This window comes from Cherax quadricarinatus, chromosome 1 (assembly GCF_038502225.1).
Source record: "Cherax quadricarinatus isolate ZL_2023a chromosome 1, ASM3850222v1, whole genome shotgun sequence".
NCBI lineage: Eukaryota > Metazoa > Arthropoda > Malacostraca > Decapoda > Parastacidae > Cherax > Cherax quadricarinatus.
The window spans coordinates 70,431,438-70,562,379 of NC_091292.1; the positions used below are offsets into that span (position 1 = coordinate 70,431,438).

Below are 130,942 nucleotides of genomic sequence, written 5' to 3' on the forward strand. Positions count from 1 at the left end.
GAAGCTAGGCCTCTGGTCTGCCATCTGCCCCGCCCCAAAGGGGCTCGTAGGAATGGCAGTCTCGTGAGCTGCAGATGGTAGCAAGCTCAGGCTACAAACTTTTCTTAACCAGGTTTTAATGATAATGTGATCACATAATAGTCATAAGATGAACCTCTCCTTATTTAATGCGCCCATAAATCCCTCTCGTCTCCACTTTCCTCTTAACTGAAGTGAAAACTTCATCAATTTGGGATCATTTTTGTCTGACCTGATTACTCTGTGAGGAATATACTGTGTGTTTATTATCACAAATTGTACAATGTTAAGAATTTTTTTTTTCTATTTTAATAAAGGGAAAACTAAACAATGGGTATTAACACTGGAAGGTTTAATAACTAAATTTTTTTGAGATGATAATATCATTAATCGGTACTTGGCCTGTTGTCTTCTCAAAGGTACTTGTCGATAGTGTACTCACCTAATTGTGGTTGCAGGGGTCGAGACTCAGCTCCTGGCCCCGCTTCTTCACTGATCGCTACTAGGTTCTCTCTCTCTCTCTGCTCTGTATGGTTCCTGCCTCCACTCCATCACTTGCTAGGCTATTCCACTTCCTGACGACTCTGTGACTGAGGAAATACTTCCTAACATCCCTGTGACTCGTCTGAGTCTTCAGCTTCCAACTGTGACCCGTTGTTTCTGTGTCCCCTCTCTGGAACATCCTGTCTCTGTCTACCTTATCTATTAAATGCAGCATTTTGCATGTCGTTATTATGTCTCCCCTGACCCTCATGTCCTCCAGTGTCGTCAGGCCGATTTCCCTCAACCTTTCTTCGTAGGACATTCCCCAGGGCTCCAAAACTAGCCTTGTTGCAAACCTTTAAACTTTCACTAATTTCTTGACGTGCTTGACCGGGTGTGGGTTCCAAACTGGTGCTGCATACTCCAGTACGGGCCTGACGTACACAATGTACAGTGATATGAACAATTCCTCAATAAGGAATTGAAACGCTGTTCTCAGGTTTGCCAGGCGCCCATATAATGTAGCATTTATCTGATTGATGTGTGCTTCTGGAGATGTGCTCGGTGTTATACTCATCCCAATATCGTTCTCGTTGAATGAGGTTTGCAGTCTTTGTCCACCTAGCCTATACTCTGTCTGTGGTCTTCTTTGCCCTTCCTCAAACTTCATGACGTATGTGTGTGTGTGTGTGTGTGTACTCACCTAGTTGTACTCACCTAGTTGAGGTTGCGGGGGTCGAGTCCGAGCTCCTGGCCCCGCCTCTTCACTGATCGCTACTAGGTCACTCTCCCTGAGCCGTGAGCTTTATCATACCTCTGCTTAAAGCTATGTATGGATCCTGCCTCCACTACATCGCTTCCCAAACTATTCCACTTACTGACTACTCTGTGGCTGAAGAAATACTTCCTAACATCCCTGTGATTCATCTGTGTCTTCAACTTCCAACTGTGTCCCCTTGTTACTGTGTCCAATCTCTGGAACATCCTGTCTTTGTCCACTTTGTCAATTCCTCTCAGTATTTTGTATGTCGTTATCATGTCCCCCTATCTCTCCTGTCCTCCAGTGTCGTCAGGTTGATTTCCCTTAACCTCTCCTCGTAGGACATACCTCTTAGCTCTGGGACTAGTCTTGTTGCAAACCTTTGCACTTTCTCTAGTTTCTTTACGTGCTTGGCTAGGTGTGGGTTCCAAGCTGGTGCCGCATACTCCAATATGGGCCTAACGTACACGGTGTACAGGGTCCTGAACGATTCCTTATTAAGATGTCGGAATGCTGTTCTGAGGTTTGCTAGGCGCCCATATGCTGCAGCAGTTATTTGGGTGATGTGCACTTCAGGAGATGTGCCTGGTGTTATACTCACCCCAAGATCTTTTTCCTTGTGTGAGGTTTGTAGTCTCTGGCCCCCTAGACTGTACTCCGTCTGCGGTCTTCTTTTCCCTTCCTCAATCTTCATGACTTTGCACTTGGTGGGGTTGAACTCCAGGAGCCAATTGTTGGACCAGGTCTGCAGCCTGTCCAGATCCCTTTGTAGTTCTGCCTGGTCTTCGATCGAATGAATTCTTCTCATCAACTTCACGTCATCTGCAAACAGGGACACCTCGGAGTTTATTCCTTCCGTCATGTCGTTCACAAATACCAGAAATAGCACTGGTCCTAGGACTGACCCCTGTGGGACCCCGCTGGTCACAGGTGCCCACTCTGACACCTCGCCACGTACCATTACTCGCTGCTGTCTTCCTGACAAGTATTCCCTGATCCATTGTAGTGCCTTCCCTGTTATCCCTTCTTGGTCCTCCAGTTTTTGCACTAATCTCTTGTGTGGTACTGTGTCGAACGCCTTCTTGCAGTCCAAGAAAATGCAATCCACCCACCCCTCTCTCTCTTGTCTTACTGCTGTCACCATGTCGTAGAACTCCAGTAGGTTTGTGACAGGATTTCCCGTCCCTGAAACCATGTTGGCTGCTGTTGATGAGATCATTCCTTTCTAGGTGTTCCACCACTCTTCTCCTGACAATCTTCTCCATGACTTTGCATACTATACATGTCAGTGGCACTGGTCTGTAGTTTAGTGTTTCATGTCTGTCTCCTTTTTTAAAGATTGGGACTACATTTGCTGTCTTCCATGCCTCAGGCAATCTCCCTGTTTCGATAGATGTATTGAATATTGTTGTTAGCGGTACACATAGTGCCTCTGCTCCCTCTCTCAGGACCCATGGAGAGATGGTATCTGGCCCCATTGCCTTTGAGGTATCTAGCTCACTCAGAAGCCTCTTCACTTTTTCCTCGGTTGTGTGTACTGTGTCCAGCACCTGGTGGTGTGCCCCACCTCTCCGTCTTTCTGGAGCCCCTTCTGTCTCCTCTGTGAACACTTCTTTGAATCTCTTGTTGAGTTCCTCACATACTTCACGGTCATTTCTTGTTGTCTCTCCTCCTTCTTTCCTTAGCCTGATTACCTGGTCCTTGACTGTTGTTTTCCTCCTGATGTGGCTGTATAACAGCTTCGGGTCAGATTTGGCTTTCGCTGCTATGTCGTTTTCATATTGTCGTTGGGCCTCCCTTCCTATCTGTGCATATTCGTTTCTGGCTCTACGACTGCTCTCCTTATTCTCCTGGGTCCTTTGCCTTCTATATTTCTTCCATTCCTTAGCACACTTGGTTTTTGCCTCCTTGCACCTTTGGGTGAACCATGGGCTCATCCTGGCTTTTTCATTATTCCTGTTTCCCTTGGGTACAAACCTCTCTTCAGCCTCCTTGCACATTGTTGCTACATATTCCATCATCTCATTAACTGGCTTCCCTGCCAGTTCTCTGTCCCACTGAACCTCGTTCAGGAAGTTCCTCATTCCCATGTAGTCCCCTTTCCTGTAGTTTGGTTTCATTCGTCCTGGCCTTCCTGCTTCCCCCTCCACTTGTAGCTCTACTGTGTATTCGAAGCTCAAAACCACATGATCGCTGGCCCCCAAGGGGTCTTTCATATGTGATGTCCTCAATATCTGCACTACTCAAGGTGAATACTAAGTCCAGTCTTGCTGGTTCATCCTCTCCTCTCCTCTCTCTCTTGTAGTGTCCCTTACGTGTTGGTACATGAAGTTTTCCAGTACCACCTCCATCATCTTAGCCCTCCATGTATCTTGTCCCGCATGTGGCTCCAAGTTCTCCCAGTCGATCTCCTTGTGGTTAAAGTCGCCCATGATCAGGAGCTTTGCCCTGCATGCATGAGCTCTTCTGGCCACTGCGGCCAGTGTGTTAACCATCGCTCTATTGCTCTCGTCATACTCTTGCCCTGGCCTCCTGCTGTTCTGTGGTGGGTTATACATCAGTGCAATTACCACCTTGGGACCTCCAGAGTGAAGTGTTCCCGCTATGTAATCACTTTCTTCTCCGCTGTCTCCTCTCTCCAGCTCATCAAAATTCCATTGGTGTTTGATCAGCAGTGCGTCAGGACACATCTTATTTTTTATGAAATGAATCAGTAAGGCGGCTGAAGCCACTGGTCGCATGACCAACAATGTTGTTCTCAGTCAGCACATGATTGTATCACTAAAACATGCGTGCCAGAATTTTTTCTTAGTCGAATATTTGCTTCATTTCAACATGCTTGAGAAAGTAACGTCTGCATCTGCAACTCTTAAGTTACGAATACGTCACTGACCTGTTCTCAGATAAACAGCAATAAAAAAATACGAACAACAATAATAACGACATAGCATTTGAAAGTTATAGGAAGTATAAGCTGAAGAAATCAATTTTTTTCAGGTCAGTGTTAATGTATGGTTTATAACATGAATATAGACTAAATATAAAAGACTGCGTGGACATTACTTAAATTTAATATCTTTATCATGCACCTCATACATATCCTGTGGGTAACATGGATACCACACGTGGACACCACACATACTTTTACATATGTAAGTGCAAATACAGTAGGTAATTAAACGTATACGAAAGTCACGTTACCTAGTGAAGACAGTCAGGTTAGTGGCTTTATTGAGAGAAAGAGAGAGAAGAGCTCTTGTCAGGTTTCATCTGAGAATGCACTTTCAATTTGGTCACAAACCAAGAGAAACTTTTCAAATACTTTCGTATTGGCGAGTTTAACGTATTTAACCATACTGGCATCACACTTGCGTGTTGCAATAGACGAGTGAGAGGACGGTGGTTAGCCGGACAGGTAATCCAGTGAAATCCGAGAGCCAGGTGAACTGAGAAGGCAGTCATGTGGTGGTGGGGAGACCTGCCTCCTTCACACACCTCCCTCACATAGTTCACTACTAGCAAGGGGTCCAGTCTCGCCTCGTGATCTCTTCACCGTCGTCATATCTCTCCTCAGACACAGTGACTTTCTCTTCGTGTGTCTGTCTACATCTGGTAATTGATCTCTGACAAATGTATCTGCAGCTCCCTACAGAGGGAGTGAGTGGTGGTAATGTAGTAGAAGAAGCCCCACACACGCTCCTTCCTGCCTCCCCTCCAGTCAGAGGTGTTTCAGCATGGCTGTAATGTGCTCCTAAGCTACTGATAAATATGCTATACGGGTTTATGGAAGTGCTTCCTACTATACAAATGCAGTGTTTGATGCAAAATATAAACGCATAGCTAGTATAAAACTCAAATGGTTCTATGATAAATAGAAAATGGGCATAAAATATAAACAGTATAACTTTAAAGTAATCATTATAAACTATTATTTCTAACTAAATATAGTTTTATTCAGTCTCATTTAAAAGAAGAAAAATACATAAATTATGATCATCGAGAAATAGCCATCTTCCAGCAGTTAAATACCAGTAAATCGCTTTTTGAAAGGTAAGTCAGTAGTTGAATTTTAATTATGTACAACGATTGATTTAGGAAAGTTTTAATCTGTTTTTAATACCTAAGTATGCAGCTCGACCCAAGTGAAACAGTCACACATTTCAGTGAAATATCAAGGAACTCAGAATGGAAGTAGCAATAAGTGGCTTATATATACACTAGGACTGTAACTCACCCAGGAACCTGGCTTGACCATGTGATAATGTCAAGTGTAACTTGATCATGTAATAATGTCGGGTGTAACTTGATCATGTGATAAGTGTAACTTGATCATGTGATAATGTCAGGTGTAACTTGATCATGTGATAATGTCAGGTGTAACTTGTTCATGTGATAATGTCAGGTGTAGCCTGATTATGTGATAATGTCAGGTGTAACTTGATCATGTGATAATGTCAGGTGTAGCCTGATTATGTGATAATGTCAGGTGTAACTTGATCATGTGATAATGTCAGGTGTAACTTGATCATGTGATAATGTCAAATGGGGGTTCGATACATGGATTGGGTAATAAACATTCACATCAGATTTTCTAGTACGTATATTGGACGGAATATATGGGGACGCCAGGCCTGACCTGTCTCCTCTCTTACGTATCAACTTAACTGTTCTCTCCAGTGCCTGGAGGGTGAGCGGCCTACAAATCACACTAGGCCAGCAGTAATGGCCAGTGATATAACATTGATTCATGGGGAGGCAGTGAATCAGTAATGGTTGGTATGAGTCATTACTAATAAAACTACTGGTAACTGATGCTACTGGTAACTGATACTACTGCTAACTGATACTACTGAGATCTTGGTGATGCTAATGTATGGCATCCTGATATACAGCTAATACAAACTAGAGGTAACAGGCATATGGCTCTGGGCTGATTGTATACAATGTCAAAGTAGATGAATGGTTCAGAGAACCGACATGTTGATAAATTAGACACATGTGCAACTCTTGGCTATCTTTATTGAGGAAACGTTTCGCCATACAGTGGCTTCATCAGTCCATACTAAGGAGAATCTTGAAGAACAGGAGGAGAATAAGGTAATCAGTCCCTCAACCTTGAGTCGATGTGGTCAGTCCATCAATCTTGAATAGAATGATTCTATTCATTCTATTCAAGATTCTCCTTTGTATGGACTGATGAAGCCACTGTGTGGCGAAACGTTTCCTCAATAAAGATATCCAAGAGTTGCACATGTGTCTAATTTATCACAATGTCAAAGTACACAACAGTTGAACATTATAACTTACATAAGGATATCATTGGAATGGAACTTATTGTAATGCATTACAAGGTATGATATAGCACAATTCACAGAAGTAATAGATTCAATGGTGGGATTATACAATAAAAGTGATAAAAAAAATTGATGGATCAATTGGTATTCATGTGACCTACGGATTCTGAGGAAGGATATACACGAAGAAAGAAGTGTCTAACAGAAAAGGCAGACCTGGTGCACTCAAATCTAGACTGCTAATTCTCAGAATTCTGAGAGAATGTGAACACACAAAAAAATCTTGAATATTAATAAGATAATATTGTAACAGACAGTTGAAATACATTTGAAGCTGCATTATTCATCTATACTCTGCTTGGGTGAGATTTACATACACAGAGTGAGTATCATCTCTAGGAGGATCAAACTCTGTTGCATTGGCTAACTCATGCCATGGTTGAGGCAGATCTGAATTGGTATTTACAAATGATACTTGAGGATTTCTCAATACTTGTTGTGCACGTAGGGAATAACTACATTCAGGTTGATCGTCTCACTGAGTATTAGAGGTAGAGGGTACAGAGTCACGAGTATTATACAGACTTAACATTGGTACTGACCTTCATGTGTTAGTTACAGGCTTAACATTGGTACTAACCTTCATGTGTTAGTTACAGGCTTAACATTTTATTATTTATTTATTTATTTATTTATTTATTTGAACATGATACAGAGAAGTAAAAAAGGAATACAGTAAAGTGCAACATGTCAAAGCCCCTTGTATGCATAGCATTATGGGCAGGCTTAAAATTAACTTAAGATTAACTATAGATTAACTTAAGATTACTAACCTTCATGTGTTAGTTACAGGCTTAAATAAACAAAAGGCACAATACCGTGACTGGAACGATACACAAATGACCTGCACATAGAAGAGAGGAGCTTACGACGACGTTTCGGTCCGACTTGGACCATTTACAAAGTCACACTAACGAGAAGTAGAGCAGGAAGAGTATATATAGGCAGGAAGTGGTAGTGGTAGTAGTAGTAGTAGTAGTAGTAGTAGTAGTAGTAGTAGTAGTAGTAGTAGTAGTAGTAGTAGTAGTAGTAGCAGTAGTAGTAGTAGTAGTAGTAGTAGTAGCAGTAGTAGTACTAGTAGTAGTAGTGGTAGTAGTAGTGGAGGTGGAAGGAAGTAGTAGTGGGAAAATAAGAAGGAGGAGCCAGACAAATACTAAGAAAGGGGAGCACTGCAAGGGAGCTAGGTGCCCACAGAGGGTAAGAGCAAGAACATAGAGGGGGGAATAAATAATGAAGGAACAACAACACAAGACAGAAGAAAGACAACCAGAGGAGAAAAAGGAAAGAGGAAATGGGAAGAGGGAGAAGAAGAAAAAGGAGGAATCAGGTTAGGTCACGGGTGTTCTGAATTTTGTTGCATTTTACAATGTAGTGGGAGAGGAAGGCATCTACAGAGACGAAGCCACGACTAAGATTCATACAAGGAAAGTTGTGTATTAGAGAGGATTCAACAAGATGGCGACTGTTAAAGTTGGAAGTAGGGAAGACAGTTTTAGCAGAAGACCAGTCAATAGGATGGCTATGATCTCTGACGTGACAGAACAGAGCATTGTTAGTGTCGGCAAGCCTAACACTATTTTTGTGCTCCCTAAGTCTGTCAGAAAGAGATCGGCCAGTTTCTCCAAAGTATTGAAGAGGACAGGAGGAGCAAGAAATAGAGTAGACACCAGGAACATCTGTAGAGGGAGGAGAGGTATGAACGAAATTAGTGCGAAGAGTGTTAGTCTGGCGGAAAGTAAGTTTGATGTGTAAGGAACGGAGAGAGTTGTTGAGATTAGAAAGAGCGGAAATATAGGGAAGGCAGAGGACAGAAGAGTTCCCAGGAGTAGAGAGTTTGGGAGAGAAGAAACTACGTTTAGCACGTGAGAGGGCAGAGTCTATGAAATGGGAAGGGTAGCCAAGACGGGAAAATGAATTATGAAGAGTGGAAATTTCTGCTTGAAGGAACTGAGGATCGCAAATGCGGAGAGCACGGAGAAAGAGGGAGATAAGAACACTTTTCTTGACAGAGGAAACATGATAAGAAAAGTAGTGAATGTACATGTCACTGTGCATAGGTTTGCGGTAACTTGAAAAGGCAAAACCTGTATCTGAGCGGTGGACATGAACATCAAGGAAAGGAAGCAAGGAATTAGATTCTCATTCAGCTTTCAACTTAACGGAAGGGGCAAGATTATTAAGAGACTAGAGACTAGAGACTAGAGTCATGAGGCCAGAGAGCAAAGATGTGCGGGTCATTTATGTACAGGCTTAATATTGGTACTAACTTTCATGTGTTCGTTACAAGCTTAGCATTGAAACTAACCTTCATGTGTTAATTACAGTCTTGACATTGGTACTAACCTTCATGTGTTTAACATTGACACCAACCTTCATGTGTTAGTTACAGGCTTAACATTGGTACTAACCTTCATGTGTTAGTTACAGGCTTAACATTGGTACTAACTTCCATGTGTTAGTTACAGGCTTAACATTGGAGCTAACCTTCATGTGTTAGTTACAGGCTTAACATTGGTACCAACCTTCATGTGTTAGTTACAGGCTTAACATTGGTACTAACCTTCATGTGTTAGTTACAGGCTTAACATTGGTACTAATCTTCATGTGTTAGTTACAGGCTTAACATTGGTACTAACTCTCATTTGATGTTTGGATTGATAAAACAGGAAATTATTAGGCAAGATTAAGAGACCATGTCACTCAGGTGTGTAATGTGATCAAGCAACTCAGGTGTGTAATGTGATCAAGTCACTCAGTTGTGTCATGTGATCAAGCCGCTCAGGTGTATCATGTGATCAAGCCACTCATTTGTGTAATGTGATCAAGCCACTCAGGTGTGTCATGTGATCAAGCCACTCAGGTGTGTCATGTGATCAAGCCACTCAGGTGTGCCATGTGATCAAGCCACTCAGGTGTGTCATGTGAGCAACTCATGTGTGTCATGTGACTAAGCCAATTAGGTGTGTCATGTGACCAAGCCATTCAGGTGTGTCATGCGGTCAAGCCACTCAGGTGCATCATGTGATCAAGCAACAATGGTGTGTCATGTGATCAAGCATCTCGGGTGTGTCATGTGACCAAGGCATGCAGGTGTGTCATGTGACCAAGGCACGCAGGTGTGTCATGTGACCAAAGCACTCAGGTGCGTCATGTGATCAAGACACACAGGTACGTCATGTGACCAAGGCACTCAGGAGCGTCATGTGACCAAGGCACTCAGGTGCGTCATGTGTCCAACCACTCAGGTGTGTTATGTGACCAAGCCACTCAGGTGTGTCATGTGACCAAGCCACTCAGGTGTGTCATGTGACCAAGACACTCAGGTGCATCATGTGATCAAGCCACTCAGGTGTGTTGTGATCAAATCACTCAGGTGTGTCATGTGACCAAGACACTCAGGTGCATCATGTGATCAAGGCACTCAGGTGCGTCATGTGACCAAGGCACTCAGGTGCGTCATGTAACCAAGGCATTCAGGTGCGTCATGTGAACAAGGCACTCAAGTGCATCATATGACCAAGGCACTCAGGTGCGTCATGTAACCAAGGCACTCAGGTGCGTAATGTGACCAAGGCACTCAGGTGCGTCATGTGACCAAGGGACTCAGGTGCGTCATGTGACCAAGGTACTCGGGTGTGTCATGTGATCAAGGCACTCAGGTGCGTCATGTGACCAAGGTACTCAGGTGTGTCATGTGATCAAGGCACTCAGGTGCGTCATGTGATCAAGGTACTAAGGTGTGTCATGTGACCAAGGCACTCAGGTGCATCATGTGTCCAACCACTCAGGTGTGTTATGTGATCAAGCCACTCAGGTGTGTTGTGATCAAATCACTCAGGTGTGTCATGTGACCAAGGCACTCAGGTGTGTCATGTGACCAAGACACTCAGGTGCATCATGTGGTCAAGCCACTCAGGTGTGTTGTGATCAAATCACTCAGGTGTGTTATGTGACCAAGCCACTCAGGTGTGTCATGTGACCAAGACACTCAGGTGCATCATGTGATCAAGGCACTGAGGTGCGTCATGTGACCAAGGCACTCAGGTGCGTCATGTAACCAAGGCACTCAGGTGTGTCATGTGACCAAGACACTCAGGTGCGTTATGTGACCAAGGCACTCAGGTGCGTCATGTAACCAAGGCACTCAGGTGCGTCATGTGAGCAAGGCACTCAGGTGCGTCATATGACCAAGGCACTCAGGTGCGTCATGTAACCAAGGCACTCAGGTGCGTAATGTGACCAAGGCACTCAGGTGCGTCATGTGACCAAGGGACTCAGGTCCGTCATGTGACCAAGGTACTCAGGTGTGTCATGTGATCAAGGCACTCAGGTGCGTCATGTGACCAAGGTACTCAGGTGTGTCATGTGATCAAGACACTCAGGTGCGTCATTTGACCAAGGTACTAAGGTGTGTCATGTGATCAAGGCACTCAGGTGCGTCATGTGACCAAGGTACTAAGGTGTGTCATGTGATCAAGGCACTCAGGTGCGTCATGTGACCAAGGTACTAAGGTGTGTCATGTGATCAAGGCACTCAGGTGTGTCATATGACCAAGGCACTCAGGTGCGTCATGTGACCAAAGGACTCAGGTGCGTCATGTGACCAAGCCACTCAGGTGCGTCATATAATCAAGGCACTCAGGTGCATCATGTGACTAAGGCACTCAGGTGCGTCATGTGATCAAGGCACTCAGGTGTATTATGTGAGCAAGGCACTCTGGTGCGTCATTTGTCCATGACACTCAGTTGCGTCATGTGACCATGGCAATCAGGTGCGTCATGTGATCAAGACACTCAGGTGCGTTATATGACGAAGACACTCAGGTGCGTCATGTTATCAAGTCTCTCAGGTGCGTCATGTGGCCAAGGCACTCAGGTGCGTCATTTGTCCACGGTACTCAGGTGCGTCATGTGATCAAGTCTCTCAGGAGCGTCATGTGACCAAGGCACTCAGGTGTGTCATGTGACCAAGCCATTCAGGTGCATGATGTGATCAAGGCACTCAGTTGCGTCATGTGACCAAGGCACTCAGGTGTGTCATGTGACCAAGCCATTCAGGTGCATGATGTGATCAAGGCACTCAGTTGCGTCATGTGACCAAGCCACTCAGGTGCGCCATGTGGCCAAACCACTCAGATGCGTCATATAGTTAAGGCACTCAGGTGCATCATGTGACCAAGGCACTCAGGTGCATCTTGTGATCAAGGCACTCAGGTGCATCATGTGATCAATGCACTTAGGTGCGTCATGTGGCCAAGGCACTCAGGTGCATCATGTGACCAAGGCACTCAGGTGCATCTTGTGACCAAGGCACTCAGGTGCATCATGTGACCAAGGCGCTCAGGTGCATCTTGTGATCAAGGCACTCAGGTGCGTCATGTGACCAATCCACTTAGGAGCATCATGTGATCAATACACTTAGGTGCGTCAAGTGGCCAAACCACTCAGGTGCGTCATATAGTCAAGGCACTCAGGTGTATCATGTGACCAAGGCACTCAGGTGCATCTTGTGATCAAGGCACTCAGGTGCGTCATGTGATCAAGACACGCAGGTGCGTCATGTTATCAAGGCACTCAAGTGCTTCATGTGACCACGGAACTTAGCTGCGTCGTGTGACCAAGGCACTCAGGTGAGTCATATTATCAAGGCACTCAGGTGCTTCATGTGATTAAGGCACTCAGGTGCGTCATCTGACCAAGGCACTAAGGTCAGTCATGTGACCAAGGCATTCAGGTGCATTATGTGAACAAGGCACTCAGGTGCGTCATGTGATCAAGGCAGCCTCATAGTTAAGTTACTCTTGTTTATAAGTGAACTTTACCCTGACCTTCCATGTGTCCATTAGGTATCCCTGAAGGAGGACCTGAAGTGGTTGTTTGATTTTTTTCTTTGTTCTTCTACCCATTGTTTGATATTCTTTTGCTCGTAACTCGAAAATCCCTCATCCTAATGGATTCACATTTTAAGATAAATAATTTATATTTCCCTATGTTTCAATGTTTGTACAAAGGTGAATGAAATTTAGGTGTGCATGCAGAAAACTCCTTAATATGCAGGGCAGTTCTGGTAAGTTTAAGATTAACTTAAGATTAATAAGGTAATGACTAATTGAATGTTTTTATGTATAGTCTTTTAAGTGATTGTTAAAATAAATTTATGAGTTACAACGAATGCAAGAGAATTAAATATCCTGTTAGTACATGCTATATGGATTTTATCAAGTTTAATTGTTTCAGGAATACAGGTTTAATTATGATTATAGGTAATGAGGATTCTAGTATATTAATATAATATGGACAGATTAATGTTTTAATGGCTGCGAGGATTACGGATACTGAGAATATGTTTATTTTGTTTTCCATATGTTTGTGAGAATGAGAATATGCATATATAGTTTTCACATAATTAGCTGATGCTGGGATGTGTCAGGGAGAGAAGGTATTTTCAAACGGTTGTTTTGAAGATGCTGGCTAAGACAGTGGCTCTGGAGATTTCCGGCAGCGAGTTCCAGATTTTGGTCCCTTTCATGTACATTGACTTTATACAAAGATTAAGCCGGGCACAGGGTATGTCATAGAGATTTTTGTGTCTAGTATTATGTGTATGGGTCCTGTTGCAACTGTCAAGAAAATGCTTCTGGCTGGGATTAATATTAGAGTTTATTTTTCTGTAAATATAGGTTGCACAGTAGTAAGAGTGAATGTTTTTGTATAGCAAGTAGATTTAAGTCGTTGAAGAGTTGTGGTGGTGGGGGGGAGGTTGTCTAGCGGTAGACTGTGTCATCATTCTTACTGTGGCTTTCTGTCGAGTTATTATTGGCTTAAAGTGATTTGCTGTTGCGGATCCCCAGGCACAAATAGCAAGGGTGAGGTAAAGGTTGATCAGTAAATAGTATAATGTAAGTAGTGCTGTTTGTGGTACATAATAACGTATCGTTGAGAAGATGCCAACTATTTTGGACACCTTTTCTATGTGTCGGATATGAGTGTTGTGGAATATTAAAATTACCTAGATGAACCTCATAAGGTACATACCAGTAATTGGTAACAAAGATAATTATTCCTTATCAAATGTTATAGACATGTAGGAATTTTGAAACATTCTAGGTCGCCAGAAAATGTCACCCTTCGAATACCTACTATTCTAATACTTCCACAAGTCACTCTGGACCTATATTAATTTCAAATGAAATAAACATCACCAGTAATTCTGGTAGAGCTATTAATATAAATTATACGGACTGTATGTTAAATTGAGTTAATGAATACATATACACATTTATGTATCAGAAGGGGAATTTATATTAATAACACTCACCAATTTGTCTGGAGATTACTTGGTGTGTCATCCACAACTCCCTACCTAAAATATGAAGAAACTACTGGCCAGAAATTTCAACATACGATGACATTACTTATCTGGGGGATGGTGTAATTCTTATCCCTTTTCCCATGTAATTTCGAAGTCCCGTCCAGTCGTTGGTTTCTCATATTCTGCAGGACTGTAACTCCAACAATTTCTGCTCCTATTTGAGTGGTTTCAACCACATTTTAACCTCCAGAGTGACGAAATATTCTTCCCGTTCACTAGCGCTCCTTCTAGCCCGATTCAAAACATGGCGTCCCTCCCCCAAGAGACGCTAACCCTGTTGCTGGTTCCTTTTTTATTTACAAATTAATTTTTATTAATTACAATGTATTTCACTAATTTACATGCAAAATACACTATATTTTCGGAAAATATACAATATTTTCCACAAGTATTGAATTTGAAGTTGCTGTCAAGGTGCAGGCCCAGGAAGTTTCCCTCGTTATGTTAAGCAATAAGAGTATTTTAAGAGCTCTTTATTAACAATGATGCTGAGTGATGCTGCATTTGGGCGGGAGATGACAAAATTAATGTCGTCATCAAAGAGAAAAGGTCTAAGTTGTTGCAATACATTTGGAAGGTCATCGATGTATAAGAGGAACAGTAGGGGGCCAAGGACGCTTTACTGTGGTACACCACTCTCCAGAGGTCTTGTTGAGGAAGTTGCGTCCTTAGTATAGAAGTATTGCTGTCTGTTAAAGGTGATCAAGTTTGTGATGTTGGATGCTGTGGTCTACTGTATTAAGCTTTCCTTAGGTCCATAAAGAGTCCTAGTGCATATTGCTTTTTTCCGTGTTGTGTAAAGCAGGTCTAGTATTTTTATAACTACGCTTGTGTATGGTAACAAGGTCCATATTTTAGGAACAATTATTATGTGCATGTGCTCAATGATCAAAGTTATTGAACTCGTTCCCAGTATCCTGAAGTGGCTGGGATAATTTCCAAAACCCTCAGCAGCGTAGCTTCGAACGTTGACAAAAAAAAAAAAAAGTGTCTCCTAACTCGATGATGACAGTAAAATCCTTATGGGTAGGTGAAAATTTAACTTTTTTTATGCGCAAAATTGTGTAAAGTTTTGATTCCTGTTTAATTATCACAGTTAAAATATATGACCAGCTTCGGTATTTAATGGCTAATACAGCTTATGGCCAGGATAGTATCCATTCACTTTAGTTTGTATGGAGTTAAATTTGTCAGTGAAATGAATATATTTATTTTTAAACTTAGATATTTTGAAATTTTCATCACATTGGACTTATTTAAAAAAAACACAATAACCAGAGAATGTATCTTCTAGTCGGCTTTATTAATGCGTTTTCTTCAAAGGAAATAAGTGGAGAATATCTTGTCTAATGAAAAATAACTCGCAGTGTTTGACTTTACCAGGTTATCGTAATTTAAATATACATAATGTACTTTTATGTGCACATAACACTGTGTCCTCAGGACCTTTGTAATAACATTGTGTTCTGGACGATATATTTAAATGAAGATTATTTAATTGCATGTATAGTACCTAAACCTTAAAAATTAGTAAATAATGCTAAGAGAAAAGTTTGTATTGATTATGATGTCTTCTGGTCCCAGTGTGCCATTTTAGTGGCAGAAATTGTGAAGATTGAAATACTATACACAAATAACCCGCACATAAAAGAGAGAAGCTTACGACGACGTTTCGGATATTATTCTCAAACCTTCGGTGTTGCTATGGGCTCTCCTCTCTCTCCTGTTCTTGCTAATCTTTACATGGAATACTTCGAGACTGTTCTTCTTCCTACTCTCGATGTGCAACCTTCACTCTGGCTCCGCTATGTGGATGACATCTTTGGTCTGTGGCCTCATGACTCCAGTCTCTTCCAACCTTTTCTTGAAGCTCTTAATAATCTTGCCCCTTCCATTAAGTTTAAAGCTGAATGGGAATCTAATTCCTTGCTTCCTTTCCTTGATGTCCATGTCCACCGCTCAGATACAGGTTTTTTCCTTTTCTGTTTACCGAAAACCTATGCACAGTGGCATGTACATTCATTACTTTTCCTATCATGCTTTCCCTGTCAAGAAAAGTGTTCTTATCTCCCTCTTTCTCCGTTCCCTCCGCATCTGTGATCCTCAGTTCCTTCCAGCAGAAATTTCCACTCTTCATAATTCGTTTTCCCGTCTTGGCTACCCTTCCCATTTCATAGACTCTGCCCTCTCACGTGCTAAACGTAATTTCTTCTCTCCCAAACTCTCTACTCCTGGGAACCCTTCTATCCTCTGCCTTCCCTACATTTCCGGTCTTTCTAATCTCAACAATTCTCTCCGTCCCTTAGACATCAAGCTTACCTTCCGCCAGACTAACACTCTTCGCACTAATCTCGTTCATACCTCTCCTCCCTCTACAGATGTTCCTGGTGTCTACTCTATTTCTTGCCCCTCCTGTCCTCTTCAGTACTTCGGAGAAACGGGTCGATCTCTTTCTGACAGACTAAGGGAGCACAAAAATAGTGTTAGGCTTGACGACATTAACAATGCTCTTTTCTGTCACGTCAGAGATCATAGCCATCCTATTGACTGGTCTTCTGCTAAAACTGTCTTCCCTACTTCCAACTCGAACAGTCGCCGTCTAGTTGAATCCTCTCTAATACACAACTTTCCTTGTATGAATCTTAGCCCTGGCTTCGTCTCTGTAGATGCCTTCCTCTCCCACTACATTGCAAAATGCTCCAAACTTCAGAACAACCGTGACTTAACCTGACTCCTCATTTTTTTCTTTTTCTTCTCCCTCTTCCCCTTTCCTCTTTCCTTTTTCTCCTCTGGGTTGTCTTTCTCTCTTCTGTCTCGTGTTTCTGTTCCTTCTTCATTTATTTCACCACTTCCCCTTCCACGCACCTCTGTGCACTTGCTCTCCCTCTGTGGGCACCTAGCTCTCTTGCAGTGCTCCCCTTCCTTTGTATTTGACTGGCTCTTCCTCCTTATTTCCCACTTCTACCACTACCACTACTACTACCTCTTCTACTACTACTACTACTACTACTACTACTGATGAAATTATGGCACATGTGCGGCGTCTGGGTGTCTTTGTTGTGGGCGTTTCGCCATCCAGTGGCTGGCTGGATGGCGAAACGTCTACGATGGGGATGCCCGGGTGTTGCGCATGTGTCTTAATTTCATCTTATCGGTATTATATACCATTCTTGTACTACTACTACTACTACCACCACCTCTTCCTGCCTATATATAGCCGTCCTGCTCTACTTCTGGTTAGTGTGACTTTGTAAATGGTCCAAGTCGGACCGAAACGTCGTCGTAAGCTTCTCTCTTTTATGTGCGGGTTATTTGTGTATCGTTCCAGTCACGGTATTGTGCCTTTTTTTTTGTTATTGAAATACTATAATTTCTGAGAGCCTCATGCAAATTCTGAGCGCCTTCAAACTTATGTATCAATTATTTGTTTTATTACACGCATACTTGGTTAAAATATAAGGTAATGTTTTTGTAATTTTTTGTGACGTAATTTGTGTCTGCATAAATAACTCATTATAACTGTTACTAGATATAAACATGTAAATAGTTCATTACCACTGTATCTTGTTTAGCTCTGAGAATTTTGCGGCCCAGTTAATGGAACCATTATATGCCTCAGTGATCTTTCGGCTATCACCCACACCATGGGTATGGTGGGAATAGCACCCACACCATGGGTATGGTGGGAATACCACCCACACCATGGGTATGAAGAGAATAATAAAAATATCAAATCAGTTTCAAACTTAATGCTCTGGCGTATTTTATAAGTCTTTCTGAGATAATAAGAGAATGCCTCATCAGTTTGGCTACACAGTTGGTACTTCTTAATGAAGGGTTTGAATTAGTTTTGGGATGTGTATGTCCAAATTTGCTATTTATATTGAAGGGATTGGGATGTTAGTGTCCATGTCATAACCTGAGAATACTTCTTCAGATTTACTTCAAATCTTTAATGGTGATATTTAAGTGGATTAGAAACTTATTCGGCATTATTCCTTCCGTGTACATTGAGGTACAAGGGTTATGCAGTACTGGGATACCTCTCACGCACCCACTGAAATACATGCAGTTATTATTATTTTTTACTACACTGGTAGTCTCCACCAAGGAAAGGTGATCTTGCCAGAAGAATGCAGACATCACAATTTAAATGACTCCGATTATTATTATTATTATTATTATTATTATTATTATTATTATTATTATTATTATTATTATTATTATTATTATTATTATTATTATAATAATAATAATGATTATTATTATTATTCTTATTATTATTATTATTATTATTATTATTGTTGTTGCTGCCAAGAGTTTAGTAATGAATCAGTAACATTGTGAAGGAGCAGTCAACGAGAGTAATCATAAATGACTTACTTTACCTCTCTTAAATACATTAAAAACTCGCACATAACAATGAAACTTATGACGACGAACTAAATACATATGGTCAAAAAATAGTTAAAAAACAAATAGACCACTTTAGTTCAGGATTGTTTTCTGAAGCAGTTTGTGACAGAACCTACAAGGGGTAATAACCTGCTTGACTTAGTTCTGGCAAACAATGAATCCCTTGTTAATAATTTAGAAGTTTCAGAAGAACTGGGTGCTAGCGACCACAAATCAATTACATTTAGAATTGAATGGAAGTATGATAGTAGGGATAACTCAGTAACAGTCCCAGATTTTCGCTTAGCAGATTACGATGGGCTTAGAGAACACTTATCATCTGTTGACTGGGGTAACGAAGAGAGCTATCAATATGACAGTTTTCTGAACACAATACATGCTGCTCAAAGAACATTTATCCCTTATAAAGAAATTAGATCAAATAGAAATGACCCAAAATGGATGAATAATAGGCTGAAATATCTACTAGGGCATAAGAAAGGAATTTATAGGCGTATCAAAAGAGGCGAGGGTCATCTTATGAATCAGTATATTGACACTAAGAGGGACATTAAAAAGGGGATAAGAAAAGCTAAAAGGGACTATGAAATTAAAGTTGCTAGGGATTCTAAAACTAACCCAAAAAGTTTTTTCCAGGTATATAGAACAAAAGTCAGAGATAAGATAGGTCCCCTTAAAAATAACTATGGGCATCTTACTGACAAAGAGAATGAAATGTGCTCGATTTTAAATAATTATTTTCTCTCGGTTTTTACACAGGAAGACACTAATAATATTCCGGTAATTAATTTTTATAGTGGATCAGAAGAAGATAAATTATGTAACATCACAGTCACTAGTGAAATGGTTGTGAAGCAGATAGACAGACTGAAGCAAAATAAGTCACCGGGTCCTGATGAGGTTTTTTCAAGGGTTCTAAAGGAATGCAAAATGGAAGTCTGTGAACCATTAACTAATATTTTTAATTTATCTCTTCAAACAGGTGCAGTGTCTGATATGTGGAAGATGGCTAATGTAATTTCTATTTTTAAAACAGGGGACAAGTCGTTACCGTCAAATTACCGCCCAATAAGCCTGACCTCAATTGTAGGCAAATTACTAGAGTCAATTATAGCTGAGATTATAAGAAGCCATCTCGATAAGCATAGCTTGATTAATGATACTCAGCATGGATTCACAAGAGGCCGGTCTTGTCTAACTAATTTATTAACTTTCTTCAGTAAAGCTTTTGAGGCTGTTGACCACGATAAAGAATTTGATATTATTTACTTAGATTTTAGTAAGGCATTTGATAGAGTTCCGCACCAAAGACTGTTGAAGTAAGTAGCAGCTCATGGCATTGGGGGAAGGGTGCTCTCGTGGATCGAATCATGGCTCACAGACAGGAAGCAAAGAGTGTCCATAAATGGGGTTAAATCCGAGTGGGGATCAGTAACAAGTGGCGTTCCACAGGGATCAGTCTTGGGCCCGTTGTTGTTTATAATATATATCAATGATCTTGATGAAGGAATTACTAGTGATATGAGCAAATTCGCCGATGACACGAAGATAGGTAGGATAATTGATTCAAACGTAGATGTTAGGGAACTTCAGGAGGATTTAGACACACTCTACTCTTGGTCAGAAAAGTGGCAGATGCAGTTCAATGTAGATAAATGCAAGGTTCTGAAGCTCGGGAGTGTCCATAACCCTAGCACTTATAAGTTAAATAATGTAGAACTTAACCATACAGATTGCGAAAAGGACTTGGGGGTTATGGTAAGCAGCAACCTTAAACCAAGACAGCAATGCCTAAGCGTACGTAATAAGGCAAATAGATTGCTGGGATTTATATCAAGAAGTGTAAGCAACAGAAGTCCAGAGGTCATACTGCAGCTTTATACATCATTAGTAAGGCCTCACCTAGATTATGCAGCTCAATTCTGGTCTCCATATTACAGAATGGACATAAATTCGTTAGAAAACATTCAGCGTAGGATGACTAAATTAATACATAGCATTAGAAACCTTCCTTATGAAGAAAGATTGAAGACTCTTAAGTTACATTCACTTGTTAGACGAAGAATGAGGGGAGACCTGATCGAAGTGTATAAGTGGAAGATAGGTATTAATAAAGGGGATATTAACAAGGTCTTGAGGATATCTCTCCAAGAGAGAACCCGCAGTAATGGATTTAAATTAGATAAGTTTAGATTTAGAAAGGACATAGGAAAGTATTGGTTTGGAAATAGGGTAGTTGATGAGTGGAACAGTCTACCTAGTTGAGTTATTGAGGCTAGGACTTTGGGTAGTTTCAAATTTAGGTTGGATAAGTACATGAGTGGGAGGGGTTGGATTTGAGTGGGACTTGCACATCAGAGCTTATTTCTTGGGTAGCATTGAAAATTGGGTTGGTCAAATGTTTGTTAGTGGGATGAAATGTAAAGGACCTGCCTAGTATGGGCGAACAGGCCTGCTGCAGTGTTCCTCCTTTCTTATGTTTCTTATGTTCTTATGAATTTGGTGAACGTGAGACGCAAGAGATATTGACATAGGTAACCCATCTGTCACCTTTGTTGTGGCTACCTCAGACTCCGGGTAGGCTCCAGTAACCCCCCAGAGGCTGCCATCTACCTCAGACTCCGGGTAGGCTCCAGTAACCCCCCAGAGGCGGCCATCTACCTCAGACTCCGGGTAGGCTCCAGTAACCCCCAGAGGCTGCTATCTACCTCAGTCTCCGGGTAGGCTCCAGTAACCCCCTGGAGGCTGCCATCTACCTCAGACTGCGGGTAGGCTCCAGTAACCCCCCAGAGGCTGCCATCTACCTCAGACTCCGGGTAGGCTCCAGTAACCCCCCAGAGGCTGCTATCTACCTCAGTCTCCGGGTAGGCTCCAGTAACCCCCAGATGCTGCCATCTACTAGGCTCCAGTAACCCCCCAGAGGCTGCCATCTACCTCAGTCTCCGAGTAGGCTCCAGTAACCCCCCAGAGGCTGCCATCTACCTCAGTCTTCGGGTAGGCTCCAGTAACCCCCCAGAGGCTGCCATCTACCTCAGTCTCTGGGTAGGCTCCAGTAACCCCCCAGAGGCTGCCATCTACCTCAGTCTCTGGGTAGGCTCCAGTAACCCCCCGGAGGCTGCCATCTACCTCAGTCTCCGGGTAGGCTCCAGTAACCCTCCAGAGGCTGCCATCTACCTCAGTCCCTGGGTAGGCTCCAGTAAGCCCCTCAGGCTGCCATCTACCTCAGTCTCCGGGTAGGCTCCAGTAACCCCCCAGAGGCTACCATCTACCTCAGTCTCCGGGTAGGCTCCAGTAACCCCCCAGAGGTTGTCATCTACCTCAGTCTCCGGGTAGGCTCCAGTAACCCCCCAGAGGCTGCCATCTACCGCAGTCTCTGGGTAGGCTCCAGTAACCCCCCAGAGGCTACCATCTACCTCAGTCTCCGGGTAGGCTCCAGTAACCCCCCAGAGGTTGTCATCTACCTCAGTCTCCGGGTAGGCTCCAGTAACCCCCCTCTGGCTGTCATCTACCTCAGTCTCTGGGTAGGCTCCAGTAACCACCTGTCTCCGGGTAGACTCCAGTAACATCCCCCTCAGGCTGCCATGTTCCTCAATATCCATGTAGGCTCCAGTAACCCCCCAGAGACTACCATCTGCCTCAGTCTCTGAGTAGGCTCCAGTATCCACCTCAGTCTCTGGGTAGGCTCCAGTGACCACCTCAGTCTCCTGGTAGGCTCCAGTAACCCCCTCTGGCTGCCATCTACCTCAGTCTCCAGATAGGCTCCAGTAACCCTCCAGAGGTTGCCATCTACCTCAGTCTCCGGGTAGGCTCTAGTAACCCTCCAGAGGTTGCCATCTATGTCATGTGGATTCGATAACATGGATGGGGTAAAAACACTCACGTAGGCTGGGTAGTACCTGGAGTTTACCTGGAGAGAGTTCCGGGGGCCAACGCCCCCGCAGCCCGGTCTGTGACCAGGCCTCTTGGTGGATCAGAGCCTAATCAACCAGGCTGTTGCTGCTGGCTGCACGCAAACCAACGTACGAGCCACAGCCCGGCTGGTCAGGAACCGACTTTAGGTGCTTGTCCAGTGCCAGCTTGAAGACTGCCAGGGGTCTGTTGGTAATCCCCCTTATGTATGCTGGGAGGCAGTTGAACAGTCTCAGGCCCCTGACACTTATTGTATGGTCTCTTAACGTGCTAGTGACACCCCTGCTTTTCATTGGGGGGATGTTGCATCGTCTGCCAAGTCTTTTGCTTTCGTAGTGAGTGATTTTTGTGTGCAAGTTCGGTACGTATAATTATAACGGAAAGTATGGGAAACGTCATCAGCCGCCCTGCCTCTCTCTGCTCTCTATCTCAGACTGACCCACCAGTACCTAGCGAGTGAACGGCATTCAAAAACATGCTATGGTCAGCAGCAACGTAACAGTCAGTGATTCACACAGACGGTTGGTAGTGAGTCATCTACTGGTAACTGGTTACTGGTAACTGGTACTACTGAGAGCTCGGCGACGCTAACGTATGTCGTCCCGACCTACAGCTAATACAAACTAGAGACGGCAGGTATACGGCTTGGCCTGATTCTATACAATGTCAAAGTACACAGCAATTGAACATTATAACATAAGGAGAATATTGGAATGGAAGCTTATGTAATTGACTATAATGAAACTGTAATGCATTATAAGGTATAATATAGCACAACTCGTCGAATGAGACTCAACATTGGGATTACACAATAGAAATGATAAAAAAAAAATTTGATCAATCGATCTGTATTCATGTGATCTACGGATTCTGAGGAAGAAATATATACAAAGAAAGAAGTGTTTAACATAAGCAGATTCGGTGCACTCAAATCTAGACTGTTAAATCTCAGAATTCGGAGAGAACGTGAACACAAAAAAAAAAATTCTTGAATACTGATAAGTTGATACTGTAATTATTCATCTATGCAGGTTATTTACATTTAACCCCAACTCTGCTAGGGTGAGATTGACATATGCAGAATGGGTGTCATCTCTGGGAGGATCAAACTCTGTTGCACTGGTTAACTCATTCTGCATTTGAGGCAAATCTGAATTGGTAGTTGCAAATGATACTTGAGGATTTCTCAATACCTGTCGTGTACGTAGGGAATAACGACATTCAGGTTGATCGTCTGACTGAGTCTCAGAGGTAGAGAGTACAGGATCAGGAGGATTGTCAGAGTCTGTCACATTAGTCTGGGTTGGAACATCATTATCATCACATACTAACTTCATATGATCTAAATGCGATTCTTTATACTGACCAGTACTTTCTCTAACCTTCTATTTATTGCCAGTGATATGTTCAACTACTCGATAAGGACCAACAAACTTTTGATCAAGCTTAGGCATTGCAGACGTTTTGTTAAAGTTAGTCAGCATAACTCTCGAACCTACTTTGATTTTGGACGGCTTTGCTCGAGTGTTTGCGACTCTTGTAAATTCTGCTGTTGATTTATGAAGTGTTTCACGGATTCTTCTATAGACGCTTTGAGCTAAGCTGGTACGAGTTGCTATGAAATCATGAGGGTTGTAATTTGGTTTCGGATTAGAATATAGCAACTCATAGGCAAGCGTTTATCTACGCCGTACAATGCATAATGTGGAGTGTCACCTATGGAAACATTGTAAGCAGAATTTATAGCACATTGCACATCAGGTATAACTTCATCCCAAGTTTCACTGTTGGGATTGATAGTGGCTCTCAAGATATCAAGTACTTTCTTATTGGTTCGTTCCGCTAACCCATTGCTGGCAGGATGATAAGGAACAATGGTGGATTTAGAGATCTTGTACAAGGTACACAAATTTTCAAGAATCTCATTACAGAATTCACCTCCATTATCTGTTACTAGGGACTTAGGGGTGGTATGCCTGCAGATAATGCGTTCTTTAAACGCTTTAGCTACTGTCTCAGCAGTCTTATCTGCAATAGGAACTAACTCACAATATCTGGTGAAATGGTCTACCATAACACACAGATGTTTGTTGCCCTGGAGGGAACATTGGAAATTAGTTAACAAATCTAGTGCAACTCTTTCCCAAGGTTCACTAGTGGTTGGATATACTTGGATTGGTTTAGGACCATTAGCATTACCTTTATGTTGCATGCAAACACTACATTTCTTATCATACTCAGAAATATCAGCTGCCATATGAGGCCAAAAGTATTTCAATCTGGCTTGTTTTACTGAACGATCCATACCAGGGTGCGCAACACCTGGTACATCGTGAACTAGCTGTAAGGCTACATTCACTAGTGACTGTGGAATTACTAACTGGTATACTCTTCTGCTAGGAGTACCCAACTCAGCTGCTCGATACAGTAATTCTTGGTTCATGACAAAGTCACTGATGGGTGCTGGTGGCTTCACAGTCAGAATAAGATCTTCCTGGAGCAGGAATCGAATCAAACCAGAAGACATGGGATCTGTTTGTTCTTATTGGATTAATGAACTCGGTGGAGTGGATGACTCTCCCCGGTTGAAAAAAAAATAGCGCTGTAACACGCAATATGAGCAAGGGAGAAACTATCCCTCACTGCAAGCACAGGGGAAAAGAAATGAACACGGTCGACAATACTGGTATTCATTCTGAGTCGCACACAGTGACATGAGGTATCAACTATAAGGAGACTACACGTACAAACGTTAACAACATGTGAAGGTTACTCGATAAACAACTTTTTACATTACACGGATTACTGTCAACGAGGATAGTATCACCATCTAGAACACAACAACAACAGTACTTGAGTGAGTACACTAGCCACAGAAACGTCTTTCTGCAACGGCTTGTGACATCAGCAAGAGATGGCATAACTCATTACAAGTAACATTCTTCACAAAGCGTCCCCTGGAAGGAACGACTACTTGAACAAGTTGCCATCGCAGGGATAGTAGTCTCAGCACCCAGGGTTGTCTGAGGTTCCTCTGAAACACAAGGTAACTGTACACTATCCTGCGTGCACGATATTGTGGCTGGATTCCAGACAGGAGTGACAGCATTACTAGTGCCTGACCGCTCGGCTACGTTAATAAGCAATTCACAGAGGAACTTAATCTGAACTTTACATTCCGCAGCACTTTAACAAGTCTCAGATACAAGCTGTGAGAACAAACACGTTGTCTAAGAGCTAGGTATTGTCTTTCAGTCAGTAAGGGAATATTAGGACTGTGGACTGATTCATGTTTACTTGGACCGGCATGATACACTAAGTGAGCATTCGAAAGTGACTGGGAAAGTCTGTCAGTTGATAAGAAACTAGGACTGATGACAGGAGCAGCAATAGCCTGAGAGGTCTGAGTGTCGCCATTCACTAAAGTATCACTTGAAGGTATGTGAGGCATAATGGCAAAGAACTTGCAAAAAACAATTAAAGCAAAAAAAATGAATAATAAAAATGATACAAAATGCTAAAATTGAAATAAAAGAGATGTAACTAATTCTGCAGAAGTAATAAAAAAATGTCTAAGATACACTGCAAGAGGAAGAACAACTCAATGTAAGAGACTGCTGGACAAGATAAAGAAACAATGTAAGAGACTGCTGGACAAGATAAAGAAACAATGTAAGGGACTGCTGGACAAGATAAAGAAACAATGTAAGGGACTGCTGGACAAGATAAAGAAACAATGTAAGGGACTGCTGGACAAGATAAAGAAACAATGTAAGGGACTGCTGGCCAAGATAAACAAACAATTTAAGGGACTGCTGGACAAGATAAAGAAACAATGTAAGGGACTGCTGGACAAGATAAAGAAACAATGTAAGGGACTGCTGGACAAGATAAAGAAACAATGTAAGAGACTGCTGGACAAGATAAAGAAACAATGTAAGGGACTGCTGGACAAGATAAAGAAACAATGTAAGGGACTGCTGGACAAGATAAAGAAACAATGTAAGGGACTGCTGGCCAAGATAAACAAACAATTTAAGGGACTGCTGGACAAGATAAAGGAACAATGTAAGGGACTGCTGGCCAAGATAAAGAAACACATTGAAATTTACAAGTAAAAATATTACTGGAGGCTGAATTAAATGCAAAATGAGCTGTCTGTACTCTTGCTAATAAAGAAATTAACTAATAAAACTGTAAATCAATATAAAAAGTATAAAATAAAATCACTAAATTGTATGCAAAGAGAGATAACTGGGAAATTTAAATATTTTCTAAGAATGCATAAACAAAATTAAAATATAATGCAAAGACAACATCAGGAAAAATAATAAAATGAAAAAAAGAGGAAACTCAAGCAATAATGAACTGAGAATAATAATGCATAAAAATATAAATAAAAGAAAATAATTCACTGCAGAACAAGTGCAACAAAATAAGGTGCAGAAATAATCACTGCAGCAATAAAGTTACACTGGGAAAATGCGGGTTAAATAATAAAAATAAAAATATGAAGAAAAACTGAATGAAGACTTTTACTCTTAATTGTAAATTAGACAAAACAATTTACTCAGACAGAGTAAAGAAAACACTTTACGTTAAAAAAGAAATTGAAATTACACTAAGAGTGAATTTGTTCAAAGAAATATGAAAAATATGAATAAAATAAAACAAGAAACAAAACTGGAAGTGTAACACTTACAAGTGGCGGGGCACACAACACTTACAAGCGGCGGGGCACATAACACTTACAAGTGGCGGGGCACACAACACTTACAAGTGGCGGGGCACACAACGCTTACAAATGGCGGGGCACACAACACTTACAAGTGGCGGGGTACACAACACTTACAAGTGGTGGGGCACACAACACATACAAGCGGCGGGGTACACAACACTTACAAGTGGCGGGGTACACAACACTTACAAGTGGCGGGGCACACAACACTTACAAGCGGCGGGGTACACAACACTTACAAGTGGCGGGGCACACAACACTTACAAGAGGCGGGGTACACAACACTTACAAGTGGCGGGGTACACAACACTTACAAGTGGCGGGGCACACAACACTTACAAGTGGCGGGGCATACAACACTTACAAGTGGCGGGGCACACAACACTTACAAGTGGCGGGGCACACAACACTTACAAGTGGCGGGGCACACAACACTTACAAATGGCGGGGCACACAACACTTACAAGAAGCGGGGCACACAACACTTACAAGTGCCGGGGCACACAACACTTACAAGTGGCGGGGCACACAACACTTACAAGCGGCGGGGCACACAACACTTACAAGTGGTGGGGCACACAACACTTACAAGCGGCGGGGCACACAACACTTACAAGTGGCAGGGCACACAACACTTACAAGTGCCGGGGCACACAACACTTACAAGTGGCGGGGCACACAACACTTACAAGTGGCGGGGCACACAACACTGACAAGTGGCGGGGTACACAACACTTACAAGTGGCGGGGCACACAACACTTACAAGCGGCGGGGTACACAACACTTACAAGTGGCGGGGCACACAACACTTACAAGCGGCGGGGTACACAACACTTACAAGTGGCGGGGTACACAACACTTACAAGTGGCGGGGCACACAACACTTACAAGTGGCGGGGCATACAACACTTACAAGTGGCGGGGCATACAACACTTACAAGTGGTGGGGCATACAACACTTACAAGTGGCGGGGCACACAACACTTACAAGTGGCGGGGCATACAACACTTACAAGTGGCGGGGCACACAACACTTACAAGTGGCGGGGCACACAACACTTACAAGTGGCGGGGCACACAACACTTACAAATGGCGGGGCACACAACACTTACAAGACGCGGGGCACACAACACTTACAAGTGCCGGGGCACACAACACTTACAAGTGGCGGGGCACACAACACTTACAAGCGGCGGGGCACACAACACTTACAAGTGCCGGGGCACACAACACTTACAAGTGGCGGGGCACACAACACTTACAAGTGGCGGGGCACACAACACTTACAAGTGCCGGGGCACACAACACTTACAAGTGGCGGGGCACACAACACTTACAAGCGGCGGGGCACACAACACTTACAAGAGGCGGGGCACACAACACTTACAAGTGGCGGGGCACACAACACTTACAAGTGGCGGGGCACACAACACTTACAAGCGGCGGGGCACACAACACTTACAAGCGGCGGGGCACACAACACTTACAAGCAGCGGGGCACACAACACTTACAAGTGGCAGGGCACACAACACTTACAAGTGGCGGGGCACACAACACTTACAAGTGGCGGGGCACACAACACTTACAAGTGGCGGGGCACACAACACTTACAAGTGGCAGGGCACACGACACTTACAAGTGGCGGGGCACACAACACTTACAAGTGGCGGGGCACACAACACTTACAAGTGGCGGGGCACACGACACTTACAAGTGGCGGGGCACACAACACTTACAAGTGGCGGGGCACACGACACTTACAAGTGGCGGGGCACACAACACTTACAAGTGGCGGGGCACACAACACTTACAAGTGGCGGGGCACACAACACTTACAAGTGGCGGGGCACACGACACTTACAAGTGGCGGGGCACACAACACTTACAAGTGGCGGGGCACACGACACTTACAAGTGGCGGGGCACACAACACTTACAAGTGGCGGGGCACACAACACTTACAAGTGGCGGGGCACACGACACTTACAAGTGGCGGGGCACACAACACTTACAAGTGGCGGGGCACACGACACTTACAAGTGGCGGGGCACACAACACTTACAAGTGGCGGGGCACACGACACTTACAAGTGGCGGGGCACACAACACTTACAAGTGGCGGGGCACACAACACTTACAAGTGGCGGGGCACACGACACTTACAAGTGGCGGGGCACACAACACTTACAAGTGGCGGGGCACACAACACTTACAAGCGGCGGGGCACACAACACTTACAAGTGGCGGGGCACACAACACTTACAAGTGGCGGGGCACACAACACTTACAAGTGGCGGGACACACAACACTTACAAGCGGCGGGGCACACAACACTTACAAGTGGCAGGGCACACAACACTTACAAGTGGCGGGGCACACAACACTTACAAGTGGCGGGGCACACAACACTTACAAGTGGCGGGGCACACAACACTTACAAGTGGCGGGGCACTCGACACTTACAAGTGGCGGGGCACACAACACTTACAAGTGGCGGGGCACACAACACTTACAAGTGGCGGGGAACACAACACTTACAAGTGGCGGGGCACACAACACTTACAAGTGGCGGGGCACGCAACACTTACAAGTGGCGGGGCACACAACACTTACAAGTGGCGAGACACACAACACTTACAAGTGGCGGGGCACACAACACTTACAAGTGGCGGGGCACACAACACTTACAAGTGGCAGGGAACACAACCCTTACACGTGGCGGGGTACACAACACTTACAAGTGGCGGGGCACACAACACTTGCAAGTGGCGGGGCACCCAGCACTTACAAGTGGCGGGGCACACAACACTTACAAGTGGCGGGGCACACAACACTTACAAGTGGCGGGGCACACAACACTTACAAGTGGCGGGGCACATAACACTTACAAGTGGCGAGGCACACAACACTTACAAGTGGCGGGGCACACAATGCTTACAAGTTGCGGGGCACACAACACTTACAAGTGGCGGGGCACACAACACTTACAAGTGGCGGGGCACACAACACTTACAAGTGGAGGGGCATACAACACTTACAAGTGGTGGGGCACACAACACTTACAAGTGGCGGGGCACACAACACTTACAAGTGGCAGGGCACACAACACCTACAAGTGGCGGGGCACTCAACACTTACAAGTGGCGGGGCACACAACACTTACAAGTGGCGGGGCACACAACACTTACAAGTGGCGGGGCACACAACACCTACAAGTGGCGGGGCACACAACACTTACAAGTGGCGGGGCACACAACACTTACAAGTGGCAGGGCACACAACACTTACAAGTGGCGGGGCACACAGCACTTACAAGTGGCGGGGCACACAACACTTACAAGTGGTGGGGCCCACAACACTTACAAGTGGCGGAGCACACAGCACTAACAAGTGGCGGGGCACTCAACACTTACAAGTGGCAGGGCACACAGCACTTACAAGTGGCGGGGCACACAACACTTACAAGTGGCGGGGCACTCAACACTTACAAGTGGCGGGGCACACAACACTTACAAGTGGCGGGGCACACAGCACTTACAAGTGGTGGGGCACAGCACTTACAAGTGGCGGGGCACACAACACTTACAAGTGGCGGGGCACTCGACACTTACAAGTGGCGGGGCACTCAACACTTACAAGTGGCGGGGCACTCAACACTTACAAGTGGCGGGGCACACAACACTTACAAGTGGCGGGGCACACAACACTTACAAGTGGCGGGGCACACAACACTTACAAGTGGCGGGGCACACAACACTTACAAGTGGCGGGGCACTCAACACTTACAAGTGGCGGGGCACTCAACACTTACAAGTGGCGGGGCACTCAACACTTACAAGTGGCGGGGCACTCAACACTTACAAGTGGCGGGGCACACAACACTTACAAGTGGCGGGGCACACAACATTTACAAGTGGCGGGGCACACAACACTTACAAGTGGCGGGGCACACAACACTTACAAGTGGCGGGGCACTCAACACTTACAAGTGGCGGGGCACACAACACTTACAAATGGCGCGGCACTCACAACAAGGATTGTAAACTTAATTATCAATTATGTTCTTACAACAAAATCTTGCTGTGACTGATTCGACAAAAATTGCTGGCAAAAATAATGGTACACAAGTCTGTGAAAAGATCAAGGGAATGAGACACTGCTGGCATACGGAAAAAAAAGGTACACATAGAAATAAATGGATAATTTAGTATACTCGGGTGAATAGCACTGCATGACAAATACTGGAGAATACAATGCTGAAAGAACACAAGATAAAAAGTGAATGAATTACTTCACACGGAGTGACTGACTGGTACACTACACAATAATACTTAATACAGACAGAGATTAGCATAAAAAAATACAGATAAAAAGTATAAAAGTGAAACACGAGAGATGAGCGATAACACTGAAAAATACTGCAAAATAATGAGTCAAAGAAACACTGAGTCTACACTGAAAACTCAAGGCTTAGAGTACAAAAGAAATTCACTGTAAATGTCTCACACACGCAAATGTCTCTAAATGCAAGGAAAATGTCTCTAACCAGAAAATTATCACTGAAGTCTGGAGTGGTAGACGGTGATGGTGACGAGTGATGAGGTGAAGCTTGTCCTGTAGGCCAGTGATTCATCACACTGTTGTCATAAAGAAATGCGCTTTCTAGGTGAACTCACATAACTGGCTTTACTGTTGGCGCACAGCTACAATCTCTTGACCAATTATGTGAGCCAAAACAGTACTAGGACCCGGTATAAGGGTGGAAAAAGCCACAGGTAGATGAAGTGGGGAGTGGGTGGCGGGTGGGTGGAGCGTCAACTCACTGGCGCTCACTGGCGCAGTCTCACCACTCACGAAGGTGGCTTAACTAAATCACAATGCCACAGGGATGGTGAAGACCACTCTTACCAACATCCAAGCACAAGCGATATATGAGACAATACTTCAAAAGAACTTGCGTGGATTACTTCTCTCTCTCAGCTGGGTTAGGAAGCTGGGTTGGCTGACTGGCTTAACCCACGAGAATGGCTGACTGGAAGACGTGTAACGATGCACACAGCATGAAGGAGCAGTTGGATGACAGGAGACAGGCTGGATGATAGGCTGAGGCAGGCTGACTAGCGCTCACTTCCACAGTCTGGCTTACTGGCTGGCTTAACTGCAAAATTCGGGTCAACCCCTCAGAGATTGAAGCAATTAGCATACAAACTAAGCCAGGAAGCTTGAAAAGAGGCTGCAACAGGCTTGCAGGCTGGAGTACACAGGGTGGAAGTGAGTGAGGGTAAGCGGCTGATAGGTGGCAGAGACGGTTCACCTCTGACCTGCCGGCACCCCACAAACAATCTTCTAAAGTCTGAAATACCCGTAAATCCACGCCCACACCGCTGTCACCAATTGTCATGTGGGTTCGATAATGTGGATGGGGTAAAAACACTCACATAGGCTGGGTAGTACGTATAATTATAACGGAAAGTAAGGAAAACGCCATCAGCCGCCCTGCCTCTCTCTGCTCTCTATCTCAGACTGACCCACCAGTGCCTAGCGGGTGAACGGCATTCAAAAACATGCTATGGTCAGCAGCAACGTAAGTCAGTGATTCACACAGACGGTTGGTAGTGATTCATCTACTGGTAACTGGTTACTGGTAACTGGTACTACTGAGATCTACCTCAGTCTCCGGGTAGGCTCCAGTAACCCCCCAGAGGTTGCCATCTACCTCAGTCTCCGGGTAGGTTCCAGTGACCCCTTAGAGGCTGCCATCTACCTCAGTCTCTGGGTAGGCTCCAGTAACCACCTCAGTCCCCAGGTAGGCTCCAGCAAGCACCTCAGTCTCTGGGTAGGCTCCAGTAACCCCCCTCAGGCTGCCATCTACCTCAGTCTCTGGGTAGGCTCCAGTAACCCCTCTCAGGCTGCCATCTACCTCATTCTCTGGGTAGGCTCCATTAACCTCCCCCTCAGGCTGTCATTCACCCCAGTTTCCAGGGTAGGCTTCAGTAACCCCCCCTCAGGCTGCCATCTATCTCAGTCTCCTGAGTAGGCTTCAGTAACTCCCTCAGGCTGCCATCCACCTCAGTCTCCAGGGTTGGCTTCAGTAACTCCCTCAGGCTGTCCTCCACCTCGGTTTTGTTAAATCAGTCTACTGATTCCTTAAGGTTGCGACTCAGCACTGTAGAGGAAGGCAATTCTTTCCCCAAACTTCACGGAACTTCTCGGGTGCTGCACACTGGGCTATGGACTTCGTTTCTGCACCCGAAATATGGCTCTTTCTCATAACTAAAATTATAAAAGTAACCCAGCACCAGGAGTTACCTATCACCTGCATCTCTGAGATACTCAGAGCAATATTAAATGTTAAACAATACCGAGAATTAGATGATCAAGACGCATGAAAACTGTTGGGCATCTTTTTTATCAAAGCTTCTCGCCTACACAGTGAGTTTCGTCAGTTGAAAACCTAGATTACTTATTTTGAAGACAGTAGAAGCAGTGGCGAGGTAAACGTGACGGAATCAGTCCATCAACCTTGAAGTAGTTGTTGAGGTGGTCAGTCCCTCGGCCTGCAGAAAAGTTTAGCTCTATTGTCTGGAACAATGTGAAGCTGAAGCATAATAGTGGAGCCATAAATACTGTGCAATGTCATGGCCTGGTAATGGACAGGGCCGCGAGAGGTACTGACCCCCGGAGCATCCTTCAGGTATATTCCAGGTAAGGTGACACAAAAAAAATCTCGAACATGTCACAGAAGGCGGGACCCACTAGTAGAAACAACACACTCATCTGTTGAACATATTATTTTCTCTTAAGAATATTGTATCATCGCCAGAGTGGGAAAACCTCCTATTCTCCATGCCCGCAAGCTGGGATACTGAGAAGACCCATATCACTGCAGTGCTAAACTGTGAAATAAATTGCCCACACCAGGACACAGACGTCTCCCACTTGCCCATCAGGATCCTGCGCTCTCACTTCTGGCGACCCTTCACACCATACTGCCAACACCATTCTTTGGATCTCATGTTGTAGGTATTGCGTATACTCTGACACAACGATCTTCTTTCTGCTCGACAACTGTTGTCTATTGACAGCGTGCTTCTGGATGGCAACTTTACCTGTTCTGATGAAAGAACTGCTGCTTGTTGTGACAACAAGCAGCAAATTCATCCTGTTCTTCACCATTGTTACGCAGAAGAGTTGGGACAGCTGGGGGCTAGAGCTTTGTCTAAGGGCAAAGGTAAAAGTTACACATATCTCAAGCATAAACAGGCCACCAAGGGCTATCCCAGTCAAAACAGAAAGCGCTAAACCAGAATGTGTTACTTCAATGGGTTGGTTAACAGAGGGTTAGGCAAAAATCCTAGTTAGGAAAATATATCTATTTATTCAACATAACACTATATACACACTCTAGAAACACTTTAATCCTAAATGCCCAAATGACGGTACAAAAAGAAACAGCTGACTGGAGGTCCAGCCACCATAACCACCAGGTTGAGTGAGCATCAGGCCGTCACTACTCCCCTACCAAACATTTCTTATTTCCTCACTCCTCCCACAGCACTCTGACCATGTCAGAGCCTAGGTGAGCATACAGGTATGCCAAAGAAGAGCCTATGGCTAGAGTTAGCTAAACAAACAGCATCTTCGATGTCAGCCTCCATGCCATGCTGACTCTATGTGACTGCCCCAAGCCAAACTTACCCCGCATACCCAAACAGTTGGTAAATAAATCCCTAGCAGGATTTCTTTATAATTATAGTTTAACCTACTTTACAGTACCCCCAAAAGCACATTATGAATTATAAAATTATGCTTTACAATTATAACATTCATACTATTATGACACCCTTCTCTACTGTATATACATTACAATGTCATGTAGAACCCTGCATAACAACATTACAATGTCATGCAGAACCCTGCATAACACCCCCACCCCCAGACCATAGGTCTCACTCTGCTAGTGGGGTCCCTACGGACACCGCTAGGCAAAAGGAAAAAGAAAGAAAATAAATCCCACATTAAGGTCTGAGGCAATGGGCAAAAATGATAACTGGGGAATGACCACCATACAATCATGGTCTTTTGGTACTACAAATATGTACTAGACTGTTGACATGTGAAACTTGCCGAACATAAAAGTGATCAAGTTCTATGCCAAACGAGCCCACAGTCCCGCTCTTAGACAATTGTGTTAGGAAAAGGCACCATCACAACACAGCGCTGACCAGGCATCGGCGTTGATGCATTTTGCCTAAATTACATCAAGCAAACTTATAAATGAGCAAGTTAACTTTGTACAAAAGTGCCCCTGAGGAATGCTGCTTTATGAAGTAACACCAAAGTTCAGTATGTTGCAAGGCAGACCAAACTGTAGGTGCCACCAAAAAAAAACTTTTAAACAGTAAGTACATTTTCCAGGAGGAGTTCAAAGAAAAGGAAAACAGATTTTACATGTTAAATTCTACTTAGAAATCAACATCACGTTATCACTCCCATCTCACAGCAATTTTTAGTAAACAAAACTGGTTCCCCATGACACACCTCTGCGAGAATCAGGAGAGCACAGGAGAGAGAAAAATATCAGGTCTCAAAAACAACAGGTGGATAATCACATAAATCTTGTTGGTGGGACTGTGGCCGTAAAACCTTGGAGTCATCACTGAAGACCCCCAAAAGGTGAAACTCCCAGGCTGACACCTACATGTCATTCCAAGGACCCTGGAGTCACCCCAGCGGTGATCCACAAAGAAGAAAAAAAAATTTAAAAGGTCCTGGAGAACCAAAACACCTTGGATCAAGAGACATGACCCAAACAGTGGGGGGGGGATCACCGCCAACCCCACATTCAATAAAAATTGCAGGTCCAACAGTCCCTACACCAACATAAAATGGAGGCGAGGCATCCCAGCCAACACCTAAAAAGCGTAGCATACCTTACCTAGGCATGGCACTTGATGTGACTACCCCCAAAACACACACACACTAGGGAATCCTGATACCTCCAGCTCCAGCTCAACCTGCCCTTCTCCTTTGGGTGGTCTAGGGTTCCATCTACTGTCTACCGCAAATCACTGCAAAATAAGAATAGATAAGTGATCTATACACTACATCGTGCACTTTAAACACGAGACAAGGCATCAGCAACCACATTCTCCACTCTCTTCACATAATGAATCACAAGATTAAGAGGTTGGAGAAACAAGGCCCACCTCGTAAGTCGCTGATTGTGGTTCCTCATTAAGTGAAGGAAATGTAAAGGATTATGGTCACTATACACAGTTATAGGGTGAACTGATGATATATACCCCTCAAAATGTTGCACTGCCAACACTATGGTGGTATAACTTCTTTGGTTCCTGTTACTTTTTGCCAAGAAGCAGCTGAGTGGCATTACTTGCCCTGCTCTACCCTGCAACAAGACTTCCCCAACCCCTGTATCATTTTGCAAAACCCGGGGTGTGTAACTCATGATTATACATAAAAGATCTTAAGGGTTAATGGCATACAAAAGGTTCATGTACAGAGATATTAAAGTTACAAATATGGGTGTGTCCTTGGCACACATGGTCATGGGAATCAGATGACCTCCCTCCCCCATGGTTCATTCACACAATTTGCATGTAGTTCATAAAGAGGAGACAAAACCTTATTTCTTAAATGTACCTGGCGGCAGTCAGTGCACGTTTTCAAGGTATCACCTAGAGTGAGACCAGTAAAAGACAACGTCCACCGACTCTCGCTGGATACAAACACAGTTTCTAGAAATAAACACTTCACTTCCTTCAAGGAACCTATTTCACCCCAGCTTACATCATGCCAGGCCTGCTGACATTGCACAAATTCCGAAACCTCTACCTCATGGGGGTTAACATTGCAACATTTTTCAGCCTCCCAAAACTCTTTCACTAAGGTGCACCATGGCTGAGCCACCACTACAACCCGTCTTTCAGAAGATCCAAAACTTCCACAATCTCTTACAATTTTCCTGCTTACATTAATTTTCTCAGAGACCTTGTCCACCATCATTTAGAAGCCACCACACAGTTCCATCATAGCCTTCCCGTGACCCGGCTCCAATGCCAATCCCATCTCTCCAGCTTCCAGAATATGTAGCACCACCTCATGATCCCACGTCATCCTGAGCAGACTGGCAGGCTGGTGCACTAGTGCCATAGACCTCATCTTAGCCAAGCGGTTTCTGAAACTGAGAAAAAAACACCGCGGGAGAAACATCACCATCCTCAAGTAGCCCATGACTTAATGATTCCAGTGTGCTTCCCCACACTGTAATGAAAAGGAGGGGAATTCCCTCCTCCCAGTCCTTCTAGTACTGGGTAAAACAAACATGCATTGCCCTGAGAGACTGGGAAAACCACTGTGCTTTTCTTTGACTCCTAGGATGATATACAACGGTAAATTTAACCTCAAGTAGGCCTCTCAAAACTACATGACATTTCATAAAATATGACTTCTGGGTGATTTGTGCAAGGCCCAAAAGACAAAAATGTTTCACCAGAAATCTCAAAAGCCACACACAAAATTATTCAGAAAGGGTATGTTCACTGGTAACCTGTTAGAAGAAGTTATTAATAAACACTGGTTAGTCAGCCCTCCCTTCTTAACACTTAAAAGTTGTTCCTTCGGAATCTGTAAAAAATACAGACAGTGACACTTTAATAGTTCTGCCGCGGCCACTTGGACACAGGTCCCCTTGAAAAGAGTCTTGCTCATTTGATCAACTCTGCAAAATAAACATTTGGTAAATTTAGGAACCACATCCTCCGCAACAGCTGACAAGTGAATAGCGTTCCGGAGGTCACAGCCTTCCTGGGTCTCACTCAGTTGCTGCAGAGTCAGGGGATCTTTTCCCACATCAGCACCAAGACCACTTCTCCAACCGGGTTCCAGTTGAGCCGGTTCATCACGCAGGTGCATTTTAGATTTTTAGATTTTGCCACCGAAGTGGCTAGTTTATTGTGCACCCCATATCCATCCTGTGGACGGTAGCGCAAGAGCATATGGATACACAAAAGGCCCAGGAACTAGGCCCCAAGGGGTTAACATGAATACATATGGATTTATATCTACATATCTATAGTTCACTTATCTGTTACAAACAAATTTAGGAAATTTGCTTAGTATATCTGGTATCTTATTTTCATTAATAAGATATCTTGACATGTCACATAGGTTATTATACTGTCTATCTCTGTATTCCTCAATAAGTGGACAATTAAGCACATAGTGTTCAAGAGAGTGACCATATGCCTGATCACATAATTTACATTTAGTTTGATCATCATCTGTGTGTCTCCCAAACTGCCAGAAGTACTTGTAACCAAGCCTAAGCCTGGCCACTACAACAACAGTCAGTGTTCACATTGCAAGTTGCTCCATAAACATACTTATCTACGTTCATGTTATCATAGTGGGTTATAGATCTACTCAGGCTTCTAATTGCGTTCCTATAACAATAATTTTCATTATTTACTTCTCTCCTAATATTATTCCTAATGCAGACACAGTTATACCAAAGTTATATTCTACATTCTCCTTCTGGGTACTCTTCTTGGCTAACATATCAACTTTATCATGAAGGAGTAATCCAGTGTGTGATGGGATCCATAGCAACTGTACATTAATTCCTTTGTCCCTGATTTTTGAGTATCTATACCTGGCTTCTCCAATGAGCATGTTATTGGAGTCATTATATGAGTCAAGAGCCTTCAATGATGACAAAGAATCAGTAATGATGATAGAGTCAAGCTCGGTGTTATAGGTTAGCTTTAGCGCCATTAGGATATTGGTCTGTCTAAGATAACATGTGAGTGCCTCTTCAGTTTGTCTTTAAAATTGGTGTTTGTTAGTTGAAGACTTGAATCAGCATATAGCTGTGGATGTCTTAATTTATTGTTCATATTGAAGAAATTGGGTTACTGGCGTCTGTATGATAACTTGTGAATACCAAATTTGATTTGCTTCATATCTTCATCGCTAATACTTATCTGCATTGGAGACTTGTGGTGTGCTCTGCATTAATGGTCTGTCGTGCACTAAGGTACAGGGGCTCGGACTAGGCAACATAGGGCTGGACACCTTTCTTTGATCCTGCAGCATGTGATATGCATCTCGTTGCTTTTATAATTATGGGGGAGCACTAAAGCCATAGGTTATCAGGTTTTATCAGAGGTTGCAAGGTAGGAGAGCTATAAGGAGGATAACCTGACATTGTTGATATATTTCTTATTTCAGTAATGTCAACTGTTTTCTCTCTACAGTCTGAGAGTTGGTCTCTGGTTGTCTCTCCCGGCTGCTTGGTTGATGTAGCCACCAGCCTTGCCACTCACCCCACAGTCGCCGCTACCCCCTCGCCGGCAACTACCCCTTCACCCACCGCTACACTCACATCGGATAATACCTCCTCCCCCACCACAACCCCCTCCTCCGCCACCGTCTTCTCCCCCGCCCCTCTCCCCGCCACAACCTCCTCACCAACCCTCTGGACCTCCACTGACCTCTCGCCCTCCACTGACCTCTCGCCCTCCACTGACCTCTCGCCCTCCACTTCCACCTCGACCACCAGTACCACCTCAGCCGCCATTACCCCTCCGACCACCACTACCCCTTCGACTGCCACTACTCCCTCGTCCTTCACTGCCCTTCGTTCGCCACTACCCCGTCGTCAGTGCCCAGCCCTCCCCAGCCACTCCCCTCTGCTTGCCACTGCCCTTCGCTCGCCACTATCCTTCAGAACCTTTTCCTCACCGCTTCCACCGCCACCACTAACCTCAGACACTCTACCACAACACCACCACAATCACCAACATCACTGCTACTACTACTACCCCTTTACCACAGCACTAACACCACAACCACCATCACCACTGCTACCCCCCCTTACCACAACACTACTATCACCACCACCACATTCACCACCACAACCACTACTGCCCCTCTCTCACAGCGCTTCTGACTCTGCCATAACAATGCAAACGCCATAAACCACCACTTCATCACTTCTTCCCCAGTACTACAGCATTACTGACACCACTATTACAACCGCTACCACTAGCGCCAGTACAACCCCTTTACCACAGCTCCACTAACACTACCACAACGTAGTATCAACAGCCTTACCCACTTCCTCCATTTCACTACTAGTAACCAGTAGAAGCTGCCAACACCAGTAACAAGGCAGACAGCTTTTCTACCTGCACCACCATCACCACCCTTCCATACTAGCACCACCACCCATCATTACCATTAGCACCACAAGCAGCAGCACCACCACCGCTACACGCAGCAGCAGCAGCACCACCACTAGAAGCAGCAGCAGCACAACTAGAAGCAGCAGCAGCAGCAGCAGCAGCAGCAGCATTAGAAACAGCACCAGCAGCATCACTAGAAGCAGCAGCAGTAGCAGCAGCAGCATCACTAGAAGCAGCAGCAGCAGCAAAATCAACACAACATTACCACCACCAGGAACAGCAGCAACAGCAGACGCAAGATGGCTCTAAGTCGCCGTGTGAAGCTAGCATACGGTGTGGGTCATGTATTTAATGACCTGTGCGCCTCCATGTGGTTCACTTACCTACTAGTTTACCTCCAGTATGTGCTCCAGGTGAGAGATCTGCCATTATATACCTCATCTTGACAGATTTCATTACATAATGGATATATATGTGATCCTTTGTGATGAAATATGACATGTAAACATAGCCTCACCTCGCCTCCCTCTAAACATCAAGAGGACAGTTGGTCACTGAGAGTGTGTATCAGACTTGCTCAGTTAAACAACTCTTCCTTGATCATTTACTAGAATAACTACATTTCTTAACTTGTACACAAACTTAATATTGAAGCATTTATATACTTTTATATATAAATATTTACTTATTCATTAAGTGTGACTATTATTTCGGGTGATAATATACTATCAGTGTGGCGGTCACTCCCAGGATGAGTAGCGCTGACCAGTATAGCATCTCGGAGTAGAGTATAAGGGACTGACAGGTAAGGACCCACTAGAAGTGAGGGGTAAGTGGGGATAGTTGAAGAATAGATGGGGAGAGGAAAGAATTTAAGAAATAAGAAAGAGTCAGGGTTAGACCCAAAAATAAGGGCATTGTAAAGCTTTATATAAGGGCATATCGGGGTAATATCTGAAAATCTAATGCCATCTTCCTTGTCTTCACCACTTGGTCAGCTGGACCGAGGTCTTGCAGGGTTCCTGCTGTTGATGGGTCAAGTGGCGGACGCCGTGTCCACTCCCCTCATCGGGCTGCAAAGTGATCGTGGGTGCACCTTCTGCACCTATGGGAGGAGGAAGTCCTGGCACGCCATCGGTGAGTTTCGCGCTTGCTGTGTTATATACTAGTGTATATTGACGTGTTATCATGGCCTAAACCGCATCAATGATGTGTTTTACCAGTCTTTCTTATCCGCTCTCCACCACTATAGTAACGAAGTCATGTGACCCAACGCGACCTTTCTACCTTCCCCCACAGTGTGGTTTAAGGTTATTGAATCTAATTTTGTTAAAAAAGTGCACTTAATATTTTATAGGCTTATTGGTGGTGACAGTCATGTAAGAAAAAGAGACAAATACATCTTTCACTTCCATTTATATTGATCAGCCTATAAACAACCCCTTTTCATTCTTGCACCAATCCCTCATCCCATTCTTTAATCACTTCTTAACGTCAGTAGTGCAGCGTTCGGATCACGACCAACTCGATCTACGTGATTGCCGAGACGTGTGTGCGTCTCCTCACACATGCTGTCAATGTTCACCTATTAATTAACCGATACCCTGAAGTTAGTCGAGAGTTGTGGGTTACCTCCTGAGGAAGAAGTTAGTCAGTTATTGTGGGTTACCTCCTGAGGAAGAAGTTAGTCGGCTATTGTGGGTTACCTCCTGAGGAAGAAGTTAGTCAGTTATTGTGGGTTACCTCCTGAGGAAGAAGTTAGTCGGCTATTGTGGGTTACCTCCTGAGGAAGAAGTTAGTCGGCTATTGTGGGTTACCTCCTGAGGAAGAAGTTAGTCGGCTATTGTGGGTTACCTCCTGAGGAAGAAGTTAGTCGGCTATTGTGGGTCACCTCCTGAGGAAGAAGACGCCCAAAGATCCCACCGGAAATAAGCCACTCTGATTGCCATTAGTGGGTAACTCTGGGTTAAAACCCTCCTGCGTTAATCAGAATAAATTCTTCTTCCTACTCTACTTCCTCTAATGGAGTTTGTATCAGTCTAGCACTTCCTTGACGCTTCTCCAGGACTCTTGATCCAGTAAATTACAACTACCCTCCCCTGTCAAACTGATACTTAGGTATCATCTAAATCCATCGGTGACTTAATTATAATTAATATGAATGACCATAGTAATTGCTCTGACTCGGGCCATAGACTGATCGACGAACTAGTTCATCATTATCCACAAATCACTGAATTAATCACTTTTCCTTATCAATGTAATCTTATTAAAATTAAGAAATATAAATGAGAAGAGGTGAATACGGGATCAAAGAGGGCAGGAGGGCAGGAGGGCAGGCGGGCAGGAGGGCAGGCGGGCAGGAGGGCAGACGGGCAGGCGGGCAGGAGGGCAGGCGGGCAGGAAGGCAGAAGGGCAGGCGGGCAGGAGGGCAGGAGGGCAGGAGGGCAGGAGGGCAGGGTTATAGAAACATGATAATTATTTACTAAACACTTCAACTATTACTTTCTTTCACCTTAATAGCTAAAATGAATACTGTTCACAAATATCCCTATACCGAAATGCAACATTATTACTGGGAGACAGGAAGCCAAGAGATACATGTTTGCGCTCTTAGTTACAAAATAATCTCCCAGTCTCATACTAGAGTTGTAGCCCTTTACAGCCCTTTCCTGGTTCTCTGGCTCTTCCACTCTCTTGCCTTTACTGACTCTTCTAAACATTCTTTTGACTCACCCCAGCTATAAGTAACTAATCATATGAATCCTTGTACATACATCAGAGTATTAAACTTTGTGTCAGGATAAGGGTCTGCTACAAGCCTAAGACAGCACGTCTCAACAATAGAAGAAATAAAGGCAATACTTGGATCAGTATCTCTGAATAGCAGAGATACACTTAACATCAGCTTGATCCATCTTTATTATAATGCCCAGCAGATAACGGGACATAAGCACACTGAGCAACATCCTATAAAAATTATAAGGCTGATGCACTCAAACTTCTCGTCACGTTGATAAATTAAGACACATGTGCAACACTTGGGTATCTTTAATGAGGAAACGTTTCGCCACACAGTGACTTCATCCGTCCATGCAAAGGAGAATGACAGGCTGGATGAGGGGGCTGGAGCAGCTTCACATTCTTTCCTTGGATCAAATCTGATTGTCTCCCGTGTCTCTAGCACTGAATGGCTCCTGTTAAAATAACAATCTTATTAATTGTGAAGCAAAGACATACAGTGCCGGACACATTTCTGTTAGACAATAAAACTTTGTTAATCGCTGTGGTTGATAGTTTACTGTTGGGATCCTCTTCTGACCAACAGCTCCAATGGCGGGTCATCACTTACACCCTCATCACGAAACACTTGTCCTGTTTCCTGATAAATTTAAACTAACGTCATTGATCTCAATCATGCTAGGAACGTTGTGTGTGCTGTTCTCGTTCCCGTTCATCTTCATCGTGTGTGGAGTGTGCTTCGCTGTTCTTGGCTTCGGTTACGTTCTCCTCCTAGGCTTCATGATCTGCCTCTTCCAGGTGAGTTATACCTCAAATATCACAAACATATTCCTTAAAATCTGAATTAAGAATGTTAAAATTTAAAGTTTACTAAATAAATAATACCTAACAAATTATTATTATTAATACTGATATTAATTTTTCCTACTATTAACAATAATAATAATAATAATAATAATAATAATAATAATAATAATAATAATAATAATAATAATAATAATTATTATTATTATTATTATTATTATTATTATTATTATTATTATTATTATTATTATTATTATTTTAATTATTATTATTATTATTATTATTATTATTATTATTATTATTATTATTATTATTATTATCTCTGTGGCACAGTTCGGGTGGGCAGCAACACAAGTGTCCCACCTGGCACTTATACCCGACCTCACCAACGTGGAGGCCGAGAGAGACGAGCTCAATATCATAAGGTTAGTCGATCCTTCAAACTCACCAGCAAGGAACTTTACATATATATATATATATATATATATATATATATATATATATATATATATAGATATATATATATATATATATATATATATATATATATATATATATATATATGCAAGGAATTCGCAAGAACAGGCGAAATATACACAGCCAGAGATCAGTGTCTATTTTTTTTTATTTTTTTTTTTATTATCACACTGGCCGATTCCCACCAAGGCAGGGTGGCCCGAAAAAGAAAAACTTTCACCATCATTCACTCCATCACTGTCTTGCCAGAAGGGTGCTTTACACTGCAGTTTTTAAACTGCAACATTAACACCCCTCCTTCAGAGTGCAGGCACTGTACTTCCCATCTCCAGGACTCAAGTCCGGCCTGCCGGTTTCCCTGAATCCCTTCATAAATGTTACTTTGCTCACACTCCAACAGCACGTCAAGTATTAAAAACCATTTGTCTCCATTCACTCCTATCAAACACGCTCACGCATGCCTGCTGGAAGTCCAAGCCCCTCGCACACAAAACCTCCTTTACCCCCTCCCTCCAACCCTTCCTAGGCCGACCCCTACCCCGCCTTCCTTCCACTACAGACTGATACACTCTTGAAGTTATTCTGTTTCGCTCCATTCTCTCTACATGTCCGAACCACCTCAACAACCCTTCCTCAGCCCTCTGGACAACAGTTTTGGTAATCCCGCACCTCCTCCTAACTTCCAAACTACGAATTCTCTGCATTATATTCACACCACACATTGCCCTCAGACATGACATCTCCACTGCCTCCAGCCTTCTCCTCGCTGCAACATTCATCACCCATGCTTCACACCCATATAAGAGCGTTGGTAAAACTATACTCTCATACATTCCCCTCTTTGCCTCCAAGGACAAAGTTCTCTGTCTCCACAGACTCCTAAGTGCACCACTCACTCTTTTTCCCTCATCAATTCTATGATTCACCTCATCTTTCATAGACCCATCCGCTGACACGTCCACTCCCAAATATCTGAATACATTCACCTCCTCCATACTCTCTCCCTCCAATCTGATATTCAATCTTTCATCACCTAATCTTTTTGTTATCCTCATAACCTTACTCTTTCCTGTATTCACCTTTAATTTTCTTCTTTTGCACACCCTACCAAATTCAGTGTCTATATATATATATATATAGACACTGAATTTGGTAGGGTGTGCAAAAGAAGAAAATTAAAGGTGAATACAGGAAAGAGTAAGGTTATGAGGATAACAAAAAGATTAGGTGATGAAAGATTGAATATCAGATTGGAGGGAGAGAGTATGGAGGAGGTGAACGTATTCAGATATTTGGGAGTGGACGTGTCAGCGGATGGGTCTATGAAAGATGAGGTGAATCATAGAATTGATGAGGGAAAAAGAGTGAGTGGTGCACTTAGGAGTCTGTGGAGACAAAGAACTTTGTCCTTGGAGGCAAAGAGGGGAATGTATGAGAGTATAGTTTTACCAACGCTCTTATATGGGTGTGAAGCGTGGGTGATGAATGTTGCAGCGAGGAGAAGGCTGGAGGCAGTGGAGATGTCATGTCTGAGGGCAATGTGTGGTGTGAATATAATGCAGAGAATTCGTAGTTTGGAAGTTAGGAGGAGGTGCGGGATTACCAAAACTGTTGTCCAGAGGGCTGAGGAAGGGTTGTTGAGGTGGTTCGGACATGTAGAGAGAATGGAGCGAAACAGAATGACTTCAAGAGTGTATCAGTCTGTAGTGGAAGGAAGGCGGGGTAGGGGTCGGCCTAGGAAGGGTTGGAGGGAGGGGGTAAAGGAGGTTTTGTGTGCGAGGGGCTTGGACTTCCAGCAGGCATGCGTGAGGGTGTTTGATAGGAGTGAATGGAGACAAATGGTTTTTAATACTTGACGTGCTGTTGGAGTGTGAGCAAAGTAACATTTATGAAGGGATTCAGGGAAACCGGCAGGCCGGACTTGAGTTCTGGAGATGGGAAGTACAGTGCCTGCACTCTGAAGGAGGGGTGTTAATGTTGCAGTTTAAAAACTGTAGTGTAAAGCACCCTTCTGGCAAGACAGTGATGGAGTGAATGATGGTGAAAGTTTTTCTTTTTCGGGCCACCCTGCCTTGGTGGGAATCGGCCGGTGTGATAATAAAAAAAAAAAAAAAAAAAAAATATATATATATGTATAATATATATATATATATGTATAATATATATATATATATATATATATGTATATACATATATACATATATATATATGTCGTGCCGAATACGCAAAATTGGTCAGTTAGCAAGAACTCATTTAAAATTAAGTCCTTTCTAAAATTTTCTCTTCTACTTTTAAAGATATATATTTTTATTCATGTTAATGTAAAAATTAATAATTTTGTACCAAAAGAATCTTAGAAAACTTATCTAACCTTATTATATTATTATTATAATCAAGGGGGAGGCGCTAAACCCGGAGGATTATACAGCGCCTGGGGGGGGGGGAGATGTGGAAGGCATTCAAGCTTAATTCGGGGAACTGTAGCACAGATCCAATTCCCTAAATCAAGAGCCCCTCACCAACATCAAGGAACCTTCCTTGAGGGGAACCTTATTATAACAAGTACAATTTAATTAAGCCTAATCCAACAAAATACATTTTAGATAAGTTTACAGTAATTTAATAATAAACAAACACATACGAATATAAGAGGGAAGGAACACTGCAGCAGGCCTGCTGGCCCATGTGAGGCAGGTCCAAGTCTCCCACCGGCTTAAGCCACTGCCCCAACCTAGTCAGGTCAGGTCACATTCGCTTAAGGAAGGAGCACGGCATCTGATCTAGTAGCACAAGCTAGTCAGGTCCAACTCACGCCCATTCATGTATTTATCTAACCTATTTTGAAAACTACACTACGTTTTAGCTTCTATGACGGTACTTGGGAGTTTGTTCCACTCATCCACAACTCTATTACCAAACCAGTACTTTCCTATATCCTTCCTGAATCTGAATTTTTCCAACTTAAAACCGTTACTGCGAATCCTGTATTGGCTAGATATTTTTATCACGCTATTTACATTCTCTTTATTTATTCCTGTTTTCCATTTATACACCTCAATCATATCCCCCCTAATTCTACCTCTTTCTAGAGAGTGCAGATTCAGGGCCCTCAGTGTGTGTGATGGGGAGGAGATAATGGAGGATGACAGCATATGTCACTTTCCCATGTTATTTCCTGTGTTCAACTTGTTTGGATGTGGGAGGGAAGGGGAGGGGCGGGGTGCTTGCTGAGGTGAAGGGAAGTGGAGTAAGGTTCCCTCCTCAGGTCACCTGATACTTGATTATCCTTTCATCACGTCCACCAACCCTCCATCACGACATCCACCATCCCTCCATCACGTCCACCAACCCTCCATCACGACATCCACCATCCCTCCATCACGTCCACCAACCCTCCATCACGACATCCACCATCCCTCCATCACGTCCACCAACCCTCCATCACGACATCCACCATCCCTCCATCACGTCCACCAACCCTCCATCACGACATCCACCATCCCTCCATCACGTCCACCAACCCTCCATCACGACATCCACCATCCCTCCATCACGTCCACCAACCCTCCATCACGACATCCACCATCCCTCCATCACGTCCACCAACCCTCCATCACGACATCCACCATCCCTCCATCACGTCCACCAACCCTCCATCACGACATCCACCATCCCTCCATCATGTCCACCATCCCTCCATCACGTCCACCATCCCTCCATCACGTCCACCAACCCTCCATCACGACATCCACCATCCCTCCATCACGTCCACCAACCCTCCATCACGACTGCCACCATCCCTCCATCATGTCCACCATCCCTCCATCACGTCCACCATCCCTCCATCACGTCCACCAACCCTCCATCACGACATCCACCATCCCTCCATCACGTCCACCAGCCCTCCATCACGACTGCCACCATCCCTTCATCACGTCCACCATCCCTCCATCACGTCCACCATCCCTTCATCACGTCCACCAACCTTCATGCTTCAAGCATGGCGATCACCCCTTCACCACGCCCAGTCTTACACTCATGAAACTGAATATTCCTATTCAATGTAGTACGCCTGTCATCATCCCTCCTTACTCACATATACGCCTGTCACTAAGAAGATCAACGAGAATCCATTCCTTAGGACAGCAGTGCAAGAAACTGTTGGCCAGTGAGCACCATATTTACACTGATGGCTCAGTTCAGCGGACTATAAGCACTGCAGCAGCCTGCAAGATACACATAGGCAACAAATGCATTAAAGACTAGGAGCATCAGACTGTAGAATTGACTCAGTTCAACACTAAGAGTGTAGGACCCCAATGGAAATAAGTCACTCTGTCTGATTTTTTTGGGTTATCCCGGGTTCTCTACATATATGCTGCTATGTATGATAATCTATGTAACTGTATTTGTGTATACCTGAATAAACTTACTTATTATAGAGTGGTAACTGCACTGAAGCTCGCCACCAACATATTAAAAAAAAACGCAGGCGTATTCTTCTGTGATTGCAAGTCTGGTCCTCCACACTTGAGAACAATGGCGGCACACGGGGTGGCTTAAAACCCCAACATTTCCTTCAGTTCCCAAAGCCTCGGTTAGGAAAATCATCAGCTGTTTATCTTAGGTCGCTTTATGATGGAAAAACTACAGCATGTGATTGTAGTGCTTTTTCTGTCTACGACTAACAAAACTTACCAGAGGAAAAACAATAGTTATAGCAACAAGTGATATTGAGATTATATTTGTTAATTCTAATATAGCCATTCTTCTTTTGTTATGGTTTCCAACCATAACAACAGAAGAGTGACACTGTGTAACTGTTTAATCGTCTTCGGCCTCTCACTTGAGAACTGAATGAATATATTATGTTCTTGCTATGTGTCATTACATTAATAAGGTCAAGGGGTGTATCATTATGTTGGTGACACTTACATAATGATGTAATTTATTTTAATTATTGTTCTTATTCTTTGAAATGGACGATTGTTTTCTCACTGTTAAATAAAATGCTATTAAAAAGATCTTTAGAAAACACTGTTATTATTACTGATCTGAAATATTCATTATTAAGTGAAAACATTTGATGGTTCTGCAGATGCAGTCCACTTAGCCTTCGCTTCCAACCAGATAACCGTCCTTCAGCCCCCAGTACAGAAATTCTGGAGCAGCCTCTGCTTGAGAATCCTGCTTAGTAAGCAACAGGCATTAAAAATGATCTGCTTAGTGCTCAGGACAAAGGCTTTCGAATCTCATTTGTCTGGATACCTTCCCACATAGGAATCAGCTGTCAAGATGACACTGATAGAGAAGCAAGGTCTGTTTGTGACAGGCCGGAGGTGGACCTCCATCCGGCCATTGTTAAAAACCATCCTGCTTCAAGATATCAGCTCTGTTAGATGAGAACACAAGGAAACCCAGATACATGAAAGCACTAGTACCAGGCACTATGATCTGTTCCGCTGACCAGGGAAGTGGAAACTATCGAACTTAAGCTAAATGACTCTTACAGGAACCAGGAGAGGCAGGAGGAGCTTAAAGCTATTAGTGAAATTGAAAGAAATTCAAAATATTTCTTTTCATATGCCAAAAACAAGGCAAATACCACATCTAGTATCGGGCCCTTATTCAGACAGGATGGGACTTACACAGATGACAACAAGGAAATGAGTGAAATATTGAAATCCCAGTACGACTCTGTGTTTAGTGAACCACTAATCGGTCTGAGGATCGACGACCCAAATGATTTCTTCATGAATGAGCCTCAAAACTCCATAAATGTATGCCAGATTTCCGACATTACCCTAACTCCGATAAATTTCGATAAAGCCATTGACAACATGCCTATGCACTCAGCCCCGGGCCCAGACTCGTGGAACTCTGTTTTCATTAAGAACTGCAAGAAACCCCTCTCGCGTGCCCTAAGTACACTATGGAGGAGGAGCTTGGACATGGGTGAAATTCCACAGTCACTTAAAACAACGGATATAGCCCCACTCCATAAAGGTGGCAGCAAAGCATTAGCTAAGAACTATAGACCAATAGCTCTGACGTCCCACATCATAAAAATCTTTGAAAGAGTGCTAAGAAGCAGGATTGCAAATCACCTGGATTCCCAAAATCTGCACAATCCAGGGCAACATGGGTTCAGGGCAGGTCGCTCCTGCCTCTCACAACTACTGGATCACTATGACATGGCCTTGGATGCACTGGAAGAAAATCAGAATGCAGATGTAATATACACAGACTTTGCAAAAGCATTTGACAAATGCGATCATGGCGTAATAGCCCATAAAATACGTGCTAAAGGAATAACTGGGAAAGTGGGGAGATGGATCTTCAACTTCCTAACAAATCGAACACAAAGAGTAGTGGTCAACAGAGTTAAATCGGAGGCTGCCATAGTGAAGAGCTCTGTTCCACAAGGCACAGTACTCGCCCCCATCTTATTCCTTATCCTCATATCAGACATAAACAGAGATATACACCACAGCACCGTATCATCCTTTGCGGATGATACTAGGATCTGCATGAGGCTGTCATCTGCTGAGGACGCGGTTAACCTCCAAGAAGATATAAACAAAGTTTTCCAGTGGGCAACGGTAAACAATATGATGTTCAATGAGGACAAATTCCAACTACTCCGTTATGGAAAACTGGAGGAGATAATAACTAGAACAGAGTATACTACTGACTCCGGCCATACAATAGAGCGGAAAAATAATGTAAGGGACCTGGGAGTAGTAATGTCTGAGGATCTCACTTTCAAGGATCACAACAGTGCCACGATCGCACGTGCAAAGAAAATGATAGGATGGATAATGAGAACTTTCAAAACGAGAGATGTCAAGCCCATGATGATCCTTTTCAAATCATTTGTTCTCTCTAGGCTGGAATACTGCTGTACATTAACATCTCCATTCAAAGCAGGTGAAATCGCAGATCTAGAGAGTGTACAGAGATCCTTTACTGCACATATAAGTTCTGTCAAGCACCTTAACTACTGGGAACGCTTGGAAGCACTTGACTTGTACTCGTTGGAACGCAGGAGGGAGAGATATATCATAATCTACACTTGGAAAATCTTGGAAGGAATGGTCCCAAATCTGCACACAGAAATCACTCCCTACGAAAGTAAAAGACTGGGCAGGCGATGCAAAATGCCCCCAATAAAAAGTACGGGCGCCATTGGTACACTAAGAGAAAACACCATAAGTGTCCGGGGCCCAAAACTGTTCAACAGCCTCCCATCAAGCATTAGGGGAATTGCCAATAAACCCCTGGCTGCCTTCAAGAGAGAGCTGGACAGATACCTAAAGTCAGTGCCGGATCAGCCGGGCTGTGGCTCGTACGTTGGACTGCGTGCGGCCAGCAGTAACAGCCTAGTTGATCAGGCCCTGATCCATCAGGAGGCCTGGTCATGGACCGGGCCGCGGGGGCGTTGATCCCCGGAATAACCTCCAGGTAACCTCCAGGTAACACAACTGGTTTTTTTTTTTCAGTGTATGCCGAAAACGTCAACTATTCATGCATTAATTATATTGTTACTAGCTCATGTGACACGGTGACTGCCAGAATCGAGGTGGAATATCGTCACCTGTGGCAAATGCAGGCAACCACAAATGAATCTCTCATCCCTGCTTATTAGTAAGTTTATTTAGATACAGGCACACATAAATAAAGTTTCCCAAATTATCATACATAGTAACATATATGTAAATTACCCAGGATAACCCAAAAAAGTCAGAGTGAGTTATTTCCATATACGTAAGTTTTGTGAAACAAAAGAGGAGGCACACCAGTTTTATCAGTACATAGTCAAGTGTTCAGGTGACAGTGACTCTAGACCTGGTGGAATGTGGTTCTTGCAATTGTGTTATTACTTTATCTACTCTGAGGTACTTCAGGATGTCCTTACTGGCAATATAAACACAAATGCAGTATAATGTGATCCTTTATTGACTACGTTTCGCCCACACAGTGGGCTTTTTCAAGTCACAAACAGAACTACCTGGGGTGGAAGGAACGCGAGTATTTATAGTCCGGCTGAGGTCAGGTGAAGAATGCTGCATCTGATGATGTACCGAGTTGGGTTGTAGAGTCTAAAAACTTGGGTAGCTTGGAAAGGAGACTGGACAAGTTTGTGAGCAGACCTTCTACAGTGTTCTTATGTGGGATAGCGATGAAGAAGTTTCTTGGCAAGTGGTTCAGCTATGTTATAGAAGCCACTATTCTGGTTGAAGTTGTCGGATATAGAAATAAGTGATGATTCCAGGATTCTTCGGTATTGGGTGTTGTCTTCTGTGGCGATAAGTCTTGAGTTTCTGTAGTTTATCAAGTGGTTGTGTGAATTACGGTGTTGTACGCAGGCATTCCTTGTGTCGTCAGACCTGCTTGCGTATTGGTGTTCTGAAATACGTGTTTGGAGGTCCCTTGATGTTTCGCCCACGTACATCATCAGATGCAGCATTCTTCACCTGACCTCAGCCGGACTATAAATACTCGCGTTCCTTCCACCCCAGGTAGTTCTGTTTGTGACTTGAAAAAGCCCACTGTGTGGGCGAAACGTAGTCAATAAAGGATCACATTATACTGCATTTGTGTTTATATTGCCATTGTGTCGGTATTTTATACCATTTATTTCCATGTCCTTACTGACAACCTTGAATTTACCAGCACTCATTAAGAGCCTAGTGATGCCCCAGCTGAATGTAAATGCCCACTGTATTGGTATGTGACAGAACCACGGTTCGAATTTCCCCTCCATTCTTCTGTTATTCATTGACAGTCGTATTTTACGTTTACAACTTGAGTTTATGGATATGCATATATACATACGTAACTGCGTATGTATACGTATATATTCGTTTTTGTGTTTGTATATATACTTGTGAAATTGTTACAGGCATTGCCTCTTTTACACCACTTCTATGTTATGTTAATGTTGACAGTTAAATATCTACCCTTCTACATGTTCCTAACATGCTGCACTTATTGTAGTCACCTGACGCAGATTATAATTATTAATATCTACTCCCATATATCACTACGTATGTGCAGGTGATACTTTGTGCATTACGGGTGTGTAGACATGTACGTGAGTGTGTAATTATATACCCTCAAAATATTTTTCTATGTACGTACGTACATTGCACCAGTATTCTGCTGATGCGATGGATCCGTTTTCCACATCATAAAAAAAGACACATTAAAATGACCACGATGTCAGCGCGTCTTGGTAAATATTCTTTGGTATATAATAAATACATTGTTATCTGCTAATGTGTGTGCAGTTAGATATGTTAACCAAATTTCTCTTCCACTGTCGCTCTCTCGCCTATGTCTACAGCTCTATATATTATGACATTTTATTTCCTCTTCTTGTCCCTCTCTTTCCTCTTCTTCCCTCACTCAGGCATGATGGAGATATCTTCATAAAAAATCCATTTCTCCCGTGTATGGGACAGGCTGTAGTGAAAGATGGTAATTCCCAATGGAAATAAGTCACTTTGTCTTTCTCGGGTTATCCTGGTTCTCTTTACATATGCTGCTGTGTATGATGATCTTTGTAACTGTATTTGTGTATACCTGAATAAACTTACTTACCCAGGTGATAGTAAATCCAAATCTGCTGGAACGAAACCTCTGAAGTTGCCTTAACTGACAAACTCTTAGAAGAGTGCTTGACGATAGCCTCACTGCCCTACTGAAGTCCCGCAATTCATGCTGACACATTATATCACCTTGTATAAGCATTAAGCACCTTCCTGGGTGATGGAATATGACAGGGACACACATCTAGCTTTTGTTCCCACTGTGTAATTGTTATACATATATACCTGGAGAGAGTTCTGGGGGTCAACGACCCCGCAGCCCGGTCTGTGACCAGGCCTCATGGTGGATCAGGGACTGATCAACCAGGCTGTTACTGCTGGCAGCACGCAAGCTGACGTACGAACCACTACCCGACTGGTCAGCTACTGACTTTTGGTGCCTGTCCAGTGCCTGCTTGAAGACAGCCAGGGATCTATTGGCAATCCCCCTTTTGTATGCTGGGATGCAGTTGAACAGTCTTGGGCCCCTGACACTTACTGTGTTGTCTCTTATCGTGCTAGTGGCACCCCTTCTTTTCAATGGGGGGGATGTTGCATCGTCTGCCGAGTCTTTTGCTTTCATATGGAGTGATTTTCGTGTGCAAGTTTGGTACTAATCCCTCTAAGATTTTTCAAGTGTATGTAATCATGTATCTCTCCCTCCTGCTTTCTGGGGAGTACAGGTTGAGGAACTTAAGCGTTCCCAGTAATTGAGGTGTTTTATCGCAGTTATGCGCGCCGTGAAGGTTCTCTGTACATTTTATAGGTCAGCAATTTCACCTGCCTTGAAAGGTGCTGTTAGTGTGCCGCAATATTCCAGCCTAGATAGGACAATCGACCTGAAGAGTGTCATCATGGGCTTGGCATCTTTGGGCTTGAAGGTTCTCATTATCCATCCTGTCATTTTTCTAGCAGATGCGATTGATACAATGTTATGGTCCTTGAAGGTAAGATTATATATATACATATATATATATATATATATATATATATATATATATATATATATATATATATATATATATATATATATATATATATATATATATATATATATATATCGTGTCGAATATGTAAAACTGGTCAATTAGCAAGAACTCATTTAAAATTAAGTCCTTTCCAAAATTTTCTCTTATATGTTTAAAGATATATTTTTTCATTAAGGTTGATGTAAAAGTTTATAATTTTGCACCAAAAGAAACTTAGAAAACTTACCTAACCTTATTACAACAAGAACAATTTATTTTAGCCTAACCCAACTAAACATATTTTAGATTTGTTTACAATAATTTAATACTAAACAAACACAGTGAAATATATTTTTTTAGTTAGGTTCAGAATGATTTTGGCGAAATTATTGCATACACAAATTTTCACTTGTCTTATATGGCAAGATGAGCGTTGCTATTTAAGCCAAGATCGCAAGTTCTGCCTATTCGGCACGACATACATATATATATATATATATATATATATATATATATATATATATATATATATATATATATCAATAACAACACTGCACTAGCCAAGGACTCGAACCCATGCTGCTTTGGCTTGCCTCATGGTGGGCGAAAACGCATGACGCCCTAATCCACAGGACCATACGATCTTTACAAGTAGAGAATCCAGCGGAACTGGATGTTGTACTCCCTACTCAAGGACACACGATGGTGTGGATGACTCTAGGCTAATTTCATTCTAGTCCCCTAGACAACACAATAAATGTCAGGGACCCAAGACTGTTCAACTGCTTCCCAGCATACATAAAGGGGATTACCAATAGACCCCTGGCTGTCTTCAAGAAGGCACTGGACAGGCGCCTAAAGTCAGTACCTGACCACTCGGGCTGTGGCTCGTGCGTTGGTTTGCGTGCGGCCGACAGTAACAGCCTGGTAGATCAGGCCCTGATCCACGACGAAGCCTGGTCACATATCGGGCCGCGGGGGCATTGACCCCCGAAACCTTCTCCAGGTATACTTCAGGTTGTCTAAAGGCTTGTTGCACCTGATCGTAATTTAGCAAAGCACTCAGCAGGACGGATCAAGTGCAAGGCAGAGGCGTCGCTAGTGTTGGTGTCAGCCGGGGCGGCCCCCCCCCGCCCCCCTTACGACGCCACTGGTGCAAAGCAAACAAATGGGTAGATTTTTTTTACCCATGTTTCCCATCACCAATATTTTCACTATGTATATTGTTAATTAAAGAAGTCAGATTGATATCATATAAATCATAGCAACTGAAAACGAAAGTGGTCACGACCAGTGTCTCCGGTGGTCACGACCAGTGTCTCCGGTGGTCACGACCAGTGTCTCCGGAGGTCTCCCCATGTTGTTTGTCTTGGCCTTCCTCTACCCTGCTGAGCGCTTTGTTTGCTGACTAAGTTATGACCAGTTATGACCAGGTGCTGTACAGAATTTTAGACTACCACCTGCGTTCGTAATATGGGCGCCTGTCTGCGAATCTGAACCTGGGACCTCCTACATATTACGAACGCAGGTGGTAGTTCAAAGGCCTGTAGCACCTGGTTGTAGCTTCGCGATTAGGGAAAGGAGGATCGAACCTTCATCACTTCTGTGTTGCTGAATAATTCTCACAGGTCTAGCGCTTTACTTTATTCTATCAGCACAAAGTGACCAGATCTTTAAGATGGGAAAATTTACTTGACGGGAATAATCAATTGAAATTATCGGAATCTTACAGAGACGAGCTTATAGCCGGAATATTATAAAGACAATCTTACAGAGACGAGCTTATAGCCGGAATATTATAAAGACAATCTTACAGAGACGAGCTTATAGCCGGAATATTATAAAGACAATCTTACAGAGACGAGCTTATAGCCGGAATATTATAAAGACAATCTTACAGAGACGAGCTTATAGCCGGAATATTATAAAGACAATCTTACAGAGAGATATAATTTTGAAGAAAATGTAAAGCTTTCCTAAGTGACGACTGTAGTACTTGACACCTTTGTTACACAGGTATATCTTCGACGTGTGCAGCGACGTGTTGGTGTACCTGGTGGCATGGATCACCTTTGCTGAGGACTCGCCTCTTTCTAACAGGTTCATCGACCCTGGAGATGCTCGCAATTTTAAGGTAAGAGAGAGAGAGAGAGAGAGAGAGAGAGAGAGAGAGAGAGAGAGAAATGGAATCCCTTTATTATATAAATGTATAAAATTTTTATCCCTGGGTCATGATCAATACAGTAACTTGGATGAGCGGCCATAATGGAGCATCTTGAGAGTAAATTGATCATCAAATAATAGGCAAAAAATAGATCAAACTTTCCGCAGAATTGCTGGAAGAAGATCTGAAGTACTGAGATGGTGTTGATGTGCAGCGAAGATGGTGTATGAAAGTTGAGTCTAATAAAGGGCAGAGACAGTAGTCAGATAATGTTGTGACCAGCATAGATGTATCCACACTTCTGACCAGTGTGCCTCAATGAAACACCTTCTGACCATTTAGGCCACACCAGAAAATTATAATGAAATAAACTCTCTACCTCAATTAAATCCTAACACAAAATAATTAAAATTACCTATCTGATCTATAATGAATGATTTTTTTCCTTATATGCTTGAATATTGATGATAACATTGTGAAGATGCAAATGTTCCCGACAGAGCAACTTTCCTCGCGTACTGTCACATTTCTTGATCAGCTAGCACTTCTTTATTTCTATTTAAAGTGCTTCAACAACCAGGTTATTAGCACCACTCACTTTACACTTGCTGTTAAGTCACTTTTGGACTGGTGGGAACTAAGTGATGTCAAGCCAACAGTTAGTTTAATATGTTTATTATGCACCCCATACCCATCCTGTGGGCGGTAGTCAAAAGATTACAGAGGTACATAATTGGTCCAGGGACTGGACTCCAAAGTTTTGATAGCTGAGCAAGTTACAAAGGTAATGAACTAGATCTGGTCATAATCATGACCAAGTTACAAAGGTAATGAGCTCCAGGTTGAGCTGGTCACACTCATGAATAATTGCAAAGGTAATGAATCATAAACACTTTAATCATGAGAATTTACGAAGGTAATGAGCTCCAGGTAGAGCTGGTCACAATCATGACAAGTTTCAAAGGTAATGAATGATAAACATGTTATGACATAATTACAATCATAGACAAATTACAGAGTAATGAGCAGTTAACAAACATAGTAGGGAATTCATCCATTGCCACAACAACAGATGTTGCTAGGTGCCTGTCTCTCCTCGGCAGACAGCCATTGCAAACAGCAGCAAGTTGCCCAGGGATCTGCTGCTTGCACGAGCACCATCGACCCTCCCCAAGAGGTCCAAGAAGCCAGTGACTCCGTCAGCAGCCCGATGGAGAGCTGTCCTAGGGACATGTCAGCGTCCTGGTGGACGCCAAGTTGATTGAAGATCCCAGGGCCTCGTGTGCACGGATGTTGAAGCTTGAGGAACTCAGTACACACTGCCTGTGGCACACCTGGCAGCTGCCTCGCGGTCGAACTCCACGATGCTGTCCCTGTAGTGGAAGTTCCTGTGAGCCCGGCACTCCCTGCAGTGCCATCGCTGACATCGTGGGTTAGGGGAGAAGTACCCTCTACAGATGGGGTGGCGCTGGGAGTTGGGTGGGTGAGGCGGGGGAGACGCGCAGGGGTGAGGAGTTATGAGAGGGTCACTGTTTACTACACACGCCCTCCCCCTCCCCCCCAGCGGAGAGGGGGGGAGGCGCTGACTGGTCCTGACTCAACAACACCAAACCCTCTAAAACTGCACAACACTTCAACTATTTACGCTGAAACGATGCACTGGGATGTCCGTTCGCTGCTCTGGTATCTTCTCAAAGCATTCACACTGAGTTCTGTTAAGTAGGGACCTGGTCATCCTCTTTGACCAGGAGCTATCCTTGAAAATCCCGCAGCTAGCCCGCTACACAACCTGCTGCGTCGGCCATGCCAGCAGCTGTGTCAAGCCAACAGACAGCATTTTTGCTCATAATTCCAAAGGTTTACTTTAATATGTTTATTATGCACCCCATACCCATCCTGTGGGCGGTAGTCAAAAGATTACAAAGGTACATAATGGGTCCAGGGACTGGACCCCAAAGTTATGATAGCTGAACTAGTTACAAAGGTAATGAACTCCAGGTATATCTGGTCACAATCATAACCATGTTACAAAGTTAATGAACCACCTACACGTCCATCCATGGTCATAATCATGAACAAATTACAAAGTAATGAGCCATTCATATGTCCACACCCGGTCACAACTGTAATTAGTTATTAGTGCAACTATTAATTGAATCACATACATACACACACACACACGAGAGCACACATACACACACACACACACACACACACACACACACACACACGCACACACACACACACACACACACACACACACACACACACACACACACACACACACACGTAGTGGAGGCGGGAACCAAACATAGTCTTAAGACGAGGTTTGATAAAGCTCATGGAGCAGGGAGAGAGAGAGGACCTAGTAGCAACCAGTCAAGATGCAGGGCCAGGAGCTAAGACTCGACCCCTACAACCACAAATAGGTGAGTACAAATAGGTGAGTACACACACACACACAGGAGAATAGGGCGAAGAGTCGTAGAGCCAGAAATGAATATGCACAGGTAATAAGAGAGACATAAAGGCAATACGAGAATGACATAGCAGCGAAAGTCAAACCTGACCCAAAGCTGTTGTACAGCCACATCAGGAGGAAAACAACAGTGAAGGACCAGGTAATCAGGCTGAGGAAGGAAGGAGGGGAGGTAACATAAAATGACTGCGAAGTATGTGAGGAGCTTAGCATGAGATTCAAAGAAGTGTTCACAGAGGAGACAAAAGGGGCTCCAGAAAGGCGGGAAGGTGGGTTACACCATCAAGTGTTTGACACAATAAATACAATTGAGGAAGAAGTGAAGAGGCTGCTAAGCAAGCTAGATGCCTTAAAGGCGAAGGGGCCTCTGCTCCTGAGGGAGCAGAGGTGCTTTGTGTACCACTAACAACTATCATCAACACATCTATCGAAACAGGGCGATTATCTGAGGTATGGAAGACAGCAGATGTAGTCCCAATTTGTAAAAAAGGAGACAGACACGAAGCATTAAACTACAGGCCAGTGTCACTTACATGTATAGTATGCAGAGTCAATGAGAAGATTATCAGAAGAGTGGTGAAACACCTAAAAAGGAATGAGCCTATCAACTACAGCCAACACGGTTTCAGGGACGGGAAATTCTATGTCACAAACCTACTGGAGTTTTATGACAGGGTGACGGCAGTAAGACAAGAGAGAGAGAGGGTGAGTAGATTGCATTTTCTTGGAGTGTAAGAAGGCGTTTGACATAGTTCCACACAAAATATTAGTGCAAAAGCTGGAGGACTAGACAGGGATAACAGGGAAGGCACTACAATGGGTTAGGAATACCTGTTAGGAAAACAACAGCGAGTCATGGTACGTGGTGACGTGCCAGAGTAGGCGCCTGTGACGAGTGGGGATCCACAGGGGTCAGTCCGGTGCTGTTTCTGGTATTTGTGAACGGCGTGACGGAAGGAATAGACTCGGAAGTGTTCCTGTTTGTAGATGATGTGAAGTTGATGAGAAGAATTCAATCGGACGAGGACCAGGCAGAACTACAAAGGTATCTGGACAGGCTGCAGGCCTGCTCCAGCAACTAACTCATGGAGTCCAACCCCACCGAGTGCAAAGCCATGAAGATTGGGGAAGGGCAAAGAAGACCACAGATGGAGTACAGTCTAGGGGGCCAGAGACTACAAACCTCACTCAGGGAAAAGGATCTTGAGGTGAGTATAACACCGGGCACATCTCCTGAGGCACACATGAACCAAATAACTGCTGCAGCATATGGGCTCCTAGCAAATCTAAGAACAGCATTCTGACATCTCAATAGGGAATCGTTCAGGGCCCTGTACACCGTGTACGTTGGGCCTATATTGGAGTATGCAGCACCAGTTTGAAACCCACACCTAGCCAAGGACGTAGGGAAATTAGAGAAAGTGCAAACGTTTGCAACAAGACTAGTCCCGGAACAAAGGGGTATGTCCTACGAGGAGAGGTTAAGTGAAAACAAATTGATAACACTGGAGAACAGGATAGATAAGGGAACATATGAACATAAGAAAGGAGGAACACTGCAGCAGGCCTGTTGGCCCATACTAGGCAGGTCCTTTACAATTCATCCCACTAACAAACATTTGACCAACCCAATTTTCAATGCCACCCAAGAAACAAGCTCCGATGTGCAAGTCCCACTCAAATCCAACCCATCCCACTCATGTACTTATCCAACCTAAATTTGAAACTACCCAAAGTCCTAGCCCCAATAACCCAACTAGGTAGACTGTTCCACTCATCAACTACCCTATTTCCAAACCAATACTTTCCTATGTCCTTTCTAAATCTAAACTTATCTAATTTAAATCCATTACTGCGGGTTCTCTCTTGGAGAGATATCCTCAAGACCTTGTTAATATCCCTTTATTTACCTATTCCACTTATACACTTATCTTCCCCTCATTCTTCGTCTAACAAGTGAATGTAACTTAAGACTCTTCAATCTTTCTTCATAAGGAAGATTTCTAATGCTATCTATTAATTTAGTCATCCTACGCTGAATGTTTTCTAACGAATTTATATCCATTCTGTAATATGGAGACCAGAATTGAGCTGCATAATCTAGGTGAGGCCTTACCAATGATGTATAAAGCTGCAGTATGACCTCTGGACATCTGTTGCTTACACTTCTTGATATAAATCCCAGTAATCTATTTGCCTTATTACGTACACATAGGCATTGCTGTCTTGGTTTAAGGTTGCTACTTACCATAACCCCCAAGTCCTTTTCGCAATCTGTATGGCTAAGTTCTGCATTATTTAACTTATAAGTGCTAGGGTTATGGACACTCCCGAGCTTCAGAACCTTGCATTTATCTACATTGAACTTCATCTGCCACTTTTCTGACCAAGAGTAGAGTTTGTCTAAATCCTCCTGAAGTTCCCTAACATCTACGTTTGAATCAATTATCCTACCTATCTTCGTGTCATCGGCGAATTTGCTCATATCACTAGTAATTCCTTCATCAAGATCATTGATATATATTATAAACAACAACGGGCCCAAGACTGATCCCTGTGGAACGCCACTTGTTACTGATCCCCACTCGGATTTAACCCCATTTATGGACACTCTCTGCTTCCTGTCTGTGAGCCATGATTCGATCCACGAGAGCACCCTTCCCCCAATGCCATGAGCTGCTACTTTCTTCAACAGTCTTTGGTGCGGAACTTATCAAATGCCTTACTAAAATCTAAGTAAACAATATCAAATTCTTTATCGTGGTCAACAGCCTCAAAAGCTTTACTGAAGAAAGTTAATAAACTAGTTAGACAAGACCGGCCTCTTGTGAATCCATGCTGAGTATCATTAATCAAGCTATGCTTATCGAGATGGCTTCTTATAATCTGAGCTATAATTGACTCTAGCAATTTGCCTACAATTGAGGTCAGGCTTATTGAGGTCAGGCTTATTAGTTAATGGTTCACAGACTTCCATTTTGCATTCCTTTAGAACCCTTGAAAAAACCTCATCAGGACCCGGTGACTTATTTTGCTTCAGTCGGTCTATCTGCTTCTCAACCATTTCACTAGTGACTGTGATGTTACATAATTTACCTTCTTCTTGCCCACTATAAAAATTAATTACCGGAATATTATTAGTGTCTTCCTGTTTAAAATCCGAGAGAAAATAATTATTTAAAATCGAGCACATTTCATTCTCTTTGTCAGTAAGATGCCCATAGTTATTTTTAAGGGGACCTATCTTATCTCTGACTTTTGTTCTATATACCTGGAAAAAACTTTTTGGGTTAGTTTTAGAATCCCTAGCAACTTTAATTTCATAGTCCCTTTTAGCTTTTCTTATCCCCTTTTTAATGTCCCTCTTAATGTCAATATACTGATTCATCAGATGACCCTCGCCTCTTTTGATACGCCTATAAATTCCTTTCTTATGCCCTAGTAGATATTTCAGCCTATTATTCATCCATTTTAGGTCATTTCTATTTGATCTAATTTCTTTATCAGGGATAAACGTTCTTTGAGCAGCATGTATTGTGTTCAGAAAACTGTCATATTGATAGCTCTCTTCGTTACCCCAGTCAACAGATGATAAGTGTTCTCTAAGCCCATCGTAATTTGCTAAGCGAAAATCTGGAACTGTTACTGAGTTATCCCTACTATCACACTTCCATTCAATTCTAAATGTAATTGATTTGTGGTCGCTAGCACCCAGTTCCTCTGAAACTTCTAAATTATTAACAAGGGATTCATTGTTTGCCAGAACTAAGTCAAGCAGGTTATTACCCCTTGTAGGTTCTGTCACAAACTGCTTCAAAAAACAATCCTGAACTACTTCTAAGAAGTCGTATGATTCTAAATTCCCAGTCAAGAAATTCCAATCAATATGATTAAAGTTAAAGTCTCCTAGAATTACTACATTATCGTGCCTTGTGGCCCTAACAATTTCCTCCCATAGTAGTCTCCCCTGGTCCCTATCTAAATTTGGGGGACGGTATATCACACCTAAAATTAACTTTTCATGCCCCTCTGAAAATTCTATCCAAACAGACTCTGTATGTGTTACTTCAGACTTAATACCCGTTTTTATGCAACAGTTCAAGCGATCTCGGACATACAGTGCCACTCCACCCCCCTTCCCGATACTTCTATCTACTTGGAACAATTTAAAACCCTGAATGTGACATTCTGCAGGCATGTCCCGACTTTTTTAATTAAACCACGTCTCAGTAATGGCAAATACATCTATGTTACCTGCACTAGCAACTAGTCTCAACTCGTCCATCTTATTCCTAGCACTGCGACTATTTGTGTAATAAATACTTAAAGACCCTCCTCTCTCTTTACCCTTCCTGCTCCTTTCTGTTATTCCACTAAACCTATTACTGTCCTTGTCAATTAGTGCCACTGGCTTTCCAATATCCACCTTATTTTGCCTATTACTAGTTCTCCTAGTACTCATATTACTACCCTGAGACTTCACAGTTTTCCCGCAAAAACCCATACCATTAACTATTCCTAGTTTAAAGACCTAACAGCTCCCTCCACTGCGTTGGCCAGTGCTCCCATCCCACACCTAGATAAGTGAACCCCATCCCTGGCATACATGTCATTTCTGCCATAGAAGAGGTCCCAGTTGACAATGAATGTTACCGCATTTTCCTTACAGTATTTGTCCAGCCAGCAATTGACACCAATTGCTCTGGACAACCATTCATTTCCAACTCCTCTCCTTGGCAAAATGCCACATATGACAGGTTTCCCTCCCTTCCTCCTAATTATCTCTATTGCTGACCTATACCTGCTAATCAGGTCCTCACTCCTACGTCTGCCAACATCGTTGCCTCCAGCACTGAGACAGATAATAGGATTGCTCCCATTACCTCTCATGATGTCATCCGGACGGCTAACAATATCCTTCATCCCAGCCCCAGGAAAACACACTCTCTGCCTCCTACTCCTATCCTTCAAGCAGAATGCCCTATCCATGTACCTAATCTGGCTATCCCCAACAACAACAATGTTTTTACCTTCCTTGGCATCGTCCGTCGTGATGCTCCGAGTAGTCGACTCACATTCGCCAGGTAGCATTACACCACTTGTAGAATTCGTCAAGACATTCTCGATGGTCTTCGTTGGGGTTTCTAGGGATGTCTCACTCACGTCTGCCAATGCTTCTTTGGTGCTCGTTGTGGCATTCCCAGTAGAACACTCACATTCGTCAGGTAGCACCGAGAATGAGTTGGAAGTTTCCACGGTAGTCTTCTGGTTTCTCGTTGTTTCTGCCTCTCCAACCGTTTTCTTGATCTTCAGCTTGGTTCCATGTTGCCTGGCCACTGACCAAGCTCCCCTCTTAACCTGGGGACTCACAACAGGAGGATTACTACGAATCCTCTTGTTCTATTCCGTTAATCGCCGTATCTCCAGCTTAGCAACTCTGAGCTCTTCTCTCAGCTGCTGGTAAAGTTGCTCAAGAGAGGACATCCTGGTTCAGATTCACAGAGAGCACACAAACAGGTCTTCACAGAGCTAAGTACACATCACCACTGAGAGGAATCGACAAAGCGGACAGATACAGGATGTTCCAGAGATGGGACACATCAACAAGGGATCACAGTTGGAAGTTGAAGACTCAGATGAATCATAGGGATGTTAGGAGGTATTTCTTCAGTTACAGAGTTGTCAGGAAGTGGAATAGTCTTGGAAATGATGTAGTGGAGGCATGATCCATGCATAGCTTTAAGAAAAGGTATGATAAAGCTCATGGAGCAGGAAGAGTGACCAAGTAGCGACCAGTGAAGAGGCGGGGTCAGGAGCTGTGACTTGACCCCTGCAGCCATAACTAGGTGAGAACTAGGTAAGTACACACACACACACGCACATACACACATACACACACACACACACACACACACACACACACACACACACACACACACACACACGCACGCACGCACATATATACATACATACATACACACAAGCACACACACACACTCTTGGTAATACTTTATTTACAGGGAGCAAAGTCAGGGTATTTCTCCGGAATGGTCTGTAATATACCACTGTGGATAAAATACTTTGCCATTTCTTGAGTATTTCTGAGTGAGTTGTTTCTAAATTCATTAATTTTATCGCATTCCAGTACACATAATGACGCAAGGTGTGACAATAGTCCATCTGGCAAAGTTTAAATTTCGTTTGGTCTACATCTGGTGGTGGTGATTTAACCTGCCAAAGTTACTTGTAACCCAGCCGGAGCCGGGCAGTAGTGACATACAAGAGTCTGCTTATTTTGTTGGATGCACCATAGACATGTGGCTCCTCCTGTATGATAAAATGATAGATGGACTGACTGGTGTCAGTCTCCCTGAGTCTTAAGTCAATAAAGTTCAGTTGAAGTTCTTTTCGTATTATTGTTCTCAAACTGCAAACTGACAACCCAAGATTGTAATCTATTCCCTCTCTGAAAGAGTATAACAGCCAGTTCATCAGTTCTATCATGCATCTGAAGACCAATGTGAGATGGAATCTACAGCATGTGCACTCTGACTCCACTGTCCACAATCTTACCATACCTGTGTCTGGCTTCTGACACGAGCATGCCACAATTTATATTAAAGGAGTTGAGAGCATTTATGGATGACAAAGAATCAGTTACAATTAAAGTATAAACCTTAGATACATGGACACATTTGAGTGCAAGGAGTATGGCAAACAGTTCTGTTTGAAGGGTAGAGGCCCAGTTATTGATGCGTGCTGCAATTTATTTATGAGAGCCATCACTGTACGAACGGCAGCACTACCAGCTGCACCAGTGGATTGGTGAACAGAACCATCAACGTAAATAATTTGTGTAAGAGTGTGCTGTGTGACTATGTTATCAATACAGCTTAAGGCATCATGTTTGGCTTCAAGGCGAAGCTTTGGTTGTGATTTAAAAAGAATTTTTTGAGAAATGGCTAGATGGTAGTTTTGAATGGGGTAATATCACACAGAGCGGAGAAGTGCCGCTGTTGCCTTGCTTGACATAGATCATATAGCTGGTTCATGCGGAGGTCAGTTCCAGTTTTTTCAATCCATCTGGAAGGATGTTCACCAGTGCTGAGGATATTTTGGAGGGTTTCTGTGCAGGGGTTTGAATGGGCTAACCTAAGCATATTGACCCCAATGAGGAAATTTCTTTCAGTACACGATCTCTGATGCTTTGGATATAAATTTTTTTCCTCATATTTAAAATTTTGGCAGTACGATGGCATCCTAGGATGATCCTCATTGCTTCGTTCTGCAGTTTTTCCAGCCAGTCAGACACGAGTGCAAGTAGTGGCGCAGCATAATTAACCAATGCTCTAATATAAGCAAGGTACATCATTTTCACAATTTTAACATTAGCTCCATACCTGGGATGAAAACCTGCCACAACTCTAAGTGCTCTCAGCCTTTCTTTGCATTGGCGACAAAGTCTCGTTACAACAGGTCCAAGTAATGGAACCTCAAAGCCAATACAAGTATATGGTTATATAGTCTAGAAGAGACCCATCATTCAACTGGCTCTGGCGAACTGTGCCTCTCTGTCAAGGAGAACGCTTGAGTATCTTTGTTTTATCAGTAGAGATTATCAACCCCAGATCTTGATACGAGGCTAGTACATGGTTAAGGATGCTTGGGTGTTGGAGAAACCAGTGGTGTAAATAATTATATCAGCAAAAGTAATCATATAATGATGGGACTGGCTAGGCGTGACGTGTACTTAGCTCAGTGGTGACGTGTACTTAGCTCAGTGGTGACGTGTACTTAGCTCTGTGAAGACCTGTTTGTGTGCTCTCTGTGAATCTGAACCAGGATGCCCTCTCTTGAGCAACTTTACCAGCAGCTGAGAGAAGAGCTCAGAGTTGCTAAGCTGGAGATACGGCGATTAACGGAGGAGAACAAGAGGATTCGTAGTAATCCTCCTGTTGTGAGTCCCCAGGTTAAGAGGGGAGCTTGGTCAGTGGCCGGGCAACATGGAACCAAGCTGAAGATCAAGAAAACGGTTGGAGAGGCAGAAACAACGAGAAACCAGAAGACTACCGTGGAAACTTCCAACTCATTCTCGGTGCTACCTGACGAATGTGAGTGTTCTACTGGGAATGCCACAACGAGCACCAAAGAAGCATTGGCAGACGTGAGTGAGACATCCCTAGAAACCCCAACGAAGACCATCGAGAACGTCTTGACGAATTCCACAAGTGGTGTAATGCTACCTGACGAATGTGAGTCGACTACTGGGAGCATCACGAAGGACGACGCCAAGGAAGGTAAAAACATTGTTGTTGTTGGGGATAGCCAAGTTAGGTACATGGATAGGGCATTCTGCTTGAAGGATAGGAGTAGGAGGTAGAGAGTGTGTTTTCCTGGGGCTGGGATGAAGGATATTGTTAGCCATCTGGATGACATCATGAGAGGTAATGGGAGCAATCCTATTATCTGTCTCAATGCTGGAGGCAACGATGTTGGCAGACGTAGGAGTGAGGACCTGATTAGCAGGTATAGGTCAGCAATAGAGATAATTAGGAGGAAGGGTGGGAAACCTGTCATATGTGGCATTTTGCCAAGGAGAGGAGTTGGAAATGAATGGTTGTCCAGAGCAATTGGTGTCAATTGCTGGCTGGACAAATACTGTTAGGAAAATGCGGTAACATTCATTGACAACTGGGACCTCTTCTATGGCAGAAATGACATGTATGCCAGGGATGGGGTTCACTTATCTAGGTGTGGGGTGGGAGCACTGGCCAACGCAGTGGAGGGAGCTGTTAGGTCTTTAAACTAGGAATAGTTAGTGGTATGGATTTTTGTGGGAAAACTGTGAAGTCTCAGGGTAGTAATATGAGTACTAGGAGAACTAGTAATAGGCAAAATGAGGTGGATATTGGAAAGCAAGTGGCACTAATTGACAAGGACAGTAATAGGTTTAGTGGAATAACAGAAAGGAGCAGGAAGGGTAAAGAGAGAGGAGGGTCTTTAAGTATTTATTACACAAATAGTCGCAGTGCTAGGAATAAGATGGACGAGTTGAGACTAGTTGCTAGTGCAGGTAACATAGATGTATTTGCCATTACTGAGACGTGGTTTAATTCAAAAAGTCGGGACATGCCTGCAGAATGTCACATTCAGGGTTTTAAATTGTTCCAAGTAGATAGAAGTATCGGGAAGGGGGATTGGGGTGGCATTGTATGTCCGAGATCGCTTGAACTGTTGCATAAAAACGGGTATTAAGTCTGAAGTAACACATACAGAGTCTGTTTGGATAGAATTTTCAGAGGGGCATGAAAAATTAATTTTAGGTGTGATATACCGTCCCCCAAATTTAGATAGGGACCAGGGGAGACTACTATGGGAGGAAATTGTTAGGGCCACAAGGCACGATAATGTAGTAATTCTAGGAGACTTTAACTTTAGTCATATTGATTGGAATTTCTTGACTGGGAATTTAGAATCATACGACTTCTTAGAAGTAGTTCAGGATTGTTTTTTGAAGCAGTTTGTGACAGAACCTACAAGGGGTAATAACCTGCTTGACTTAGTTCTGGCAAACAATGAATCCCTTGTTAATAATTTAGAAGTTTCAGAGGAACTGGGTGCTAGCGACCACAAATCAATTACATTTAGAATTGAATGGAAGTATGATAGTAGGGATAACTCAGTAACAGTTCCAGATTTTCGCTTAGCAGATTACGATGGGCTTAGAGAACACTTATCATCTGTTGACTGGGGTAACGAAGAGAGCTATCGATATGACAGTTTTCTGAACACAATACATGCTGCTCAAAGAACGTTTATCCCTTATAAAGAAATCAGATCAAATAGAAATGACCCAAAATGGATGAATAATAGGCTGAAATATCTACTAGGGCATAAGAAAGGAATTTATAGGCGTATCAAAAGAGGCGAGGGTCATCTTATGAATCAGTATATAGACATTAAGAGGGACATTAAAAAGGGGATAAGAAAAGCTATGAAATTAAAGTTGCTAGGGATTCTAAAACTAACCCAAAAAGTTTTTTCCAGGTATATAGAACAAAAGTCAGAGATAAGATAGGTCCTCTTAAAAATAACTATGGGCATCTTACTGACAAAGAGAATGAAATGTGCTCGATTTTAAATAATTATTTTCTCTCGCTTTTTACACAGGAAGGCACTAATGATATTCCAGTAATAAATTTTTATAGTGGGCCAGAAGAAGATAAATTATGTAACATCACAGTCACTAGTGAAATGGTTGTGAAGCAGATAGACCGACTGAAGCAAAATAAGTCACCGGGTCCTGATGAGGTTTTTTCAAGGGTTCTAAAGGAATGCAAAATGGAAGTCTGTGAACCATTAACTAATATTTTTAATTTATCTCTTCAAACAGGTGTAGTGTCTGATATGTGGAAGATGGCTAATGTAATTCCTATTTTTAAAACAGGGGACAAGTCGTTACCGTCAAATTACCGCCCAATAAGCCTGACCTCAATTGTAGGCAAATTACTAGAGTCAATTATAGCTCAAATTATAAGAAGCCATATTGATAAGCATAGCTTGATTAATGATACTCAGCATGGATTCACAAGAGGCCGGTCTTGTTTAACTAATTTATTAACTTTCTTCAGTAAAGCTTTTGAGGCTGTTGACCACGATAAAGAATTTGATATTATTTACTTAGATTTTAGTAAGGCATTTGATAGAGTTCCGCACCAAAGACTGTTGAAGAAAGTAGCAGCTCATGGCATTGGGGGAAGGGTGCTCTCGTGGATTGAATCATGGCTCACAGACAGGAAGCAGAGAGTGTCCATAAATGGGGTTAAATCCGAGTGGGGATCAGTAACAAGTGGCGTTCCACAGGGATCAGTCTTGGGCCCGTTGTTGTTTATAATATATATCAATGATCTTGATGAAGGAATTACTAGTGATATGAGCAAATTCGCCGATGACACGAAGATAGGTAGGATAATTGATTCAAGCGTAGATGTTAGGGAACTTCAGGAGGATTTAGACAAACTCTACTCTTGGTCAGAAAAGTGGCAGATGCAGTTCAATGTAGATAAATGCAAGGTTCTGAAGCTCGGGAGTGTCCATAACCCTAGCACTTATAAGTTAAATAATGTAGAACTTAGCCATATAGATTGCGAAAAGGACTTGGGGGTTATGGTAAGCAGCAACCTTAAACCAAGACAGCAATGCCTAAGCATACGTAATAAGGCAAATAGATTACTGGGATTTATATTAAGAAGTGTAAGCAACAGAAGTCCAGAGGACATACTGCAGCTTTATACATCATTAGTAAGGCCTCACCTAGATTATGCAGCTCAATTCTGGTCTCCATATTACAGAATGGATATAAATTCGTTAGAAAACATTCAGCGTAGGATGACTAAATTAATACATAGCATTAGAAATCTTCCTTATGAAGAAAGATTGAAGACTGAGGGGAGACCTGATCGAAGTGTATAAGTGGAAGATAGGTATTAATAAAGGGGATATTAACAAGGTCTTGAGGATATCTCTCCAAGAGAGAGAACCCGCAGTAATGGATTTAAATTAGATAAGTTTAGATTTAGAAAGGACATAGGAAAGTATTGGTTTGGAAATAGGGTAGTTGATGAGTGGAACAGTCTACCTAGTTGGGTTATTGAGGCTAGGACTTTGGGTAGTTTCAAATTTAGGTTGGATAAGTGCATGAGTGGGAGTGGTTGGATTTGAGTGGGACTTGCACATCGGAGCTTGTTTCTTGGGTGGCATTGAAAATAGGGCTGGTCAAATGTTTGTTAGTGGGATGAATTGTAAAGGACCTGCCTAGTATGGGCCAAAAGGCCTCCTGCAGTGTTCCTCCTTTCTTATGTTCTTATGTTCTTATGCTTTTTCTTTTTCGGGCCACCCTGCCTTGGTGGGAATCGGCCAGTGTGACAATAAAAAAAAAATAGTAAGGCCTCACCTAGATTATGCAGCTCAATTCTGGTCTCCATATTACAGAATGGACATAAATTCGTTAGAAAACATTCAGCGTAGGATGACTAAATTAATACATAGCATTAGAAATCTTCCTTATGAAGAAAGATTGAAGACTCTTAAGTTACATTCACTTGTTAGACGAAGAATGAGGGGAGACCTGATCGAAGTGTATAAGTGGAAGATAGGTATTAATAAAGGGGATATTAACAAGGTCTTGAGGATATCTCTCCAAGAGAGAACCCGCAGTAATGGATTTAAATTAGATAAGTTTAGATTTAGAAAGGACATAGGAAAGTATTGGTTTGGAAATATGGTAGTTGATGAGTGGAACAGTCTACCTAGTTGGGTTATTGAGGCTGGGACTTTGGGTAGTTTCAAATTTTGGTTGGATAAGTGCATGTGTGGGAGCGGTTGGATTTGAGTGGGACTTGCACATCAGAGCTTATTTCTTGGGTGGCATTGAAAATTGGGTTGGTCAAATGTTTGTTAGTGGGATGAATTGTAAAGGATCTGTAGATGAATGGTTCAGAGAACCGACATGTTGATAAATTAGACACATGTGCAACTCTTGGGTATCTTTATTGAGGAAACGTTTCGCCACACAGTCGCGTCAAGATTGATGGACTGAACACATCGACTCAAGGTTGAGGGACTGATTACCTCATTCTCCTCCTGTTCTTCAAGTTTCTCCTGCACATGTGTCTAATTTGTAAAGGATCTGCCTAGTATGGGCCAACAGGCCTGCTGTAGTGTTCCTCCTTTCTTATGTTCTTATGTTCTTATAATGCTAGTATATTGTACAATACTAGTGTATTGTATAATACTAGTGTACTGTATAATACTAGTATATTGTACAATACTAGTGTATTGTATAATACTAGTATATTGTTATTATATTTTAATTAATACTAATCTTTATAGTAATAGAATAACAGATAACATCTTAGTAATGCATGACAAGTAGGTCTATTGTTGTATATATGTATATACCAGAGTGTTCTGTCCAGTTTGAATATAACCAACAGTATAGCACCTTCACATAAATAACCAGCACCTAGGATAATGATACTTATGACGACCTTTGCATGTGTACCAGAATAATATCTGCAGTGTACCTGAGGAGTAAGAACTAGTACAACCAGTATATCAGTATAGTAAACCAGAACACTTCAGTGTTAAACAGTAATTAGTTTTATTTTCTGTGATTGTCTTAAGTAGAACTAGTAGGCACAAAGTTTGTTATACAGACGGTGTAATCTTGCATGAAGGGAGAGGGTAGTTGTCTTATGTCCAAGGGTAGCTGCTGACTGCAAAACAGCGGGTAACAAAGGGATCACTGTGTAAGCCCTCCTTGACTTTGTTCTTGCCAGTAGGGAAACACTAATTAATAATCTTGAGGTTAATGATGAGCTTGGGGAAAGTGATCACAAATCACTCAGTTTTAATATATCATGGAATTCCCCTAATAATAGCAATCAAGTCTCCGTCCCTGACTTTCGCTTGGCTGATTTCATAGGACTGAAAAATTACTTAGGTGGGCTGAACTGGAATGACCTGACTAAGGGTCAGGTAGGTGGTGATGGTTGCCGATATGATGCTTTCCAGGGCATAGTTCTAGCTGCTCAGTCAAATTATGTTCCAAATAGGGAAATCAGATCAAACAAAAATGATCCTAAATGGATGAACAATAGATTAAAATATCTGATTGGTCAAAAGAGAGGCATATATAGGCAAATCAAAAGAGGAGAGGGGCAATTGAGAAATCGATATATTCAGTTAAAGAGAGAAATAAAAAAGGTAATTAGAAAAGCAAAAAGAGATTATGAGGTTAAAGTTGCAAGAGAATCGAAGACTAACCCAAAAGGATTCTTTCAGGTATACAGAAGTAAGATCAGGGACAAGATAGGCCCACTCAAAAGTTCCTCGGGTCAGCTCACTGACAGTGATAAGGAAATGTGTAGAATTTTTAACACATACTTCCTCTCAGTTTTTACACAGGAGGATACCAGCGATATTCCAGTAATGATAAATTATGTAGAACAGGACGATAATAAACTGTGTACTATTAGGGTCACAAGTGACATGGTCCTTAGGCAAATAGATAAATTAAAACCTAACAAATCCCCAGGCCCTGATGAACTGTATGCAAGGGTTCTAAAGGAATGTAAAGAGGAGCTTAGCACACCTTTGGCTAATCTTTTCAACATATCACTACAAACTGGCATGGTGCCAGATAAGTGGAAAATGGCAAATGTGATACCTATTTTCAAAACAGGTGACAGGTCCTTAGCTTCGAACTATAGACCAATAAGCCTAACCTCCATAGTGGGAAAATTTATGGAATCAATAATTGCCGAGGCAGTTCGTAGCCACCTTGAAAAGCATAAATTAATCAACGAATCTCAGCATGGTTTTACAAAGGGGCGTTCCTGCCTTACGAATTTATTAACTTTTTTCACTAAGGTATTTGAGGAGGTAGATCATGGTAATGAATATGATATTGTGTATATGGACTTCAGTAAGGCTTTTGACAGGGTCCCACATCAGAGACTATTGAAGAAAATTAAAGCACATGGAATAGGAGGAGAAATTTTTTCCTGGATAGAGGCATGGTTGACAAATAGGCAGCAGAGAGTTTGGAAATAAATGGTATAAAATACCGACACAATGGAAATATATACACAAATGCAGTATGTACGAATGGTATACAATACCGACAAAATGAGATTATGTAAAGTAAAAGGACACAAGTGCAACTAATGTGACATTTATTGTGGCAACGTTTCGCTCTCCAGGAGCTTTATCAAGCCATTACCTGTAATGGCTTGATAAAGCTCCTGGAGAGCGAAACGTTGCCACAATAAATGTCACATTAGTTGCACTTGTGTCCTTTTACTTTACATATTGTCGGTAACTCTACCAACTTTATTACAAAACGAGATTAAGACACATGTGCAACATCTGGGTATCTTTATTGTAGACGTTTCGCCATCCAGTGGCTTTATCAATACAAATTCTCCACGACTATGGTGCTCTTCGCACCTACTCCTAGGTTGAGGGACTGATTACCTCATCTTCTGTACATAGTTCTACAGTAAAAATCCCTGATTTTCGTTCTGCCGATTATAATGGACTTAGGGAACATCTGTCTAATCTTGATTGGGGTTATCTAGCTAATGATTTTATTGACGATAATCATACTTATGAATATGAAGGGATCTGCTTTTATGATTGTTTTCTTAATAATGTACACAGTGCCCAGAGTATATACATTCCCCAGAGAGAATTTATGTCTAATAATAACGATCCCAAATGGGTTAACAGGAGGCTAAAGCATCTATTAGGGGAGAAAAGGGGAATTTATAGGCGCATCAGAAGAGGAGAGGTTAACCTTACTGACCAATATGTTCAGCTTAAAAGAGAAGTAAAAAGGGCGATTAGAAAGGCTAAACGTGACTATGAAATTAGAGTTGCTAATGAATCAAAGACTAATCCAAAGGGGTTCTTTCAAGTGTATAGGACGAAGGTGAAGGAAAAAGTAGGACCTCTGAAATCTGGGAATGGACAGCTGACGGATAATGAACTGGAAATGTGTTCCTTATTTAATGACTATTTTTTGTCAGTTTTTACACAGGAAGATGAAAATGAGATTCCAGTAATTAACAATTATTTAGTTCCTGATGAATTTAAGTTAACTAATATTACTGTCACGAGGGACATGGTTATTAAACAGATAGACAAACTGAAACAAAATAAGTCCCCGGGACCCGATGAGTTGTTTTCAAGGGTACTTAAGGAATGCAAGATGGAGCTTAGTCAGCCATTAACGAGTGTATTCAATGCGTCCATCCTTACCAGTGTTGTGCCAGAGTTGTGGAAGATGGCTAATGTGGTTCCTATATTCAAATCAGGGGATAAGTCCACTCCTTCAAATTACCGTCCAATAAGCCTGACATCTATAGTGGGCAAGTTATTAGAATCAATTATAGCTGACATTATCAGAAGTCACCTTGAAGAGCATAACTTGATAAATGAATCTCAGCATGGATTCACGAGAGGTCGTTCCTGCCTGACAAACTTACTGACGTTCTTCAATAGAACATTTGAGGCAGTTGACAGTGATAAGGAATATGATATTGTTTATTTGGATTTTAGTAAAGCCTTCGACAGAGTACCTCACAAGAGACTCTTAAGAAAAGTGGCAGCTGATGAGAGTAAGACACATGTGCAACATCTGGGTATCTTTATTGTAGACGTTTCGCCATCCAGTGGCTTTATCAATACAAATTCTAGGACATAACTTGAAGACAGTAGAACTATGTACAGAAGATGAGGTAATCAGTCCCTCAAACTAGGAGTAGGTGCTGTTCGCACCTACTCCTAGTTTGAGGGACTGATTACCTCATCTTCTGTACATAGTTCTACTGTCTTCAAGTTATGTCCTAGAATTTGTATTGATAAAGCCACTGGATGGCGAAACGTCTACAATAAAGATACCCAGATGTTGCACATGTGTCTTACTCTCATCTTGTCGGTATTATATACCATTTCGTACACAAAAGTGGCAGCTCATGGTATAGGTGGTAAAGTTCTAGCTTGGATTGAGGCATGGCTTACCAATAGAAAGCAGAGAGTTACCATTAATGGAGTGAAATCTGAATGGGGATTAGTCACTAGTGGCGTTCCACAAGGATCAGTTTTAGGGCCTCTCCTGTTCATAATTTACATTAATGACCTTGATGAAGGGATTACTAGTGACATGAGTAAGTTTGCTGATGATACAAAGATAGGCCGATTGTAATAAAGTTGGTAGAATTACCGACAATATGTAAAGTAAAAGGACACAAGTGCAACTAATGTGACATTTATTGTGGCAACGTTTCGCTCACCAGGAGCTTTATCAAGCCATTACAAACAATACATGGACACAGAGGGTATATAAAGGCTCAGAGTGAGGTGAATACTAGTGAGGTACCATTTCGATGTTCACTAGTGGTAGTAGTAGTAGTAGTAGTAGTGGTAGTGACAAAAGTAATACAATATGGTAGATCAATTAATTCGTACATGAGTAAAAGGATATAAAAGCTATTACTTGGGTAACAAGTAATAGCACTACCACTACTACTACTACTACTACTACTACCACTAGTGAACATCGAAATGGTACCTCACTAGTATTCACCTCACTCTGAGCCTTTATATACCCTCTGTGTCCATGTATTGTTTGTAATGGCTTGATAAAGCTCCTGGAGAGCGAAACGTTGCCACAATAAATGTCACATTAGTTGCACTTGTGTCCTTTTACTTTACAAAGATAGGCCGTATAATTCACTCTGAGGAGGATATCAATGAACTCCAGGACGATTTGAACAAATTAATGTCTTGGTCTGAAAAATGGCAGATGAAGTTTAATGTGGATAAGTGTAAGGTACTTGCCCTTGGTAATGAAAATAACCCTCGAAGCTATAATCTAGGTGAAGTAGAGTTTGGTCATACAGAATGTGAAAAAGACTTGGGAGTCATGGTAAGCAGAAATCTAAAGCCAAGACAGCAGTGCCTTAGTGTGCGCAACAAGGCCAACAGATTACTTGGATTTATCTCAAGAAGTATAAGTAACAGAAGTCCAAAAGTTATTTTACAGCTCTATACTTCACTAGTGAGGCCTCATTTAGATTATGCTGCTCAGTTTTGGTCCCCTTACTACAGGATGGACATAGACTCATTAGAGAACATACAGAGAAGAATGACTAAAATGATTTACTGTGTAAGGAACGTCCCGTATGAAGATAGACTTAAAGCCTTAAATCTCCACTCTCTGGAGAGGCGTAGAATGAGGGGAGATATCATTGAAGTGTATAAGTGGATGACGGGCATAAACAAGGGAGACATTAATAAAGTACTGAGGGTGTCGAACCAGGTAAGAACCAGGAATAATGGATTTAAGTTGGATAAATTTAGATTTAGAAAGGACATAGGTAAGTACTGGTTTTCTAACAGAGTTGTAGATGCGTGGAACAGTCTTCCCAGTGGGGTGATATAGGCTAGGACCTTGGGTAGCTTTAAGAAGAGACTGGACAAATATATGAGTGGGAGGGGTTGGGTTTGATTGGTGTCATGGGGTACGGGAGTTATTTCTTGGGTAGCTTTAGGTAGATGTCGTTTTGATAAGGACCTGCCTCGTATGGGCCAGTAGGCCTTCTGCAGTGTTCCTACATTCTTATGTTTTTATGTTCTTATCTAATTGTAGTGTTTTGCAGTCGGAAAACCTATGGCTGGGTAGTTGGTGGCGCTCAGGAGACACAAACAACTACCAACTCTTTATTACTCCCCCCAAAATACAGAATCAGCCCATGCTGGTGAGTCAAACCCTGGCCTCTTCTTGCAATACATTTCAAAGAGCACCGCTGACCTTCCCTTCAACTGCTGTAGTTCAGACACCACTCTTCCCTCCCTGCCTTCAACTCTTTTATGCTTGGTGTTTCTCGCACTCTCTCTCAGGTTAATATTGAACCCTTTTTACACGTAATGTGATCTCACGTTCTTATGAATCTGTGCCATTTCGCCATGAAAAAAAATATAAATGCTTATTTGAGCTTTTGTATTTTAGTAATAATTTTTTTTTATATTTTATTTAAAATACAGTATACATTATACATGGAAGCAAACATATGTCACTAAACCAATCGACATGGAACAACAAAATTAAAGTGAACATTAAAATGGTATAAAATACCGACAGGTTGTTAGGTAAGACACGTATGCAACAGTTAAGTATCTTTATTTTGAAACGTTTCGCCTACACAGTAGGCTTCTTCAGTCGAGTACAGAAAAGTTGATAGAAGCAGAAGATACTTGAAGACGATGTAATCAGTCCATCACCCTTAAAGTTTTGAGGTGGTCAGTCCCTCAGTCTGGAGAGCATTGTTCCATAGAATGAAACAATATGGAGATGAACATTAAAATGGTATAAAATACCGACAGGTTGTTAGGTAAGACACATATGCAGAGGAGCGTTGTTCCATAGTATGAAACAATATTGTTTCATACTATGGAACAGTGCTCTTCTCCAGACTGGGGGACTGGCCACCTCGGGACTTTGGGGGTGATGGACTGATTACGTCGTCTTCAGGTGTCTTCTTCTTCTATCAACTTTTCTGTGCTCGACTGAGGAAGCCTGCTGTGTGGGCGAAGCGTTTCGAGGTAGAGATACCTAACTGTTGCATATGTGTCTTACCTAACAACCTGTCGGTATTTTATACCATTTTAATGTTCATCTCCATATTGTTTCATTCTATGGAACAATGCTCTCCAGACTGAGGGACTGACCACCTCAAAACTTTAAGGGTGATGGACTGATTACATCGTCTTCAAGTATCTTCTGCTTCTATCAACTTTTCTGTACTCGAATGAAGAAGCCTACTGTGATGGACTGATTACATCGTCTTCAAGTATCTTCTGCTTCTATCAACTTTTCTGTACTCGAATGAAGAAGCCTACTGTGATGGACTGATTACATCGTCTTCAAGTATCTTCTGCTTCTATCTACTTTTCTGTACTCGACTGAAGAAGCCTACTGTGTAGGCGAAACGTTTCAAAATAAAGATACCTAACTGTTGCATATGTGTCTTACCTAACAACCTGTCGGTATTTTATACCATTTTAATGTTCAAATCTAACTGTTGCATATGTGTCTTATCAAATCCATTACTGCGGGTTCTCTCATGGAGAGATATCCTCAAGACCTTGTTAATATCCCCTTTATTAATACCTATCTTCCACTTATACACTTCGATCAGGTCTCCCCTCATTCTTCGTCTAACAAGTGAATGTAACTTAAGAGTCTTCAATCTTTCTTCATAAGGAAGATTTCTAATGCTATGTATTAATTTAGTCATCCTACGCTGAATGTTTTCTAACGAATTTATGTCCATTCTGTAATATGGAGACCAGAATTGAGCTGCATAATCTAGGTGAGGCCTTACTAATGATGTATAAAGCTGCAGTATGACCTCTGGACTTCTGTTGCTTACACTTCTTGATATAAATCCCAGTAATCTATTTGCCTTATTACGTACGCTTAGGCATTGCTGTCTTGGCTTAAGGTTGCTGCTTACCATAACCCCCAAGTCCTTTTCGCAATCTGTATGGCTAAGTTCTACATTATTTAACTTATAAGTGCTAGGGTTATGGGCACTCCCGAGCTTCAGAACCTTGCATTTATCTACATTGAACTGCATCTGCCACTTTTCTGACCAAGAGTAGAGTTTGTCTAAATCCTCCTGAAGTTCCCTAACATCTACGTTTGAATCAATTATCCTACCTATCTTCGTGTCATCGGCGAATTTGCTCATATCACTAGTAATTCCTTCATCAAGATCATTGGTAATAAATACCGACAAGTTGGTTTAGAAAGACACGTAAGCAAACACTATGACATATTTATTAGAAAACGTTTCGGTCCTGGGACCTTGATCACTTCTAACATACAGAGGTAGAAAGACATTATATATATAGGCGGAGAGTGAGGTGTGACGCACGTGACCTGAGGAATGTCATAAGAACATGAGAACATAAGAATGGAGGATCACTGTAGAAGGCCTACTGGCCCATGCGAGGCAGGTCCTTATCAAAACAACCTCTGCCTACGACGAGGACGGGTAGACGTTGAAATCATGTGACTCCTGTGCTGTTGGGTTGGTGGTGCTTAAGTATCATGTATGCCAATGTTTTTGAAATTTTGTAGTTTCCAGTGTTGCGTTCTATAGTGTCGGTGACTGCGATTAGTGAGGCTTCTAGGCACCGTCGGCGCCGTTCGGTGAGAACGAGTTGTGCCTCATTCCAGTTCATCAAATGTCCCGTGGAGTCTCTGTGGAGGACACAGGGGTACCTTACATCGTCTCTGTTAGAGGCATTTCCGCTTGAATGAGCGCTTGAATGAGTTCATCAAGCCTCTACGTTTCACCTTCAGCAACAAGGCTAAATTATACCACCTATCTAGAAGCAGCTTCAAAAAGTTTGAAAATGGCTCCATTGCTAACCTGCCTCCTCAGTTACTCCTATAACTCCCATATGTGTTCTACCCTCTGATGTGACCTAGCCTACTGCCAGCTACTCAAGATTCAAGACTTCAACTACAACAAGTTCAATGCAACAGTCCCTGCTATTCCTGTTCTCAAGTCTGCCCCACGATCGCCTTAGCTGCTGGGTTAAGCCCTGGCTCTATTTCTCTGACTAAGAATACTCCTCTCCAGAGCTATTCTTCATCTGTCCCGTCTTCCCCGCTCATCCCATTGGGATCTTACCTAAACTTGTTTGCTTTGCTTTTGCCTCTGTATGTTAGAAGTGATCAAGGTCCCAGGACCGAAACGTTTTCTAATAAATATGTCATAGTGTTTGCTTACGTGTCTTTCTAAACCATATATATTATGAACAACAATGGGCCCAAGACTGATCCCTGTGGAACGCCACTTGTTACTGATCCCCACTCGGATTTAACACCATTCATGGACACTCTTTGCTTCCTGTCTGTGAGCCATGATTCGATCCACGAGAACACCCTTCCCCCAATGCCATGAGCTGCTACTTTCTTCAACAGTCTTTGGTGTGGAACTCTATCAAATGCCTTACTAAAATCTAAGTAAATAATATCAAATTCTTTATCGTGGTCAACAGCCTCAAAAGCTTTACTGAAGAAAGTTAATAAATTAGTTAGACAAGACCGGCCTCTGGTGAATCCATGCTGAGTATCATTAATCAAGCTATGCTTATCGAGATGGCTTCTTATAATCTCAGCTATAATTGACTCTAGTAATTTGCCTACAATTGAGGTCAGGCTTATTGGGCGGTAATTTGACGGTAACGACTTGTCCCCTGTTTTAAAAATAGGAATTACATTAGCCATCTTCCACATATCAGACACTACACCTGTTTGAAGAGATAAATTAAAAATATTAGTTAATGGTTACGTATTCAGGATATAGAACTTGAGTGGACAGGCTCCTACCTGTACTTGGGAATCTACATTGATAAAAAGCTGACCTTGAAGTTGAAATCATGTGACTCCTGTGCTGTTGGGTTGGTGGTGCTTAAGTATCATGTATGCCAATGTTTTTGACGATAATAAACTGTGCACGATTAGGGTCACAAGTGACATGGTCCTTAGGCAAATAGATAAATTAAAACCTAACAAATCCCCAGGCCCTGATGAACTGTATGCAAGGGTTCTAAAGGAATGTAAAGGGGAGCTTAGCACACCTTTGGCTAATCTTTTCAACATATCACTACAAACTGGCATGGTGCCAGATAAGTGGAAAATGGCAAATGTGATACCTATTTTCAAAACAGGTGACAGGTCCTTAGCTTCGAACTATAGACCAATAAGCCTAATCTCCATAGTGGGAAAATTTATGGAATCAATAATTGCCGAGGCAGTTCGTAGCCACCTTGAAAAGCATAAATTAATCAACGAATCTCAGCATGGTTTTACAAAGGGGCATTCCTGCCTTACGAATTTATTAACTTTTTTCACTAAGGTATTTGAGGAGGTAGATCATGTTAATGAATATGATATTGTGTATATGGACTTCAGTAAGGCTTTTGACAGGGTCCCACATCAGAGACTATTGAGGAAAATTAAAGCACATGGAATAGGAGGAGAAATTTTTTCCTGGATAGAGGCATGGTTGACAAATAGGCAGCAGAGAGTTTGCATAAATGGGGAGAAATCAGAGTGGGGAAGCGTTACGAGCGGTGTTCCACAGGGGTCAGTGTTGGGCCCCCTGCTGTTCACAATCTACATAAACGACATAGATGAGGGCATAAAGAGCGACATCGGCAAGTTTGCCGATGACACCAAAATAGGCCGTCGAATTCATTCTGACGAGGACATTCGAGCACTCCAGGAAGATTTGAATAGACTGATGCAGTGGTCGGAAAAGTGGCAGATGCAGTTTAATATAGACAAATGCAAAGTTCTAAATGTTGGACAGGACAATAACCATGCCACATATAAACTAAATAATGTAGATCTTAATATTACGGATTGCGAAAAAGATTTAGGAGTTCTGGTTAGCAGTAATCTGAAACCAAGACAACAGTGCATAAGTGTTCGCAATAAAGCTAATAGAATCCTTGGCTTCATATCAAGAAGCATAAATAATAGGAGTCCTCAGGTTGTTCTTCAACTCTATACATCCTTGGTTAGGCCTCATTTAGATTATGCTGCACAGTTTTGGTCACCGTATTACAGGATGGATATAAATTCTCTGGAAAATGTACAAAGGAGGATGACAAAGTTGATCCCATGTATCAGAAACCTTCCCTATGAGGATAGACTAAGGGCCCTGAATCTGCACTCTCTAGAAAGACGTAGAATTAGGGGGGATATGATTGAGGTGTATAAATGGAAGACAGGAATAAATAAAGGGGATGTGAATAGTGTGCTGAAAATATCGAGCCTAGACAGGACTCGCAGCAATGGTTTTAAGTTGGAAAAATTCAGATTCAGGAAGGATATAGGAAAGTACTGGTTTGGTAATAGAGTTGTGGATGAGTGGAACAAACTCCCGAGTACAGTTATAGAGGCCAGAACGTTGTGTAGCTTTAAAAATAGGTTGGATAAATACATGAGTGGATGTGGGTGGGTGTGAGTTGGACCTGATAGCTTGTGCTACCAGGTCGGTTGCCGTGTTCCTCCCTTAAGTCAATGTGACCTGACCTGACAAGGTTGGGTGCATTGGCTTAAGCCGGTAGGAGACTTGGACCTGCCTCGCATGGGCCAGTAGGCCTTCTGCAGTGTTCCTTCGTTCTTATGTTCTTATGTTCAGAAACAGGCCGAGTATGTCAGGTCACGTGCTCTACTCAGACTCAACGCCATGAGAGCCATGACGAGGCACCATGCAGGGGCAAGCAAAGATGTACTTCGCTTGTACTATATACAAGCTATACGCTCGCTCATTGACTACGGTGCACCGGCGTTAGCTCATCTCTTCCCGCAGAGCAGGCAAAGAGTGGAGGTCGTACAAAATCAGGCGATAAGAACTATGCTTGGGGCCCCCCATCTGGACCAACACAGTATGTCTCAGATCTGAGGCCCGGCTTCCTTCCTTGGCTGACAGAGTAAGATACATAAACGCCTGCAAAGTGGCCACGATTCTGCACAGGCAGCAAGGTACCCGACTAAGGAGACGGATATTGACAACCATGGCACAAGATCCCACACTCTTCACGGACTACTCCTGGATTCGTTCGTTTTGTGCTGCTGGGCGGAAGCTGCTGCCTATACAAATACTCCTTGAGAAGAGTTGTGACCTTCCTGTTGCTGGGTACCATCCACCACCTCCCTGGCACCCAGATCCAGCCGATGTTTGCATTATTCAGCTACCCATCTCTAAGCGTCTCTGCAGTCAAGACACTCTCAGCAATCATGCTGAGACAAGCATGGCACTGGCAGAGGGAGGCACATGTGCAGTGTGTTTCACAGATGGTTCTGTCGACCCTGACAGGAAGAGAGCAGCAGCTGGACTGTACCACAATGGTCACACACAAGGCTGGCGACTCCCTGACCACTGCATGATCCTTCAAGCTGAGCTGGTGGCGATTCAGCAGGCATTGTCACATGCCCTACGACATCGACTCCGACCTGTCATACATGTTGATTCCACCTCTGCAATCAATGCCCTCTCCCATCCTCAACCACAGGACAATGTTCACCTCATCACATCGATCCTGAGCATAATGACAGCCTTAGAAGTTCAGGGTGACAGATCGACATTGAACTGGATCCCCAGCCATGCTGGCATCCGGGGAAATGAGGCGGCAGATGATGCAGCCAAGGCAGCAACAGACTATCCACATGTTGGGATTACTGTCCCAATCAGCCTACGACAGACCAAACTGGTGGCTGCCAGAGCCATGAAACTTATGGGGGAGGTCTTAGGTGATACCCCATCTCAACAGTGGTACCGAGCAGCGACTCAGGGAGAACCCCCTCCATATGATAGAAGCTGGTCCAGAGCACAGTGTACCGCCATCCATCGGCTTCGTTTGGGCTTTCCCACAGCCAAGATGATGGTAGACAAGGCTGAGCAGGAGATGTGCCAGTACTGTCAGCACGTTGTCCAGCGGCCCCTAACACACTATCTTCTGGAGTGCGAAGTTACTGAGAAACTCCACAGGCAACTAGGAGTGATATTCCCTCCCGAAGAGGAACCAGAGATGACTGCGGCCACACTAGTGTACCATGGAGTCAACGAACCAGACAAGCTGTTACTTGTGATAACGACATATCCTCCTCCTCGCTAGTGTCCATAGTTAGGAGTACATACGGTGTTGTCGCTTATGAGATGCACCAGTTGAACTGACCAGAAGAGTGCTTGAACAGCATATGTCGCATCATTGTGGAAACCTTTCTCCCTCGGGAGCCAGAGACGGGTCATCGCAAGATTGAGACCCGTGCCAGGACTACGGTCTTGGCGAACATTATACATACATACATAATGGTTCACAGACTTCCATTTTGCATTCCTTTAGAACCCTTGAAAAAACCTCATCAGGACCCAGTGACTTATTTTGCTTCAGTCGGTCTATCTGCTTCACAACCATTTCACTAGTGACTGTGATGTTACATAATTTATCTTCTTCTGTTCCACTATAAAAATTAATTACCGGAATATTATTAGTGTCTTCCTGTGTAAAAACCGAGAGAAAATAATTATTTAAAATCGAGCACATTTCATTCTCTTTGTCAGTAAGATGCCCATAGTTATTTTTAAGGGGACCTATCTTATCTCTGACTTTTGTTCTATAGACCTGGAAAAAACTTTTTGGGTTAGTTTTAGAATCCCTAGCAACTTTAATTTCATAGTCCCTTTTAGCTTTTCTTATCCCCTTTTTAATGTCCCTCTTAATGTCAATATACTGATTCATAAGATGACCCTCGCCTCTTTTGATACGCCTATAAATTCCTTTCTTATGCCCTAGTAGATATTTCAGCCTATTATTCATCCATTTTGGGTCATTTCTATTTGATCTAATTTCCTTGTAAGGGATAAAAGTTCTTTGAGCAGCATGTATTGCGCTCAGAAAACTGTCATATTGATAGCTCTCTTCGTTACCCCAGTCAACAGATGATAAGTGTTCTCTAAGCCCATCGTAATCTGCTAAGCGAAAATCTGGGACTGTTACTGAGTTATCCCTACTGTCATACTTCCATTCAATTCTAAATGTAATTGATTTGTGGTCGCTAGCACCCAGTTCCTCTGAAACTTCTAAATTATTAACAAGGGATTCATTGTTTGCCAGAACTAAGTCAAGCAGGTTATTACCCCTTGTAGGTTCTGTCACAAACTGCTTCAAAAAACAATCCTGAACTACTTCTAAGAAGTCGTATGATTCTAAATTCCCAGTCAAGAAATTCCAATCAATATGACTAAAGTTAAAGTCTCCTAAAATTACTACATTATCGTGCCTTGTGGCCCTAACAATTTCCTCCCATAGTAGTCTCCCCTGGTCCCTATCTAAATTTGGGGGACGGTATATCACACCTAAAATTAATTTTTCATGCTTCTCTGAAAATTCTATCCAAACAGACTCTGTATGTGTTACTTCAGACTTAATACCCGTTTTTATGCAACAGTTCAAACGATCTCGGACATACAATGCCACCCCATCCCCCTTCCCGATACTTCTGTCTACTTGGAACAATTTAAAACCCTGAATGTGACATTCTGCAGGCATGTCCCGACTTTTTGAATTAAACCACGTCTCAGTAATGGCAAATATATCTATGTTACCTGCACTAGCAACTAGTCTCAACTCGTCCATCTTATTCCTAGCACTGTGACTATTTGTGTAATAAATATTTAAAGAGCCTCCTCTTTCTTTACCCTTCCTGCTCCTTTCTGTTATTCCACTAAACCTATTACCGTCCTTGTCAATTAGTGCCACTGGCTTTCCAATATCCACCTCATTTTGCCTCTTACTAGTTCTCCTAGTACTCATATTACTACCCTGCGACTTCACAGTTTTCCCGCAAAAACCCATACCACTAACTATTCCTAGTTTAAAGACCTAACAGCTCCCTCCACTGCGTTGGCCAGTGCTCCCACCCCACACCTCGATAAGTGAACCCCATCCCTGGCATACATGTCATTTCTGCCATAGAAGAGGTCCCAGTTGTCAATGAATGTTACCGCATTTTCCTTACAGTATTTGTCCAGCCAGCAATTGACACCAATTGCTCTGGACAACCATTCATTTCCAACTCCTCTCCTTGGCAAAATGCCACATATGACAGGTTTCCCACCCTTCCTCCTAATTTTCTCTATTGCTGACCTATACCTGCTAATCAGGTCCTCACTCCTACGTCTGCCAACATCGTTGCCTCCAGCACTGAGACAGATAATCGGATTGCTCCCATTACCTCTCATGATGTCATCCAGACGGCTAACAATATCCTTCATCCCAGCCTCAGGAAAACTCACTCTCTGCCTCCTACTCCTATCCTTCAAGCAGAATGCCCTATCCATGTACCTAATCTGGCTATCCCCAACAACAACAATGTTTTTACCTTCCTTGGCGTCGTCCGTCGTGATGCTCCGAGTAGTCGACTCACGTTCGCCAGGTAGCATTACACCACTTGTAGAATTCGTCAAGACGTTCTCGATGGTCTTCGTTGGGGTTTCTATGGATGTCTTACTCACGTCTGCCAATGCTTCTTTGGTGCTCGTTGTGGCATTCCCAGTAGAACACTCACATTCGTCAGGCAGCACCGAGAATGGGTTGGAAGTTTCCACGGTAGTCTTCTGGTTTCTCGTTGTTTCTGCCACTCCAACCGTTTTCTTGATCTTCAGCTTGATTCCATGTTGCCCGGCCACTGACCAAGCTCCCCCCTTAACCTGGGGACTCACAACAGAAGGATTACTACGAATCCTCTTGTTCTCCTCCGTTAATCGCCGTATCTCCATCTTAGCAACTCTGAGCTCTTCTCTCAGCTGCTGGTAAAGTTGCTCAAGAGAGGGCATCCTGGTTCAGATTGAGGGCATCCTGGTTCAGATTGAGGGCATCCTGGTTCACTAACACTACATAACACTACCCTGCACATACAGTGTCACACGACATGTACTATACAATCTTAACCAGGCCGCTGAAACATTATATGTTAGGCCTTATGTGCCAAAATACAATCTCACATAATATTAAAAACTCTACCACGTTGCTCATTACAGCTATTTACACTTCCGAGCCTTCTGATATACAGAAATTGTGTCTTACAGAATGCTCCCTACAAGAAGGGAAACCCCAGACTTTGTATCACAGCATATTCTAAACAGTTCTATGGCATACCTTAGTAACACCACGTAGTATGTGCTTTCTATAACATCTTTGAAGACACTCTCACAATAACGAACAGTCATTCTCACACACACAAAAACTTTAAGATTCTACCCTTTCATTCACCTTATATACACACAGTGATGTAGTGCTCCAATACACTACGTACATGTACTATCCAAAATCTTCACAACATAAAGGGAAAACATATGTAATACCACCACCCACACCACACGCACTACACAGGTAAAGCATAAATCCAATCACACACTTTAAAAGCCATCCACACATCCCCACTCAAGAAACTAGCCCGTCGTTACCCCTTACTTTACACTTAAATCCCGTAAATCCTTCAACTTTAAACTCCGGTATCCCTCAGTAAACGCTGTCTCCCACCTTTCCCCATAAAGATCCTTATTGCGACACTTAGTTCTATAAATGGTGGCCGCTAACACCTTTATTCTTTCCTCCACACCCACCTCCCTCATAGCCCAAGACGTATAAATAAAATCAGTGACCACATACGCAACGGCATTCACCACCATCTAACTCATCCCACCTATATCTAAACTTAACACCCTTAACACCCTAACCATACCCTCACAGCTTCTAAACAATTACAAAAATACACCGCATGAAAATTAGTCTCCAAACATCCACACGCTTCGCACTCCCCACCCTCCCTTAGTCTCCTATTAAATAACACAACACCAGACGGCTAGATTCCATGTAGAAACCTAAACATTACCTCCCTTACACCTGGTTTAACACGCAATTTCCGTAAACATACATGGGGTATGCCCCCTCAACTGCCACCACCACAGACCCACCCCACACCCTTTCAAGAATCCTCAATTTGAGGTGCTTCAGATCCCTCACCGTCTTTAAAACCCACAACATGGCCTCACCAATCATTAAATCCCTACCCCCCACCATCGTTGCATATCCATACGCAGTCTTTCTAGCCCCCCTCTCCTCCCCCCACCTCCCTCAAATAGCCGCGTTTTAGATACACACTCATCATACGCTTTTCTAAAGGTATAAGCCCCAGCCCCTCCTGGCTAACGGGAAGCATCACCACCCCTCTACTTAGCCAGTCACAACCTGATCCCCATATAAATCGGAAAATCCCATGTTGCAACCGTTGCACCTCTCGCCGCCTCAGTGGGTATATTGCCATCAGTGGGTATATTGCCACTATACAACAGGACGTTCGTCACAGTGACCCTCTGATGCAACGCTAGCTGCGCCGTCCTCAAACCACCCAATCTTTACAAAACCCCATCCATGGTGCGCATCGAATTTACCTCTTGTGCGACCCTATCATTCTTAACATACACTATCCCACAAATCAATAGCTGATCCACCACACTCCACCCATGCCCTACAGTCCCACCTCTATTTATGTTATTGCCTAGGTCCATATACTTAGACTTTGCCACATTAATTTCCATCCCAGTAGCCTCGCCAATCACATCTACCACCTTTCCTACCTTGTGTAAATCCCTCTCATCCCTCACCAATACAGTCGTGTCATCCACATAACCCACAATACCCGGCCGACCCTCTCGTTCATTACTAACCCCTCCATTTGCGATACTCCACCTAACTGCCCTATAAAAGGTATCCTGGAGGCACACGAACAATATTTGCGACAGAGGGCATCCCTGTCGCAAACCCCTTCCCATCTGAATGTTAACACCTAGCCTCCATTAACCTGTACTCTCATAGATGCTCCCTGATACAATGTTTTCGCCCAAGATATAATTTCCCTCCCGAATCCCTGCCAACGCATGAACCTCCATAATGCATCCCTCTCTACACTATCGTAAGCCGCTCTCCAATCCAATGCCAAGACACCCCCACCCCCCAACTCCCCCCCCCTCTGCTCTGTAAAACTTCTAATAACTCCATGCCCTTCATACATTGTCCTACCCGGTACCCCAGGGCCGGATTACCGCATAGGCAAACTAGGCATTTGCCTAGGGCCCTGCACATTTGGGGGCCCTGCGGTCCAAGGGGTTCAGGGGCTCATCCAAGACTGTGCACATGGTGCAAGTGCAAAGGGGTCCCTACCTAAAAAGTTCAAGTGTTTGGAGAGTAAAATTGATTTTTAAAAATTAATCAAAACAAAAATAAATAATGAAATAAAATAAAAATAAATAAACCTAACCATAGATGGCAACACTCAACACGCCTTTGTTTACATCAGAACAGCTGTGTTTTCCCGCTAATGGGTGAGTATGGGAGATTCCTCTCCAATTTTCTGTAGTAATTACACGTTATCTAGACTTGTACTGTGACAAATTAACTGAAGAAATGTAAGACAGCTACATACTTCGTCATTCTGGATTCACTGATTACAGAATTGGTGAAAAGAAAAGAAATCTACCAGAATCTCAATGACAAGTTTGGATTTCTGTTCAAAATTACTACTATGCCAGATGCAGAATTGAGAGAAGCTGCATTAAAGTTGCAACAACACCTTTCAGCAGATGTTCAGGACACATTTGTTGAAGAAATAATTCATTTTTCTGGGTATATGAATCAGATTAAAGCTCCACCTGAAAAATGTGCACCCTCAGCTGCTTTGAAACATTTAAGAAATGCAGGTATCTCAGAAACCTTCCCTAATGTTGACATAGTGTATCGCCTTTACCTAACACTTCCAGCTACTAACTGTGAAGGAGAACGTTCATTTTCTGTTTTGAAAAGAGTGAAAAACCAGTTCCGTTCAACAATGAGCCAAGACAAATTGTGTAACCTAGCCTTGTTGACCATTGAGTCTGATCTAACAAGAAATATTGATTTTCAGAATATAATTGATGATTTTGCCAATATGAAATCCAGAAAAAAAGTTTATTTAAGAAGTGCCTGTGAATATAAACAATTCTTTACTTTCTTGAGTTTAGAGATAAGATAAGATAAGATTTCGTTCGGATTTTTAACCCCGGAGGGTTAGCATCCAGGATAACACAAGAAAGTCAGTGTGTCATCGAGGACTGTCTAACTTATTTCCATTGGGGTCCTTAATCTTGTCCCCCAGGATGCGACCCACACCAGTCGACTAACACCCAGGTACCTATTTGCTGCTAGGTAAACAGGACAACAGGTGTAAGGAAACGTGTCGAAATGTTTCCACCCGCCGGGAATCGAACCCGGGCCCTCCGTGTGTGAAGCGGGAGCTTTAGCCACCAGGCTGATTTGATAGTCTTATGCATGATGCAATGATAACAACAATGGTCAGTGATTTATAAAGGGAATAATAGTGCTGTAGTGGTTATGCTGAATATAATAGGTACATGATGTCACTACTTTAATAGCCTAATCTAGTAATACTATGCTGTCTTGAGTTTATTCTCTTTAAAATGCATGATTTAACAAGATAGTTATAATGGCTGTTGGTAAATGGTTTTGGTTGTCTTGATGTACTTTCCCTATTAAATTTAATCTAAATAGCCAGAATGTATTTAATTAGACCTTAAACAGGCTCACACCGACCCCCCCCTCACCCCCAAGCTGGAAGGGGTCGCTTCGCTTACCCATAACTCAAAGGGGCCCCGCCAATTTGAATAGCCTAGGGCCCGAAGACTTCTTAATCCGGCCCTGGGTACCCCATATTGTCCTCTGTTAATTACTTTACCTATCACCTTTTTTATTCTATTCCCTAACATCCATGCAAATAACTTATAATCGTCACACATAAGCGATATTGCTTGGTAATCCTCTACTGTAGTCTGTCCACCTTTCGGAACTAATACCATGACAGCAGTCCTTTGCTGCTCACCCATTTCCCCATCATCCTTCATTACATTGAATAACCTAACTAAAAATCCTCTCAATACTTCCCAATTCCTAACGTAAAAATCATTAGGCAACCCATCTACACCTGGCGCCTTACCTGAACTTGCACCAGACAAAGCGTGCAAAATCTCACTTTCCGTGATCGGACCTTCTAATGTTACCCTATCTATACCATCAATCTCACATTGCACAAAACCTCCCATTTCCTTTAAAGCCTCATCTCGAATACCTACATCTTGTGTATATGACCTAAACCATGCATCTAGATATCCACTCATACCCTCTGTCGTCACTAATACCTGCCCCTCCCTATACCCTTCCATCCCCACAAGAACAGTTAATCCCATCATCTCCATCGCCACACTTCTTTTACGCTGTCGCCTCAGCACGCATGCCGAAGGCCTGTCACCCCATAACACCTCTTCCAGCCCACCCAAAACTCGTGCGCCATCAAATTTTTCATTTTGCAAATCCCTAATACGCTCCTTTAATCCCTCAATATCGTTCACCGGATAACTAGCACTCCCACGCTCGTAGCAAGCTCTCAACTGCTCCTCAAGATAAGATTGGTACCCATACTTCAACCTGGTATATTCCCTCCCACTACGAATATAAAATTCCCTAATACGAGATTTCGCCACAGAGTCCCACCAACTAACCAGATCACTATTCCCAGGTGCCTCCACCACCAACTCCTCCCACAATTGAACAAATGACTGTCGAGGCTCTTCTTCCTGCAACAACTTTACATTCAACTTCTAAAACCCCTTGCACCTTCTTGGCAACCCCTCCCAACCTATATCCACCAAAACACCCGTGATCAGAAAATACTACGTCCATTACCCTCACACTATGTATTACGACTGTCCTGGGCACGTACAATCAATCGAGCCTAGCTGCATACCCACGCTTAATAAATGTGTGCACCACCCCGCCTCCCCCAACATCAATCAATCCTACCCCGGATAACAATTCTCCCAATATTCTCAAACAGTGCCCTGCCCCTCCTTGGTTCAACATCCTTACTCCTTATCACACAGTTCTAATCACCTCCTATCACAGCAACCCCCGGCAATCCACGCAAATAATATACCAGAACGTCCCTCATGAATTTATTCTTTACCCGTACATCTCCCTCTGCCGGGCCATACACACACACCAACGTCATCTATACCTGACCCCATAACCCATCCACACGAATCACCCTCCCCTCTCCCCCCTCACAATGCCTGACAACCAACGAGCTAGTTTCTTTCACCAAAATGGCCACACCTCCTTTCAATCTGACTGCATGCTCAACATACACATTATATCCATCCACCTTCAACTCATAACCCGGTCTATAATTGTGCTCCTGCAAGAACACTACGTCAACATCATGACGCACCAAATATTCCCTAAACCACTCACACTTTCTCTGCGTCCTCAAGCCATTGATGTTCAATGTCAGGCACTTAAAGCCGACAAAGGGGGTTTCCCTCTTGACACTATCAACTTATCACCTGATCGTTTCGTTGCACCCTTTTCCCTCCCCCCCCTTTCTGGGCACACTTACCCAACCCCTGCCCCTGAGTGCCACTTGGACCTCTCCGCATGGCATCCGCCCATGTTCTCTTCCCAGGCCGTTGTGCGGGCGTAAGCACATCGTCGGAATCAGAAAGCACTGCTGCGCGCTTTCGCGTCGTGCCCTCGACCTGCATCAAGTCATCCAGCGCAGTGCCATGATGAACCTCCACCTCCACAGTTCTCACCAACTGAGCATTCTTATCACACACTTCAGGCTGAGCTGGCATCACCATGCCCTTCTCAACTGCAGACCCAAGATCCAGGTCTGTATCAACATCCTGACAAGGATGCTCATTGCCCAAAATGTTCCCAAACGTCGACACTATCGACGTTTCCGCATCGCTACCATTCACTTCCGTGATGACCTCATCCAGCACTTGTACAACGTCCAGGGAAGTGATGTCGTCCCCCCGCATAGCCCCTGCCATCTCCTTTTCTTCGGCCCTCTCAACCTCCTCACTCCATGTCAAATTCTGCTGAGGCAGTGTCGAATATGGCTGATCTTGATCCTCTCTCCTTTCCTCCACATCTCGTCGTTGCTGCTGGTCCTTATCACCACGTCGTCTTTCACATTGCGCAGCCAGGTGATCATATGACCTGCACAAATGGCAAGTGCGTTGCTGCCCAGCACATGTCACAAAAATCTGAGTTCTGAAATCTTCCATCACCACGTACGATGGAATAGGATGTCTGAGCGTCATCTTGACAGAGTATGTACCCTCAGGTATCCCCATATACAGGCCAGCTGACCACCTTCCTGCAGTGACCGTATGTATTGTGCCGTATTTACACAGTGAACCGGATGTCAGATGCATCCGCCTCGAACGGCACATTCCTGATCTTAACCCATGTGTAATAGCTTGATACATCATGCTTCCTCACCCTCACAGCATGATTAACTGGTATGGCCACTTCCTGAAGCTTATTCACCACTGCCTCATACACTTTCGCTGAACCGAATTTTACAAAAATCCTCTTCGTACCGTTCAGTGCAAGTCCACAAATCTCCTCATTGGCTATTCCGTAGGTATCTCTGATTATTGCAGGCAGAAGCAACTCCATTGATGGCCCCTTTACAGCTCCACTGGTTAATTCAATGCAGACAGTATTGATATGACGCCGGCTAGCCTGCGCCATGTTCGTGAAAATTAATACTGCCACCAGACAACTCCAGGGGGCAGCAGCAGCACACGTCCTCTCCACTCAAGGGTTGAGAGACACATGTGATAGTGATAACATTATGAGGTTTACAAACTTGACACCTATTTTCCTCAAAGAATATGATTATATTATGATTTATTTTTTGTGACATAGTTTTATATTTTTATATTTTTATATTTGTTATATGAATGTTTACCAGCAAAGGCATATTAAGTGGGACCAGAAATATTCTGAAAATATAATACCTTCATAATGACAAGGAGCTAAATTATATTTCACTTTTATATATAATGAAACCCATAATCTACGACAAATATCAAAGTACATTTTTTTCCCGAATATCTTTCAACCAAGCCGAGTATAAAAGATGTAATAATATATTATCTAGGCAAACAGCTTTTACAATCTCTGAAGATCATTGCTGTCTGTAGTGTTACCTACCAAGATCAAACACCGGGTGGAGGGGGGGGGGCCACGAGGCTCCATTACAACGATGATTTGCATCCGAATTAATATTTGTTTAAAAGACTTTCAAGATTGTAGTTTTAATGAGATTTATTCTGTGAATGAGAACAAAATATTGAGTTGTATAAAACAAATTTTCGTTTAGAAAGATTTAAATAACCTGTATAAATTATTACATAATTACAACCTCGTAGTGAGAGAAGTATACTTTGTGGAAAATTGCATTTATCTGTATGTATAATTATGTACATAACAGTAAATGAACATAGATAATTATTATTTATCAGTTAGACAAGTAGGAATTTGGGACACCTAGGTCGCAAAAATGTCCCCCTTCGATACCTACCACTGTCATATCCACAAGTTGCTCTGGACCTATTAATTAAATGAATTATACATCAGGAATTCTGGTAAATATATAAATTTGTGGACTGTATATTAAAAAATGATTATATATAAATTCACATATACATAACAGAAGGAAAATATATCTTAATATCACTCACCAATTTGACTGGATATTAAGTTGTATCATGCTCAGAAAAACCTCATTAACTAAATTTATGAAAACACTGGCCAGAATTATACACAAATCTAGAGAGCTTATCTGAGGTTCCTGGAGCTGTCTTGTCCAGTCGTCTGATATCTCAAGTTATGCAGGAATGCACATCCAACAATTTCGCCTCCTATTTGAGAGGTGTCAATCCAATTTTAACCTCTAGAGCACAAAAAATTCTTCCCATTACATTAACGTTGTATCCAATTCAAAACCAAGATGGAGAGTCCCCTGCTCAGACGCAGGCTTTCCGTTTTCTATGACATAAATATTATTAAATACAGTATGGCCATCTATTTACATATAAATACCGAATTTCTGGAAAATATACAGTATTTTCCACACTGCGGCCGGCCGGAGTTCGTTGCTAAACGATTCAAATTACCCCTTCCTTTAGGAGATGATTCCAGCCAGTTCTGGCTTGAGTGGCTGTTCTCCTAGTAGGTCTTACTACGATTTCATCTTCCGGCATCACTTGGTCTGCGTTATCTTCCATATCATTCGTGTCACTTTCCCTCAGATTTTCATTTACGTTTGATTGAACACCTAATTCCAAGGGGATCAATTTATTAATTGTGTGTAAACTTTCCTGGCCACGACACAATACTTTGACATTCCTGACAACACCTTGTGCATCTGGGTACAATGTCAATACTTTGCCCAGAGGCCACAATGTTCGATGTTGTTCAGTGTCAATTAACACAATGTCACCTGGTTGAATGGTCTGTCGATTTACTGCCTCTGTCGCACCATAAAAGTGTTCACGTAGTGTAAGAAGATATTCCTTATGCCACACATTAGACCAATGATCAATTTATTTAACATTTTAAATTTATTACACATTACTGCCGCATCATTGTAATCTTCATCACTTTCTTCTGTCATTTCACATATAATTATTAAGTAATTAACCAATCAATGACTTCACTAATTACCTCCGGTTCAAGAAGGACCAACGGGCAAATTAAATGTGGAAAATTGCATTTATCTGTATGTATAATTATGTACATAACAGTAAATGAACATAGATAATTATTATTTATCAGTTAGACAAGTAGGAATTTGGGACACCTAGGTCGCAAAAATGTCCCCCTTCGATACCTACCACTGTCATATACACAAGTTGCTCTGGACCTATTAATTAAATGAATTATACACCAGGAATTCTGGTAAATATATAAATTTGTGGACTGTATATTAAAAAACGATTATATATAAATTCACATATACATAACAGAAGGAAAAAATATCTTAATATCACTCACCAATTTGACTGGATATTAAGCTGTATCATGCTCAGAAAAACCTCATTAACTAAATTTATGAAAACACTGGCCAGAATTATACACAAATCTAGAGAGCTTATCTGAGGTTCCTGGAGCTGTCTTGTCCAGTCGTCTGATATCTCAAGTTATGCAGGAATGCACACCCAACAATTTCGCCTCCTATTTGAGAGGTGTCAATCCAATTTTAACCTCTAGAGCACGAAAAATTCTTCCTATTACATTAACGTTGTATCCAATTCAAACCCAAGATGGCGAGTCCCCTGCCCAGACGCAGGCTTTCCGTTTTCTTTGACATAAATATTATTAAATACAGTATGGCCATCTATTTACATATAAATACTGAATTTCTGGAAAATATATGCAGTATTTTCCACATACTTGTTTAGATTGATATAAATAATACTAACAGTGTACCAGACCAGGTTAGCAAGTATACACTAGATTTATAATAAGTATACATGGGTAGACTGATAAATATAGTCATGTAATATATGCAGTATATATGAGTAGTTTGTTTAAATATGCCAGAGTATTATATAATAAACTGTCTTATAAGCTTCATTTATATATTGTGATTTTTTGTAGATGTGATTGGAAACGTTCATTCAGAATTGAATATTCCATAATATGAAGCTCTTTCCTCGAGCTCTCCAATTCTGCATTAATTTTTCTCATCGCATTTACAAAAAAAATCGTACTGAGGAGCTTTATAAGAGAGCTTACTATAATTAATATACGTGAATAGTAGCAATTATATACAGATAATATAATTAGCATATTAGAGTAGTTTGTGAAGTACATGGTGATGCAAGTAGCGTGGCAAGTATACTACTAAGATAATGAGGTACTACTGAGAATGAATGCCCCCTTGGTTGAAGCCTCGTCACCTTCACAGATCATCACTATCACCGTCATGGTGGTAGGCACCTTCTTCTCCATCATCTTCCACCTCTTCACCCCGGAGCATCCCTCCACCTTATTCAGGCGGCGCGGGGAGGTGTACCAGGAGGTTTCTACGGGACCTGAGGAACCCCAGGCCACCTCTTCTACTGACGTGGGTGCAGAGGTGCATGAAGCACAGTCGCCTGTTGAACACCTGATGGGCAGAGCCCAAATGTTATGGCGAGACTGGCTCTCTGAACCCCAGTTTTATCAGGTGAGTTGGACCAATACTCTCTTTCACACAGTTCGTTTTACAGGCAAAGTAGCAGTCATCTCCCTAAGACTTCATTCCAGAGCTCAGCTCCCTCTATGGTAGACTATAACTATTTTTCACCCTTCCACAGCTATTGACCTACATCGGTGACCCAGGTAGGATCAGTGGAGTACGACCTCTTATAGGATGCGACGCAGAAGAGCTGACTAACACCCAGGTACTGTCAGTGATACAATAATATTTCCAACATGTGACTAACAAAAGTCGACTATCACCCAGTTGAAAAAATTTTTTATGTGAGTACATGAGGAAAGGCAGTCAGCAGAAGACCTTACAGTTCGCATCGAAGTTATGTGCTGATAATAATAATAATAATAATAATAATAATAATAATAATAATAATAATAATAATAATAATATCTTTATTTTTACAAGTACATGTACAAGGTATACAGGAGTAGCTGACATCAATGATATACTACTATAAGATAGCCGGTTGTTATGCAGAGCATTTCGGGCAAATTAGGTCAGTTTTGTCCCAGGATGTGACCCATACCAGTCGACTAACACCCAGGTACCCATTTCACTGATGGGTGAACATAGACACTGTGTCTCATATGTTATTATGTCTCACTGTGTCTCACTGTGTTTACATTTTGTCTCATTCTAACCACTTAATAACCTTACCCAGCCAAACCCACCTGAGAAAACCACTCCACTTATTATCAGCTACACTGGGTTAAGATATCTTTTTAAGTCTTTTGGAGTTTTAGCTTCAACAGTAATTATTTGTGCACTTGTCTATGCACAAATAATTATGTATATATATAATTACCGGGCCCTCACCGTGTGAAGCGAGAGCTTTTGTTATCAGGCCCCGGGCTACATCTAGATAGTTTTATCAGGCCCCGGGCTACATCTAGATAGTGTAAGGCAGAAATCATTAAGCAGAAGATTCTTTCATTTCACAGTACCGTCGCTGGAACAATTTACAACACTCACAGTGTGGAAATGAAAGGTAAACTAAATTTCCGCCCGCCTTCGAATTATTATCAAGTCAGGAGTGAGGAAGAAAATGATAGTAAGTACTTGAGGCTCAGGGCTCTGGGGAAACCTAAATGTTGTATAGTTTTCATTTCGAATTAGTGGAGTAGCTATGAAGTTATGGGTAAAAATACCTGTGAAACGAAATTACTTGCTTCATGACGGGATGACTGATTATTTTAAGGCATAGATAAACAATTTCAAATAGTCCTGTAAAATATTTATCTTATTGAAGACTTACGAATTTACTAAATTTTTAGTCCCGTAGACCATCAGATCAATAGTGTCCAACGAAGCAACAGAAATTCCAAACAAGTTGCAGTGACGTGTTAAAAAAAAAGAAACAATTAAATTATTGGAAAAATTGTACCAGATATTAAATGTAATCTTGTCGAAATAAGTTGCTGAGGACACAAGTTAACCACCATGGTTCGTGAAGTTGCTGAGGACACGGGTTAACCACCATGGTTCGTGAAGTTGCTGAGGACACAGGTTAAGCAACATGGTTCGTGAAGTTGCTGAGGACACAGGTTAAACACCATGGTTCATGAAGTTGCTGAGGACACAGGTTAACCACCATGGTTAGTGAAGTTGCTGAGGACACAGGTTAACCATCATGGTTCGTGAAGCTGCTGAGGACACAGGTTAACCACCATGGTTCGTGAAGTTGCTGAGGACACAGGGTTAACCACCATGGTTCGTGAAGTTGCTGAGGACACAGGTTAACCACCATGGTTCGTGAAGCTGCTGAGGACACAAGTTAGCCACCATGGTTCATGAAGCTGCTGAGGACACAGGTTAATCACCATGGTTCGTGAAGCTGCTGAGGACACAGGTTAACCACCATGGTTCATGAAGCTGCTGAGGGCACAGGTTAACCACCATGGTTCGTGAAGTTGCTCAGGACACAGGTTAACCACCATGGTTCGTGAAGTTGCTCAGGACACAGGTTAACCACCATGGCTCGTGAAGTTGCTGGGGACACAGAGTTAACCACCATGGTTCGTGAAGTTGCTCAGGACACAGGTTAACCACCATGGTTCGTGAAGTTGCTGAGGACACAGGTTAACCACCATGGTTCATGAAGTTGCTGAGGACACAGGTTAACCACCATGGTTCGTGAAGTTGCTGAGGACACAGGGTTAACCACCATGGTTCGTGAAGTTGCTCAGGACACAGGTTAACCAACATGGTTCGTGAAGTTGCTGAGGACACAGCGACTATCCGCTAAATAGTCTGTTGGTCACTAACCTTACAATCATTATAGGCCATAATCTAACATCACCAGTTAAGGATGACGAGCAAATATGGCGACAGATGAGAACCTGGTGAGCGGATGATACAGGGAACTAATCAGCGAAACGTCCTCAGTCTCACTTAACGACTTCATGTATCACCACAATCATTGCCTCACTACAATCATCAGACTCTACTCTTCCCCCCCCCCCAAAAAAAAAAAATCCATTCTCTTCACGATTATTTTATTTTTTTACCATTACTTAAGCCTAGGTTCACTTTATTGCGAAAATTCGGCCACTTGGAAGATCGAGAGGGCGGCCGCTTTAATAAGAATTACATTAATTTTAAGAAGTGTGTGGAGAGAACTTGCATATAAAAAGGCAAGTAACAAATAATTACTGTTGAAAGTAAAACTTCAAAAGGCTGAAAAAAATATCTTAACCCAATGTAGCTGATAATAAGTGGAGTGGTTTTCTCAGGTGGGTTAGACTGGGTAAGGTTATTAAGTGGTTAGAGTTAGTTTAATAGTTTAATATGTTTATTATGCACCCCATACCCATCCTGTGGGCGGTAGTCAAAAGATTACAGAGGTACATAATGGGTCCAAATACTGGGCCCCCAAAGTTTCGATAGTTGAACTAGGTACAAAGGTAATGAACTCACAAGTTACAAAGGTAATGAATCCTGTAATTAAATTTACTTACTTACTTTTATACATGGCTACAATCATGAACAAATTATAGTGTAATGAGCAATTCACACTTCCACACCCGGTCACAACTGTAGTGAGTTATTGGTGCAAATATTGATTGTTGAGTCACACACACACACACACACACACACATACACACACACACACACACACACACACACACACACACATACATACACATACACACACACACACACACACACACACACACACACACACACACACACACACACACACTCACACACACACACACACACACACACACACACACACACACACATACACATACACACACACACACACACACACACATACACATACACACACACACACACACACACACACACACACACACACACACACACACACACACACACACAAATAGGTGAGTACACACACACACACGAGTATACATACACGCACGAGTACAAGCATTCACACATATGAGTACACAAATACACATGCAAACACACACACAAGCACACACACACACACATACACATACACACACACACACACACACACACACACACACACACACACACACACACACACACACACACACACACACACACACACACACACAGTTGAAGTTCTTTTCGTATTATTGTTCTCAAACTGCTAACTGACAACCCAAGATTGTAATCTATTCCCTCTCTGAAAGAGTATAACTTAGCCAGTTCATCAGCTCTATCATGCATCTGAAGACATTGCAATGTGAGATGGAATCCACAGCATGTGCACTCTGACTCCACTGTCCACAATCTTACCATACCTGTGTCTGGCTTCTGACATGAGCATGCCACAATCTATACTTAATGAGTTGAGAGCATTTATGGATGACAAAGAATCAGTTACAATTAAAGTGTCAACCTTAGATACATGGACACATTTGAGTGCAAGGAGTATGGTAAACAGTTCTGTTTGAAGGGTAGATGCCCAATTATTGATGTGTGCTCCAGTTTCTTGAAGAGAGCCATCACTCTGTATGACAACAGCAGGACTGCCAGCTGCACCAGTGGATTGGTGAACAGAACCATCAACGTAAACAATTTGTGAGAGAGTGTGCTGTGTGACTATGTTATCAATAGAGAAGTGCCGCTGTTGCCTTACTTGACATAGATCATGTACCTGATTCATGCGGAGGTCGGTTCCAGTTTTTCCGATCCATCTGAACAGATGTTCACCAGTGCTGAGGAAAGTTTGGAGGGCTTCTGTGCAGGGGTTTGAATGGGCTTTCCTGAGCATATTAAGCCCAATTAGGATATTTCTTTCAGTAACACGATCTCTGATGCTTGGAATATCAAGTTCTTTTTACATATTTAAAATTTTGGCAGTACGAGGGCATCCTAAAATGATGCGCATTGCTTCGTTCTGCAGTTTTTCCAGCCCTCCAAGCTTCCAGTCAGACACAAGAGCAAATAGTTGCGCCGCATAATCAATCAATGATCTAATATAAGCAAGATACATCATTTTAACATTAGCACCATACCTGGGATGAAAACCTGCCACAACTCTAAGTGCTCTCAGCCTTTCTTTGTATTGGCGACAAAGTCTCGTTACAAGTCTAAGTAGTGGGACCTACCTGTAAATGGTTATGTATTCTAGAAGAGACCCATCATGCAACTGGATCTGGAGAACTGTGCCTCTCTGTCGAAGAGGAAGCCTATTGAGTCTCTTTGTTTTATCAGCAGACATTATCAACCCCAGGTCCTGACACGAGGCTAGTACATGGTTAAAGATGTTTTGGGTGTTGGAGATTTCGGTAGTGTGAATCATTATATCATCAGCAAAACTGATCATATAATGATGGGGCTGGCTAGGCATAGCATTAAGTAAGGCAGTGGTTAGTATGAGACAAAATGTAAACAAAGTGAGACACAATGAGACACAATCACACATAATGAGACACGAGACACAGTAACATATAATGAAACAGTGAGATACAGTGGCACATAATGAGACACGATGTAAATACTTGAACACTTTAAAAATTAATAAAAAAAAATCCCAATACCGTGGCTGGAACAATTCACCATAACACCGTCACTTTGAAGAGGAACTTTATGACGACGTTTCGGTCAATTTTGCCATTCCCAGTGCTTGAAGTTTTGTGAAGAGTCCCTGGTGCCGTGCTCACTCGAAAGCACCAGCAATGTTCAGTACTCCTACGCAGCTGACTCTGGATTCATCCAGTGTCTGGTGCCACTGTCAAGTCATAGTTGGAGAGACAAAAGTAGAGAAGGCCTGTCAAGTAAAGAAACCTTTTCCTCCCGACTTTACTATGGTCCAGGATGGACCGGAGCGCCGTCATGAGGTTTCTCTTCTAAATCTGGGTTTCTAGGTGAAGTGAGGCATTTTACTGGAAACGTTTAGATCTTTGGAACTTGATTCCAGGACTAAAACATTCCCAGTAAAATATGCTATAATGAGTGTATCTTTTTCCAGCCACCTGCTGGCATAACATACCTAAGGATTAGTGGGATGATTGTTAACTTACAGATATATTTCATTTCAACATGTCCAGCAAGATTATACATGGCTTTTCGTTTTGTAATTAAATTTACATAGAATTAACATTAGTTTACAGTTTGTTAAACTGCACTACAGTGATATTTATTATTTGTATAATAAAGATTATTGTTTTATTGACAAAAATGCTTTTAACCCGTGTTGGTGGCTCAGTCACGTGATAAACATACTCTGTACAAGGTATGATGGTGCTGCTGTGTCAGACACATATCATGTTAATGATACACTTGTCTGAGACATCAACACCATGGTATCATGTTGTTGACGGTACACTTACTTGTCTAAGACATCAACACCATGGTATCATGTTAACGGTACACCTGTCTGTGACCATAGTACCATGGTATTATGTTAATGATGCACTTTTCTGACACAGCAACACCATGGTATCATGTTGATGGTACACTTGTCTGAGACATCAACACCATGGTATCATGTTGACGGTACACTTTTCTGACACAGCACCACTCTGGTATCTTGGTACAAGGGAAGTGTTCTGCATCTTCTTTGTTAAACAGGAGTGTCGCACGACAGAGCTGATGTTTCCTTCTGACCGCTGCATCTGCCTCTTACCTTGCAGGTGACACTGTTATATGGGTGCGCCCGCCTGGTAGCCAACCTCTCCAACATCTATATGCCCATCTACCTGCAGGAGACCATCCACGCCAAGCAGGTGAGTAGGTCTCTGCCAGGGTCCAGGAGAGACAACATTGATCCTAGTACTTTTCATATTTTAGGGCATATTATCCCAGTGGTTCTTATCTCCTTTCAGTCCACGACCGTCCAGGCCAATCAAAATGATTTCGTGGACCACCTCCTCTTTTAGGAAAGGATGAAACTAGTAGACAGCGTCCATTTTGCTTTTAAATGTATTTACAAACACGTCGTGGGACCTTGGACAATGTTCATGCGGACCACCAAATGCCTCTGTGGACCACTAGTTGAGAAAAACTTCCTTATCCCCTCAGCTGACTCTCCTTCGTCATTCATATTTTTCCCCCTTTAAAGATTAACCTATTTTATTTTACTTCTTCATTCTCAGTCAAAGGTTTCAAGAACTTTAGATGTTAGCATTTCATGTTCGTCTTTGAATGACAAGATGTTGATGTTTTGCCTGAGTCTTCGTGTTAACAAGGTCGTGAAGGGATTACTACTGCTGTTAGAACATAAATGGATTATAACAGTTATTGAATTGTATGAACCTTACAGTCATAAACTAATAAGCGGATGTTTCTCTTACTGTGGTATCTTCTGGTGTTGCAGGAACTGATCGCAGTGGTGCCGCTGGTGATGAGCCTTTCTAGTGTGGGCGCCTCCTTCCTCCTGAGGGCGCTAAGGAAGGCTGTCGGCAAAAAGGTTACTTACGTCTCTTTTTGCTTGTTGGGTTTTTAAAATCTATTTACTACACGGGAGCATTAAGGCCAGAATCAACCCACACACTAGCCTTAAGGATATTTCAATGCTCTAAATAGGGATTAGATTAATTTCTTAAGGAATATACACTATGAGAAAACCATTAATCACTGTAAGTACCTTTTTATTTGTTATTCAGCATATATGCTTTACTTTTACAAAGCATAACTTTCCTCTAAGTTATACTATATAAAATTAAATCATATATGCTGAGGCTGACTGTAAACAGAGAATGACGTGACTGAGGTGCAAGTGCAATCATAATATACCACATATGGACCAATATACTAGCCCCCCTTAAATCAGGGATAATCACAGATAGCACTACAGACCACTACCCTACCTTCCTCCTGACAAACATTAGTAAACCACCACTTGAATACAACAAAGTCTCATTTAGACTCCATGACGAGGCCTCAATAAGGAAGTTCACAGCTGACCTAGAGATTGTTGACTGGCCTACAGAATTCTCCAAGGCCAATGGTATTGATGACTGGACAGACATTTTTCTTAACAAATTACTTAGACTATACAACAAACATTGTCCTATAAAAACGAAACAGATCACAAACAAACGGCTTGGTTGCCCATGGCTAACCAGCACCATTCTGAAATCCATTGACAAGAAAAACCAATATGAAAAGCAATATAGACAGGGCTTAATACACTAAGAACACTATTCATCAGTTCTCACCAAAGTAATAAAGAAAGCCAAACAACTATACTACTCCAGTAGATTCACAGACACTAGAGGAGATATAAAAAAGACCTGGAAAACACTCTCTCAGATTCTAGGGACCCACAATCTGAAAAAAAACAAGAATATTGTCCTAACTAAACCTAATGAAACACCACTACATCCCACTGACACAGCTAACAAGATAAACAACTTCTTCTCAACTATAGGATCTAATCTCGCCAATAAAATCCCACATACCAATGCCCATGCCAGGGACTACCTAAATGGGAATTTCCCAAATTCCTTCTATCTTGCACCAACTGAGCCCTCAGAAGTCACCGAGATTATAAAGTCACTTAAAAACAACTCAGGGAATCTGTCTAATGTCCCACCATTACTATACAAGCGAGCGGCCCATATCCTTTCGCATGCTATTTCATTACTTTTTAACAAGTCACTAGAAACTACCACCTTCCCGAAACTACTCAAGATGGCAAGGGTTACACCAATACATAAAGGTGGTGACCCTACAGACTTAAACAACTATAGGCCAATATCAAACTTACCATTGCTATCCAAAATCTTTGAGAAACTCGTGCACAGGAGACTATATTCATTTATAACAGCACAAAACATACTCAACCCCTGCCAATTTGGATTCAGGAAAAATAAAAGCAATAATGATGTAATCATAAAAATGCTAGATCTGCTTTACACAGCATTGGAAAATAAGGAATATCTACTAGGAATTTTTATTGACCTAAGAAAAGCTTTTGACACAGTAGACCACGACATCCTACTCCACAAACTTGACCATTACGGTATAAGAGGCCATGTGCTTGCTTATTTCAAATCTTACCTTACTAATAGGTATCAGTATGTCACAATTAAAGACACAGCATCAACAACACGGCCACTTGATACTGGAGTTCCGCAGGGAAGTGTCCTTGGTCCCCTGCTCTTCCTCATATACATCAATGATCTTCCAAACGTATCCCAACACCTGAAACCCATTCTCTTTGCTGACGACACGACTTATGTCATCTCTCACCCTAATCTTGCCACCCTCAACACCATTGTTAACGAGGAGCTGATCAAAATATCGACTTGGATGACAGCCAATAAACTTACGCTTAACACTGACAAAACTTACTATATTATGTTTGGTAGCAGAGCAGGAGATGCACAAATTAACATTAAGATCGACAACACTCTAATTACCAGACATAATGAGGGCAAATTCCTAGGCCTATACCTTGACAACAACCTGAATTTCAGCACCCATATCCAACACATAACCAAAAAAGTATCCAAAACAGTTGGGATCCTCTCCAAGATACGATACTACGTGCCGCAAAATGCCCTTCTCACACTATACCACTCACTTATTTATCCATACCTCACCTATGCTATTTGTGCTTGGGGATCAACTGCAGCAATACACCTAAAGCCAATAATAACCCAACAAAAAGCTGCAAGAATAATCGCTAAATCCCATCCCTGGCAACACCCCCCCCACTCTTCATAGATCTAAACTTACTCCCTGTTCAGTACATCCACACTTACTACTGTGCAATCTACATCTACAGGACCTTAAACTCCAATATCAACCTTGACCTAAAACGCTTTCTTGATAGTTGTGACAGAACCCACAGGCATAACACCAGACAAACATCTCTACGACATTCCCCGTGTCCGACTAAACCTTTACAACAATTCAATGTATGTCAAAGGCCCTAAAATCTGGAACACCCTACCTGAGAACTCTAGAACTGCAGACACATTCATCACCTTCAAAACTACCATTAGAAAACATCTTATCTCCCTGATACACCCCATCAACTAACTACACGAATACCACCTGGTGGTTCACACTTACACTCACTCACCCATTTGACCATAAACAGAAATATTAATCTCAATCTTAAAATAATGAATCCTATGATACTCCAATACTGAAACTATGTACTGTGCCAAAACAAAAGCACTCACATTGCTAAACTCACAAACTAGTATTTAGTCACTTAGTCATAATACCAACTTACCTCATAATTTGTAATATTTTAAAATAAAGAATTAAACTAAGTCTGCCCGAAATGCCTAGCCATGCTAGGCGTTCTAGTGGTACACTCTGTAATCATTATTTAACTACATGTAAACCACACAACAACCAAATTCTGTAAATTCAACATTGTAATCTTTATAGAGAATAAACTTTGAATTTGAATTTGAATTTGTGTGATGGGGACAGGCAAGCGTGGTGGTGGGCATCGTGATCGGACTGGTGGCGTGCACGATATCTGCGTTGCCCTGGATGCCCTTATGGGGTGTGTTCAGTGTGGCTATCTTGTGGGGCGTCTCAGGTTCTCTCCTCGTCATTATCTCCCTCGCCTTCACCGCAGATCTCATTGGACAAAATACGGTGAAAATCAGTATCTTTTTTACCCCCTCAATCTATTCAGTATTATATTTGCATCATTTAATTTTGATTTATAACATTTGTGTGGTATTCTTGATTAATTTAAGTATCTTGTGGCCAATGGTCTTATTTTTCCACATACTACTACTATTACTACTTCTACTACTGCTACTACTACTACTACTACTACTACTACTACTACTACTACTAATAATAATAATAATAATAATAATAATAATAATAATAATAATAATAATAATAATAATTTATATTCGAATAATATACACTTCATATGAAAACTTATTACATGGTAAAGCTTATATTTATACAAAGCATCTCTGATTAAAACTGCAATTCTGGCTAACAAGTTAATATACATAAGAGTGATTGCTCGACTTAGCAGTAACTGGTTCGTCCTTGATGCTGGTTACAGGACACTTCGGCCTTCGTGTACGGCAGCATGAGCTTCGGGGACAAGATCGTCAACGGCATTGCAGTGTTGGTCATCCAGGAACTTACCAGGTACTTCACCTGTCCCCTGTCTTGCTATTTAATATCTTTATTGTGCACACATACCTATCCTGTGGGCTGTGGTCTGAAGATTACAGAGGCACATGGGTCGAGGGACTGAGCCCCAAAGTTATTGATAGCTAAGCAGGTTACAGTAGTAATGAAAAAAATACGTGTATATATCTGGTTACAGTCATAATGAGTTATTAATGCAAATATGAATTCAGTGTAACTTATATATGGTCTTGAATGCACTTGTTGCTTGTTCTAGGGTTATAACATCTGTAACCTGTTATTGTAGGTCTAGGTTTGCTAATACACGTGATATTTCTTACAATCAAACAATGTCAAGATCCTCGGTCTCTGTCTCTCTCTGATTGTCTACCTCTGTCTCAAGAGAGGGCGAGAGAGAGTGAGAGAGAGAGAAAGAGAGAGAGAGAGAGAAAGAGAGAGAGAGAGAGAGAGAGAGAGAGAGAGAGAGAGAGAGAGAGAGAGAGAGAGACAGCTGGATGTCCAGCAACAAGATTAACGCAGACATGACTGCGGTCAAAGATTACAAGATTAATGTACCATACAGTAAAATGTATGGGATAACACTCAACGCCAGCACAGGTCCATCACTGGCTGAAAGATCTTGTAAAAAAAAAAATATTGTATTTCCTTGGGATTTCACATCAGATTAAGTCTCAGGGTTATGACAGTATTCCAACGTGGCATAATGTACGTATTACAAACGTTTCAGGTCTGTCTTGGGTACAAGGTAACCTCAGCATCTTACAGGTTTGGCTGTACTGGAACCAACTGTTCTACCTACTTCCGTCACGTGATGAGTCTGGGTATCTTCGTGCCACTGATGTTGGCATTCATTGCAATCTGTCTCCTAGGCAATCAGAAACTGGGACGAACTCGCAAGATGAACCAGGGTGAGTATCATCTCCTGATGACACCTGCAAGGTGAACCAGTGCAAGTACTCCCACCTGATGACACCTGCAAGGTGAACCAGGGTGAGTACCACCACGTGATGACACCTGCAAGGTGAAGCAAGGCAAGTACCACCTCTTGATGACACCAGTAAGGTGAACCAGGATGAGTACTACCTCCTGATGGCACCTGCAAGGTGAACCAGGGTGAGTACCACCTCCTACTGACTCCTACAAGGTGAACCAGGGTGAGTACCACCTCCTGATGACACCTGCAAGGTGAACCAGGGTGAGTACCACCTCCTGATGACACCTGCAAGGAGAACCAGAGTGAGTACGACCTCCTAATGACACCGGTAAGGTGAACCAGGGTGAGTACCACCTCCTGCTGATTCCTGCAAGGTGAACCAGGGTGAGTACCACCTCCTGATGACACCTGCAAGGTGAACCAGGGTGAGTACCACCTCCTGATGACACCAATAAGGTGAACCAGGGTGAGTACTACCTCCTGATGACTCCTGTAAGGTGAACCAGGGTGAGTACCAACTCCTGATGACACCTGCAAGGTGAACCAGGGTGAGTACCACATCCTGATGACACCAGCAAGGTGAACCAGGGTGAGTACCACATCCTGATGACACCAGCAAGGTGAACCTGGGTGAGTACCTCCTCCTGATGACACCAGCAAGGTGAACCAAAGTGAGCACCACCACCTGCGTCTGTTTCTGAACGATTTAAGCAACGAACGGAATTAAAACTAAGTTATATTAAATTTAGCCGAAATTATCCCAAATTTTCTTGTTGTTAAATATAATTAAATTGTTTGAAGGAGAAAGGTAACGTCTGGTATCGGGGCAACGCCACAAACTTTTAATTAGTGGGAAACAACATGCTGTGAGAGGACGCTGTGTTATTAGACTAAAGCTATAGCTGTCTTGGGCAAGACCATTTGTACAGTGCATTTAGTATGAATTGTGTGTGGATGATAGATAGTTCCAAGGCCTAGAACATTGTGATTAAAATCTGACCATGCAGAATTATATTCCTGCAAACCCAACGTGGAAATATAAGCACATAAGCAGTATGTGTTTGTCCAGAGCAATTGGTATTAATTGTTGGCTGGATAAACACTGTAATAATAATGCAGTGCAATTCATTGACAATTGGGACCACTTCTTTGGCCGAAATGACATGTATGCCAGAGTTGGGGGTTCACTTATCCAGGGCAGGTGTGGGTTTTCTTGCTAGCTCAGTTGAGGGGGTTGTTAGGACTTTAAACTAGGATTAGTTAGAGGTATGGTTTAGAAATGAAAAAAAATGAGTATGGATATACTGACTTAGGCTTTGACATTAAGAAACTTAATAATAACGGTCATGGAGTAACGCTGCTTGAGGATAATTACAGAAATTATATAAAAGAAAAGGTGAATAGGAAAAAGTGTGCAGAAGAAAAAACATATGACTGTGCTTTATGCTAACAGTCGTAGTGCAAGAAATAAGAGTAATGAATTACGTTTGGTGGCGTGTGCTATCGAATCTCCAGAGAGTGGAGATTCCTTACACAGTAAATCATTTTAGTCATTCTCCTCTGTATGTTCTCCAATGAGTCTATATTCATCCTGCAGTAAGAAGACCAAAACTGAGCAGCATAATCTAAATGAGGCCTCACTAATGATGTATAGAGCTATAAAATAACTTTTGGACTTCTGTTACTAATACTTCTTGAGATAAATCCAAGTAATCTGTTAGCCTTGTTGCGCACACTTAGGCACTGCTGTCTTGGCTTTAGATTTCTGCTTACCATGACTCCCAAGTCTTTTTCACATTCTGTATGATCAAGCTCTACTTCACCTAGTTTATAGCTTCGAGGGTTATTTTCATTACCAAGGACTAGTACCTTACACTTATTCACATCGAACTTCATCTACCATTTTTCAGACCAAGACATTAATTTGTCCAATTCCTCTTGGAGTTCATTGCTATCTTCCTCAGAATGAATTATACGGCCAATCTTTGTATCAACAGCAAATTTACTCATGTCATTCGCAATTCCTTCATCAAGGTCATTAATGTAAATTATGAACAAGAGAGGGCCTAAAACTGATCCTTGTGGAACACCACTAGTGACTAATCCCCATTCAGATTTGACCCCATTAATGGAAACTCTCTGCTTTCTATTTGTAAGCCATGCCTCTATCCATGCTAGAACTTTACCTCCTATACCATGAGCTGCTACTTTTCTTAAGAGTCTCTTGTGAGGTACCCTATCGAAGGCTTTACTAAAATCCAAATAACCAATATTATATTCTTTATTACTGTCTACTGCCTCAAATGTTCTATTGAAGAACGTCGGTAAATTTGTCAGGCAGGAACGACCTCTCGTGAACCCATGCATAATTTGATTCATTAATCAAATTATGCATTCAAGGTGACTTCTAATAATGTCATATATAATTGATTCTAATAACTTGCCCACTATAGATGTAAGGCTTATTGGACGGTAATTTGAAGGAATGGACTTATCTCCTGATTTGAATATAGGAACCGCATTAGCCAGCTTCCACAACTCTGGCACAAAACCAGTAAGGATGGACGTATTAAACACGCTCGTTAATGGCTAAGTTCCATCTTGCATTCCTTAAGTACCCTGGAAAACAACTCGTCGGGCCCCGGGGACTTATTTTGCTTCAGTTTGTCTATCTGTTTAATAACCATGTCCCTCGTGACAGTAATATTAGCCAATTTGAATCCGTCAGGAACTGAATAATTGTTAATTTCTGGAATCTCATTTATGTCTTCCTGTGTAACAACTGACAAAAAATAGTCATTAAATATGGAACACATTTCCAGTTCGTTATCCGTCAACTGTCCATTCCCAATTTTCAGAGGTCCTACTTTTCCTTAACCTTCGTCCTTGAAAGAACCCCTTTGGATTGGTCTTTGATTCATTAGCAACTCTAATTTCATAGTCACGTTTAGCCTTTCTAACCCCCTTTTTCACTTCTCTTTAAGCTGAACATATTGATCAGTAAGGTTAACCTCTCCTCTTCTGATGCGCCTATAAATTCGCCTTTTCTCCCCTAATAGATGCTTCAGCCTCCTGTTAACCCATTTGGGGTCTTTATTATTAGACCTAATTTTTCTCTGGGGAATGTATATACTCTGAGCACGGTGTACATTATTAAGAAAACATCATAATTGGAGATCCCTTCGTAATCATAAGTATGATTATCGTCAATAAAATCATTAGCTAGATAACCCCAATCGAGATTTAACAGGTGTTCCCTAAGTCCATTATAATCGGCAGAACGAAAATCAGGGATTTTTACTGTATTATCATTATTCGTGTATTCCCAGTTAATGCTAAAAGTGATGGATTTGTGATCACTTGCGCCAAGCCCTTCACTGATCTCCAGATTATTTACGAGTGTTTTCTTATTTGACAAGACTAGGTCGAGTAAATTATTACCCCTGGTAGGCTCTGTTACACACTGCTTCAGAAAACAGTTCTGAACTATTTCCATAAAGTCACTGGACTCCAGATTATCGGTCAAAGAAGTCTAGTCAATTTGACTAAAGTTAAAATCCCCTACTATCACTATGTTATTGTGTCTAGAAGCCCTGACAATTTCGTCCCAAAGAAGTCTCCCTTTATCTTGATCCAAGCCTGGAGGTCGGTATATTACACCTAGAATTAGTTTTTCTTGACCTTCTACAAACTGTACTGAAACAGATTCTGTTACTGTACCATCTATTTTTATACCTGTTTTTATGCAACAATCAATATTTTCTCGAACATACAAAGCAACTCCTCTCCCCTTTCCCATTATATCTATCCATATGGAACAACTTAAACCCTTGAATATTACACTCAGCAATCATATCCCGACTCTTTAAATCATACCACGTTTCAGTTAATGCAATGACATCAAAGTTCCCAGCACATGCTACCAAACGTAGTTCATTAATTTTATTTCTTGCACTTCGACTGTTAGAATAAAATACCATCATATGTTTTTTCTTTTGCACATTTTTCCTATTCATCTTTGTTTTTACACAATTTCTGAAATTATCGTTACCCAGAGTTACTCCATGACAGTTACTATTAAGATTCTTAATATCAGAGCATAAGTTAACATATCCATACTCATTATTTATCATTTCTAAACCCATACCTCTAACTAATCCTAGTTTAAAGTCCTAACAACCCCCTCAACTGATCTAGTAAGAAAATCCACACCTGCTCTGGATAAGTGAACACCATCCCTGGCATCCATGTCATTTCGGCCATAGAAGTTGTCCCAGTTGTCAATGAATGGTACTGCATTATCCTTACAGTGTTTATCCAGCCAACAATTAATGCCAATTGCTCTGGACAACCATTCATTTCCAACACCCCTTCTTGGCAAAATGCCACATATAACAGGGCACCCCCCCTTCTTCCTAATTATGTCTATTGCTGTCCTGAACCTTCTAACTAAATCCTCACTTCTACGCTTGCCTACATCATTGCCTCCAAATCACTTAATTTCAATATATCATGGATTTACCCAGATAACTGCAATCAAATCTGTGTCCCAGACTTTCGCTTGGCCGATTTCGTGAGACTGAGAAATTACCTGGGTGGGCTAAATTAGGATGTCCTGACTATGGGTCAGAGAGGTGATCTTGGTTGCCAATATGACGTTTTTCAGAGCATAGTTCTAGCTGCCCAGACAACTTTTGTTCCCAGATCTAACAAAAATGATCCCAAATGGTTGAACAATAGATTAAAACATCTCAGTGGTCAAAAGAGAGGCATATATAGGTATATCAAAAGTGGAAATGGGCAGTTAAGCAATCAATATATTCAGTTAAAGGGATAAATAAAAAAAGGAATAAGAAAAGCAAAAAGGGATTATGAGGCTAAGGTCGCAAGGGATTCGAAGACTAACATAAAAGGGTTCTTTCAGATATACAGAAGTAAGAGTAAGGACAAGATAGGCCCACTTAAGAGTAACTCAGATCAGATCACTGACAGTGATAAGAATATGTGTGAAATTTTTAATACTTACTTCCTCTCGATTTTTACCCAAGAAAATACTAGCGAAATTCCTGAAATAATAGATTATGTAGAACAGGACGATAATAAACTATGCACGATTGCTGTAACTAGTGACATGGTCCTCAGACAAATAGAGATCAAAACCTAACAAATCTCCAGGCCCTGATGAACTGTTTGCAAGGGTGTTAAAGGAATGTAAAGAGGAACTTAGCATACCTTTGGCTAATCTTTTCAATATATCACTACAAACTGGCATAGTGCCTGAAAAGTGGAAAATGGCAAATGTAATACCTATTTACAAGGCAGGTGACAGGTCCTTGGCTTCGAACTATAGACCAATAAATCTTACCTCCATAGTGGGAAAATTTATGAAATCAATAATTGTCGAAGCATTTCGTTGCCATCTTGATAGGCATAAATTGATTAATGAATCTCAACACGGTTTTACAAAGGGGAGTTCCTGTCTGACAAATTTACTAACTTTTTCACTAAGGTGTTTGATGAGGTAGATCATGGTATTGAATATGATATTGTGTATGTGGACTTCAGTAAGGCTTTTGATAGAGTTCCACATCAGAGGCTATTGAGGAAACTTAAGGCACACATAATAGGAGGAGAAATTTTTTCCTGGGTAGAGGCATGCCTGACAAATAGGCAGCAGAGAGTTTGCATAAATGGGGAGAAATCAGAATGGTGCCACGTCACAAGCGGTGTTCTGCAGGGGTCAATGTTGGGCCCGTTGTTGTTCACAATTTACATAAACGACATAGATGAGGGAATAAATAGCGACATAAGCAAATTTGCTGATGACATCAAAATAGGCCGGCCAATTCATTCTAATGGGGACACTAGAGCACTCCAGGATGATTTGAATAGACTGATGCAATGGTCGGAGAAGTGCCAGATGCATTTTAATATAGACAAATGCAAAGTTCTAAATGTTGGACAGGAAAATAACCATGTCACATATAAACTAAATAATGTAGATCGTAATGCTACTGTTTGCGAAAAGGATTTAGGAGTTCTGGTTAGGAGTAATCTAAAACCAAGACAACAGTGCATTAGTGTTCGCAATAAAGCTAACAGAATTCTTGGCTTCATATCTAGAAGTATAAATAATAGAAGTCCTCAGGTTGTTCTTCAACTCGATATATCCTTGGTTAGGCCTCATTTAGACTATGTTGCTCAGTTTTGGTCACCGTATTACAGAATGGATATAAATGCTCTGGAAAACGTACAGAGGAGGATAACAAAGTTGATCCCATGTATCAGAAATCTTCCCTATGATGATAGACTGAGGGCCCTGAATCTGCACTCTCTCAAAAGGCGTAGAATTAGGGGGGATATGATCGAGGTGTATAAATGGAAAACAGGAATAAATGAATGAGATATAAGTAGCGCGTTGAAAACTTCCAGCCAAGACAGGTCTCGCAGCAATGGTTTCAAGTTGGAAAAATTCAGATTCAGAAAGGATATAGGAAAGCACTGGTTTGGTAATAGAGTTGTGGATGAGTGGAACAAACTCCCCAGTACAGTTATAGAGGGAAAAACGTTGTGTAGTTTTAAAAATAGGTTAGATAAATACATGAGTGGGTGTGGGTGGGTGTGAGTTGGACCTGACTAGCTTGTGCTACTAGGTCTGATGCCTTGCTCCTTCCTTTAGTGGAAGTGACCTGACTATTTAGGTCTTTGGGCTAATCCGGGGATGGGGGACATGGACCTGCTTCGCATGGGTCAGTAGGCCTGCTGCAGTGTTCCTTCTTTATGTTTGACGGCGGGTAACTATTATAAACTATTAGTTACGCTTATTTTATTATTATTTCCTTTACTTTCCTGTATTTTTCTAACAGTTCTCAATGTTGTTAATATTTGCTCTGAGTCCAGGGTTGCCAGGCGAGGATCCTCGTCACTAGTAACAAATATGTAAAATATGCCTTAATATCGATTTTTTTTTTTCAGTTGTGCCACTGGAGCAAGGAGAACCCAGTGGCAACACCTCAAGTTCCAACTCTAGCGAGCTTCTGCTTGCTACTGGTACCAACCTCGGCTATGGCTCCATCACCAAGGCTTGAGAAGCATTCTAACACTACCAGCAAGACCTGAGAAGCATTCTAACGCCACCAGCAAGACCTGAGAAGCATTCTAACACTACCAGCAAGACCTGAGAAGCATTCTAACACTACCAGCAAGACCTGAGAAGCATTCTAACACCACCAGCAAGACCTGAGAAGCATTCTAACACTACCAGCAAGACCTGAGAAGCATTCTAACACTACCAGCAAGACCTGAGAAGCATTCTAACACTACCAGCAAGACCTGAGAAGCATTCTAACACTACCAGCAAGACCTGAGAAGCATTTTAACAGCATTAGCTTATATATATATATATATATATATATATATATATATATATATATATATATATATATATATAAACACTGATCTCTGGCCTAAGGAGACTCGAACCTACGAACCGTGGAACAAGGTACGCAGTGCCTTACCATTCTCACCACACTGGACCAATACCTTGGCGTCCAGCTTGCGCTAGACGTTTAATCCAAGGCAGCCAGCTTTCAGGGAGAAGGCTTACAGCTTTTGGAAGTTGGCTGGCTTGGATCAAGCGTCTAGCGCAAGCTGGACGCCAATGTATTGGTCCAGTGTGGTGAGAAAGGTAAGGCACTGCGTACCTTGTTCCAAGGTTCGTAAGTTCGAGTCTCCATCAGCCAGAGATCAGTGTTTGTGTATATTTCGCCTGCTCTTGCAAATTCCTTTGCATATATATATATATATATATATATATATATATATATATATATATATATATATATATATATATATATATATATACATATATATATATATATATATATATATGTGTGTGTGTGTGTGTGTCGTGCCGAATATGTAAAACTGGTCAGTTAGCAAGAACTCATTTAAAATTAAGTCCTTTCTAAAATTTTCTCTTATACTTTTAAAGATATATTTTTTCATTAATGTTGATGTAAAAATTTATAATTTTACACAAAAAGGAACTTAGAAAACTTACCTAACCTTATAACAAGCGCAATTTATTTTAGCCTCACCCAACTAAATATATTTTAGATTTGTTTACAAAGGAGGCCTGGTCACAGACCGGGCAGCGGGGGCATTGACCCCCGGAACTCTCTCCAGGTAAACTCCAGGTAATGATTTAATACTAAACAAACACAGTGAAATATATTTTTTTCGTTAGGTTCAGAATTATTTTGGCGAAATTATTGCATAAACAAATTTTCACTTGTCCTATATGGCAAGATGAGCGTTGCTATTTAAGCCAAGATCGCAAGTTCTGCCTATTCGGCATTATATATATATATATATATATATATATATATATATATATATATATATATATATATATATATATATATATATATATATATATATATATATATATATATATATTTCAACAAATCCGCCGTCTCCCACCGAGGCAGGGTGACCCAAAGAGAAAGAAAATCCCCAAAAAGAAAATACTTTCATCATAATTCAACACTTTCACCTCACTCACACATAATCACCGTTTTTGCAGAGGTGCTCAGAACACAACAGTTTAGAATTATATACGTATAAAAATACACAACATATCTCTCCAAACTGCCAATATCCCAAACCCCTACTTTAGAGTTCAGGCATTGTACTTCCCATTTCCAGGACTCAAGTCCGGTTATATAAAATAACCGGTTTCCCTGAATCCCTTCACTAAATATTACCCTGCTCACACTCCAACAGATTGTCAGGTCCCAAATACCATTTGTCTCCATTTACTCCTATCTAACACGCTCACGCACGCTTGCTGGAAGTCCAAGCCCCTCGCCCACAACACCTCCTTTACCCCCTCCCTCCAACCTTTTTGAGGACGACCCCTACCCCGCCTTCCTTCCCCTACAGATTTATACGCTCTCCATGTCATTCTACTTTGATTCATTCTCTCTAAATAACCATACCACCTCAACAAACCCTCTTCAACCCTCTGACTAATACTTTTATTAACTCAACACCTTCTCCTAGTTTCCACACTCCGAATTTTCTGCATAATATTTACACCACTCATTGCCCTTAGACAGGACATTTTCACTGCCTCCAACCGCCTCCTCGCTGCAGCATTTACAACCCAAGCTTCACACCCATATGAGAGTGTTGGTATTACTATACTTTCATGCATTCCCTTCTTTGCCTCCATAGATAACATTTTTTGCCTCCACATATACCTCAATGCACCACTCACCTTTTTTCCTTCATCAATTCTCTGATTAACCTCATCCTTCATAAATCCATCCACTGACACGTCAACTCCCAAGTATCTGAAAGCATTCACTTCTTCCATACTCCTCCTCCCCAATTTGATATCCAATTTTTCTTTAACTAAATCATTTGATACTCTCATCACCTTACTCTTTTCTATGTTCACTTTCAATTTTCTACCTTCACACACACTCCCAAATTCGTCCACTAACCTTTGCAATTTTTCTTTAGAATCTCCCATAAGCACAGTATCATCAGCAAAAAGTAACTGTGTCACTTCCAATTTTGTATTTAATTCCCCATAATATAATCCCACCCCTCTCCCGAACACCCTAGCATTTACTTCTTTTACAATCACATCTATAAATATATTAAACAACCATGGTGACATTACACATCCCTGTCTAAGACCTACTTTTACCGGGAAGTATTCTCTATTCTCCCTCTCTTCTACACACCCTAACCTGAGCCTCACTATCCTCATAAAAACTCTTTACAGCATTTAGTAACTTACCAACTATTCCATACACTTGCAACGTCTGCCACATTGCTCCTCTATCAACTCTATCACATGCCTTTTCTAAAAACATAAATGCAATAAAAACTTCCCTACCTTTATCTAAATACTGTTCACATATAAGCTTCAATGTAAACACTTGATCTACACATCCCCTACCCACTCTAAAACCGCTCATCTGCAATTCTACATTATGTCTTACCTCTAATTCTTTCAATTATAACCCTACCGTACACTTTTCCTGGTATATTCAGTAAACTTATTCCTCTATAATTTTTACAATCTCTTTTGTCCCCCTTCCCTTTATATAAAGGGACTATACATGCTTTCCGCCAATCCCTAGGTACTTTCCCCTCTTTCATACATTTATTAAACAAAAATACCAACCACTCCAACACTATGTCCCCCCTGCTTTTAACATTTCTGTCATGATCCAATCAGTTCCAGCTGCTTCACCCCTTTTCATTCTACGTAATGCCTCACGTACCTCCCCCACACTTACATCCTGCTCTTCTTCACTCCTTAGAGATGATATACCTCCCTGGCCAGTGCATGAAATTACCGCCTCCCTTTCTTCGTCGACATTTAAAAGTTCCTCAAAATGTTCTCGCCATCTACCCAAAACCTCCATCTCCCCATCTATTAACTCCCCTTCTCTGTTTTTAACTGACAAATCCATTTTTTCCCTAGGCTATCTTAAATTGTTTAACTCACTCCAAATTTTTTTCTTATTTTCATTAAAAGTCCTTGACAGTACCTCTCCCACTCTATCATGCGCTCTCCTTTTGCACTCTCTCACCACTCTCTTCACCTTTCTTTTACTCTCCATATACTCTACTCTTCTTATAACTCTTCTGCTTTGTAAATACCTCTCATAAGCTAACTTTTTCTCTTTTATCACACCCTTTACTTCATCATTCCACCAATCACTCCTCATTCCTCCTGCCCCCACCCTCCTATAACCACAAACTTCTGCCCCACATTCTAATACTGCATTTTTAAAACTATTCCAACCCTCTTCAACCCCCCCCCCACTACTCATACCTGCACTAGCCCACCTTTCTGCCAATAGTTGCTTATATTTCACCCAAACTTCCTCCTCCCTTAGTTTATACACTTTCACTTCCCTCTTACTTGTTGTTGCCATTTTCCTCTTATCCCATCTACCACTTACTCTAACTGTAGCTACAACTAGATAATGATCCGATATATCAGTTGCCCCTCTATAAACGTGTACATCCTGGAGCCTACCCATCAACCTTTTATCCACCAATACATAATCTAACAAACTACTTTCATTACGTGCTACATCATATCTTGTATATTTATTTATCCTCTTTTTCATAAAATATGTATTACTTATTACCAAACCTCTTTCTACACGTAGCTCAATTAAAGGCTCCCCATTTTCATTTACCCCTGGCACCCCAAATTTACCTACTACTCCCTCCACAACATATTTATCCACTTTTGAATTGAGATCCACAACCACAGGTACTCTCGCACTTGTTTCAAAACTCCCCATGCACTCACTCAACGTTTCCTAAAATCTCTCTCTTTCTCCTCTACACTTCTCTCTTCTCCAGGTGCATAAACGCTTATTATAACCCACTTTTCACATCGAACCCTTATTTTACTCCACATAATCCTTGAATTTATACATTTATATTCCCTCTTTTCCTGCCATAACTTATCCTTCAACACTATTGCTAATCCTTCTTTAGCTCTAGCTCTATTTGAAACCTCTAACCTAATCCCATTTATTTCTCCCCACTGAAACTCTCCCACCTTCTTCAGCTTTGTTTTACTTAAAGCCAGGACATCCAGCTTCTCATTCATAACATCCACAATCATCTCTTTATCATTCACACCACATCCACGCACATTGAAACATCGCACTCTGACGGTTTTCTTCATGTATATATATATATATATATATATATATATATATATATATATATATATATATGTATATATATATATATATATATATATATATATATATATATATATATAGATATATATATATATATTTATATATATATGTATATATGTATATATGTATATATATATATATATATATATATATATATATATATATATATATTATATATATATATATAAAAATATATATGTATATATATATATATATATATATATATATATATATATATATATATATATATATATATGTATATAATATATATATATATATATATATATATATATATATATATATATATATATATATAAATATATATATATATATATATATATATATATAATATATATATATATATATCTATATATATATATATATATATATATATATATATATATATATATATACATATATATATATATATATATATATATATATATATATATATATGCAAAATAACCACTGTGAAAGAGTAGTGAAATTCCAAGCGCTTTTGTGACTACTTACATTGTCAAGGAACTTAGTACCTTGACAATGTGAGTAGTCACGAAAGCGCTTGGAATTTCACTACTCTTTCACAGTGGTTGTTTTGCATATTTTAAAATCACCTGTTTACTGTGATCTTATTGCATATATATATATATATATATATATATATATATATATATATATATATATATATATATATATATATATATATATATATATATATATATATATATATATATGTGTGTGTGTGTGTGTGTGTGTGTGTGTGTGTGTTAACCGAGGCCTGGTAACATGAAAAAGAGAAAACACTTTCATCATCATTCACTCCATCACTATTTGGCCAGAGGCGCTCAAACACTACAGTTCAAAAAAAAAAAAATAATAAAAAGCAACATATCAACACTCCTCCTTGCCAGTTTCCCTGAATCCCTTCATAAATGTTCTTTCTTGCTCACACACCAACAGTACACCAAAACTCACGAAATCGTAATGACACCATTGCAAACAAACCATACCCCGGCCGGGATTGAACCCGCGGTCAGAGAGTCTCAAAACTCCAGCCCGTCGCGTTAGCCACTAGACCAGCTAGTGGCTAACGCGACGGGCTGGAGTTTTGAGACTCTCTGACCGCGGGTTCAATCCCGGCCGGGGTATGGTTTTAGTGCGCCAAGCCATGAAAACCTTTTGTCTGCGCTCGCTCCCATCTAACATGCTCACGCATGCTTGCTAGAAGTCTAAGCCTCTCGCACACGAAACCTTTACCCTTCCCTCCAACCTTTCCTAGACCGACCCCTACCCTGCCTTGTTTACACTACAGATTTGTATGCTGTCCAAGTCATTCTATTTCATTTGATCCTCTTCGAAATGTCCAAACCACCTCAACATCCCCTCCTTAGCCCTTTGGATAATAATTTTATTAGCCCCACCACACCTCCTCTTAAATTCCAAACTACAGATTCTCTGCATTATACTCACACCGCTTATTGCCCTCAGACACGACACCTCCACTGCCTCCAGCCTTCTCCTTGTGCACCCATATAAGAGCATTGTTATAACTATACCCCCATATATTTCCCTCTTTGCTTTCATGGATAATATTCTATGTCTTTACTGACTTCTCAGTGCACCACTCACCTTTTTTTCCTCATCAATTCTATGATTCGCCTCGTCTTTCATAGACCCATCTGCTGACAAGTCCACTCTCAAATATCTGAATACATTAACTTTCTCCAAATTCCCTCCCTCCAGTCTCATATCTAATCATTCATTACCTATTTTTTTTATCCTCATCACCTTACTCTTTCCTATGTTCACTTTTAATTTCCTTCTAATACATACCCTACCAAACTCGTCCACCAACCTCTGCAACTTCTCTTCAGAATCTCCCAAAATTACAGAGTCATAAGCAAAAAGCATCTGTGACAACTCCCACTTTTTATTAGATTCTTTATCATTTAAACCGACCCTTCTTGCCAACACCAGAGCATTCATTTTTCTTTCAACCCTATCTCTAAATATATTGAACAACCATGCTGACATCATGCATCCCTGTCTAAGACCTACTTTTACTGGGAAATAATCTCCCTCACTCCTACATATTTTAACTTGAGCCTCACTATCCTCTTAAAAACTCTTCACTGCTCTGAATAACCTACCACCTGTACCATACATTTGCATCAACTGGCACATCCCCCCTATCTACTCCATCATACATAAATAAATCCAATAAAAGCCTCTTTACCCTCATCTAAATACTGTTCACTTATATGTTTCACTGTAAACACTTTGCCTACACACCCCTACCCTTCCTAAAACCTCCTTGTCCATCTGTGATCCTGTTCTCCATCTTAATTCTTTCAATAATAACTCTACCATACACTTTACCAGGTATACTCAATAGGTTTATACCCTTATAATTTTTGCACTCTTTTTAGTCTCCTTTGCCTTTATAAAAAGGAACTTCTCATGCTCTCTGTCAGTCCTTAGGTACCTTCCCGTTTTCCATATATTTATATAATAAAAGCACCAACCATTCAAAAACTATATCCCCACCTGCTTTTAACATTTCTGTCTTTATCCCATCAATCCCAGCATTTTTACCCCATTTCATTCTATCCATTGCATCACACACCTCCTCACACTCACAAGTGGCTCTTCCTCACTCCTACAAGATGTTATACTTTCTTGCCCAATACATGAAATCACAGCTTCCATGTCTTCATCAACATTTAATAATTCCTCAAAATATTCCCTCCATCATCTTAATACCTTTAACTCTGCATCTAATAACTCACCTTTCATATTATTTAATTGTCAAATCCATTCATTCCCTAGGCTTTCTCAACTTATTATTCTCCAAATTTTATCTTATTCTCACCAAAATTTGTTGGTAGCATCTCACCCACTCTCTCATTTGCTCTCCTCATACAATACTTCACCACTCTCTTAACCTCTCATTTTCTCTTCAAATACTCCTTTCTCCAGGTATCACTTCTACTTTGTAAACACTTCTCATATTCTAACTTTTCTCTCTTACTACTCTCTTTACATCATCATTCCATCAATCGCTCTTCCCTCCCGCACCCACTTTCCTGTAACCACAAACTTCTTCTGAACACTCTAACACTATATTTTTTAATCTACCCCATACATCTTCAACCTCATTGCCTGTACTCTCACTAGCCCAGGTTCAAGACTTTTACCAGTTTTACCGTAATAAACTTTATCACATATTTCACAAGGAATCTTATAGACACATCCGTCAGCATTTTGGGGGGAATTTTTTTATCAAAAGTTTTAACTGTGTCAAGATTTTTAAATACAACTTTGATATTAAAATTCTTAAATAGAGAAGGCATATCAACCAAGTTTTTCATGGTAAGGAAAAACCAACATATTTTTAGTTGAATAAGGTTGGTTGTCCCTTTTTGAAATTGTAAAAAGCATTTCTAGGTAATTTGGAGGATTTATCAATTAAGTTTCTTGGGTATTTTAGATCATTAGCTATTTTATAAATTTTGGAGAGCTCTTCATCTATGAACTCTGGATTACAAATACATAGAGCTCTCAAAAACATTGCTGAGAAAGCCGACAGTTTAACTCTATCTTGATGTGACGAATAACAGTGTACATAGGAACAGTTGGTTTATATAAATTGGATTAGACAAATTTTTAGGTAGAATATAAGCTGTGTTTCACGGATCATTTACTACCTACCTACATCATCATAAAAAGTCAGGTGTTCCTGGAGGTGGCAGCTAGGTGTAGTCTCGTCCTTATATGCCTTCCTGTTAACTTTTTATTTTATAGTTCCTTGATGATGTGAAAAATCACGAAAGCGCTTGGAATTTCATTATTTTTTTCAGTGGCTGTTCTGCATATTGTGATATCACCTGTTTACTGTGATCTTATTGTATATATACATATACATATGTCTATATATATATATATATATATATATATATATATATATATATATATATATATATATATATATATATATATATATATATATATATATATATATATGTATATATATATATTATTTTTATTATTATCACACTGGCCGATTCCCACCAAGGCAGGGTGGCCCGAAAAAGGAAACCTTTCACCATCATTCACTCCATCACTGTCTTGCCAGAAGGGTGCTTTACACTACAGTTTTTAAACTGCAACATTAACACCCCTCCTTCAGAGTGCAGGCACTGTACTTCCCATCTCCAGGACTCAAGTCCAGCCTGCCGGTTTCCCTGAACCCCTTCATAAATGTTACTTTGCTCACACTCCAACAGCACGTCAAGTATTAAAAACCATTTGTCTCCATTCACTCCTATCAAACACGCTCACGCATATATATATATATATATATATATATATATATATATATATATATATATATATATATATATATATATATATATATATATATATATATATATACTCACTAGTAGTCCAGACAGATGTGTTCATGAATGCAGTCCGAGCTAGAGAGGGCGGCTTACAGTGGCACCAGCCAGGTGCCACACTGTGCCCAGGAAAGGACAGTTATTCAGGAATGTCTTAAGAATAATCAGGAAAAATACAGCTAAACTTGTAAACCTCATGAAAACGATACTAATCAAGAAGTAATAAAAAGACACAACACCTTGCTGGAGCAATACACAAATATCCAGCACATAGGACGTTATTTATAGGACGTTTCGGTCCAGCTTGGACCATTAACTAGCCGCAGCTAGCCTGTGTGACTACATAATGGCCAAGATCGGATCAAAACGTCGTTATTAGCTACAGATCCTATGTGCTAATTATTTATATGTATTAATTGACCTTATAAAACACGTCGTGCGACATTCCTTATCAACTATCTACAGTTTGTGTTTACAGAGGAATTTAAGACACAATAAACAACACTTAGATGTGACAACGTGTTAGGAGCGTCGTTATGTCCGGAGAATATCTCAGTAAACAACTTAAACATCTACTATTAATTACAAAATGTCTCGCTGAAACACATTATGAAAACCAGCCTCTCCCTATATTTTGAAAAGAAAAACATATTATTATTATTATTATTATTATTATTATTATTATTATTATTATTATTATTATTATTATTATTATTATTATTATTGTTATTATTATGTTATTATTATTAGTAGTATTATTGTCATTAATATTATTATAATTTTCATGGACAGGAGTCATACAGCGCCTCGGGAATGAGTAGTAATCACTTTTGAATCAGGGAAGAGGAAACTCTACCTCCTCGGATTAAGAGCCTTTCCAACATCTGGTCATTGATCGCATTTTTTTACTATTGTTGTCCGTAGTAACAGAAATATTTATGATATATTTGTCTGTCAGTCTGTCTCTGTTTGGCTGTGTGTGTGTGTGTGTGTGTGTGTGTGTGTATGTGTGTGTGTGTGTGTGTGTGTGTGTGTGTGTGTGTGTGTGTGTGTGTCTACATTTATGTCTAAATAAATGTCTACATTATGATACTGTTGTGATAGAAACACAGGCCTTATCTCTAGGCTTTATTGAACATAGAATCTTCATAGTACTTCTGCAACAACAAAATATAATGACTAGTACATCTAATAATGGCTTCTACAGGGATGGTGATGTCTTGCATATGTCAAGAGAAAAGTTATAACTACAGGCCACATATTTAAACTCACCATGTAATCTGCATCGGTGATAAACGGATAAAGTAGGAGAGAATCACACACCATATGTTGGTGCCCATGACGCACGCCAAACTGTTGTTGTTGTTAAGGGCCCCTAGAGGTGGTGCAGTATTATCCTGCTGCTGCTCCCCACAGGACCAGTATCACTACAATCTCCCCCTTCTAAAATATCAGAGACAGTAATCTCCCAAACTGTTAGGTGGGCGACGTACACGTCCCGACCTTCGTAGCCCTTGAGCCTCTTCACCAGGTTCGATATTTTCCAGCGGGGTTTGATTAACTGCTGGAGCAGAATCCTCTATTTCCATAGGGGTAGTCTCAAGGGGCTTTCCAGGAGAAAACGAAGCATCTTTCACATCTATTGGTGTATCTTGAGATTCCACACTAATAGGGATTTCAACTGGGGCTAAATGTCTTGTAGATACTGTAGTCTCTTCACCATTTTGGTAGCGAATGTGGGCGTAATGTGGATTAGCTTGCAGGAGCTCTACCTCTTCCACTAAAGGATCCGTCTTGTTCATCCTACGGTGACTCTTCAGGAGAACGGGTCCAGGATGACATAACCAAGTGGGCACGGAGGCTCCCGTAGAGGAACGACGTGAATAGTTGAGGAGTCTTTCATGAGGGGTTGCATTAGTAGCTGTGCACAGCAGTGATCTAATAGAGTGAAGAGCATCAGGTAGGACAGTTTGCCAGTGTTGAACAGGTAGATTGCGCGACTTTAATGTCATTGTAACTGCCTTCCATATAGTACCATTGAACCGCTCCACTTGACCATTGCCTTGAGGGTTGTAGCTTGTTGTTCTGCTGCAGGCAATACCTTTGCTAGCCAAAAACTCCTGAAGTTCGTTACTCATGAACGAGGATCCCCTGTCTGAATGGATATAAGCTGGCATACCAAAAATAGAGAACAACTGTGAAAGACAACTAATAACAGTTGAAGCAGCCATATTTGCACAGGGGAATACAAAGGGAAACCTTGAATATTCATCTACTATGTTAAGGAAATACCTATTCTGATTTGTGCTTGGTAGAGGTCCTTTGAAATCTATATTCAATCTTTCGAAAGGCTGGGTGGATTTTATGAGATGAGTCTTCTCTGGCTGATGAAAGTTTGGCTTGCACTCTGCACATACTCTGCATGCTCTGATCACTTGTCGCACATCTTCCACTGAGTAGGGCATGTTCTTTGATTTGACAAAATGGTACAGGCGTGTAACTCCTGGGTGACACAAAGCCTTGTGGAGAGCTGAGAGTGATTGCAAATCATGACATGCTGCTCCACAGTGGGACCTAGAGAATGCATCAGGTGAGATGTTCTCTTGACCCGGTCGGTACAGAATATCAAAGTCATAACACGATAGTTCCATCCTCCAGCGTAATATCTTGTCATTCTTTATCCTACTTTTGTGCCTCTTGTCGAACATATACATCACGGACCGTTGGTCAGTCCTTATGGTGAAATGTCTACCAGTTAAATAATGCCTCCAGTGGCGAACTGCTTCTATGATGGCCTGGGCTTCCTTTTCTACAGCAGCATAACATTTCTCTGATCCTTGAAAAGTTCTCGAAAAGAAGGCTACTGGTCGTCCTGCCTGAGATAAGACTGCAGCAATGGCAATGTCAGATGCATCCGTTTCCACTTCGAATGGTAGGGACTCATCAATGGCTTGAACTACTGAGTTTTCAATGTCCTGTTTGAGAGTATGGAAAGCGGCTTCTGCTTCCTTTGTCACAGGAAATGTGGTAGCACTCAATGGGCGGACTTTACTTGAATAGTTGTAGATCCATTGTGAGTAATAAGCAAAGAGACCAAGAGTTCTTCGGAGTGACTTTTTGTCTTGAGGCATTGGAAGTTCCCGTAGAGGTCGTAGTCGTTCAGGGTCTGGGAATATTGAACCTCCTTCCACTACATAACCAAGGATGCTAAGCCTTTTAGTTGAAAAAGTGCACTTTTCCTCATTGTAACTGATATTTTTCTTCTTGGCGGCTTCCAAAAACTTATCAAGGTTTGCATCATGTTCCTCCTGGGTCTTGCCACAAATGGTAACATTATCTAAATACGCGTAAGTTCCCATGAGTTGCTCTTCCTGAATGAGTGAATCCATAATTCGTTGGAAGCAGGCTACCCCATTGGTGACTCCAAAAGGGACTCTGGTAAACTGATACAGGCCATCACTAGCCTGAAACGCTGTGTATGGTTTATCTTCATTCCTTATAGGGACTTGATGATAGGCACTCTGCAGATCAATTGTGCTAAACACGTAGTACTGAGCAATTTTGTTCACTGTATCGTCAATTCGAGGTAGAGGGTACCCATCAAGAAGTGTAAATTTGTTGATTGTCTCAGAGTAATCGATAGCCAGTCTCCGTTTCCTATAACCATCTTTAACAACAACAACCTGTGCACGCCAAGGGGAATCACTCGGTTCTATAATACCCTCCTTCAGCAGCCTCTGAGTTTCTTTCTCAATGAACATCCGATCCTCATAAGAATAGCGGCGTGACTTAGCTGATATAGGATGGCAATCCGCGGTAAGATTTGCAAACAGCTTTGGTGGGTCTACCCTTAAAGTGCTAAGTCCACAGACAACAAGAGGAGGCAGTTCACCTCCATATGTTAAGGTGACACTACCATGCAGCTTCTGAAAGTCCTGACCAAGGATAACATCAGAGCACAGTTGTGGCAGAATAGCTAAATGTACATCTTGATAATCCTTTCCATTAACTCTGAGATTTACCTTACAAAACCCTAAGGTCTGAATAGAGAGAGATGTTGATGCCATGGAAACGGTACCTGATGAGTGATGTAGAGTCAAGGAGAGCCGTTTAACTAAGTCAAGGTTGATGAAACTCTCTGAGCTGCCACTATCAATAAGACCATCTACTTCTGTTCCTTTGATGAATACTTTCACAACTGCCTTTGACAGTGAATTTGGAGTAGCCGCAGAAGTCACTGTTGCTAGAGTCGCATGATCACTGGAATGTGTGGAGGCACTAGCTCTTGTTGATGCATTAGCACGACATACTTTAGCAAAGTGACCTTTCTTGTGGCATTTATGGCACATTGCTTCACGAGCAGGACACTTTGGACGTGGATGTCTTGAAAAACCACAAAAGAAACACACCGTACCTGCTGCTGCTGTCACTGAGGCAGGTTCCCCAGTAACTTCATTGCAAGAGTCTTGGTCAGGAATTGCAGCACTTACCACTCGAGAAGGCTGAGTGGTACTGTATACTTCAGAATTCTTCTGGGCTGAATCTAGAGCTCTTGCCTGGTCAAAGGCAGCGGCTAAGTCGAGAGTTTTATTCTCCAATAAACGCTGCCTTATTATTGGTGATTGCAGGCCACTGATAAAAGCATCCCTGATAGACTCTTCACAATACTGAGCAGCTGTCACTGCTTGGAAGTGACAGTCCTTACCTAAAATTTTCAGTGCTTGAAAGTATTCCTCTAAGGACTCATCAATCTGCTGGCGGCGAGTTGCAAGGCGATAGCGTGCAAAGATTTCATTTGTAGGTTTAATATACTGAGACTTGAGGGTTTTGATAGCATCTTCGTAGGTATTACACTCAGAAATAGCCTCATATATCTTAGGTGACACAAAATTGATGAGCAGACTTAGTTTATCTAGATCTTCTTTAGGAAGGGCTCCCAAGAAGTTTTCGAAAGTCTTAAACCAGTGCTTCCATTCCTGAGCAGCCGTTGATAAGCTGGGGTCACAGTCTAGCCTCTCAGGTTTCAGTAAACGCTCCATGTTGTGATGTAGTCTAGCGCAGGATCACCACCAGGTAGCCCAGGATTCTATGTTCAATAAATTGTTGTGATAGAAACACAGGCCTTATCTCTAGGCTTTATTGAACATAGAATCTTCATAGTACTTCTGCAACAACAAAATATAATGACTAGTACATCTAATAATGGCTTCTACAGGGATGGTGATGTCTTGCATATGTCAAGAGAAAAGTTATAACTACAGGCCACATATTTAAACTCACCATGTAATCTGCATCGGTGATAAACGGATAAAGTAGGAGAGAATCACACACCATATGTTGGTGCCCATGACGCACGCCAAACTGTTGTTGTTGTTAAGGGCCCCTAGAGGTGGTGCAGTATTATCCTGCTGCTGCTCCCCACAGGACCAGTATCACTACAGAGGTCGCTCATGCCTCTCACAAACAACTGGACTACTATGGATGCTCTAGAGGACAAACAAAATGCAAAT

The 130,942-nt window shown here is 41.9% G+C and overlaps 1 protein-coding gene across 2 annotated transcripts; it reads left to right on the forward strand.

Moving 5' to 3' along the window:
* Positions 1–4,688: 4,688 nt before the first annotated feature.
* Positions 4,689–116,661, forward strand: LOC128685620 (major facilitator superfamily domain-containing protein 12-like). Of its 2 annotated transcripts, XM_070082682.1 has the most exons (14): positions 4,689–5,311; positions 39,330–40,672; positions 41,258–41,396; positions 43,684–43,799; positions 44,139–44,230; positions 56,860–56,977; positions 77,714–77,812; positions 97,522–97,782; positions 103,890–103,982; positions 104,573–104,665; positions 107,653–107,823; positions 108,254–108,342; positions 109,111–109,253; positions 116,255–116,661. In XM_070082682.1, the coding sequence occupies exons 2-14, from the start codon at positions 40,559–40,561 to the stop codon at positions 116,365–116,367; spliced, it is 1,641 nt and encodes a 546-aa protein (XP_069938783.1). In that variant the 5' UTR covers positions 4,689–5,311; positions 39,330–40,558; the 3' UTR covers positions 116,368–116,661. The 2 variants fall into 2 exon arrangements, with proteins under 2 accessions (XP_069938783.1, XP_069938787.1); XM_070082686.1 differs by lacking the exon at positions 77,714–77,812.
* The last annotated feature ends 14,281 nt before the right edge of the window (positions 116,662–130,942 follow it).

Bases quoted from the DNA above. Each gene is read 5' to 3' on its own strand.
- LOC128685620 (XM_070082682.1), top strand. From the start codon at position 40,559: ATGGCTCTAAGTCGCCGTGTGAAGCTAGCATACGGTGTGGGTCATGTA. The intron at 107,824-108,253 runs GTGAAAATCAGT...TGCTGGTTACAG, and splicing joins ATCTCATTGGACAAAATACG to GACACTTCGGCCTTCGTGTA. The intron at 109,254-116,254 runs GTGAGTATCATC...TTTTTTTTTCAG, and splicing joins AACTCGCAAGATGAACCAGG to TTGTGCCACTGGAGCAAGGA.